The 144,179-nt window shown below is 39.9% G+C and overlaps 1 protein-coding gene across 2 annotated transcripts; it reads right to left on the bottom strand.

Moving 5' to 3' along the window:
- Positions 1 to 27,564: 27,564 nt before the first annotated feature.
- On the bottom strand, positions 27,565 to 88,498 carry LOC149234010 (protein ALTERED PHOSPHATE STARVATION RESPONSE 1-like). Of its 2 annotated transcripts, none has more exons than XM_089371712.1 (4): positions 87,520 to 88,498; positions 34,698 to 34,873; positions 32,055 to 32,278; positions 27,565 to 28,821 (listed from the first exon to the last, which is right to left on the bottom strand). In XM_089371712.1, the coding sequence occupies exons 1-4, from the start codon at positions 88,481 to 88,483 to the stop codon at positions 28,014 to 28,016; spliced, it is 2,172 nt and encodes a 723-aa protein (XP_089227838.1). In that variant the 5' UTR covers positions 88,484 to 88,498; the 3' UTR covers positions 27,565 to 28,013. The 2 variants fall into 2 exon arrangements, with proteins under 2 accessions (XP_089227838.1, XP_089227837.1); XM_089371711.1 differs by lacking the exon at positions 87,520 to 88,498 and adding an exon at positions 55,378 to 56,874 and having other exon boundaries at positions 27,692 to 28,821.
- Positions 88,499 to 144,179: the final 55,681 nt, after the last annotated feature.

Genomic DNA, 144,179 nt, shown 5'->3' with positions numbered 1-144,179 from the left:
TCCTTTGCAAGAGGCAATCCTAGATACATGAAGTGACTCTAGTTCATTTGGGCAGGGATGTCCAAGATTGAGGAGATTCTCTGGATTATCTGCCTGGGAACGTTCCAGGTGTAAATCTTGCATTTGTTGTTGTTTAGCTTTCCTCCAGACACTAGGAGAAAGAGATCTAACGTTTGCTTGAACCTTCTTGCCATGAGACTGGATGCTCCTCCAATTAGAAGGGTGTCATCGGCAAAGAGGGAATGGTTTATCTCTTTGATTCCACGCACTATGCTGATACCTGTGATTTCTTTTTGCCTGCGTAAATTTTCCAGGTGTATACTCAGCGTTTCGGCCATAATAATGTAGAGGAATGGAGATAGCGGGCATCCTTGTCTCAGGCCCCTTGAACTTCTGAAATGGTTACTTGGCCTACCATTGATCAGAGGGGTTGTCCAGGGGAGTGAAATACATTCCATAACCCTACTGATGAAGGTGCTGGAGATTCCAAATTTCTCTAGGGTTGCCTTAAGGAATTGATGACTTACTCTATCAAAAGCATTAGCCATGTCTAGTTTAATAATCATACCCTTTTCCTTTATGTTTATACTGCTGTGGATTGCCTCCTGGATAAGGATGACATTGTCTGAGATTTGTCTTCTGGGGACGAAGCCTCCTTGGTTCTCTGAGATGAGGGAGGGAAGGAGCTTTTTCAGCCTATTGGCTAGGATTTTAGTGATGATTTTATAGGAGACATTACACAGAGAGATTGGGCGGAATCTGTCGAAGGATTGAGGGTTGGGATCTTTGGGGATCAGGGCTAGATGTGAAGATTTGATGTTGTTCCCCATCTTGCATTTTGAGAAGAAGTTCTTAACCATTCTAATGAAGTCTTTCTTGATGATATCCCAATGGTTCCTGTAAAAAGCCACTGTGAAACCGTCCGGGCCCGGTGCCTTGTCCTGCGCCATGCTGAAAACAAACCCCTCAATTTCCTCTATCGTGACCTCTTGTTCTAGCTCTCTGTTTTGATTTGCTGAGATTTTGTTTTTGATTATGCTGAGGAATTCAACATTATCGATGGGCTGATTGTCTGCGGTTAGGAGAGCGCAGAAATGATTGGAGGCAGCTTCTTTTATTTCCTCTTGGTCCCTGAGCTCTCTTCCATCCATCAAGATTTTCTCGATGTGGTTTTCTGCCCTCCTGAGTTTTAAGCTGTTATGGAAGAAGGAAGTGTTCTTATCGCCTGCTTTGAGCCAGAGGCAGCGAGACTTTTGTCTCTGTTCTTCCTCTTCTTTCCTATTCTGTTTGTACAGCTCTTTATATAATTCATTCTCTTTGGTCTGTTCTTGTTCGGTGTATTGTATTTGCTCCTTTTCCTGGCTCCACTGTTCTAGCTGTGCTTGGAGGTCCGTTCTTTTTTTGTTTTCCTCTGTGGCATGGTTTTTTGCCCAGTATTTGATAATAGTCCTGAGTGATTTAATCTTAGTCTCCCATATATAATGGGGCGATCCTATTACTTCTTTTGCCCACTGCTCCTTAATCAGATTTCGAAACTCTTCATTGCTGTCCCATGCCTTGTTGTATTTAAAGGGAAGAGGTCCCAGGTTCTTCCCTTTATCTAAGATCAAGGCCACAGGCTTATGGTCTGAAATGTAACCATGGATGATTTTGCTTTGGATATTTGAGAATCTTGCCACTGTTCTGTCCTGGACGAGGATTCGGTCTAGTCTCTCCTTTATGTTGCTATTGCCAATCCTTTTGTTGCTCCAGGTGAATCTCCCATTGTGCGGAGGGATATCCACTAGATTATGGGTTTGGATTATTGCTTCCAGAGAGTCTCTTGAGGGGTCAGCATAGAAGTTTCCTCCCAATTTCTCATCTACATTCCTTATAAGGTTTAGATCACCTCCAAGGAGAATGTTCCTTCCTTGAACTGTCATGAGGTCTGAAGTTATTGAGTCCCAGCATGCAGCTTTGTCCCTATAATGGTTAGGGGCGTATATGTTATATATTGAGTATTCTTCTTTTGATGCTCTATTTTGTATGTCTGTTCTTGCCCACCAGTTATGAGACTTTTGCTCTTTGAGATCCCATTTGCATTTATCCCATAGTGTTCCTATGCCTCCTGAGGCTCCAAATGCACTTATTGTTGTACCTGCGTATCTTTTGCTTTTTTTTATATGACATTGAAATTCTTGTTCCGTGATTTTGGTCTCCTGAAGAAGGAGAAGGTCTAGAAGTTCAGATTTGAGTAGATCCCGGACTGCATTTGTTTTTAGGGAGGAGCCCATCCCCCTACAATTCCAGGAGACCAAGATCATCATTTACCATGTTTGGTGTTTGCCCCGCTTTTCTCTTTCATTTTTTCTCCACTTCCTTTTGTTTTATCTAGGAATGTGTCCATTGGTTGCTGCATTCTGGTGGCCATTTCTTTTGCAGCGTTTTCATCTCTGATCTCTTTGTTAGACTTCCTTCCAACTTTTCTGGGAGGATCTGTGGAAGGGTTATTTTCTTTAGATTTGTTTCTGGTTAGGATTCTTTCTACTGTTGGGGGAGGAGAGGTCGGGGGGAGGGTTTCAGGGGCAGAGATAACAATCCCTCGGGGGGGGGGGATGGGGGATCTTCCGAGGACAGGGTTTCAAAGGGATTGGAGGAGGAGGGGAAAGGAGGGCTGGAGCCGGAGGGATGGGAGGGGTGAGAGGAGTTTCTAGGGGGATTCTTTGAGCTTGGGCCTGAAGGAGGGTTTGGTTTCTTCTTTTTGACGTGCTCCCATACTTCCTCAGGGGTTTCTACATTATCTTCAGGAACATTTGATTTAGATTTGCTACATCTATTGGCGAAATGCCCATATTCATGACATACCTTGCACTTGAAGGGCAGTTGCTCGTAGTCCACTTTCTGAATGTGCGTCCATTGATCAACTTTAAGTTTGATCGCTTCCGGCAGGCCTTTCCCCAGATCTACTTCGACACATATCCTCGCGCATGCATGCATGTTTTCTTTCGGTTCTGATCTGTCAATATACTTGCCGACTGCGTTTCCTATGGCTTTGACGGACTCATCCCCCCAGCAATGGAGCGGTAAGTGGGGCAGTCTGACCCAAACGGGGACAGCATTGGGGACATCTATTTCTGGATCGAAGTCTGGCGTCCATCTGTTTAAATAGAGCCCCCGTGAATCCATGAAATAGGGGCCATTCCTGAAGATGAGGTTCCTGTCTTCCGTTGATTCGAAAAGAAAGGTGTAAAATCCTCTGCCACAAAACCTGATTGCTATTCTTCCTTGCACCATCGAGTTCTAGTTTCTCTCAACCCACCTTTGTATTGATTTTGGGGAGGGCCACAGTCCCGTGAACTGGCCGACCAGGCCTCTTTCTGCTAAGGAAATTGTTGCTCTCCTAGGAAGGGAGGGAGGCAGAGCTACTTCTGGTATTTCGTCAAGCTTCTTGATGAACTTGGAGGCTGTTGGGCGGATTCTCCCGGCTGCGTTCTCCGGAATAAGGGAGGCAAATATCTTCTCGAGTTCTTTTGGATCCTGAGTCGGGGGATCCATGTCGGCCATGAGATCGGGCAATGGGGAAGGCCAGAAGGCCCAAGATCGGAGGAGGGGAGGTCAGCAGGGGATGGAGGCGGCCTAGCAGCCGCGCTGCCAGGCGCAGGAGCACGGGAGGGGAGTCGGGGTCTAGGTTAGGCGCTGCAGATCGCCAGAGCTCGTTCCATCCGTTTGTATTCTTGAATAACAATAAATTATTATTACTAATTATTTATAATAATTAATCTATTATAAATATTAGTTATTTAGAATAATAATTAATATGTATAACAATAAAATACTATTATTAATTATTTATAATAATTAATTTATTATAAATATTAATTATTTATAATAATTAATATGAATAAATATAAATAAAATAAAATTATATATAATAAATTAAAAATTCTAGCCGACTCTGTTTTCTTCCTTAAACTTCTTCCTCATTAGTATTTATTCTGCCTTATTGCTCTTCTTTTATCATCATTCTTCAACCCTGATGATGGATCCCACTTGGGATTTGAAACGTTGGTATAAAGATGTTCAAACTGTGGATTCTTCGATCACTAATTCAAAAAAATACTATAATTGCGAGCGACCATCGCATTGGGATTGTGCATAGTCTTTTGAATGGAACCCTTAGGTGGGTGAGACATGATGTTTAGTTATGGATTATCGAAATGAAGTTGACCATTCGGTATAGGTTGGTTCACGATATCTGAGGTAGAAGTACCACTCTCATAATTCTCGTAATTATGAGCTATGGTTTGTAGATGTATGTCTGACTTTACCATAAATATCTATTGCATTGAAGATGAGGCACTAGAAGAGTTTCCCCCGCTACCCCCTTGCTAAGTGTTATGCTCTTAACCTGCAAAAAGATACCCAAATACAGAATATGCGAAGAAAGATACCCATAACATAGAATAGTGAGAGACAACAGCAAATATTTTATTATTCAGAAAGCAATGTTCATTGGCCTCTTCGAGGGGGCAACCTCCAATAGAGCAGAGCTCGATACAAAAATAAGACACAATGCTCCTCGCAGGGAGTCTCTATCCTTTATATATGACTCATACATGCAATACCAAGGATCGATACCATGGGTTTTATTAATACCATCTATCTAATACTACGGCCCATTTGCAACTAACTGTGGTCCCGTCATTAATTGCGGGTTAACCACTTACAATTACTAATATGGGCTTTATTGACTCTTGACTATGACTCGATCCCCTTACATACATAAGGGGGTTAGGGTGGGACCCTAAGATGCCCTCCCTCTTAAGACTAGCCTTGTCCTCAAGGCTGAAGCTACAGAAACTGCTGAAGAATAGTGGTTGGTTCCCAAGTTGCATCTTCCGGAGAGGTGTCTTTCCACTTGACGAGGACTTCCCTAATCATGCGGCCCCGCAGGTGCCTGTCTCATGTGTCTAGGACCTGTTCAGGTTGGAGCTAGATTGACCCTTATTCGTCCAATTCAGGTAGAGTGGTTTGAATTCTGCAATTGTTCCCAATCACTTTCTTGAGGCATGAGACATGGAAAACTGGATGGATTTTTGCAGTAGGTGGCAAAGCCAACTTGTAAGCCACTTCTCCAATGCGATGAAGTACTTGATATGGTCCATAGAATTTTGGAGATAGTTTCTGACAACCCTTGTCTTTGAGTGATGTTTGATTATATGGTTGCAGCCTCAAAAAGACCTGATCCCCTTCTTGAAATTGGCGCTCTGAGCGATGCTGGTCTGCCTGTTGCTTCATGCGGTTTTGAGCTTGATGAAGATTCTCTCTAAGATGGGCGAGCATGGTTGCGCGGTGTTGTAGGAGTTGATCCACTGCTTGTACCTTTGAGCATCCCTTGATATAAGAAGTAGGGGAAGGAGGGAGTTGACCATATACAGCTTCATAGGGAGTCATTTTGGTGGTGGCATGATAGTTGGTGTTATACCACCATTCAGCCAGAGGTAACCATTGTACCCAAAGATGTTGCTTTTTTGAAGTGAAACACCTAAGGTAGGTTTCCAGACATTTGTTGACGGCTTCAGTTTGACCATCCGTTTGCGGATGATAGGAAGTACTGAGTTTTAGTTGAGTGCCTTATAGCCTAAAGAGTTCCTGCCAAAAATTACTGGTGAAGATCGGGTCGCAATCGGACACAATAGAAGTGGGCATGCCATGCAATTTGAAGATCTGATCCATGAAAGATTGAGCGACCAAAGTCGGTGTAAACGGGTGGGGTAGGGCACAGAAATGAGCATACTTCGAAATTCTATCCACAACCACCATGATGATTGACTTGTTTCCTGACTTTGAAAGACCTGTAATGAAATCCATAGAAACCTCCGTCCAAATTGATGTCGGGATGGGCAACGATTGTAATGTGCCTGGTGTGTTGACGGTCTCCCCTTTGTGGCGTTGACAGACATCACATTCTGCTACAAAAGTAAGGATGTCCTTTTTCATGCCTGTCCAAAAAATGATCTTCTGGTGCGAGCATATGTCTTCTGAACGCCTGAATGTCCTGCAATGTGGGATGAGTGCAATTCTGCCAAAATGCAACTTTTGAGGATGGATGTTGGCGATATTACGACTATGTCCCTGTAGCAAAGAATCTCATCCTGCCACAAGTAGCCCTTGGTGGAATTTGGATCTACTTGCAATTGATAAATGAGTTGGGAGAGCCCGGGATGTGAAAACCATTCCCTACGAGCCTCTTCAATCCATTCTGGAATGGGGAGGGAAATTACTAGCAAAGTACTTTCCTCCTCAAATTGGCGAGATAATGCATCTGCTACACTATTTTCTTGCCCTTTCTTGTAAATGATCTCATAATCATATCCTAGCATTTTGGCGAGCCATTTATTTTGTTGTGGGGAGGATAGGCGTTGCTCCAAAAAATATTTTAGACTGTGATGGTCTGTGCGGATTTGGAAACGTCGCCCCAATAAGTAAGGTCGCCAGGTCTCTACTGCATGTAAGATGGCCATCATTTCCTTCTTGTAGGTAGATTGGCCGAGATTCTTCCCACTTAGTTGTTGGCTTGTGAAGGCCAAGGTCACCCTTCCCGCATTAAGACCGCCCCAATACCTGTACCCAAAGCATCACATTCAATGACAAAAGATTTGGTGAAGTCAGGTAGTGCTAAGACTGGAGTGGAACACATGGCATTTTTGAGAGCTGTAAATGCCTGTTGTGCGTCCTCATTCCAGAAGAATGAATTTTTCTTCAGGAGTTGAGTGAGGGGCTTCGCTATGCGACCATAGTTGCGGACAAATTTACGATAATAGCCTATGAGACCCAAAAATCCTCTCAATCTCTTCAAGGTCTTAGGTTGAGGCCAATCCTGCATTGCCTGGATCTTTTTGGGGTCCACCTTGACACCTTCACGCCCCACAATGTGGCCCAAATACTCAACTTCTTCCATGCCAAACGAACACTTGGACATCTTGACAAATAATTTATGCTTGCGGAGCAGTTGCAAGAGTAGATCTACATGCTGAAGATGTGCGGCCCAAGTGCAACTATAGATGAGGATGTCATCAAAGAAGACAAGGACAAATTTCCTGAGATATGGTTTGAGAATCTGGTTCATAAGGCTCTGAAAAGTAGAGGGGGCATTACAAAGACTGAATGGCATGACCAGGAACTCATAATGGCCTTCATGAGTTCTGAAAGCAGTCTTTGGAATGTCGACTTCCTTCATGCGAATTTGGTGGTAGCCCGAGCGAAGATCCAGCTTAATGAAGAATTGAGCCCCATTGAGTTCATCCAGTAAATCGTCAACCACCGGGATGGGAAATTTATCTTTGACTGTCAACTTATTGAGGGCCTTGAAGTCTGGACACATCCGCCACTCCCCATCTTTCTTGAGCACCATGACCACCGGTGATGAATAAGGACTAATGCTGGGATGAATGACACCTGCGTCCAAAAGTTCCTTGATTATTTTTTCTATTTCATTCTTTTGGGTGAACGGATATCTGTATGGGCGCACATTTGGGGGTTGGGCCCCTGGAACCAAGGTGATGCTATGATCATGTTCCCCTCTCGAGGGTGGAAGCTCATGAGGCTTGTCAAAGACCGACAGATGGTTATTTAAAATCTGTTGCATCTCAGGATGAATCGGCAGAGACTTGGTTTTGACTGCCTGGATGGCATTAAATTGAGCTATAACTCCATGATGGCCCTTTTTTAGCAATTTTTCCATCCTATGCGAGCTGATGATAGAGGGAGCTCCCGCCTGGAGTCCACGGAGGGTATGTGTGGAGTTGTTCTGCTTAAAACTCATATATAACTCTTGGAAATCCATTGTGATTGGCCCAAGAGTGCGAAGCCATTCAGCACCGAGGACAATGTCGCACCCTCCCATGTGTATGGCAAACATGTGGGTCTTCAACTGATAATCCCCCATTTGAAGTTTGACATTTTCACAGCGGCCTTCACATTTCATTGTGCCCCCATCCACAATTTGGACTTGGAAGTTAGAAACTTCTCATACAAAACAATGCACTGCTTCCGCGACTTTTTGATGGATAAAATTATGTGTACTTCCACTATCAATCAACACTACTACTGGGCGATGTTTAATAAAACCTCTAATTTTGAGAGTTTGAGGTGAAGAAATCCCTGCCAAAGCATGCCGCGAAATAACTGGTTCGTCAGGGACATTGTCCTTTTGGTTATCCTCTTCCACCGCCTCATGTTCCTCCAGTGGTGGATCTTCCTCCGATGAGCTATAATCAGTGGCATCAATTTGAAAAAATTTGGGCTCCTTGCATTTATGACCTGGGGAGTATTTTTCATCACAGTAGTAACATAATCCTTGCTTTCTTCTTTCGGCCATTTCTGCAGGTGACACCTTTTGAACCTTAAGTGTTTGAGTCGTGCTGTGAGCCTGTGGGGGGCGACCCTTAGCGGTGAAATTTGGGCGATTGTACTGGGCTGCTAACGCACGTTCCACGTTACGAGCTATCTTACAAGCCTCCATCCATGTGGGAGGGTGGTGCAGTAAGACGTGGGCTTTTATGGCTTCTTTAAGACCGTTGATAAAACATTCCATGTAGAACACATCTATGAGACCCCTAGTGCGGAAGGCTAAGGCTTCAAAGGCTGTAATATATTCATCCATTGTGCCAGTCTATCGGAGCTTAGTAAGACGACCCAAAAAAGAAGATTCCTAGTCAAAGCAGTCTGTAAGAGCTTTTTTGAAGGAGTTCCAAGTCCTAAAAGGTCCATTGCAACGTTGATGCCATTCCCACCATTGCCACCTTTCATTGTCCAAGTACATGCTCCCCACCATAAGCTCAGTCTCATTATCTAAGATGTTATTCAGATTGAAATATTGCTCCATTTTTGCTATCCATGCTGCCGGGTGAGAACCATCAAATTTATGCATATCCAACTTGGGAGGTCGCAGACAGGATTGTTGGTGGGGGCCCCCGAGGTGAAGAGAGTGGCTAGACTCACCCTCACTGTGTCCATTTCCAATATACGCCTCCTCATGGGCTTCCTCCTTGCCCGTCGGGATTATGCTCGGGATCAGGCTATTTAGTCGGTCAAGCTGAATGTGGAGGGATTGCAAGGATTCTTCAAGTTTGTCCATCCTTTCATTGGCCATAGCTTGAGCTCTAGTTTCTACCATGCACCGACCTGATGTTTTTGAAAATTGGGACCGCCTAAAAAAAAATTCACTAAGAATTGAATGGTACCACTGTGCTCAGCTCGTCATCCTGATTCTGATGGGCTAGATCACTAATAAGTGCCCCAGGAGATCTCAGACTAACTGCAGTTGCCAAATCCTCAAAATGTCAATGCGGCCAAAAGTCCTGCGAAAATTATACCCCGGTATAGGAACCCCACACAACTACTCAGATCTGGTGGATCTGAGAGATCTGAATGGCGGATCGGATAGCTCTGGGCGGCGGAACAGACTGCTGCTGCGGATCTGATGGATCTAATAGATCGGAATGGCTGGTCTGCTAACTCGGAACTGCGGGACTGATGTCTGCTGCTGCTGCACCTCTTTGCGCGTTGATCTGGTAGAGATGATGCGTGATCCCCAGATAGAAAAGGGAACTATGGTCTCGAGGAGTGTCAGGTGCTACAGATCACAATATACATAAGGGTCTGACAGTAGTACTTGGCCCAATGTTTCAGGGCTCTAACTAAGGAGGATCAACCGTACCCTTAGCCGTACAACCCGACTACCTTATTGTACGGGCGAGTAATCTCTCCGAGTGCTGTTCTCGGTGTACTGTAGCAGCAAGATGGCCGACAGTTTATCTATGGCGAGGTTGCAGAGGAGCTAAGGGGCTTCCGATATACCCAGAAGGTACTTGGAAGACAGTCTGTACGCGGTTCTGTCTAATGCGCTACTACTCGAAGGGGTACCCACAGGGGTTACAAGGGAGTCCAACAAGTGTGACCACCTCTTGTATTTCCTGCGTGCATGCCTCCCCAAATCCGCAGGTTTATGCGCTCAACGACAGATCCCGTGGTTTAAAGACGCCGGAACACGTCTCTAGCCAAAAAAAAAAAAAAAATTTGCTAAGAAATGGAGATCCCACTGGCCCTGGAAAGTGCTTTGATACCACTTGTTATGCTCTTAACCTGCAAAAAGATACCCAAATACAGAATATGCGAAGAAAGATACCCAGAACATAGAATAGTGAGAGACAACAGCAAATATTTTATTATTCAGAAAGCAATGTTCACTGGCCTCTTCGAGGGGGAAACCTCTAATAGAGCAGAGCTCGATACAAAAATAAGACACAATGCTCCTCGCAAGGAGTCTCTATCATTTATATATAACTCATACATGCAATACCAAGGATCAATACCATGGGTTTTATTAATACCATCTATCTAATACTACGACCCATTTGCAACTAACTGTGGTCCCGTCATTAATTGCGGGTTAACCACTTACAATTATTAATATGGGCTTTATTGACTCTTGACTATGACTCGATCCCATTACATAAATAAGGGGGTTAGGGTGGGACCCTAACACTAAGGTGGTGGAGTATTTGCAACCATATTTTTTTGTTACGCCAAAAATGGATTTGTCAAGACAACTAGGTAGAAGCGTTAAACCCTCAAAACACCTATTTTCTGATGTGACACTAATCATGAATTAATCCTCTGGCTTGGAAAAGGATGTGCTTGTATTCTTAAACCTAGAGGTTTATTTTTGAGCTATAACATTACTAAGATAGGAAAATATCAAGGGAATATTCACTTAATGAAGGGCTCCCTTTATGTCATGCAAGCCCAATGTGGCAACATTGTGCAAGACAACAGACCCTAGTTCAATGCCTAGAAGGAAACATAAAAAATTCCTATTTATAAAGGACAATAGCCTTCATGTTCTATAACTTGATGAATCCATAACATTACATGAGTGAGTCTTATTCTCAAGACATTGGATCTGGCCTAGAGGTGACCAACTGTAAGAAAAACGTGTAGTGTAGCAAAGCCTGTGGTTGGGTGGAGTGTGGCTCTCCCTTCTTTAGTTTCTAGCAAACTTAAGTGAACAAATAAGTGTATTTGTATTATTTATTAGTGAAATTAAATGAAATGATGGTCTAGTGTCTCATAAATATTGCTATGGTAGCTATTGGATATTTTGTAATGATAAGATGGATTAATTTGTGATCGTGCATGTTTATTAATTGTGATTTTATTTGTATGACCTATATATACAAAAGTATTTTCTTGAATTATTTTTCCTATGATAAATAAGAAATGTTGTGAAGTGGAATTTATATGTTGGCTTGAGTTGTAAGGCTCTTTAAGTGTTTTGTTAAGATATTTTCCCTTAATAGGACATTTGAGGAATGGAACAACTAATGTTGTACCCTTTTTGATGGCACAAGACTTGAAGGTTTTCAAAAAAAGGAGACTTGGTTTCCTTGGAGGTAAGTTAGCCCTTTTTGGTAAGATACTGAAGTCAATAGTGTTTTTTTATAGTCCTAAAGGGTAAGAAAATGTGACTTAGTTGGCCGATTGTTGATGGGAAAAATTCCCTAAGGAAAGGGTTGAAAACCTCAACAGAGCAGGATAAGATAATCAACAAAAATCACTAAGATGAGCATTCCAAACATATGAACTACCAAACATGGATTTGGAAACATACCTGGAGGTCCTACATTTGAAGATGTTCTCTTAGGGTCCAAACCCTCTACTTCCTCCAAGATGTGCAGTCTTGCAAATCAATACATAAATACATAATAATATGTAAAATCATCATATATAAACATATAAACCATCATTCATAAGATGACAACATGTATCAGGATCAAGAAATGACCTTCTTTATTGATTAAAAACAGTGAGTACAGGAAAGATACAACCTGATCCAAGCCAAAGGCACCGACGAAGCCTTCCTCTGGATCCGTTCAGCCCAAGCCACAAAGACAACCTCTCTAATAGGTGCAATTAGATGCTAGATAAGGATGTTGAGCATCTATGCAAATGAAATCAGGGTTTCCTAGAGATTGGGAGTGCAGGAGGCACGGGAAAAGCAAACCTGATCTGGGAGGAAATGAGTATAATGTCGATATCCTTCTTCTTGTATGAATTAGGCCTACCCAAGGGGTGTAAGTTGATTGAACAATTACTTCATCCAGGTTAGTAGGACTAAACATGAATATAGTATTACGAACATATTCAGATAATCCTCTTATATATTTCATTAGAGTTTCTTGTGTATGTAAGGGAATATCAAGCATTAATGCCTCCCTACAAAATTCATTTGTGTATTACTGCACCAATTGTCCTTTCTTAACTTTAAGAATTTGTCATTCTATTAAGGCTTTCTCCTTATATCCCTACGGGTAGAATTACTTTCTAAGTGCATAAACAAAATCACTCCATGATGGAAAAATCTTACCAATCTGTTGAGTCCCATGTTGTAACTTACTCTGCCACCAGATGAGTGCGATGCCTTCTAAATGAAGCGAATCCAATCGAATCTTGACCACATCGTCAGAAATATACTGCACACAACAATACACCTCCATCTGCTAGTCCAGTTATCAAGTTTCTCAGCATTGATTTCACCATTATACATGGGTAAGTCAAATTTCACATCCAATTTAAGCAAAGGTTTTGGAGAAGATGATTCAGGTTGACCACCAAAAAGAGAAGAAATAGGATCTTTCTTATCATCGTCAGTTTCTATATTTTTAACTGAATCAGATGGTCCTTCATCTTTAGGATTTTCAGAATGTAATGCCTCAGTGTCCTCGTCTTTGGGTTTATCTTCCTCTTTCACTTTTTTAAACTCATGGTACATATCCTCAACCATATCTCGCAAGGTCATGAAAGCATCCACAAAGCCTGCATCAAATCTGAAAGGATGATCACCTCTTCCTTCTTGACCGATCTCTTCTCCTCTAGTTGTCCTTCTTCTTGAGCCAACTTTTGGATCTCCTTCAACAAGTTCTCCTTCACCATGTCTCGACTTTCTCCTGGTGATCATGCACACTTAAACCAAATTATCAATAATTTCTCTGATACTAATTGATTTAAAATCACGATCGAAATTGATACTGGTTTATTAACTTTTTAAAAGTGTTTGCATGTAATTAAAGCCATCATTAAAAGAAAGCTCGATTTAAAATACATAGGCAACTCGAAAGGAAATTGTGGCAAATAAACATTCACAACAAACCACACAAGAGACACTGACACCAACATGTTGATAACGGAGTTCAGCCATCTTCAAGCTTACGTCTCCGGGCCCGATCTTTAGTGGTGAGGCCTCTTTATTAAAATGAACAAAAGGCTTGTATATCAAAATATAAGCTCTAACTCGTTAAAATAATGCCAACAGTGCATCAGAAGACCTGAAAACCCCTATTTTGACTCTTTCCATGCTAAAAATGGTCTCCAAATGGCTAAAATAAGCCAAAAACACTATCTGTTGCACTCAAAAGCAAATGGCATTGTTAATTTTCCAACAAAACCAACTTGGGGCTCAATGGTTGAGTGTGTTGGTTATATAACCCCAGGTTGGGGGTTCAATCCTCATTGAGCGTGATTTTGTTTTGATTCTCAGTGGTGGTTGTATGATATATATGGCATATATAAAAAAATTAACTAAGATATGGTGGTGGGGTCAACGAACCCGCCACCCCACACCGTAACCATAATACATACAATGTATATAATAAATTTATGGCTCATAGCCTTATCCATAGCACTGGTAGTATTTTGTTAAAGTTGGTGAAGATATGGCGGATACAACAGTTTGGTGAAGCGGATATGTTGACAAATATGGTGGAGATATGTATGTCGGGGGATATGGCGGGCTCCCATCATATCCCTTCCCCCATATGTGTCAGCAATACACCTTAAATATAAGTTGTGTCAGTTGTATAACAAGAAGCATCAATGGTCCTGTGGTAAGTTGCGCGAACTATGGTCGTCAGGTTCGTTGGTTGATCCATAACAAAATTTTACCAAATTTGAAAGGCCACGTGTCGCTTGTCGTTGATCCAAATTCAACCAACTAGAATACGCCATTTGTCTCCATCTGGTGATTCCACGTGGAAGCCCAGAACCCTAAGCAATGGAACCATGCGTTGACCCTTGATTTTGACCAGTTGACTTTGACTTTTTGCCCTGTTTGGACCTAAATTTTGACTCGTTGTAACTTCATCATGCGATATCATTTTTCGCCCATTCAAGTTGCGTTGGATTTAGAACGACAAAATATACACAATGGAGCTGGTTAGAAAATCATCTAACAACTTTGATTTTCGAGCATTTTACAAAACTTTGAGCATCTTTGGGATCCTCTGGATCACTCCTTGATTATTTCGGATCATTTAGATCATTCCTCCCCACTAAGACCTTTAGGACCTCCAAAAGGTTGTCTATACTATTTGAAGGTGAAAACAATGTCTCTCCACCTCTCTGGTATCTTTGGGCCAACCTGTTTTGAATCTGTACATGTTACTCATCCACATAATCATCAATACAACATAAAAATTGCAAAGCACATTGTTCCATTTTCCATCCATATCTACATCCATATTTGTTGTTATAACCCACATACCACTGAAAAGAAGCAAGTTGAATAACAACACTGAACATACTAACATAAATGAAATTGTACCCTGCTGACTCTTCATAACTGGAACACAACTCAACTTATCATGCAATGATACTTGTTGTACAATTTCAGATTCCTTAAGCACATTTTTATGATTTGTTTTAATCTTTTTATGCTTAAGTGTCATTGATGGTACAAACATAGTTTTACTTGCATAAGCTGCCCTCTTTAATTGTTCCACTGTTTGAAAAGATTTTGTTGCCTTTATAGGATGAGAATGCACAATATATTCAATTCCCCTTTTAAACAAATGATATTGATTCTATCCCCTGTAGAAAATTGTCTTTCGATCATATAAATAAGGGATACATAATACCATTCCACATGCATCTAGCGGCACTACCTCACATATAACCTTGTTCACAAATTGAGACGTTATTGCAAATTGTAAGATACATTGCTTAGTTACTAGAAATTTATGGTTTTTTCTCATCCCATTTAGTGTGTAAGGTCTACGATGATTTTTAGTTTTTAATCCCAATTGCTTAACCACTTTCTCATAAATTAGATTAGCTTGAGACCCGTTATCTAACAAAGTGTCGATCTTAGTATGCTTCATAATGACCCTTACATGAAATAATTTGCATTTTTCCATATCACATGAACTATCAGAATCATTACCATCATCATATTTACCTACCAAACCTACTGCAATTTGAGCCTCATCACCTGATTATGAACCCAAATCTGTTGGCGCTATTGTTGCTACAATTTTTTGCTTACTATTATTTCCTTTAAACCACTTTGGTCGTTTGTTAGGCCTAGGTGGGGATAGAGGGACTTGAACCCTCACAGTCTATAAAGCCAACATATTTTCCTCCTACTGCAATTTTCATTGCTGTTGACATTATTTCAAATAGATACTGGCATAGAGTCGTTTAACTAGTCATGTTCCAAAAAGAACACAATAAGAACAATTACATGAACCGTGTTATATATGAGCAGAGCATATAGTCGTTGAACTTGTCAGTCGAGTCAACTTCTTAGTTTGGAAAGAGGTTCACCTTAGCCAGTATATCATTCAAGGTTCCTGTAAGACTCTGGACAAATCGACAAAGCTTGTGTAGTTTCCAACAATGTTCTTCATCATGCCCTTCCTTCTTGCAATGCTTGCAAGAGAGCTTCTCCTCTTCCATCTTAATGGAATTTATCCTCTTGGATTTTCCCTTTCCTTTGCCCTCTTTTGTGGACATCGATTTCGATGATACACCAACTCAGACTTTTCCTGCTTCAATGTAAGTTACTTGAATAGCTACTCCATCCAGGTTAGTAGAACTAAACATGAATAAAGTATTATGAATATATTCAGGTAATCCTCCTATATATTTCATTAGAGTTTATTTTGTATGTAAGGGAATATCAAGCATTAATGCCTTCTTGTGAAATCATATGTGTATTCCTACACCGATTCCTTTCTTAAGTTTAAGACTTTGCCATTCGATGAAGGCTTTCTCCTTATATCCCAATGGGTAGAATTGATTTCTAAGTGTAGACAAAATCACTCCATGATGGAAAAATCTTACCAATCTGCTGAGTCCCGTGTTGTAACTTACTCTGCCACCAGATGAGTGCAGTGCCTTTTAGGTGAAGTGAAGCCAATCGAATCTTGACCACATCGTCAAAAATCTATTGCACACTACAATACACCTCCATCTGTCTAATCCAATTATCAAGTTTCTCAGCATTGATTTCACCATCATATATGGTAAGTCGAATTTCACATCCAAATTAATAAAAGTTTTTGGAGATGATTCAAGTTGACCACCAAAAAGAGAAGAAATAGGATTTTTCTTATATCATCAGTTTCTACCTTTTCACCTGAATCAGACGGTCCTTCATCTTTAGGATTTTCGGAATGTAATGCCTCAGCTTCCTCATCTTTGGGTTTGTCTCCCACTTTCGCCTTTTTGAACTCATGGTGTATCTCCTCAACCATGGCTCGCAAGGCCATGAAGACATCCACAAAGTCTGCATCAGATCCAAAAAGATGATCGCCTCTTCCTTCATCAACCATCTCTTCTCCTCGAGTTGTCCTTCTCGAGCCAACTTCTTGATCTCCTTCAGCAAGTTGTCCTTCACCACGTCTCAACTTTTTCCTGGTGATCATGCACACTTAAACCAAACTATCAATAACTGCTCTGATACCAATTGATATAAAATCTCGATCGAAATTCATACTAGTTTATTAACTTTTTAAAAGTGTTTGCATGTAATTAAAATCACCATTAAAAAAGAGCTCAATTTAAAAGACATAGGCAACTTGAAAGGAAATTGCAGCAAATAAACATTAACAACAAACCACACAAGAGACAATGACACCAGCACGTTGATAACGGAGTTCGGCTATCTTCAAGCTTATGTCTTCGGGCCCAATCTTTAGCAGGGAGGCCTCTTTATTAAAATGCTAAAATTGTTTGTATATCAAAATATAAGCTCCAAATTGTCAAAATAATGCCAGTAGTGCATTCAGAAGGCCTCAAAACCCCTATTTCAACTCTTTTTGTGCTCAAAACGGTCTCCAAATGGCTAAAATAAGCCAAAAACACTATCTGTTGCACTCAAAAGCAAATGGCGTTGTTAATTTTACAATAAAACCAACTTGTGACTCAATGGTTGAGTGCATCAATTATATAACTCCAGGTCAGGGGTTCAATTCTCATTGAGTGCGATTTTTTTTTATTCTCGGTGGAAATTGTATGATATATATGGCATATATATTAAAAATTAGCAAAGATATGGTGGCAAGGTCGGTGGACCTGCCACCCCACACATTTGATATCATCATCTCAGAGACTGTGTGGCAAGGACGATCATGTTGTTGCAGTATATTTTGACCGAGGAGCAAGATGCTGACATTTTGACTAAGGCATTGTCAAAGTGTAAATTCGAGTTCCATAGAGACAAGATCGAGGTGGCAGATAATCCCTTTCTTGTTGAGACAGAGTGTTGAAATGTGACAACAAGAATATTCCAATTTTAATTTGTCCTTGAATTAAAATTCGAATTTAGTTTCACCAGCTGCTTGGAAAATAATTAGAAGGTGTGTCCATTGTATAACAAGTAGCACTGATGGTCCAATGATAAGTCGCGCGAACTATGGCCAGTAGGTCCGGGCTTCGAATCCCATCGAGTTCACTGGTCGATCCATAATAAAATTTTACCAGTCTTGAAAGACCACATGTCACCTTCCAATTGGTCCAAATTCAACCAACTACAATACGCCACTTGTCTCCATCTAGTGATGTCACGTGGCAGCCTAGAACCCTAAGCTGTGGAACCATGATCTAGAACCATGCATTGACCCTTTGACTTTGACTTTTTGGCCTGTTTGGACATGAATTTTTACTAGTTGTAACTTCGTCATACGATATCCTTTTTCGCCCATTCAAGTTACATTGGATTCAAAATGAAAAAATCTACTTAATGGAGCTGGTTAGAAAAGCATCTAAAAACTTTGATTTTCGAACATTTTCTGAAACTTTGAGCATCTTTTGGATCCTCCTTATCACTCTTTGATCATTTCGGATCATTCAGATCAACTGCAATGGGGTTGTAAGTAGAGGAAGAATGATAGCCAATGAAGGTGAGCACTCTTAGCTCAAGATTCCCCTCTCTAAAGAGCTCCACATCACCAAACTCACTATAGGTCATAGTCACTCAAAATAGCATTATCTCATCCATCCAACCATAGGGAAAAATGGTCCCTTCACCCATAGCTTGTTCATCCTTTTATAGGAAACTTCATAGGTGACACTTGGCACTTTATGTAAAAACAACTATTTTTATTAATTTAAATGTTTGATTATTCACCCACCTATGTCTCACTCTCTCGCTAAGGCTCTCCTCAATTATTTACTTAAATTTTTAATCAAAAATAATATTTTTTCTCACCCCAACATGACTCCCTAATTCTTCTCTTATTTGTCTCTTGATTCCCCCTTTATGTTCCTTGATTTATGTTCATTGTTGAGGTCAACTGGTAGGTCTTAGATTTTGTCCCCCAACTACACCATAGGTTAACTCAAATTGACTTTTAGATGGAAATCCTTGTCTTGGATCTTGCCACATGGAGGTGCTCTCATGAAATTAAATTTCTTTAATTTGATTTATTATTCCTTATTTTCATTCACCACTTTCTTTTCTTAATGACGCTAAACTATTTTAGAATTAATCTTTCTAATTAACTTTGTCTCTTTCTAAACGTGGGAAGGGTAGAGTTCTCAAGTGGTCTCATCTTTTCATTTCTTCATTTTCTCCCTTTGCCCTTATTCTTGATTTAGATAACTTAGTTCTAAAACCTCATTTAACACATTATGTGAATTAGTATGATTGTCATGTCTTAATTATATTTCAGTAGTTTCTTCTTTATGCCCGACCTGTCAAGTTAGTCATGTCCTTCAAGAACTTCCCTTCGAAATTTCAAGGGTGTCATACCCATCAATTTCTTCTTGATGCCAAGGGTGCTAAAGTTGATTGTGCCCTTCAAGAACTTCCCTTGAAATCCCAAGGGTGCCACGTCATTTTTCAAGCATTTAGTGACTACAAGGGGAAAAACTAGATGCGACAATGGAAATAGTTATCCTCTCTTATTTCACCCGTTACAGTGAGACTATTGGTGTTGGGGATAAAGGAATCTTCCTTGATGCACACCTCCCAGTAAAACTCCCCTAAGCAGCACAATCTAGGGTCTGCCCCCATGGCAAAGAGATCTTCAAGGCAAAGGTATCCCAACACCTTTTAGCCCAAGTCACGGTGGGAGTGCTAGCAAGTGAAATCATGGACATTGTACCACCCCTCCCATGAAGTTTCATCAATCTATATAGCTCCATCAGCGATGTATGAATTGTTCAGCGAAACAACTAACCTATGTCTGCAACAACTATCATGTCATTAGAATTCATAGTAGAATTTTAATTTGAACTTTAAAAATTTATTGACACAATAGTATGTAATTCGAATCAAACCAGAGGTTGAATGATCACATGCAAGTGCATTTGGGTGGTATGTTGTCACACTCAATGATTATCAGTGATAATTATTCATAATGTTAGTCACTGAGATAATTATGAATGCTAAATTATCATCATGACATAGTCATCAACATAATTACTAATTGTAAGCAAGAAACTAATGTAAACAAGACAATGTAATGAATGCATTACATGATTAGACAGTCATCAAACAAGTCCATCCATCACAACCATTATCATCATATGATCAAACTGCGATATCACAATTATCATTACATCCATTAATAATAACAATAAGATAACCAAATATTTGACCTAATGTCATCAATGCATAATGTATTTTCCATAAGGCTATATCAAGGTTAAGATAATGTCAATTTTTGTCAACTAGAGTGAGGCACTACAGTATAAAATGTTAGGTCCCTATACTACTAGTGTAACCCCTTATTATTATTAGTACAACCCCTTATTATATTGTTATGCCCATGTAGTCCCCAAGTTGTTATTATTGTGCCCTATAGAAGCCTATTATTGTTATTGTTGTACCCTTACATTATTATTGTTATGTCGACTCTGATTATATTATGACCCCTTAGACTCATATATATAGAAATGAGGTCTTGTCATTTGGATCATGCAAGAATTGTTCATTTGTGTAATGTAAAGGAGGTTTCCCTCTCGAAAAGGCTTATTTTGAAGGCGTTTATCTATCTTTTCTATCTTTTTGTGCGTTGGTTTCATAACATTTGGTATCAGAGTTTTGGATTCTAGGGTTTCACTACTCCAAACGGGACATTGTGGCATTTTCGTTATAACGTTTTCACTATAAAGTTTCAGAAGCTAAAATAAAAACCCATTTGATAATAAATCGGTCTGAACCTTGGGTCTGAATTTCAGATCTTGTCTCGCTATATTTTCGGAGATATGATCTGAGGAAGTTAGGGTTTTTGCAAGCTCCAGAATTTCATCTCAAACAGGTCATCATGGAATTTTCGCTATAATTTGTTTTCTACGAAGGTTCAGACTCTGAAATTAAAACCCATTTGAGAAAAAATCGTGGGGAAGCTCAAGCCCGAATTTCAAATCTTGTTTCGCTATATTTTCGAAGATACAATCCAAGACATTTAGGGTTTCTGCAGGCTCCCAAATTACATCCTAAACAAGTGACCTGGGGAAACTTGTCATAATTTTCTCTCTGAGCATCAGATTGAAATTTCATACGAAGTTACAGAAAGAGGACAGATTATAGTTTTCTGTGTATATTTTTCAAATCCGAAGGTCGAAACAGTGACATGTGGCACTTCATACAAGTTTGTTTTTCTAAAAATATATATAATCAGGTCATCTTGAGAGATTGTGCATAACTCTTTCTTGGAGAATCCAATTTCAATCAGACTTGTGGCATTGAAAAGAGGACGCAGAGGGCTACTACAGGTCGTGATTTCAGAACAGGAAGATCTGAAATTACAAAGTTACAGTCGTTTCAAGATCAAGCTCTTAAAATCGAGAAAATGCGATATGAGGAAGTTTGATGGCAAAGATCCAGTAAATTGGATACTACAGATAGAGCAATATTTTGACCTACATGAGGTGCAACTATTACAAAAGGTATGTATTGCATCTTCATATTTAAAACCGGATCAATTTGTATGGTATAAAGGGCTTTGTTCTCGTAAACCACTTGTTACGTGGTCAATTTTCATGGAGGAAATGATAGCACATTATGAGGATACAAGAGAAACACTTTCTTTAACCAATTGATAAATCTCAAACAAAAAGGTTCAATGGTAGAGCGCATTGAGGACTTTCAAAAATTGAATATAAGTGTAAATGATATTCCAGAGACACAAAAGATTGATGTCTTCATAGAGACTTTAAAGGATAACATTCAACATGAAGTTTGCCTTTGTGAACCTGATTCATTGGAGAAGGCATTCAGGTTGGCAAAAAATATTGAAAGCGAAATTATGGAAACAAGGAATCCCACCACTCACGACTATAATCATGGAAGTGTTTTTTTTCCTACCCTTTCACAACCTACAAGGTTTACACCACGACAATTGGAAGAAAAAATAAAAAAGGGCTTTATTACAATTGTGATAGCAAATACACTAAAGGGCATAAGTGTGTTGAGAATATATTATTTTACATAAATTATAAAGAGGAGGAAGAAAAAGATCAAGAAATGTCAAAAGAAGAGGATATACACCAGGAACTAACCCCAGAGAAGGAAGAAATAAATCCAACCATATCTTGTAAAGTATTGGCAAGTATTACCACCCCTCAAATTCTCAAGATAGAAGGACATATCAAGAAGAAAAAGGTTTAAAAAGTGAAATATCACATCGAGAAAGAAGAAATGAATCCGACCATATCATGTAATGCATTGGTCGAAATTACCACTCCTCAAACTATCAAAATAGAAAGACATATCAAGAAGAAAAATGTTCAAGAAGTGAAAGATCACATCGAACATCAAGAAATGAATCTGACCATATCTTGTAATGCATTGGAAGAAATTACCACTACTCAAACTATCAAGATAGAAAAACATATCAAGAAGAAAAAGATTCAAGCAGTGAAAGATCACATCGAACATCAACAACAAGTTCTCCAACTTTTAAAGGAAAGGATAACGCCACTTTGGTGCAGAATCGAATGAAACAACAAGCATATCAACATGGCAGTGAAAGAAGTTTTTATGTAGGGGATTGGGTATTTTTCCGGCTACATCTCAAGCAATCTATTTATGAAAAGAAAATGTTGGCAATATTACATGCACTTAAGAAATGACGACCCTACCTAATGAGAAGACACTTCAAGGTAAAAATGGATCATGATAGTCTTAAATACTTTTTAGAACAAAGATTATCTTTAGAAGAACAAAAAATGGGTCACAAATATGTTGGGTTATGACTTTGAAATCCTCTACAAAAAATGGAAGCAAAATGTTATTGCAAATGCACTCTCAAGAAAGAATGAAAATATAGAAGCATTGTTTTGTGTTATTTCTATTATCCAAGCAAATTGGATAAACAAAGCAAGGGATGAATGGAAAAAGGACGAAGAAGTGTGGTCACTCATTCAAAAGTTGTAGAAAATATCAGTTCAAACAATATTGCCAGAACTTGACGAGGAAGGAAAAATCATATTGGAACCTGGAAAAGTCACAGAAACAAAAACCTGACAGCTGCGAAATCGATCAATTTCAAAGTATCTCATCAAGTGGAAGAACTTACCCGTTGAAAATTCCACATGGGAGGACAAGAATTTGATACAGAATCATCTAGAACTACTCAAGCGTTGAAGACAACACTTTTTGAAGGAGGGGCATGTTAAGTCCATATACTACTAGGGTAACCCCTTATTATTATTAGTACAACCCCCTTATATTGTTGTGCCCCATAGAAACCCACTATTGTTATTATTGTGCCCCATAGAAACCCACTATTGTTATTATTGTGCCCTTACATTATTATTGTTATGTCGGCTTTGATTATATTATGACCCCTTAACTCCTATATATAGAAAGGAAGTCTTGTCATTTGGATCATCCAAGAATTGTTCATATGTGTAATGTAAAGGAGGTTGCCCCCTCGAAGAGGCTTATTTTGAAGGCATTTATCTATCTTTTCTATCTTTTTGTGCGCTAATTTCATAACATAGAACACTTAGGACAGTGTTCATCTAAAGGGATGGGTTCTGTGACAACCATTTTTTATATCTCTTGTAAATATTGTTATGAATAGTAAAACATGTGAATAATGTGGAAATCTAAAACATTCACTAGCTAAGGGAAGTGTACACAAATCTAGGAGTATGAGGTGGAGTTGCTTGTGAACCCAAGCCACTGTATTTATTTCACTACCTATCTCCCTAATGAAAATATGGCATTGTTGGTGCAGGCATGAATTCAGGTATGGGTTCCATGAGAGAAGTACGAGCCCACGTAGTAATGGTTCTCGTGGAATGTGTGAACATGGTCAACAAGTAAATAAGGGACGTGAAACAAAGTCTCAACAAGAGACTGGAGAGACAATATGTAAGAGTATGTCGAAGAATGTGCAAGTGTGTCGGTATGCTCAATAGGACAACAAAAATGCGATGAAGCTCACAGAAGAAAAGAACAGTGAACATTGAAGAGCAAGAGACGCATAGCACAGAATTGGCAGTGAAAAGGAATTTGTTAGGGAAAAATAACCTTTTCTAGCCTGTGTTATGTTTTTGGGATAGTATTCCATGTGTTTTACTAAGGCCAGTGTGAGTTCCTGTGAATCAGTTGGCCAGTGAGAGTTCAATAGAGTTGAATCATTTAGTGCTAGCTTAAAGAAATCAATAAACCACTAAGTGCTCACCTTAGGGTCGGTAAACCACTTATGTGCTCATTTTGTTAGTCGATAAACCACTGAAGTGTTAGCTAAAAAGAACCAATAAACCATCAAGTGTTCACCTTAGCATCGATAAACCACATATGTGCTTGTTCCAAAAGCCGATAAACCACTTGACAAGATGAGACACTCGTGCTAGCTAAAAGGTACCGATAAACCACTAAGTGCTCACCTTAAGGCCAATAAATCACTTATGTGCTCATTTAGTAAGCCGATAAACCACCGAGATAGTGGGCTCCTTACTCCTGCAATGCTAGCTTAGAGAAGCAGCAGATAAACCACCTACATTATGTATTCATCCTCGTGGAACTAAACTACATCTCACTAAGCCTTGGGTGAGTCCCTGTAATTGATTTCTACTTGGATGAGATCATTACGATGCTTGCTACTAGAGATTGATAAACCACCTATACAGTGGACTCCTCTTCTTGATTATCTAGTTTACTAGTAATAGTGTGAACACCCTTGAGCACTGAACTCCTCAAAATCTAAATCCGACTAGGGGTGGTCAGTGGGAAGAAAGATTACAATGTAGTTGGCCTATGGTTGCATGGAGAGCTAAAGTCCCTCCCTTAATTGTCGGTCATTCAAAGCTATACAAATAAGTGTATTTATTTGTACTTAAGTTGCACTATGAATAACAGACAATGTTGTTATAGACCCAACATAAGCAGCGATAGAGCAAGCAAAGCCAATTGGAAGTCCAAATGTTTCATATCCAAATTAATAGCATTATGATTAGATTCATTCACATTAGTTGTAAAGGAATGTATTGTTCCTAGTTATCTGTAATGAGATGGTTATGTGAATGATTCTTATGTTTATCAAAAGTTGGAGGCCTCTATATGGATGTGTTGGTAGTATAAGTATGGAGTTATTTATATGATCATATCTGAATGTTTAACATGCTCAATTCAATTGCTATAGTGTATGAATTTATAGTTTAGAATGATATGCCTTACAATTTTTGTGGTTAAGACTTCGAAGTCGATGACTGATGTTGTGCATAGTATGTTATACGAGTAGACCTAATACAGTTTGATTGGGACCCATTATGGGTTATTATGGTGATGTTGTGTTGAATTCACAAAGCATTGCTAGCTATGGTCTAAGAGTGTTGATGCCTAATCGTAGGCATGATATTGAATTTATTTATTGTATCTATGCCTTGAGGCAATGCCTAAGATTCGTGAGTTGGAATGATGATTTCATTCCTGTAGAAATCAGTGTTTTGAGTAACATTGTGCATCAATGGAAACTTGGGATAAGTCCCTGAAACTCGTAAAAGTTCCAAGTCAAATGAATTGTAAGGAATCCAGTTGTATCCAGGCCCAGATATGTTATTGGTGTAGTTTTCTATCCAAACTAAATACAATGACGACTCAGCAGATCCAGACATCTGAGCACGATTACCCTTGTGCATACTCGCGTAGGTGTCATTAAAATAAACCCAGATAGTTTGTGGGAAAGGCAGTTAAAGCCAGTATATAATTTGGGCGCATTTTGGGAGTCCAAGGGCGTGAAGCCTGACTTCGAAGATAATGGTTGCATCCAAGACTCTAGGGGGCATATGATGGTGAGCGCGAGGACGCAAGTCCACGAGGTCTAAATGTGGGCCAGGCCCAGATGTGTTGTGGATTAACGATGATCTAAATGTATTCGGAGATCCAGGGGCCTGGGAGATTTGCCATGCGCACGCCTGCTTGTGCAATCGAATATCCCTTGTGGTTAAACACAAAGGAAATTCATGTTTTGAGTGAAGAGTCAGGCCAATTGGGACCTACGAGTAACGCTGACATGCCAAGCGCCACATATGCATCGTTGAGACCACATAGGCATCGTGAATGACGTGTCAGTGCCACTTGGGCTAGGCATCGTGAATGATGTGTCAGTGCCACTTGGGCGACATGTAGATGCCTCATGTCAACTTTTTGATGATGTGGCAAAAGATTAAATGGCAAAACTTTAAATTGGCATAACTTTCAATCCAAACATCAAATCAAGATAAAATTTATATCATCAAAAAAACTCTTGATGAGCTGAATACAAGAATTGTCCAAAGTTAATTTGGTTAATCTTTAAATTGTCATAACTTTCAATTCAAACATCAAATCAAGATAAAATTTATATCATCAAAAAACTCTCTTGATGAGCTGAATACCAGAGTTGTCCAAAGTTAATTTCGTTAATCGTTAAATTTAAGAAAGAGGAAAATGTGTACCACCGTGTCCAAAGTTAATTTCATTAAATTTGAGAAAGAGGAAAATTTGTAACCCCATGTCCATAATGAGACCTTAGAGGTTGTGTTAATTAGAAATAACACCTCCCATCAGCCTGGGAATTCCAAAAGGTTAGGAGGGTGAGTTATAGCCCTCGTGCAGCAATTCAATTCTTGTTTGCTGATGCACTTTTTATTTAACATAGCTAATGGAGTTGGCATTTCACTTCCATTGTCACTATAACCCCGTGTCCAAAGTTAATTTCGTTAAATTTAAGAAAGAGGAAAATTTGTAACCCCATTTCCATAATGAGATCTTGGAGGTTGTGTTAATTAGAAATAACACCGCCCATCAGCCTGGGAATTCCAACAGGCTAAGAGGGAGCATTATAACCCTCGTGCAGCAATTCAATTCTTGTTTGCTGATGCACTTTTTATTTAACATAGCTAATGGACTTGGCATTTCACTTCCATTGTCAATATTTCTCTAGTGCATCACTTGTTTCAACCAATAAATGTTATTCAATTACAAAGCAGCACTTCAAAGACGATACCTACACTAATGGTATCTTGCATTTGTTATTGTATTTCCTGCATGTGAATATTTGGTTGCATGTATTCACAGTTAACCATCTGCATAGGAATAACTAGAATATCGCAAGTAAAAGTTGAGATTTGATAATATCCAATGAGAAGTTGCATAACACATTTTTCAATTACATCCAAGATTTTTACCATAAAGCATTTCATGGCACAACCATGCAAGTTAAGATTTGAAAACATCCAATTAAAAGTTGCATAACACATCTTTCAATTACATCCGAGATTTTTAACATAAAGCGTTTTATGGCACAACCATAGCCCTTTCGAACATTATGGAATCCAAAATATTGCACAAGCAAAAAAATGTTAAAAGATGTTAAAAAATGTTCAAATCCAATTTGAGAATATTACCATTCCAAATTCCAAATCGAACCACCCAAAAGACAAAATTTGCCTCGTTACAATTTAAATTTGCAAACAGTAGACAAGTATTTATACGAGGGGTTATAAAAGGTACTATAAACCTCCTGGAACAAGATATTCATATAATTTAATTCGAAATAAACACCACCAACCTAATCTAGATGGTGAAAATGACTCTCTCTTCACGCCTATTTGGCCTTGATCCAATCACAAAATAATTAAAATTTTGACATGCCTTCATCCCAAATTGTGCTTCAGTTGCCCCCTACTCACTGCCAGTAGTTGATGCTCGTGTTCTATTTAGTTCTCTAAATATCCAAACCTCATAGTTTCCAGTACATGACCAAAACTAACAGATTTTTTCAGATTCGGACATGAAACTACTGTCCCCAAATGATATTTTCATTGCCATAACCGCATGTGACTACATAGTCACTCCATATCTGATAGCTGTCATAGCTTATCAGCAAGAGCACCAATTCCACCATTAGACAGTTTTATCAGCATGAACTTCAAATAAGAAATGATAATTATGGGGCGCTGACCTGATATGCATGAACAGGAGCCCATAAAACACAGTTGCAGTATTTATCCATAAACGGCTTGAAAGAGTTATGCTAGTTTACAACTGCCTAAATTAGCACAATTTCAATTGATCTAAATTTACACATTTTACATACTGGGATAATTAAGTCTTGCCCAGAGATCACCAATAACCTTAACAAATCCGTTCTACACCTCTAGATACTACACAAATTAATCACAATAAGTGGGGAATTCTGCACTAACCTACCCAAATTACACTGATACTGTATGAATTACAAGTTGTGCCTTTACTGCTCATTTTCCGAAGGCTTGTATTTTAATGTCACTACATGCAACTCTTTGTATATCTCAAAGCAATTGCGAGAAAGACCTACCAATGCATGAAAGAGAGCAGGTAAGCCAGTTTCAAGACTCCTACGAGATATGTCTCTAGTTGATTTATAAGCTCTTTTGTGCTTGGCATCTTCTTCGTCGACTTTCTTCTTCAAGGCCTCGATAGCAATTTTCCTTTCATGGAAAGGATCCTTGTTATGTGCTTCTGCTTGCACACCATCATTCTTTGCTTCTGTACCATCATGCTCTTCAGAACCCCTGTTCCTTTGCTCCCATTCTCTAAAGGCTCTCTGTTTTTTGTCAAATTCAACGCGAACCTCCTCGCAAATTTTCTTATGCTTTAATTCCTCTTGTTGCTGTGAAACAATCCTGGTAATAATAGCACCAAAGCTCTTTATTCCTTGTAGTGCTACGGAATATGCCAATTGATCCAGCAAGCCATGCCATGCTTGTAAAAGTTCATATATGGGAGGGACAACGGTTTTAGGAGGAGAGGATACTTTCTCCTTCAAATTGCTCTCTATAGGGATAAGGTTCAAGCGCAACCAATTATTCAATGCATCAATATACTGTTTTTGATGTACGAACAGCTTTTCAGACTGTGCATGCCATTCATTGGCAACACGTTGCAGCTGCAATGTCCTGTCATGGTGCTGCTTGGTGGTTTCTTCTGGAGCGTTTGAAGTATCAAATCTCAGATCAGCAACAATTTTCTCCTGGTGACAATGGCAATCGTACATGCTTTTCCACATTTTTTCCATCCTAAACAAGAAAAGAACGTCAGAAAAAGTGAAAGACATTTGATAGCAACCCAGAGCATTTGAAGTTCCTCCAGTAGACAATTAAAGTATAATTGATCAAAATATAATTAGAATATTAAAGATTCACAGCAATAGTTTTTGCTCCACATAAATCAATCATGTTTCTGTATGTAAAGAATACAGTTCACATTAGCACAATGAGATCTTTGCCATGACTTCATAAAGCTGAATAGAAGGAAGTTGCAGCATAGGAACAAGGCTTTCTAAAGATTGGATGCATCATATGAAACTTGTATAGAATGAAGTATCACCAGAACTCCATACCTCCATAGGATGTTAAACAGGCAATACACAATAGTTTGCACTGAAAATCAGATTGTGTCAACTACTTCGATAGGATTGCATAAAATTCCTATATTGTGCTTCTCACTAATTCATGTTAGGCATTTATTTGCAACAATGCTAAGACAAGAAGTACAAGATTTAATACCCTACAATGATTTAAAAACGCAGTTTATGCAGATAGCAGGAGCCAAGAGAACTTATTAAATTTACAAGTATGAAGTGTATTCTTGAAATATTGGAACATTTGATTCAGTTCAAGAAAATGAATATATATGCCACTTCTCACATGATTGAGAACTTCAAACAAGAAACTGTTTTCCAAATTCTAAATTTATCAAGCTTGCCACCTTTGTATTGAATTATGCACAGTAAAAAAGTTGCACAGAGAAAAATCATGCTCGAGTGATCACTCCCTGATAGGGTTTGGGATTTGCCTTCACCACCTCCCACAGTTTCTATTTCTCTCAAATGGAAAATCTACCCCATCGAGAACCCATGTGAGGAACACCCTTGTCAAAGACTGAGTGTCAGAGAGAATGCCCAGAAAACCTTTTGTTATAATAGTGTATACAACAACAGAGATTGGTCATTTGCAACACTGGTCCACAGAGATGTCACTTTCAAAGTCTATTGAAAATAATGTGAAAAGTTTTCAATAGATCTCTAAATCAATGCCTTCTAGTGGCCTTTGTGAGATACAGAAAGTGCTTTACTTAATGGCAACACCCCAAATATAAAGAACCCTGAAATTGTAAGGATGAGCTCACTAACAGAATAAATTTGTATAGTGATGCTTATCATATCTTGTACAGCCTGAAGTATCAGAAAGAATGCCCAAAAAAGCTTTTGTTGTAATAGTGTATACAACAACAGAGATTGGTAGTTTGCAACACTGGTCCACAGAGATGTCACTTTCAAATTCAATTGAAAATAACGTGAAAAGTTTTCAATATATCTCTAAATTAATGCCTTCTAGTGGACTTTGTGAGATACAGAAAGTGCATTACTTACTCAATGGCAACACCCCAAATATAAAGAACTCTGAAATTGTAAGGATGAGCTCACTAATAAAATAAATTTGTATAGTGGTGCTTATCATATCTTGTAAGTCAATGGGAATATTTGCAGAGAGAAACAACAAAGACGATGTCATCATACGAATTCCATAATGTATATCCCTACTCAATACACCCAACAACAAGAACCAATGCTGAATGAGATTACTTATGGTGCAATAGTGGAGCTTGCCGGAGCAAATGGTGACTACAACATGTTTTCAAGGGCCATTGATGAGGATGAATAAAAAGCTAGTAGGAAATGCTTATGAACCTAGAGGCATGTCAGTTGATCTTTCTAGGGGGCGTAGAATCACAAAGCCATGTGAGGAACACCCTTGCCGAAGACAAGTGTCAGAAAGAATGCCCAGAAAAGCTTTTGTTGTAATAGTGTATACAACAACAGAGATTGGTAGTTTACATTGTACAACACTGGTCCACAGAGATGTCACTTTCAAAGTCAATTGAAAATCAAGTGAAAAGTTTTCAATAGATCTTTAAATCAATGCCTTCTAGTGGCCTTCGTGAGATACAGAAAGTGCATTGCTTACTCAATGGCAACACCCCAAATATAAAGAACCCTGAAATTGTAGGGATGAGCTCAGTAATAAAATAAATTTGTATAGTGATGCTTATCATATCATGTACAGCCTGAAGTATGCCAATGAATCTACAATGCTGCTAAGTTGACCAAAGAGACAGCAATATTACTTGAAATAAAATGCAGGGAGTAATCCATTTTTCTTTTCTCTTGTATTTGCTTTTTTATGCTAAGGCAGAGACTCGCAATGTAAAGAGGAAATACAGATTTGGATAATTAATTATTAGAGTAAATAATATGTCAAAAATCTGACGGTAAAGAGTTTTGAAGGACAAGCACGGAACCACTGTTTAATAAAGATCAGAACAACTACAAGAATACTTAAATGAGAGAAGTGAAAGGTAAATCCCAAAGGAAGCGCAGCGAACCAGATGTTCTAATAGACTAATACCACATGTAAAATCCAGCATAATAGAAGCATTAAGGAAAAATATGCACATAAAAAGAACAAGGTACTTGGGTAGGCTCCCTCCTTCCATAGCAAGTGGGGCTTGTCACTAACTGTTGAAGTACAGAACCAAGACAACCTGGTCTCTGAGTGGTAGTTAATCTTTACCTAGCAAAAATTTATGCTTTAGGTCCTCCTCGTAAATGGCCTTTTACACATAATATCATCAGACCTGAAACTATAATTTTATTAAACAATATAAGTGAAGGATTATATAATAAATGACCCATTTACATACCAAAAAGGAAAGAGTTTTTTGTTAAGATTTTTATTTTCATCTGAAAATTTTCTGGATCTTCTACCAGTCCAATATGGACAGCCCTGTGTATTACTTTATTTCAAGGTTATAAAGATTTTTTCTTCAGGAAAAAGTAAAATAACCCATTTACATAATTTAGTGACAAAATGTTGTGTCACAGTAAATTTACATAGATTTATGATAAATGTTGTGTTCAGCGCCAAGCGTTAGCTCATGCAGTCATGAGCCAAACGTGAGACTCTCCTCCAAGTTGGGGAGGTCACAGGTTCAACTCTCGAGTTCCCCTCAAGGTTAAGTGCCTGGGCCCTTGAACTTAGGCACCAACAGTTTACCCTGTTTACTATCCATGGATCACAGGTAAGTACTACTGACAGTTTTCTGTGAGGTTCTCTTTGAAAAGAAAATACAAATTTCCATGCAGCCAACCATGTTTCTAGTGTTATATAGTGGTCAAATTAGGGAAAAATACACACACACACAAGGCTTAGACATATTTTCTTTCCTTTAGAAATCCACTTGAACTTACCCCTCAACAAGTTCCACAAGATTTGGGTATAATTGTTCATCACGAAGCCTCTGTATTTCTGAGGATGTTGAGTCCATAGCTTGAAAGTCAACCATGTATCTTGTGTGGAGATACTTTACAGCAGCTTTAGTTTTTTCTAGTGCTTCTGAATTCCTCCCTCTCTTCTTTTGTTTATTCAGCGATGCAATCTTTTTCTGATACTCAATTTTCATAAGTTCACCGGCCTGCAAGCACAAAAATATGAGAAAGCCCATCAAACATAATTTATTATAACATACAAAAAAATCAAACAAAGTCATTCATGTAGTTTGGCACCTGCCTGCAAGCATAAAAATATATGACAAAACCCAAGCACAAAAATATGAGAAAGCCCATCAAACATAATTTATTATAACATACATAAAAATCAAACGAAGTCATTCATGTAGTTTGGCACCTGCCTGCAAGCATAAAAATATATAAGGAAACCCATCAAGTATAATTTATTATAACATACAAAAAGTGACAAATGCCAATTATTGGACTAGATTCCTCTTTCCGACAGGACCAAAATTGACCTTTGAAGCACTGAATTTAGACAAGGAAAAATGTATTTAATATTTATCAAGTCAAGCCCACAGGTACACAAATTGTCAATGTTGGCCTAGGGACTAATTGCCCCTCCAACACATAAATACAAGTGACCTCAAACTCATTTGGATATCATCACAACACATCATTCTTCTCTAGCTTGCTTGGATTGGTTTGTACAGGTCTGAGACAACATTCTCTCTCTCACACGTGTGAGGTGTCTTGGCATCTTTGACTACAGCGTTGGATTTTCTGTTTGGATAATTTGACCAGAGTTGACTTGGGTGATTTTGGCAAGATTTGACTCCGATCTTGTGGGAAAATTTCTGTTTGGGCAGGCCACATTGTTTGGCACAGGAAACTTGGCAATCTGGGCAGTTTGGCCACTGTTGACCGCGGAGTTGACCACAGATTTCTGACCTGCATTGACTGCAGTCCTCCTCTCACCGTTGACCAAATTTAACTGTGGATTTCAAGACTTTTTTACTGATCTTTGACCTGCATTCAAGGCCAAGCTGTTGGAAGGCACTTTGACCATTGACTGGTGGTCTGTTTAGGGCAGATTTGACTGCTTTTGACTTTGACAGTATAGCACATATGACAGTTTGACTAAAGTTGAATTTTGAAGCTCATATTGATTGGATATTGGTTTGTCTATTTGGATAGTCGAAGTTTGACTTTGACTCTTATGGATTTGGGCTCGTACTTTCTGCTGAACAATTGAAGACAATCCAATAGAAGAAGAATTTCGGAGGGTTTTCCCTTTGTGGGGTTTTTCCCTGGTCTTTGACCAAATTGGTGTCTCTCGTTGATGCTCTTGATTGTCTCTTATCGTCATTGCATTTACTGTTCTATCTTTGGATAGTCAAAGTTTGACTTTGACTCTTATGGATTTGGGCTCGTACTTTCTGCTTTACATTTGAAGACAATGTAATAGAAGAAGAATTTCGAAGGGTTTCCCCCTTGTGGGGTTTTCCCCTGGTCTATGACCAAATTGGTGTCTCTCGTTGATGCTCTTGATTGTCTCTTATTGTCACTGCATTTACTGTTCTATCTTCAATTATTGTTGATTATTGGAAGACCTATTTGTTATTGAAAAGATTGCTTATTGAAGAATTGAATTGGGCAAAAGTAATTGAAATAGTATTGAGCAGTGGAAAATTAACATAAGTATCCCATAGTCTCCCCCATATTGATCACATACCTCTAAATGTCTTACAAGGCTATAAGATATCCACTCTCCTCTCAATTTCTTTTGAAACCATTGCATTACCTCTTTGAAAAGATATAGTTTTATGTAAAGGCAATCATTTACCTAGAAAATTCTGTCAAAAGAACAGAGATGAGAACTGATATGACCTTCAACACCTTAAAAGTGGATGGAGCTCCAGGATCCATGGATACTCAAGTGTGTAAGATTAGCATTACGAGAGGAAATTAATATATAAATGATTTGTATTGGGTGAATGAGAAATAAGAGCTAGATAAGTGTTACCAACAAGGTATCTGACTCCTTTAGAAGGCAGGTGTTATTTGGCAATAATAAGATACACTTAATAATTTACAGTGTATAAAATTTTGTTGTTACCTTTCTTTTCATGTGATTGATCATCCTTCTGAGTTTTCAATGGAGAGTTTTTGTTATAATTGCTGTTCCTTTTACATTATATCACTCATAATGGTTAATACAAATACCATACATTTGATCATAAATAAGTACATGGAAAAACCAGATATGGTAAGTGATGTTAGTAAAGCCAACCATTTGTGTTGGGTACAGTTTATAAGGATCACGTCCCAATAAGCTAACCTCAAAATTGAAGTGAACAAAAAAGGGAATTATTGTTTTCAAATACCATAAGATGAATCAACATAAACAAAAAAGGAACTAAAATTTTGAACAGCTATGTTTAAACTGTAAGATGCATAACATATTTAACATACTCAATTTGAAATCAGAAAGAATCCCAGGTTTCTAAGGACTCAATATAGGAAATACCAAACATTAAAATTATTTACTCTGGCTGTATAAGATGAAAGCATAAGTTCTCAATATGGCAAAAATTTACATACCTTCACTTCATCATAAAGTTTGTTTTCCCATGCTAATAGTTTGTCCAATACAGAGGCATGGGTCTCCTTCTCCTTGCCCTGCATATCATCATTCCCATCTTCTGAGCCATATGGGCCTTTAAATGACCTGTTCCATGTTATAACGCGCATTACCTGTTCTGAATGATTAATTGTACCTATACAGAATCTTACAGTGCGTGAGGCCATGTAGTTTGCTACGTGAATTGATAAATATAGCAAAAAATCAAAAGATTATTTGAAAAACAGTTAACCATGTCAGTCATGGAAACATAACTATAACATAATTAAAGTTCTACCTCTCAATAACATCTACCTTGCCCACATGTATACAAGGACGCCCTGCAAACATTTAACTACAAGAAATGTGAAATAAAGTCTATATTTTATATCTCTGAACCTAGCTCATGGTTTGGTTGATCTGCAGTATCCTTGTTTTACTCTCCAGGGCTGTACTCCACTGCATGTCACAGATTTACCTACTCTGGGTTTAACCCTAATTTCACGTCATTGGTTGCTATGTCATTTAATTTGATTCCTGAAAAGAGATGCCCTAGCCACTTTTTATCTTGTTATTTAATAACACTTGCAGTGATTCCAAATCCTGTTGATCTAATTTGGTCATTAGTGTACATTAAGATAATTTCATTTTCATTTCTAAGTTGACGCATACATCTATTTTTTGAAATTTTCCAAAACTGTGTAATTATTAGGTAAATTTTGAAGATGATTTTTGGAATTTCCACCTTATACAAGTGGTTTCTACTGATTTTGCAGCTTTATTCAGATGCCATTCCAGTTTATTATAAAGCTTCTTGAGAATATACTCAAGCCTGGTTTCCCTGACTGCCTAAACTGGCTTGTCTTTTCTAAACTTTAAAATTAATAACTAAAAATTAGAAACAGTATTAAACATAAGTTCTACAAGCCACGCACACTTGTTAGCATTAACCTAACAGGAATGTGACAACAGAGCTACACTTATCATTTCCGAGACTAGGAAAAGGTGAAAATATTCTTTATAGGTTGAGAATGCAATTTCGAATAAAGTTTTGGAAATGATCTTGAGCATTTCAGCCATATCAGTGGTTCCTGACAAATTTGAAGCCTTATTTTAAAGATATTGCAGGTTACTGTTGCTGCTGGAGAATAAGCTTTAAGGCTATTTTGCATGTATATAATTTAAGAGGCTTAAGTCAATTTTTAAACTTTTAATATTTAAACTGAAAATCCGAAATGCATTATTAAACACAAGTACGACAACCACTTTTGTTAGAATTTCCCAAACCCAACACACAGTATTCAGTTCACAGCAATTAATTACTGAACGAATACACGGCTAAGTTCCTAACACACAAAATATTTAGCAGAAGCAAAATTACTCGATCTGAATCACATACACATAAACAGATTTCTGCCCAATCAACAGTTTTTCATTAATAAATTAATCACGGAACTTACTTGGGCTCCAGCTTCCTGTACCAAGGAGAATGGTCCCATTGAGAAAATACAAAACTGATCAACAGTCTCTCTGCACTCCCTTGGACCCAACACATGCTCACTGAGAAGCTTCTGTTAATCTTGTTGTGTTGTTGTGTTGTTGTGTCTTCTCCTCACCTTAGCCTTACCTTTATAACTTTACATTGAGCCAAAACCCTAATCCTAACCCTAACCCTAATCTCAAAGTGATGGACAGCTGAGATTAGATCTCGCCTCATTTGAGATTGACATTTAAGACTAAAACTTAATCACTAAAATAAACAATTTACTTTATCTAAGTTTTAATTTAGCTCAATAAGAAAACAAATAATTATGTGCTTTTTCCTAAGTTTTACTTATTAGGCTAAGTTACATCAACAAATATTCTAAAAGGTGACATGTGGGCGACTTCCGCACACCTAGACACAAGATTTGTGCAGAAGTACTTGTCCAAGCTACAAACTTCAACACACCCTCCCTCTTAGCAAGGGAGGTACTTTTCGAAGAAGCTCCTCCATCTATATCCGTCTCCAAGCCCATCTCAATATCTGTAGTTGCTCTTGTTAACCACTCAAATTGCATTTGAAGACTTGTCAGAGGTTTCATGGGCAAAGCACATTCAGAAGCATTCCATCATCATCAAGTCATGCCAGAATGCCATAATTCCAGAATTCATCAGTTTTGTATTCCAAATTCTACAACCCTGTGGGGATTATGTAAAATAATTCTAGTATGATGAAAATAAGTCATGTAAAAGGCCTAGGTAGCTTAGGACTATACTAGCGAGTTCACTCTAGGGAGATTTTTTCCTCAGCACATTATTTGTGTTTTTCAACACTTATAATCAATTGAGTTTTTCTCCCAAATATATCCCAAAGCTAGAGTGCAGCTTGATGGTAGTGTCTTAGGTGAGTCCTAGCATCTAGGGTTGATGTATATTTCCATACTAGATCATCTCTAAAGTTTCACAGAATTTGGTTGAGTCTATATGTCAATTTTTAATTATTAAAATTTTCCCACTAATTGGGATTTTTAATAATTGTTTGATGTCAAATGTAATAAGTGTCGTCTATAGAAGTTGTAGGGGATATGAGTAATCAAAATTATACCTCTACACCTCAAATTTCTATCTAGACGCACTTTGAGGGTGGAAAAATATACATTTACTGCTCAAAAACCCATTTTTGTAATTTTTGGCAAAAAATAGCAAACAATTAGCCGGAAAATAAAAATGGAAAGAAAATAAAAATTTATCTCCAAGTGAAAATGATAAAAAATGAGATGGAAATTCCCAAATTTTAAAGTCAAGTCAAAAAATGATGGGGATTCCATTTACCAAGAAAAGATGGCCCAAGAAAAAATTCGATGGTCCAAAAAAGAAGCCCATGTCCCACCAAATCGAATTTTTAAAGAGAATGGTCCAAGTTGATTGAATTGAATGAGAAATTTCCGAGGAAAAGGATGGAGAATTTTTTTAATAGTACAAAACCACTCCAACAATCAATTTTTATTCCACCCACCTCCTCCTTCAAGGCAAACGTCTCTCTCTCGTAAAGATCTACGCAGGGGATCTAACCGTTTTGCTTAAAGGATCTAGGCATTTCCACTTGGAGAGGCTCCTCTCTCATATTTTTCAATAAAATTGAGCTCTAAGCTCCTCATTGTAACATCTTATCTCATAATCATGTCATATGGTATTGCGCTCTTAGCCAAGTGAAGCTCTGCAAAATTTGTATTGGAAATATTTTTCGAGCTAATAATAAAGAAAGACTTTGGGGGAAAAGCTTTGTGGTGTTATTCTTCTAAATCTATGGTAATATTTTTCTGATTTCTTGTTCTTAATGCTCTACTAGTGCTAATCATATTTTTGTTAGTTCACTAGCCAAGTTGTGGATTTATTATTTGTAAGGTATCTTGCATTGATATTTGAGTTTAGAGAAACACTCTAGAGCTAGAAGCACTAGTGGATTTTTGGTTGAACCCCTAGTCTTATTTTTCATTGTGCTATATATCTCCTTGTGGATCTAACAAATTTATTTAAAGTGTGTAGAGATCTATGCTTGTTGAATCAGATCTTGAGCGTTTGGGGAAGTTTTTGGTGAACCAACCAACACTCAAGGAATAGAAGCGGAAGAACCCACATAGATCTCTCTCAAAGGATTATCAAATGATCTATTTTAAAGGGAGTTTCCTTGCCATAGCTTGTGAATATTATCATTAAATCTTCAGATCCATTTATTTATGCGCTTTATTTGTCAAATCTAGCTATTTTAGAGTTTCTTTCTTGTTACCCAAGAGCAGAGGTGTCCTCACACTCTTTGTGTTAGCGAAATTTGTAAATTTTTTGTATATATTTCTAACCCCTTTATATATAAGTTATATTTCTCTTGTATATATTTCGCTCTTCTTGTCTATGCTTCCGCAGATCTGAAGTAAGGAAGATATTTTGGCTTAAATCTTTTATTTGCAAGTGGATGCCTGGAGATCAAAGGGATTTAAATTTTTTGAAAATAAATCCTACCATTGATCGCAGATAAAATCTCATCTCTTGCTAAACGGGTAGGGTTTGAAGGGATCAATTAGAGGCTTGTAAAATCAAGGTCTAAATCTTTTTAGGTGTTTCTTCCTTAGATGTAGGCAAAAGAGGTCTTCTCCCTCTTTCCTTACGCAAACTTCCTTTCTAAAATTTGGACGTCTAGCCTCTTGAGCGAGTTTCATTGGAAGAGATAGCAAGTTCCCTATTTTGAGAGTCCCTCTCTCTCTCTCTCTTGTGTGAAAATCCTTATCCTCTTGGACATCAAGGATTTGAGTGAAGATCTTTTGGAGAAATTGATTGTAAATTTTGCCATAATCATTATAAAAATCCTCATTTCCATATTGAATCCTGAGGAAGGGTATTAGCTTTCAAAGCTCTATATATCTTAAAAACCTCCTCTAGATCTAAACCCTCATTCTTCTCTAAGAGGGTTTCTCTTGTAATAATAATTTTAAAAAAAAAAGAACTTTTTCTTAGAGGGAGCTTAGAGTTTCTCCCCTTGGTATCCCTATCTCCTCATTTGGTAGGAGGATCTCTTGGATAGAGAGTCACTAACTTGTTTCATTTATTTTGCTACCTTAATCATTAGATCTAATCACTAACTTGTTGATTTTGCATTGTTCGCTTAGTTCATTGCATTACTTTATATCTAATTTCATTTTCCTTTTGTAAGTACTTTCAAATCACTTGTTATCTACTTGATCTAACTTGCTAGATTAGTTATCTTCTTGCATATCTTTAGATCTAGCTTCTCATCTTCATTGTAGCTCTAAATCACTCATCATTTAATTAGTTTGTCGAGTAATTTGGGTAGCTATTTATTTAGCATAGTCTTAAACTTCTTGATCTCATTTACTTATGCGTCATTAAGTAATTCGCACTTGCTTCTCTAGTCATTAGAACACTCTAAAAAGCACCTCATCAATTGTCTAATTTAATTATTTAAAGTGAAAATGCATTTCACATTGAAAGCATTTCATTTTAATTGTTAAATCTCACTTGGAGCGCTTGTGTTAACATTGCATCTAATCTGCATCTCTAAAATTTACCTCCAAGCATGAGCTTGTTTGATAAACATCTAGGATAACCTTCCCTAACTGTCATTCAATTCCCATAAATTTGATTTTGGAACAAAGGTTAAAATGTTTGACCTTGCAGTTCTCTTATGGCCAAGTCCCTTGTAGGAATGAAGGCATGCCAGTTGTATTGAAGTCCTAAGGGGGTACCACTAATGAGGCCTTAGCCTCCTCACTTAGCCTTCTTGCAACCACCTGACTCCTTACCAAGTTGAAGGAATTGAGGGGAAGTTAAACCTTACATTAGGCATTAATTAAAATGAACCAAGACCACTTTGCCTCACACACTTCACATACATTTTGTTTGCATCTTTCACACAATTGATTATTGTATAAGTTAGGTTGTCAACGTTTCATTTAATTACAAGCACTTTAATATTATTCTTGTACTAGTCTACCTCATTTTTATGCTTATATTAATTGTCCCTTTAAGTTATATCATATTTGAGCATCTCTCTTTAAGTACAAGTTCTCTATTTCCTTGCAAGTTCTAGATCCATTTATTGCTCATATCTCAAGCTTATATATAATCTCTTGTGGTTTTTGTGGTTCACTAACCTCTTGCCTTACAACTTCTCTAATTGTACAACTTGTTGATCTTCTTGATATGCCATATTTGCAAGTATTTAGGATTAATTTGTGAACATATATTTCTTACAAGTATATTTGGCATTGGTCTAATTATATTTGTCTTGCAGGGTATCCAATGAACATAATTGATTTATCTAAATTGCCTATTGTTACACGCTCTTAATTATTCATACTTGCTAATCAATCTCATTTCAAGATATAATTCAAGTTGTTAAATTGGTGAAGCCTTAACTAATTTAATTAACATCATAATCTCCTAGAGCTTGTTATCCTTAGAAGTTTCCCTTTTAGAATCATCTTTAGGGACCACCCCCCTTGGTTTAGCTAGGAGAGAACCTAAACATAGAGAGTTGGGAACAAGTGATAGCCCCTTCTCTGAGCATTTCTCCTTGAAGACCACACCTAGCGAGATTGGGGACTTTTCCCAGATTAATATAGGTGTGCATCTTAGGCGACAACAACTCCCAAAACCACTGAAGTCTGCCTCGCTACCTAATGTGAAACCTGAGCTGAGAACCTGTCACATCCAACCATGCTCTAAGGATCCTCATATTGAGCATCCATCAATGTCATATCATACCAACTGAGGCTCCTAGCAATACCTGAAGAATTACTCTTCCTCTCCACCTACTCCTCTCAACAACTGACACTCATCTTATATCCAAGATCCCCTTGGATATACCCATCAAACTGTATGATTGCCCTTGTCCGATAACAAGCACTACAGCTGCATCCAAGGTCACTCCCTCTAAATATAGAAGCACCTGTCCATCCCGAAACATAACTCTCTAGCATCCTCCGAGGTTGATACTAAGAGCATGTGTACCATCAACCCTGGAACAAATAACATCCCCGTCACCTCCAAAAATCCTCCAGACTCTAGCTAGAATCTGACACATCCAACCCCCTTCACTACATGCATGGTATTGGTCCCACTAGACACACTACAGCATGAGCTTGTCTCTAAAATACTGCAAAACACTGGGCTCATTCCCATCATGTTACTGGATGCTCTATTGTTCACTAGCCTTGATCTTGTGCGAAGTCCTTCTAACATAGTTGTGGGTCTATCTCGGTCCTTTGAGACACCCACAAATTTTGCTGCCAATCCCCTAACTAGTATGGTCTCCCTCTGAGAGATGACCTCTGCTAATCATGTTGGTTGTTGGTATTGTCCTTCATACCTTCTCTGTTGGTTGAACCTTGCCGACACTCGGCCTGTTGCAACAAATCCCCTAGCCAGCGACTCTTGTTGCCCACTACATCTCATAATTACTTAATCATGCCTAGCATTGCATTCTGCCTATGGCACAATCCTCTGCAAAATTAGTTATTGTACCAATGAACTTGGGCACCAAGTACTCTCTCACCACAGCTTGTGCCCATCTACTCGCTATGTTGTCGTACAACCTATATGACATTGCATTTGCTTTCACGTTGTCCTGTTGTCCTTGGCTACTCAAGCATATCCTTGGCTGCTACACATGGATCCTTAGCCTATCCAACCCTTGCAACCAATATGGCATCCCACATGACCTCTTTACATCTCTGTCATCACCTCATGCCACTTGACCCTTGCTTCGACCTCACCCAATTCTACCGCCTTTCTTTGTACCAAATCTCGACTATCTATCTCATTGCTCTCAGTTGTTGCATTGATCATGCCTATATCGAGCTCCTGTCTGTTGCTAGCCTAGTCTCCTTGTACTTCTTGTTGTTTCATCTTGTAGAACACTCTCGAAATAGTAATTTCCAGCTAATGTGGCCACTCAAGCAGCAATCCACTATTGTCGGTCACTAATCCGCTTTGTTGACCTCACACAATGCATCCCCTCTATGTCGAGTTGCCTCTACATCTATTGTTCAATGACTGTCAGCTTTATCCTTGCCGACGATTTTTTTCTATGGGTCTATTACTCGACGCCCTCGCGCCTATTTACACACAACTGTTGTGACCCCGTGCATGTTAACTCTTACCTCATCTCAATGACGACTATTAGCAATCCTTTGCATCCATACTAGTCGTGCATCTCTGTAGCTTGTCTCGACAACGATCTCGGCCCACAATTTCGATGGACATGTTGCAATCAACTCCCAGCCGCCTCTTCCTCGACCTATGGCCTCCACGGATTGCTCCACTCGCAGTCATGCGATCCTTGACCTTCACCTCTACCACATAATTTCCTATTGCCTTTCCCAATCCACCACTAAATCTTGCCATGGTGACTTGGCTCCCCCGCGCTGGTCTCCTGTGTCAACCAGTGGTTTGGGCCACGGCGGTTGGGCCAGGCATGCCGACCACCCAAGCCCTTTTTTATATTTACTACTTTTATTTGTAATTTTTTTAAATATGGACCCCCTTTTTTTCTTTGCCAATTTTTTTTGCATCGCATTTTTTTCTTTTAAAAAAATCATACAAAAAAAAAAGAAAAATCCTCTTAGCCCTAAAAAGAACACGAATTCATATGGTCCCAACTAACCTGGATTCGGCAACCCGACACGAACCCAGCCCCTATAATTCCCAAATCGATTCAGAGTCAAGGCTCTGATTGATCTGAAATTGATCTAAGACAATTAATAAGGTATTACAGACTCATGTGCATGGATGTGTCTATGTTATTTTATGCAACGGATCGATAAGATTGCAAAATACACAGACACTGAAGCAATTAAAGAAAACACAACAGGCAAACATATAAACACAAGTAGTTTAATAAGGAGTTCACCCAATACTCCTGGGCTATGTCTCCTGGTCCAGCCTTCAGTGGTGGCCTCTCTATTATGTTTTCGAACAGAGTTTTTACAACAGTGAGCTCAATTTGAGTCTCACTCAACAGATACAATTCAGCAAGACTATACTTGGATCCCCCAAGTCTCTGGAGTACACAGACTCTCCTTATTGACTCTTGACCTCTACTGGTCACAATAGTATGAGTCCAATCTAAGACTCAATACATGACAGGCATATATAGAGGAGTTCGCTTGAACCTCTCAAGCCTTCTCTGGAGTACACAGACTCTCTGACTCTCTTTGGCTCTGTCTTAACTCTGGCTCGATGCTGCCTTTGCTTCTACAGGTCAGCTCAGCTTCTTCTCTCTGCTCTTAGCTTTCTACTCTAACTTACTGCTTGCTTCTCTTTCTTTCAGTTTGTGGCTTTAAAACCAATCTTCTTCTTGACTGTTCGTTTCCGCTTCCCGACTTTCCGATTCCCCTACCTCTGTCCGTTTGAATCCCTTTGTCCTACATCATCGGTCACTGCATAACGCCTCAAGGGAGGTGGCCACCTATTTCGTAACATGTTGAAATTTGGTACCGGAGGACAGGTGGTTCCCTTAGGCTTTGATCTTTGGCCTAGGGAAAAGTGTCCAAAAGAATTTAATTTTTCTCCTAAAGTGACTTTATAATTTTATAAAGTTAAATCTAATTTAAAAGTAACTTTAAGTGATAAAGTTACTAAGTCTAATTTTAAAGTGACTTTTATAAAGTCAATGAAAAATTAGAAAGGAAAAGTGACTTTGGAAATAAATGACTAAATGGGTCTTTATTAAAGTGGGGTGAATTAAAAAATAAAAAGTGAGATTTAAATGAGCATTTAATCTCAGCCATTGATCTAAATCTATTTCAGCCATTGGATTTAGAGATCACCCAAAAGTCACTTGGGTCACCCAAAAGTCATTTAGAGTTATATTAAGGGAGGAAAATGAGGAAAAGATCACATTCGATTCAATTCTTTCATGAGCAGATTGGGAGAAGGAGAGCAAGAGAGCAAGAGAGATTTCGGAGCAGGGAGGAGAAGGAGACAGCAGTTTGGCACACATTCCAAGGCAGCAATTGAGCAGATTTGTACAGCTGATTCAGCACACAGTGAAAGGCAGATTTTGGCACAATTTTCGAAGAGAAGTTTGCACAAAAATCGAGGAGCAGTTTGCTGGTTTTTCTGCACGCAAAACGAGGGCCATACAACAGCATTTAATGCTGAAAGTGGGCACGAAAATCGAGGAGACCGTACAGCATTTATTGCTGTCCTGTTTGCTGTAATTTCCAGTTTGCTGTGAAGCATGGGAAAAGAGATAAGTTGTAAATTTGCTTGCTGATTTTTTGCTGAAAATTTCTCACTGTAAAAGGCAATTTTCAGAAATAAAGAAGAGCTGTCAAACTGGTTTTCCCCAAGAGTTGTAGGGGGTTTTTCCAGGGTCACATTGACCAAAAATCTCAGTGTTTAAATGTGTTTTAATGGCTGTTTATTACTGCTGATTTTTATTTCTGCAATTTCCAGCATTCATTAAAATTTGTGTTTTCAGCAAATTTATTTTTTTCAGCTTGTTAAATGTATGGTTATGGGAAAGGGCATTTAACTATATGGGAGAAATAAGGAGAAATTGAAAACCGGGGTGGGAAAACAGAAATTTCTACATGGTATCAGAGCTTGAGTGCTGAAGGGCAGTTTGGGACAGCAAAAGGAAAAATTACAGTTGCTGATTTTTCACTCAGAAAATTCCAGCAAGCTGATTTTTCCATAAACAGCAGTTTTATCTTTACTACAGCAGTGCTATTTTTCAGTTTTAGGACAGCAGGATGTCATTGGGATTGAGGGTGGAGGATAGGCTGGATGGGCATATAAATTACAACGTTTGGAAGGAGAGAATGCAGAGTATCTTTGAGGAGGCAAAAGTCTGGGATATCATGGTGCATACCACACAGAACCCTGTTGTTGTGCCTACTGATGCTACTCAGTTGACAGCTTATAATAAAAAGAACAACAAGGGTAAGAGGCTGATTCTAGACGGAATCAAAGACCATTGCATTCCTCATGTGAAAAGAAAGAGCAATGCCCATGAGATGTGGACAGCATTGTCCAATCTCTACCAGAGTACCAATGAGAACCGGAAGATGGTCCTGAAGGAGAAGCTGAAGAACATTAAGATGGGTAATGATAGTGCAGCTGGATATCTCACAAAGATTACTAATGTGAGAGATGAGTTGGCAGCGATTGGAGAGGCCATTCCACCCACTGAGTTGGTGCGGATTGCAGTGAATGGCCTCCCCCGTTCATGGTTGAACTTTGTTGATGGGGTTTGTGCACGTGAGACCCTTCCCACATGGGAGAGCTTTTGGGATGATTGCATTCAGACAAAGATCAGGAAAGGTCAGCTTGGGGCAGCCAAGCCAGTTGAGCAGGATGAGGATGTAGCACTGGTGGCAGGAGGCAAGAAAGGCAAAGGGAAGAAGCAGGCTTCCACAAGCAGTGGTGGGGGCAAAGGCAAAGGTAAAAGTAAACCGGGGAACACACAGAAGGACTATTCCAAGGTGAAGTGTTGGAATTGTCAAAAGATGGGACACTATGCAGTTGTGTGTCCGGAGAAGAAGAAGAAGAAGGGGAAGAACCAGGACGTGGCAGCTTCAGCAGAGATTGAGGACTTTGCTGGTCGTTTTGACCGAGAGTTTGCGTTCACTACGTGTGAGTCCTCTAGTGCAGGATCACCTGCCACATAGGTTCAGAGGGAGCATGTTTTTCCCTCGATTAGCGGAGCATCTTCAGGTATCTGGTATGTGGACAGTGGGGCTTCACGTCAAATGACAGGAGTCTGTGAGTACTTCTCAGAGCTTTCAGAGAGTGGCACTGATATTGAGGTAGTACTCGGTGATGACAGAGTTGTTAGAGCAGTCGGGGTGGGGACAGTGACATTTCAGAGGGAGTCCAAACCTCCCTTGAAGGTGTCAGAAGTTCTTTATGTGCCAAGGATGAGGAAGAACCTCATATCCGTCTCAGCTTTGGAGGACAGAGGATATGAGGTACTGTTCAGGGGAGGACAGGTGTTGATGTATCCCAGGGGCACTCCAGATGATTCAGCTAGAGTGATAGGTGTACGCCATGCAAAGGTGTACAAGTTTGCATTCCAGCCCCTTTTGGCATTGAGCAGTAGTACCGACAGCAGAGCTAGCAGTTCTGAGCTGTGTGAGATTTGGCACCGCAGGATGGGACATATGTATCATGGAGCCTTGAGGACATTGCGGGAGATCACTACAGGTGTGCCAGATTTCAGTACTGATCACTTTGATACTTGCAGAGGTTGTGCGATGGGCAAATTTGGCAAACCCCTTTTCCCAGCAGTGACAGCAGAGCGACGGGGATACTTGATTTGATTCATTCCGATGTGAGCGGTCGGATGTCTCATGTTTCCTTGAATGGATATGAGTACTATGTTTTATTCATTGATGATCACTCCAGGAGGACCTGGATTTATTTTTTGAAGACCAAGAGTGAGGTCTTCAAGCGGTTTCAGGAGTTCAGAGCTCTTGTGGAGACTCAGACAGGTCGAAAGATCAAGTCTTTGAGGTTGGACAATGGAGGAGAGTACACCCTTGGAGAGTTTGTTGACTATTGTGCGGAGGCAGGCATTAGGAGGGAGTTCATTGTTCCTTACAACCCCCAGCAGAACGGGGTTGCGGAGAGGAAGAACAGATCCATCATAGGGGCTGCCAAAGCCATGTTACATGATCAGGGGTTGCCATTGTTCTTGTGGGCAGAGGCCTGCAACACAGCTGTTTACTTGCAGAACAGGAGTCCGCATCGTGCCTTGGGGCACATGACTCCGGAGGAGGCTTTCTCTGGGAAGAAGCCTGATATTAGTCATCTTCATCTTTGGATGCATTACATACTCCTATATACCCAAGGAGAAGAGGACCAAACTAGAGCCCACCGCAGAGAAGGGTATCTTTGTGGGCTACAGTGAGACCTCAAAGGCCTTTCGAATTTACATTCCTGCACAGAAAGAGTTGTTGTCAGACGAGATGTGAAGTTCGAGGAGGACAGGGCCTTTAGGAGGTCACGGGAGTTAGAGTATCTGGATCAGCCAGACCCTCAGCAGCAGTTGAGTCAGTCGCAGGGATCAGGAGGATCCAGAGGTACATCTATGAGGATGTCAGGTCCGTCAATGAGCAGTGGCTCGCCGAGCCAGAGGGGTGGTGCTCCGGGCAGCATGCAGAGCAGTTCACAGAGCAGTTCACTAGGGAGTCCATTGATGGACAGTTCACACGGTACCTCAGCTTCTACAGGTTCAGGTGCAGGCAGGAGGACAGCAGACAGACAGTCAGGAGTTCAGGCTACTGATGGTGATGAGGAGGAGGAGTTTCATTCTCCTATGGGAGAAGCATACTCAGGGAAGAGAAAGCCCAAGTGGCTTCAGGACACCTTGAGAGATGCCACATCTGTTGCTGAGCCGAAGAGGCCGGTCAGAGAGAGTAGACCACCTGAGAGGTTTCGTAGCTATATGGCGATGGTTACCAGCATCCTTGACTCTGAGCCTTCTAGCTATGAGGAGGCAGCTAGCCAGCAGGTCTGGAGAGAGGCCATGCAGGAGGAGTATTCTTCTATCATGAAGAATGATGTTTGGGAGGTGGTGCCGAGGCCTGGGGGCAAATCCGTGGTTACTTCCAGATGGCTTTACAAGGTAAAGCATGCTGTAGATGGCAGCATTGAGAAATTCAAAGCGAGGTTTGTGGCTAGAGGGTTCTCCCAGGTAGAGGGAGTTGATTATGAGGAGACCTTCGCTCCCGTGGCTTGATATACTTCGATCCGCTCCATTATATCGATAGCAGCAGAGATGGGTTGGAAGATCCACCAGATGGATGTGAAGACCGCATTTCTCAATGGCTTCATACAGGAGGAGGTGTACATTGAGCAGCCACAGGGCTTTGAGGTGCATGGGAAGGAGTCCCATGTGTGCAGACTGAAGAAGGCCCTTTATGGCCTGAAGCAAGCTCCCAGAGCTTGGTACTCCAGGATAGATACATATTTGCAGGGGATGGGTTTCACAAAGAGTGAGGCAGATCCGAACCTTTACTTTATTGCGATTGGTGAGGAGCCTCTCATTCTGGTGCTGTATGTGGATGACTTGATCATTACAGGTGCAGAGAGACTCATAGAGCACTGCAAGAGAGATGCGACGGAGTTCGAGATGAAGGACATCGGCTTGATGCATTACTTTTTGGGTTTGGAGGTGTGGCAGGAGGAGGGGCATTTCTTCCTAGGGCAGGGGAAGTATATTGTGGACATCCTTAGCAGATTCCACATGGAGGATTGTAGACCCATGTCGACACCGATGATCACCAACTGGAAAAAGCTTCATGCTTCGGATTCCGAGTTGGTGGATCCCACATTGTACAGGCAGCTGATTGGTTCCTTGATGTATTTAGTCAACACTAGACCAGATATCTGTTTTGCAGTCAACACGATGAGTCAGTTTATGTGTGAGCCTAGGAAGGTTCACTGGGTGGCTGCAAAACACATTTTGCGGTACTTGCAGGGAACAGTGGATTATGGTCTGGACTACAGGCAGGGAGATGGAGTGAGATTGGCAGGATACACTGATTCTGATTGGGCAAGTTGTGCTTCTGATAGGAAGAGCACTTCAGGGTGTTGTTTTGGGTTGGGTTCAGCAGTAGTGTCATGGTTCAGCCGGAAGCAGCAGTCAGTAGCACTGAGTTCAGCGGAAGCAGAGTATATGGCAGCCAGTCTAGCTAGTTGTGAGGCTATCTGGCTTCGCAAGATGTTGTTTGGCTTATTTGGTCAGCCGTTGAGACCTTTAGTGATTTACTGTGATAATCAGAGTTGCATTAAACTCACGGAGAATCCAGTATTTCATGACAGGTCAAAGCATATCGGGATCAGATATCATTTCATCAGAGACTATGTTCAGAAGGGAGTTGTGAAGCTTGAGTATATTTCCACTGATGAGCAGGTTGCAGATATCCTTACCAAAGCCTTACCACGGGGCAAGCATGTCTACTTCAGAGACAAGATGGGTGTGGTGAGGAACACCTTCCTCGATAAGAGGGAGTGTTGAAATTTGGTACCGGAGGACAGGTGGTTCCCTTAGGCTTTGATCTTTGGCCTAGGGAAAAGTGTCCAAAAGAATTTAATTTTTCTCCTAAAGTGACTTTATAATTTTATAAAGTTAAATCTAATTTAAAAGTGACTTTAAGTGATAAAGTTACTAAGTCTAATTTTAAAGTGACTTTTATAAAGTCAATGAAAAATTAGAAAGGAAAAGTGACTTTGGAAATAAATGACTAAGTGGGTCTTTATTAAAGTGGGGTGAATTAAAAAATAAAAAGTGAGATTTAAATGAGCATTTAATCTCAGCCATTGATCTAAATCTATTTCAGCCATTGGATTTAGAGATCACCCAAAAGTCACTTGGGTCACCCAAAAGTCACTTGGAGTTATATTAAGTGAGGAAAAAGAAGAAAAGATCACATTCGATTCAATTCTTTCATGAGCAGATTGGGAGAAGGAGAGCAAGAGAGATTTCTGAGCAGGGAGGAGAAGGAGACAGCAGCGTGGCACACATTCCAAGGCAGCAGTTGAGCAGATTTGTACAGCTGATTCAGCACACAGTGAAAGGTAGATTTTGGCACGATTTTCGAGGAGAGGTTTGCACAAAAATCGAGGAGCAGTTTGCTGGTTTTTCTGCACACAAAACGAGGGCTATACAGCAGCATTTAATGCTGAAAGTGGGCACGAAAATCGAGGAGACCGTACAGCATTTATTGCTGTCCTGTTTGCTGTAATTTCAAGTTTGCTGTGAAGCATGGGAAAAGAGATAAGTTGTAAATTTGCTTGCTGATTTTTTGCTGAAAATTTCTCACTGTAAAAGGCAATTTTCAGAAATAAAGAAGAGCTGTCAAACTGGTTTTCCCCAAGAGTTGTAGGGGGTTTTTCCAGGGTCACATTGACCAAAAATCTCAGTGTTTAAATGTGTTTTAATGGCTGTTTATTACTGCTGATTTTTATTTCTGCAATTTCCAGCATTCTGTAAAATTTCCAGAATTTGTGTTTTCAGCAAATTTATTTTTTTCAGCTTGTTAAATGTATGGTTATGGGAAAGGGCATTTAACTATATGGGAGAAATAAGGAGAAACTGAAAACCGGGGTGGGAAAACAGAAATTTCTACAAAACAGATGAATGTCAATTCTCTTGGACATACTCGAAACGATCGTTTTTACCGTTAACTCCAAGAATGCCTGCGAACACGATCTTCTACCAACGCATCGTCCATATCGGACTTCAAATCCTATACAACTCTACCTGTTAACCTCGTCAAATCCGGTCATCCATCGGAACGTGTCTCTGCCGTTGATCTGGAGCCTCCAAATCCTACGGTCATCGTCCATATTGAGCGGATAAGTAACATGATGTTTATCCGTCCGATGTGAGTGGTTTTCTCTCTCTTCCACCGGATGCATGGCAACCATTGTATGGCATCGGGCGGGACTCGGTTGAAACCGCTTACCGCTCGAAGTCCTTCCGATATCCTGCCGGTTTTTGTGGAACCATGCTTCTGACGGAATCAGAACAATATCTGTTGCATTTTATGATTTTTCGAGTCCAGGTGCTTTCGGCCTCTAGATTTGCTAATTTGCGATAGCACGCATTACCATGGGTCGACGGTCTGCGCGCTGACCGACGGTCCTCGTTGCTCCGCGTTGATCACCAATTGTTACGAGGATACCTTCGATAAGCTTGATCATTATAAGACTTTGAAACTTTGGCATGAATTTTAAAGAGTTCATGAAAACTTAGAGAGTGTTCTAAGATCCAATTTGGATCACTGATACAATGTTAGAATTTCCCAAACCCAACACCCAGTATTTGGTTCACTTCAATTAATTACTAAACGAATACACGGCTAAGTTCCTAACACATAAAATATTTAATAGAAGCAAAATTACTCGATCTGAATCACATACACATAAACAAATTTATACCCAATCAACAGTTCTTCATTAATAAATTAATCACAGAACTTATGTGTATCCCTATCTATGTTTGTGTACACATAAAAGTTGTCGATGCAAACTACGCATTCTTTTATCCTTGCAAAAGCATATAATAGATCCAAGGTTACGATGGATCTATGCTAATATGTAGTTGTTGTTTAAAAATATATATCTATCATTAACTCTTTCTTCTTCTTTTTTCTTGTAACTAAAAGAAAGAAAACATTTCAATCTTTAGCTTTACACACGTGCATGTATGAAGTATTGAAGATCTCCCCCACTCGAGCTATAGAGTAACTTCTCTCAATGCAACATGTTTACTCTTCACATACTCCATTGCAATCACCTAGAATACCTTTTGCTAGATTCGTTAAGGTTTCATTAAGGTTTGTGAGATCGTATTGGATGCCAAATACAAACAATACACATCTTAGACACATTCCAATGACATTGTGAGCATGGATGCATGCACAAATTCAATTCATGGCTGGCTTTAAACATAAAAACAAGACCAAATTCATGCACATGTATGAAGATGAATACTATGTGGATTAAATTAGAATTGTGGATTTTGAGCGATCATAAATTTTGGCATTTGATTAAATTAAAATTATGGGTTTTGAGCTATTGTAAATTTTGACACGCATATTGATTAGATGTGAAGCAACAAACTAGAACCAATAAAAAGGTTTGTGTTGTGAACTACTTATTCAACTTATGTCATTTTGCTAAATTTTCGTATGTTCAATGCTTAAGAGCAATTTACTTCAATTTTCTTATAAGCCCAATATCAATATCCAAACTAGCAATCACATCAACATGATAGTAAAACACAGACAGAACATAAACATAAACAATAGAAAACAAGCCATGACAAGAGGACACAAGATGTGGCACCAGCCAAGGACAAACCCCAATGTGGGGAAACCCTTGATCAATTCTTCTTATATCCTTCAATAGTTCAGCAGAGAGAGAGAGAGAGAGAGATAGTACAAATATACAAATCTAATATTTTATGACAGCAGTAGAAAAAAGCCTAGATCAGAAATACCAATGCTAATCAAACTGGATGGAAAACTTCCTCTAGGTGACTTAATCAAGCCCAATCAACTTCGGCCTCCAACAGTTAGCTTAATCAGTCCAAACAATGCTCATAGTTTTGATTTGATTCACTCCTTCCTTTGCTCTGATGTTGTGTCACATCCTAGACTGCCTTACGCAACCTTTGCTATAGTGTTATGGCTTGTGGCCTAGCACATAGCAACCCCTGTAGCAAACATCCTCAAAACAGTGTCCAAACATCATCAACGCAACATCATTTTATCCTACAAGAACTCCAACACTGTTGTTTTGAACTTGCTGCAATTCTGGCACTGGTTAGGGCACTAACCATAGTCCCTAACAGCCCATCAAACTGGCCCAGAATTGCTCCTATAGGTTGCGGCTGTCCTCCAATGGGATGCTACCCTCCACGCTGCTCCTTTAGAGCAGTTTCAAGCCCAACGCATAGACTTGTCTCCCTAAAACAGCTGCGCACCCTACAGGACCTTAACTAGGCCTGCGGCAGCCTCTTAGGAGGACTGTCCACCCTCCAGCAAGCCCTCAAACATACCTCCTTGCCTCGGCCTCCAAGAACAGGGCCTCGGCCCTCCAACCAACAGCTTTGTCCTCTAAACGGACCCCTGAAACAACCCTTAAATGCCCTCGCTGTCCAGTCCTCTCCTTGCTGCGGCTAGGGCTTCCTTTGGCTGCGGATTAGAGCTTCCTTCGGTTACGGATTAGGGTCCCTCCTTTAACTGCGGCTAAGGCTCCTTTTCTGCAGCTAGGGCTCCTCTAGATTACGGCTAGATCTCCTTTCTTGACTGCAGCTAGATCTCCACTTGATAGCGGCTAGGGCTCCTTAGATCTCTCTTTCCACCACGTCCTCCTTGTGAGAAGACATACCCAAACAAATGGAGGGAGAGATCATGAGATGATGTGCTCCTCAAATGACTTGAGGTCTCCTCTAATTAAATGCAACATTGAGGTCTTGCTGGGGTAAAAGTGCTTGATTAGCTTGCTGGTCGACCTTGACAAATTGTCAATAATATGAATAAATTCATATCTCCATAAATACGTGTCGGAATCGGATGATTTTTAGATCAATCCTACACTTCTCGGAGAGAGGAATCCAAGAAAAATATCAACTGCCATAAATAAGGTGACCCATATGGAGTTTGGCCCTTGTTGCCAATTTTAACACATTTACATAAACCAAAATCATTTAAGTACAATTATGCTTAATGTGGATTCTACTTGGAGAGCAAATCTCAATGATTAGGTCATGTTATGGAGTGGTAAGGGCATAGTGCTTACCATAATGAATCCTAGATTCAAAACCCAATACGAAATGCTCACAAATAAGCAAGGTGAGACATGCAAGATCCGAGTGATTTTAATATAATACCTACACCTCAAACGAGGCTTTTAATTACAAATAAGTAAATGTGGCCAAGTACAAATCATGAGTGATTTCCATGGGATCGATATGCCTCAAATGAGGCTTTCAAGTGAGAAAATCATTCACTTCATGTTAGAAATTTCCTCACATTGAAGTGGGCCCAGAGGAGTAAATGAGGCCAAGTACAAGTCCCGAGTGATTTTCACATGACAGATATTCCTCAAACGAGGCTTTTAAGCAAAAGAAAATCCTTCACCTCATGTTAGAAGTTTCCTTGTCTTGAAAGCTACTAGGAGTGGTGGTGCTTCCCCACAAAAGCTTTCCCAAGTACGTGTAAAAAAAAAAAGAAGAAATAAATTGATTTGAATAATAAGTGAGTGACTGTATGTTTACAATGCATGATTGTGATTAGCATCATCATGAAAGACATTCCAAGAATATACATTAGGTGTCATTGATCTAAGTCTAAGACTAGCTATATTATAATAGACTATAGCTAAAATGAAATATATTGCAAACACCAGCATCAATGTTACCAAAAACATGTCAAAAGTGATGGGTTTGAGCCTTGAGGCATAGAAAGTCAAAGAAAATTGGGGCAAAAATAATAAATACAAAATATATTAATTTTTTAAATTGCCAAAAGTTTGATACAAAAGCACCACAAGTTTTTAGGGGCAACTTCACATCTTGAGTAAAGATAGTGAAAAAATCAAGATATCACCAGCAAATCAGCAACTTTTGTGGCAGATATTAGTAAATTGGATGTAACTCTGCAATGGTTGGTTGAGCCACTTAATAATATACTCCTGAACTGGTATTTTTGGGAGAAATAAATGATGGAAGGTGTCCAGCTAACTTGGCCTAATATAATACTAGGTTCATTTAATCATCAATCACAGAAAAGACGATAATGGTTGGTTGTATTGCTCAATATGTATCTAGAGACAGAGCATCGCTAGTATGAGATATCTCTATCTAGCCACCGTGCAACCAGGTTCCTTCAGTTATCAATCACAAGAGAATTTGCTATTGTGGAATGAGTTGTTCAGTGTATAAAATATACTCACGGCCAGTAATTTTTTAGAAGAAAGAAGCCACAATAGCTGGACTCAGGGAAAAAAAAAAAAGGTTTAATATCCATACCTCTAAAATTTGGGTTTCTATTTTGAAAACAATTAACGCGGTATCCAAACTTGATAATGACCCATTATTTTGAACGCTATGTTTTATGCTTTAGCTAACCTTATGACCCTGGCAATCTGAAGATAAACCGTTCATCCTCATTTCCGATGTTTTCATGTCGATAACTGTAACTTATTGTACTCGTAAAACAAAATGTCAGTAAGGGCATATAGCTAGACATAGCTCAAGGATCTTTTCTTTCAGGAAAATACGAGCAAAGAATCCGATGACGTTGATTTTGAGATCGCAAAACTCAGGGATCAAACTCAAAATTTGGCAGACTCGGGTTACTCAATGTGCATTCCTCTCGGAGGTATTTTCCCAGTTATTGATCGTGGTATATTTCTGTTGCAAGTATTTCACGGAAGATCTAACCGATTTCAATTTCTTCCACTTATGGCCCTAATCTAAAGCTCTGAATTATCAAAACAAAAGATACAGAACGAAGACTTGCGAATTATCAACATAGAAAATACTGAACTAATTTTCACTTTAATGGGCTCAAAACAGATGCTTGAAACAGAAACCCCTGAATAAAGAGGTAAAAAAAGAGCGGAGCGGAATTAAAGAACCTTTATTATCTGCGAAATTTGAGTGATAATGCAAGCGATTGGCTTCCAGCATCTTTGAGACCTCATAACCGCTCTCGGAAGCCGAAAGGAAGTGATCATCAAGTTCAGCTAAGACCTTCAAGAGTTCCTTTCCACCGCCTTTAGCTCCCCCTCTGTCGGGAGGGACTGACAGCTGCATGTGGTTGGCCTTTCTGTCAGAAATTTTGTTTTCCATGGCCGCGACAGACTTTTCCGGCATCCTGACGGGAGAATCTTCAACGATCCCGGTTTGAGCGGTGTCGGTGTCGGTATCGGTGGCGGTCTCATCGTCTCTGTGGTGGTTTTGCTGGTTTTTCTTGATGTCGGCGTAAACGTGAGCGTGGTCGCGGTCGCGGTCGCCGCCGTGATCGTGGTTGTGATCGTGGTCGTGGTGCTCCGGTTCTTCAACGGAGGGTTGGGGTTCGGGGTTGGTGTACGAGAGCATGTTGTCGAAGAAATCCCAGGAACTATTCTGCGGCGCAGGCGGAGGCGGCGGGGGGTTGTTGCTAAGCGGAGGTGGTGGCGGCGGACGAACCGCCTCCGACACCTCGACCACATGCTCCTCTTCCTCCTCCTCCTCTTCGTCTTCGTCTTCTTCTTCTTCTACAATGGAGGAGGCGGGGGCTTCGGGGGGTTTTTTGGCCTCCGGCTGCTGCTGGATGGGCGGCGCACTGTGGGTGCGCTTCAGCGGGGCAGTCAGCGGGGGGCGCTGGAAATCGGTGAGCGGAGGCAGCGGAGGCGGCGGAGGGGCTGGGGGCAGTGGATCGCTGAATATCTGGGGGACCACGTCAACACCCGGGCGCGGGGTTTCAATCGCCTCGCCCTGGCCGTAGTCGTTGAGTGCGGCACCCGTGTTCTTCAGCGAAACTATGTACCCCGAATGAGCGGCGGCGAAGGCATTACGCGTTGCCACCGCCTCTTTCATTAACACTTTCCGCTCCTTGCACCTGGCCACCGACTCCTCGTTGTCGATTTTCGACTGGCTGCACCCCATTGATTCAGCTTGCCTACATTAAACGACGATCTTCTTTGCGTCTGGACCCTGTGATAATCGAACTCTAAAACTCCTTCGCCTCTGTGCCCTGTGGGAATCGAACTCCAGACCTTCTTCGCCTGTGTGCCCGGAGGAATCAAACTGATCTCTAAACCTTCGTTACCTCCGTGCCCTGTGGGAATCGATCTCTAAACCCTCTTCGCCTCTGTGCCCTGAGGATCGAACTTACACCGTCTCTAAACCCTCTTCGCCTCTGTGCCCTGAGGATCGAACTTACACCGTCTCTAAACCCTCTTCGCCTCTGTGTCCTGAGGATCGAACTTACACCTTCTCCTCCGGATCCTGGGGAATCGAACAGTAAACCTTGTGCCTGTAAATATCCAAAGATTTGAGCAGGGCAACATGTAAAAATTGCATCGAACATCCGGCAAGAATGGCCTTCTCAACGGCCGCCCAAAATAAAAATAAAAAGAAAAAGGACGATGTGAACAGCAGGAATACATTTTCTTATTCTTATGTCATCATATGCCATGAATTTTTCTCCCCGTGTCACATGCGGCAGGATTCGAACGTTGGACAGTGTTTTAAACACTGTCCAATCAAATAATTTATTTATTTATAAATAATAAACAAAAATTATATTTAAATCTATATTCCGTCGTTCCTCATGTATCGGGTGAATAAAATTATTTCGTAATAATTAAATGAAGTGTATGTTGCCTTTCTTCAAATTATGTGGTTCCTTGTACTTTTACCAACCATTCGTTTTGAGAAGTTTTGAATTGTTAACCTCAAAGGTTTTCTTTTATCTTACAAATGTTATGTTAAGCGCGCTTGAGCCAGAGGAGTTCTGGGATGGGTGACCTCCTGGGAAGTCCTGGTTACCGGGTGCAAGCCCCGGAAGTGATGATTGATGCTATGTGATTCGTTCTCCACATTTCACTAGTTTCAATCCCACTTCTTCACCCCTGTGAGCATCACCCGATGCAATGAGTGCTAAGTGAACTATTCAAAAAATCATGAGAAATTAGTCACTTTACGACTACCTCTCATGGAAATGGTCATACTTTGAATGACTTACTTAACGCAGTTGAATCCCAAATATGATATCTAATATAATGCACTGCGAAAATCCCCCATACTTAAATGTTATGTTTGTAAGGCTTTTACATGGAATATTTGGTGTGGTATGTGGTGTGATTTTAAAATTAACTTTTTTATTGTAAAATAATATTTATTAGTCAAATGGCAATAGTTTAAATGGATAATCTACCATATATGAAAGCCATTATTAAATTGTAAGTGTGGAAATATTATACTATGGTGGTATACAATATTTTTTTTGTTTATCTCAATTTGACCTATAGTTACAAAGATGGTATGATTTGATGTTATTATTAAGTTTTTGTTTAACTTGAGTACCATGTTTATTAACAATTTGCACTGAACTTGCAATTCATCCACTTTTTCTTTCTGCTAAAAAAGAGGAATTCATTATTGTTGCAATCTATGATGTACATGTGTTCATTCTCATGCACCTTGGAGGTCACTATGAATATCAATGTTTGGTTAAATCGTATTCATTCCTCAAGATTTGTCAATATCCTTCTAAATTCCTACACCTCTCTTATAGCCCATGTTGGCAACATATCTAAGAAAGACCCAAAACCTATGGGAAATTAACCAAGGGTAAACCTTGTATGTAGGGGAGAGAAGCTCAGGAAATTCAAATAAAGGGAGTCTTATTTTCCATTGAAGCCAATGCAAGGGTCCAAAACAAGGTTTGAAAATACCAAAAGGTAGGAGTCCAAGGTGTATAATAGACCATGAAGGACCAAAACACAAAACAAACCACAAAGGTATTATCCCAAAAAGGAAATCCACGGCATGCTAGAAAACCAAGAAAAATAACATGCCTATGTTAACCAAATATTGTAATAGACAAGAAGCCTAAGGCTTTTATCAAATAAATTAGAGCCAAATACCTAAAGGGAAACCCAACCTTGGCCGCGTTTTAAAACTAGAAGCCAAAATCTCCAAAATAAATCATTGTTCTCACTATCAACAAAACTTTCAAACAAAGGTAGGGCAAGATACCAAACATATAACAAATAGCTTCAATAGAACCTTACTAGGTTTAGCGAAGCTAGCTTCTAATCTTCATCCTCATAAGCATGTTCCCACACTAATTCATAATCCTACAACAACCAGGCATTTCTTCCACGGAGGGTTCAAAAGACTACATACTCATAACTTCCAACATGCAAGAGGAGGAAATGCCCATCCCTTTGAATTCAAGTTCCATGCATAAATTCCATCATCAATTGTTGATTGAGAAGTGGCTAATAATGAATTAATGGTTGTCCACCCCATGGATACTTAGGATTATCAAGGAATCGGATGCATGTTCTATCCATCTTTTGGCCAAATGACTCTCATCTTGTATATTATTACTTTGTTAGGCAACATATTAGCCTAATCGTTGAATTCTCAAAAAAGCTTGATGAAGTGAGATTTAATGAAAGCTTGTAATCTCCTTTTGGACTTGAATGATAGTCAATGCTAATATTCTATCGTAAGGGATTGTCTTTCAAAGCATTAGGGCAATGATTATACTTATTGTTGACACCTAATCATAGGGATTGGGTGAACAATTGTAAATAGTGTAAATAAATAATAGAGAAAATGGAGTCATCGGGAGATGAAACGCAACAGTCACTCCCTCATGTATATAATAATGAACATCCTAAATGAATAATAATAATCTCATTTGAGGAGTTACCTCTTGGCATGAAATGGTATCGGAGCCATGGCCATTCTTTGGCTTCCCTCTCTGCCTTGTAACTCCCAGTCTGTCATATCTGCCATTATTCTATCTAACCTCTGGCCAGATTACTTCTCTGCGTTGAATTAATTGGATGTTGTATTATTATGGTCAGTGCACTCTGGCATTCTTGCTTTATTAGATATCATTTTTGGGATTCAACTGCGTTAAGTAAGTCATTCAAACGTATGACCATTTCCATGAGAGGTAGTCGTAACTGACTAATTTCTCATGATTTTTTGAATAGTTCACTTAGCACTCATTGCATCGGGTGATGCTCACAGGGGTGAAGAAGTGGGATTGAAACTAGTGAAATGTGGAGAACGAATCACATAGCATCAATCATCACTTCCGGGGCTTGCACCCGATAACCAGGACTTCCCAAGAGGTCACCCATCCCAGAACTCCTCTGGCTCAAGCGCGCTTAACTGTGGAGTTTTTCCCCACAATCAAGCCCACTTAGCTTGCTACCCCATTTGCAAAACCTTAGCAAGTATTGTGCCTCATGAACCATTCAAGTAGAGATCCCTTGACTCTTTTTGAATTTAAGTATGGAGGATTTACGCAGTGCATTATATTAGATATCATTTTTGGGATTCAACTGCGTTAAGTAAGTCATTCAAACGTATGACCATTTCCATGAGAGGTAGTCGTAACTGACTAATTTCTCATGATTTTTTGAATAGTTCACTTAGCACTCATTGCATCGGGTGATGCTCACAAGGGTGAAGAAGTGGGATTGAAACTAGTGAAATGTGGAGAACGAATCACATAGCATCAATCATCACTTCCGGGGCTTGCACCCGGTAACCAGGACTTCCCAGGAGGTCACCCATCCCAGAACTCCTCTGGCTCAAGCGCGCTTAACTGTGGAGTTTTTCCCCACAATCAAGCCCACTTAGCTTGCTACCCCATTTGCAAAACCTTAGCAAGTATTCTTGCTTTGTCACTGCAACCCGCCTCCTCCCACTGTGCCAACTCCCAAATTTAGATTTATGCTTTTTGTAACTCCTAAAATCCCTACCATATTCTTTGTCTATTGAATGCTCTTTCAACTTAATATTGAACGCGCTGCTTGTCAGTTTATTGTGTACACTAGATGCTTGATTGTGCATTGAATGTCACGCATTAAAGTGCGGTGAACTCCATGGTCATGCTGCTATATTGTTCATGGCGTCATTCCCTTTTAATTCTGAGAGAGCAACAATGGGGAGACTGTGCGTTGAATGATCGTTGCCTCCTTCAAAGACGGGAACACGGTGTTCAGATTTCCTAAACACGTTGTTTGGCATTTGATATTTGTGCAATCACGTTGTTTGGCATTTGGTAAGAGGTGCAGTCATATAATTCAACGCATACACAAATGCTGAGTCTTTTTTTTTCTGCTCTCTCTCCACCAGTTGCCATACCCCGTAACTCTGCCTTCACTTGAATTCGCTCCCCCATATACATTGTCCAGGTTTCATATTCATATATATATATATATATATATATATATATATATACAACGCTCATTTCATTGTTTTTACTATCTTGGAATCATGGTATAACGTTGTTCGGTATACCACCTTCCCCTACTGCATTTCTTATAATCACCATAACTGCATTTTTTTTACCAACAGAAGTGCATTTTTTATATATTGACAGCATAATACATTTTTTAAAATGCACTCATTAATATCTATTGTGGGAGTGGTCCTCAATGGGAAGGAAAATTATCCTGAGTGGTCTCGGAAAATCAAACACACTCTCATTTTTAATGAGCTGTGGAAAGGAGTGTGTGTTGGAGAAGGAGACAAAGAACCAGAATAGCCTACCTCAAACAAGGAATTCGCCATTTGGGAATATAAGGACAACAAGGCTTATGCATTGATTGCAGCATCAGTAAATGAAGAGGTGAGTCGCCATATTTCGCCATTTTCAAATGCTTTCGAAGCCTTACAAAAATGAAGGAACTCTATGACTCACACTCTGCACTTGAAGTTGTTCAACTCATGATTAAATTGTTTAGCCTTGAATTACGAAATGATGATCCTCTTGCTTTTGCATCAGAAGTAAAGTCTATTATGCATGATATCAAAGTCACTAATGTTGAACTAAACATTCCTCTAATAGCTTTTCTCAAGGCATGTTATCCCACTTACTCAAATTATCTTGAGGCATTGCAAGCAAATGGAAACCTCAAAGATATTACCTTTGACTCCCTTGTGAAAATATTTGCTGAAAGAGAGAAAGCTTTTGAGAAGAAGACAGCTCCTCAGTCTTCTGAAGGGGTTGTGTGTCTTGCACATAGAGAGAAGAATCTTGCTCAAGATTCTTCCAGAGGAGGAGGTGGTCGAAGAGGAAGAGGAAGAAGGAATTTCAGAGGCAGAGGGGGCAGACACTCTCAAGGAGAAAAGTCAAATTTACATTGCATATGTTGCAAAAGAGATGGATGACATGATGCATCCACATGCAAGTTGCCTTGGGACAGAATTGAGCAGGGAAGAAACCAACCCAAAGGTAAAACTAATGACAAAGGGAAAGGTAAATCACCTGAATCCGCTCACTATGTTGTGGCACACTATAATATTGGAGTAAATGAAGACTTATTTAATGCTTCACTTGCTTCTTGGAAAAATGATTGGTTGCTTGATTCAGAAGCAACTTGCCACATGACTTTTAGAAGAGATTTTTTTGAAGAATTTACTGACAATGTTGATGGAGCGGTATACCTTGTAGACAAATCAAAACTCAAGCCATCAGAACTTGGCACAATCAGGCTTAAATTGCCTGGTCTTCCAGACTTTCTTCTGCATCGTGTTTTATATCTCCCACAGTTGAGGAGAAACTTGTTGTCCTTGGTCCACATCTGCCAACAAGGACACTCCATTCACATGTTTGATGGTAAGGTTGAGGTGAGAAAAGCATCAGACCACTCACTTGTCATGACGAGGATAGAAAAAGAAAGGCTTCTCAAGCTACAAGGTACCTCTGCTCGTGCACAAAATTTCTCATAAAATTCTCATTATGATGAAGGTACATTTCCATCAAGTTTATTATGGCATGCTAGATTTGGACACTTGAACTATGACAGCCTCCGCTTGTTGAAGAAAAATGGTGTTACTGATTTGCCTACAATTCCTAGGAAAATTAAGCAATGTGATGCTCGCATTCTAGGAAAGCATAACAAACAGTATTTTCATGATTCACATTCCAGAGCACATAGAAAACTTGAACTCATTCATTCAGATTTATGTGGCCCAGTGCTTGTTCCTTCTGCAAATGGAAATAAATATATGATGACATTTATTGATGACTACACCAGAATGTGTTGGGTTTATTTATTGAAGAACAAATGTGATGCTTTTCAAACATTCAAGAACTTTCATACATGGATTGAAAATGATGCACAATCTCATATTGGCTCTATTCGCACTGATAATGGAAAAGAATACACTTCAAATGAATTTGAAAACTATCTTCGCCAACATGGGATCAAACATCAAACAATTGTGCCTAATAATCCCCAACTGAACGGAGTAGCTGAAAGAATGAATAGGACAATCTTAAATATGGTGCGCTCCATGATGTTTTTCAAAAATGTAAAATTGATGTTTTGGGCTGATGCAGTTCTATGTGTTGTATATGTAAAGAATAGATGTCCATCTAATGCTATTAGAAACAAGACTCCTTATGAAATGTGTTATGGACACATTCCTTCAGTAAAGCATCTCAGGGTGTTTGGTTCCACATGCTATGCCTTGATACCAAAAGTACATAGAAACAAACTTGGTGCAAGAAGTCGTAAGTGTATCTTCCTGGGGTATTCAAACACCTCTAAAGCATACTGTCTCTATGATGAAGTCAATAAAAAGTTTGTTGTATCTAGAGATGTAATCTTTCTTGAATCATCCAAAGCTCACAATGTTGTTGAGCGGCAACTTGATCGCTTGGATAGATTCACAAATGCAAAATCATTTCAAAATTTTGATAATCAGATTCCACATCTTGAAAGGGGGATTCCTACACTAGATCAACCTATGGAATCTTCTTCTGAAGCACTCTCTCCCCCGCATGAAACTTCAACAATGGATGATACTTTGAATGATGTGATTGACAAAATTGGGAGACTCACTCTTGATTCAGTCCCAACTCAATCAACTGAGCAGTCTGGACCATCTCAAAAGGTCCCCAAATTGGCTGACAAAGACACTTGAAAGTGTTCATCCTAATGAGGTTGGAAAGACAGGAACTAGAAATTCAACCCGGCAAAATGGAGGTGATGTAGATGACTCTGATTCACATGTTAATATGGATGTTTCTTATGATTGTGAATTGAATTTGTCTACAGATTTTGAACCAACTTCCTTCAAAGAAGTGGCTTCTAATGATAAATGGAAAGAAGCGATGCAAAAGGAGTATGATTCCTTGATAAAGAATGGCACTTGGAAGCTGGTTGATCCTCCATTGGGAACCAAACCAATTGGCTGCAAGTGGGTCTACAAGAACAAGTATAAAGTTGATGGCTCACTTGACAAGCACAAAGTCGGGCTTGTGGCAAAAGGTTTTGCACAGAAGGAAGGGGTCGATTATGATGAGACTTTTGCCCCCACAACAAAATGGGCTACCATCTGGACACTCTTTGCCCTAGCAGCTCAGAACGGTTGGAAAGTCCATCAAATGGATGTAAAAACTGCTTTCTTGAATGGAGATCTAAAAGAGAATGTTTTTATGTCCCAACTTAAAGGATTTGCTATGAAAGGACATGAACATAAATATGCAAACTTGTGAAATCCTTGTATGGCCTTAAACAAGCACCGCGAGCCTGGTACGAGAAACTAACTGAGCATCTTTTGAAACTCAATTTCAAACATTATGACCTTGATGATGCAACTTTTTTTGTCAAGAAAGTTGGCAAAACAGTTGTATATCTTGTGGTATATGTAGATGAGCTTTTGCTGATAGGGAACAATGAGAGCTACATTGCATCCATAAAGAAGGAATTGAGGAAAGGTTTTGAAATGACTGGTTTGGGCTATGTTCATTATTGTCTTGGTATTGAAGTAACTAAAGATCCGAAGTCCATATTCCTTTCTCAAAAGAAGTACATTGGAGATCTGTTGAACGGGTTTGGCATGGATGAATGCAATCCTCTGACTACTCCAATGGAACAAAACTTAAAGCTCACATCCATTGAAGGAAAAGAAATTGAGGATGCAACAAAGTATAGACAACTTGTAGGAAGTCTCAACTACCTGACTACTACCAGACCAGACATTTCGTTTATTGTCGGAATCCTCTCCAGGTTTATGCAAAAGCCTTGTGAGGGACATTGGTCTGCTACAAAAAGAGTTCTAAAGTACTTGAAGGAAATCAAGACTTTGGACTCAAGTATACACAGGTGGGCGACTTCAGCTTGATTGGATACTATGATTCAAACTTCAACGGAGACAAAGAAACTAGGGTATTTACTTCGAGTTATGCTATGCGTCTTAGATCAGGAGTTGTCTCCTAGAGATCACGCAAACAATCAGTTCCAGCAGATTCCACAACAAAGGCAGAATATGTGGCAGCAGCTAAGGCAACAAAAGGAATTGTGTGGCTCAGAAAAATTCTGAAAGATTTGCACGTAAAACAAGTACATTCGACTCCACTCATGATTGACAATACATTGGCAATAAAGTTGGCCAAGAACCCAAAGTTCCATGATCGAACAAAGCACATCAATACAAACTATCATCTGATTCGACATCATGTTGAGGCCAAAACAATCCATCTTCGCCATTGTTCCACTAATGAGCAGATTGCAAACATCTTCACCAAAGCGCTTGGAAGAAAAAAGCTCGAAAGATTCAGAACGATGTTTAGACTCACCAACATCCCTTCATATTAGGGGGGGGGAATGTTGACTCCTAATCATAGGGATTGAGTGATGGTAGCTTATCTTTGAGAAGAGATGTGGTGGCTACATGCCTCTGAACTGTGTTACAATGAGGCTCAAGGGCCTATTTATTATTGAACAACAAGGGAAAACTCTAAACAACCAAAACCCTAAGCCCAAGAGATGGAACGCTAAGAGTTTGTGGGCCTTGTTGGGGTTAGTTGGCAGGCAACTTTCCGGGGTCATAACTTGGTCATATTATCTTCATTTGGTGCGTACGATACCTTGTTGGAAAGGTCTCATCGAGTATTGTAGGATTTGTGGCATGGCCATTCCCATGACTATGGGAAAGGCCATGCCTATGACTGTGGCTTAATGCAAACCTCAAAAAAACGTCCTTTAGGGGGTCAAAATTGCTCCAAAAGATCAGGACCCGAAAAAACTGCTAAAAATAGAAAATGCTGCAATAAACAAGGAAAATGATGAAACCCACTGGAGGTCTAGGTGGAATAGGAGGGTGGCCACCAATATCCCCCTGGACAGTCTTCCCTCCTTAGGAAGCAATGGTCCCCATTGCATACAGATCCTCCATGAGGTGAGGAAATTTTTGTTGAACCTGGTCCCTCGTGAACCACTTTCCTTGGTGAAGGAGTTGGCCTACTTTGACACCTCGATATAGTTGGATCCTCTGTTGGCAAGTATTTTTTATCTGTGTGTCCATGATTTCATCAATTGTGGCATGTTCCATGCATTCTGGGTTTATCTCTATTGGTGTGAGTTGTTCTGCAATGTCAGATGTGTCCAGCAATGGTGGAAAATATAGCCGAAGGCAATCTACATTGAATATTAGGTGCAAAACAAGGAACGGTGAAATGTTGAGCTCGAAGGCATTGTCCCCTGTAGCCTTGGTGATGGTGTATGGCCCATATCAGACGGGCGAAGCTTGCAGTGGGGTCCAGTGAGGCACTCCTTCTGCAAATGTAGAACATTGGGTGAAAACCAAGGAACGATGAAATGTTGAGCTCGAAGGCATTGTCCCATGTAGCCTTGGTGATGGTGTATGGCCCATATCGGAGCGAGCAAAGGTTGCAATGGGGTCTAGTGAGGCGCTCCTTCTACAAATGTAGCCAAACTTTGTTGCCGACCTGGAACTTGTGTGACACTCGATGTTGATCATGGCCTTGCTTATACTTAACATTAGCTCTGTCAAATATATTGTGGACTTGCTGACAGATGTGTTGAAAGTGCTCAATGAAGTTGTTAGCCTTGTCGGCTTCGGACTGGACATGAGCCGAATCTGCTTGAGTAACTGCAAATGGTATGACCACATCAATGAGACATAATGGTTGAAATCCCAACCCTACCTGAAAGGGGCTGTGGCTTGTTGAGCTATGGAGAGCTTTGTTGTAGTTGTACTGGATGTAGGGGAGGATTTCATCCCATGTGTGTGGATGCTTCCAGTTGTACATGTGCATAATGTGTACAATCACCTTGTTGACGACCTCTGTTTGGTCATCAATTTGGGGGTGGAAAGTCGTGGACTTAGTAAGTTTAGTATCCAGAATCGACCAGAGACTTGACCAAAATGCTTAGGAATTTGTTGCCCTGATCTGAGATAATGGACTGTGGGATCCCAAAGTGTACCCACACTTGCTCAAAGAAGAGCTTAGCAGTGGCCTCTGTTTTGATACTCTTTTTGCAGGCCCCCATGATGACCATCTTAGAGAATCTGTTGACGACCACGAAAATGCAATCATTTTTGTTCTTATTAGAAGGAAGGCCTGACATGTAATCATGGAGATGGATTCCCAAGGTCGACTAGGAGTAGGCAGCGAAGTATATAGGCCTTGCTTCTTGATGGTTGGTTTGGCAATGGCGCAGGCAATGCAAGATCTAATGTACTTCCCAACATCCTGACAAAGGTTCGACCAATAAAAATACTTCTGCAGTATTGCCATGGTTTTCTCTACTCCGAAATGTCCAACGCCCGACTGTAGTGCACCTCCCAAATCATCTTGGCATGCTCGCTTAAAGGAACACAGATGTGTCCCAGGTGACATAACAGGGCATCCTGGAGGTGAAAATGTGGAACTTACTTACCTTCCAGGAGTGTTTAGTATGTTTTGTTGAATTCTAGATCACTCTTGTAAAGATGTGGCCACCCCAAAGTCTCGTGCCCACAGGAGTCAACCACAGTGATCAGCATCATGACTGGTGGTTGACTGAGGCAATATGTAACATTATTGGTGTTGCCCTTCTTGTACTTAATGTTCAGATGGAATTGTTGCAGGTATGTGGACCATTTCTGATGGTGATCGTTCTGCAACTTCCCTTGTGTCTGTATGAACTACAGGGGTTGGTGATCTGTGTGGATAATTGTTTCCTTCCCCAGAATGTAATGCTTCCATTGACGGCAGGCCTGCACAATGGAATACATTTCTTTGTCACAAGCGGGATACTTTTGGACTGTGTCTGAAAATGTCTCATTGTGGTAAGCCACTTGATGCCTCTGCTGAGTAAGAATTGCACCAATAGCATAATCGGGGGCGTATGTCTCAATCTCAAATGGTTGTTGTAGGTCTGGTAATGTGAGCATTGGTGCAAAATAGAGGTGATGCTTCAACTTGGCAAACAACTTATGTTGGGTTTCAGACCAAAAAACCTTTGCTTTCGCTCCGCCCTTAGTGACTTGACTTAAAGGCCAAGTGATATGAGAAAACCCCAACACGAACTTGTGATAAAAATTGGAAAGACCCAAAAAGATGCAGAGCTCTGTTAGAGTGGTTGAGGCTGGCTAATCTCGAATGACTTGTATCTTGGCTAGGTCCACATGCACACCCTACTCATCAATGATGTACCCAAGACATTGAACCTAAGTCATGTCGAAAGTGCATTTCTCCAAATTGGCACACAACTTGTATTGTCACAAGGTTTGAAGGACCTATAGAATATGGTGGAGGTGCTCTTCCCAACTCTAGCTGAAGATCAAGATGTCTAAATACACCACTATGAATGGATTAGTGAAGGGTCACAAGATGCCGTCCATCAATCTCATGAAGGTTGCAGAAGCATTCGTCAACCTGAAAGGCATGACCAACCATTCAAAAAGGCCCTCCTTGGATTTGAAGGCAGTCTTCCACATATCGAAGGGTTCGATAGGCACCTAGTGATAACCGAACTTCAAGTCAATCTTGCTGAAATATTTGGCCCCCTTGAGCTGGTCCATAAGGTCATCAATCTGTGGGATTGGGTACCTATTCTGGACAATGATCTTGTTCAACGCTCGATAGTCAATACAGAGTCTCCAGGTCCCGTCATTCTTCTATACCAATACAATCGAGCTCCCACAGGGTGATGAGCTTGGCCTGTTGTGCCCTTTCTACAACAACTCCTCAATCTGCCTATTGATCTCATCATGCTCTAGAACAAAGTGTCGATAGATCAGGCCATTGGGTAGCGACACGCTCGAGGTCAGATTGATGGAGTGCTTGACATAATAATGCAGAGGTACCCCTGTAGGTGAGGCAAAAATGTCCATGTACTCCTCCACGACCTTGTCCATATGCTGCTACTGTGCGGAGGGGCCCTGTCTGGAAGCCGTGGACACAACCTTCTTCTTTCCCTGAAGATGAATCATAAGGAAAACAAATTTCCTGTTTGGGAAATGATCTTACTGCACTGCTTTGCAGTGATCAAAGAGATGGCGGTAAGCGGGGATACCTCTGGTATCATGTACAACTTATTTCCCAAAGTAATAATCACAGAGCGAGGTCTAGACTCATATACAGCATGTCGCTTCCACAAGTATGGTTGTCCTAATAATACATTACAAACTTCAAGAGGAGCAACATCACACAGTACCTCATCTGAAATGGGGAGAAACATCACACAACCTCTACTGACATGAGGTTCTTTTGGCTCCCGTTGTTGACAATGAACTGCAATGGAGAACCCTTCACCCACATTTGTGAGTGGAAGAGGTGTTCCCCCTCCTATGGATCATTAGGCTCATTCTTTTGGATCTTGATGATGGCCATGGTGGCACTAGGCTCCGCGCCAATGATTTTCTTCCCTTTTTCATTCCCCTTGTCGGGTTCTGACTCAGAGTGAGAACATGCATCTGATTCGAAAGCCTTCAGCTCGGCCACTAGTGACTGCTTGGCCTGGCACTCACTTGTGTTGTGAGTGGAGCTCTTATGGAACTCACACCATTTTCCTGTGTCCTTTGTCTTCTTGGTGTTGTTCTTTGCTTGCGTTTTCGACGGGTTGTCCTGGGTCGCCCCGCCTTAGCTTTGTTCTTTGCCCTATGGTTTGGGGGCATATTTTCCTTGCTTCGAATTCGCAGATCCGAAGTCTTGCTTCTTCTGTTTAGTGTTCTACTCAATCTTGATAGTGTATCAATACGTCGTGCTGAGCGAAGATATGTCCAGGAACTCCATCTCATCCTGGATGTACTTGTGAAGACAGTCGCGGTACTTGAGCACCAAATACCACTCAGAATTATTGATACCCAACTTCGTGCGAAGGGTATGGAAACATTTGTGAACTCGACACATCTTGGTCCCTTCCTTGCCATAGCGTGGTCCACTTTATGCATTTATCTTCATAGCTCCTGACAGGGTAATATTATTCCTTAATGGTGTCTCAGAAAGAATTTCAAGTGGGTGCGAATGAAAAAAGTGAGGATTCCCTCTCGTACTTTTGTTCACAGTAGGTTTCCCACTAGTCCTTGATGTGTGGGGCGGCTTTGAGAAGTGCAAAGGTAATCTTTTCCCAATTGGAAAGGTCATGGATTCAAAAATATCCTTCCAATAGATTTAACCATTTATCTACGGTGGTTGCATCTATCTGGCCCTAACATATGGGAATATCAAAGTTAACTTTCACCTTAAAAGGAGTGGCACCTCTAGAATGGTTGTTGGATGAAGATGCATCACATGTGGGTAGTCGTCGAAGGATCTGGGAAAAGTTAGCCATCATTGCGTTCCTTTGTCGCTCGAGGGCTTCCTCGAGCAATATTTTGAAAGGATATCTTGCCCCCTCGTCTTTCTTTTCTTCCGCCATGGAAGGCCATTGGGGTTTGCGAGGCTGGTCTTGCAAAGGTTCAACTAGTTCGAGCCCTAACTCCTTATACCCTGACCTCGTTGGGGACATGCAAAGAAAAATAGAGAAAGAGCATACCACTCTGATACCACTGATCTGAACTTAAACAGGAACACAACAAATTACAAATATAACCATAAATACAGAGATGCAACAAAAATAACACTTCATTTCATTAATATCAAAATATTGAAATATGCTTACAAATAGAATGGAAATAAACTAGCTCGAGCGATGGTAACTTATCTCTGAGAAGAGATGTGGCGGCTACATGTTTCTGAACTGTGTTACAATGAGGGTCAAGGGCCTATTTATTATTGAACAACAAGGGAAAACCATAAACAACCAAAACCCTAACCCAGTAGATGGAATGCCAAGAGTTTGTGGGCCCCGTTGGGGTTAGTTGGGCAACCAACTTCCAGGGGTCGTAACTTGGTCATATTATCTTTGTTTGGCGTGTACAATACTTTGTTGGAAAGGTCTCTCTGAGTACTACAGGATTTACTGCAAGCCCATGCCTATGGCTATGGGCTTGCTGCGAACCTCAAAAAAACGTCGTTTAGGGGGTCAAAACTTCTCCGGAAGTTCAAGACCCGAAAAACTGCTAAAAATAGTAAATGTTGCAATAAACAAGGAAACTGATGAAACTGACTGGAGGTCTAGGTGGAATAAGCGGGTGGCCACCAATATCCACCTAGATCACCCAGGACAACCTGTCAAAGTTGTAAGCAAAGAAAAACACCACGAAGACAAAGAAGGACATAAGAAAGTGGTGTGAGTTCCATAAGAGCCCCACTCACAACACAAGTGAGTGTTGAGCCAAGCAGCCACTGGTGGCCCAGTTGAAGGCTTCAAAGTCATATGCATGTTCTGACTTTGAGTTTGAATCCGAAAAGGGGAATGATAAAGGGAATCAGATTATCAATGTGGAGCCCATTGCCATAGTTGCTACCACCAAGATCCAGAAGATCGAGCCCGAAGATCCAGAGGAGGGGGAGCGTCTCTTCCACTCACAGATGTGGGTGAAGGGTTCTTCGTTGTAGTTCATTGTTGACAGTGGGAGCCAAAATAACCTCATTTCAGCAAAGGTCTTGAAGCAGTTAGGCCTATCGATCACACCACACCCGTAGTCGTACACCATCAGGTGGCTTCACCAAGGACGAGATCTTCGCGTCAGCCAGCAATGCCACCTTCCCTATAGCATCAAGCCCTTCACAGATGAGGTATTGTGTGATGTTGCTCCTCTTGAATTTTGTGATGTATTATTAGGCCAACGATACTTGTGGAAGCATCATGTTGTGTATGAGTCTAGGCCTCATACTATTATTATTATTGTGGGCAATAAGTTATACAGGATACTGGAGCTAGCCCCACCTACCACCATCTCTTTGATCTCTGCTAAACAATGTAGTAAGATCATATCCCAGACTGGGAGATTTGTTTTCTTTCTAATTTGCTCTCAAAAAAAGGGGAAGATCATGACCACATCCATGGCCCCCTAGAAAGGTTCATCCACGCAACAGAAGTAGGTGGATAAGGTCATGGAATAATACATGGACATATTCTCCTCACTCACAGGCATACCCTTGCACTATCAGGTCAAGCATTTGATCGATCTAACTCCTGGAGCATTGCTACCCAATGGGTCGATTCGCTCCATTCTGGAAAATGAAGAGCTCAAGCGGCAGATCCAGAAGTTGCTGCAAATAGGGCACAGCTGACCAAGTTCCTCACCCCGTGGGAGCCCAATTGTACTTGTACAAAAGAAGGATGGGACCTGGAGACTCTGCATTGATTATTGGGCACCAAACAAAATCACTATAAGGAACATGTATTTAATCCCACAGATTGATGACCTTCTAGACCAGCTCACAGGGGCCAAGTATTTCAACAAGATTGATCTGACGTCTGGCTATAACCAAGTTCCAGTAGAGCCCACATATGTATGGAAGATCGCCTCCAAATCCAAGGAAGGCCTTTTTGAATGGTTGGTCATGCCCTTCGGGTTGACAAACGCCCCTGCTACTTTTATGAGGTTGATAGATGACATCTTGCGGCCCTTCACGAACTCGTTCATGGTTTTATCTGGACGACATCCTCATCTTAAACAAGAGTGGAGGAGCACTTGCAACACATTTGGCATGTCCTTCAAATGTTGCAACAGCACAAACTATGTGCCAAATTGTGGAAATGCACCTTTGGCATGAACCAAGTCCAGTGTTTGGGCTACATCATAAATGAGCAAGGCATGCATGTGGACCCAGCTAAGATCCAAGTCATTTGGGATTGGCCAGACCCAACCACTCTGTTAGGTCCCTATAATAATAGTGATGCCCCCATTAATATTGTAGTTGTATCCCTTATTAATATTGTTGTGTCCCTATTGTCCCCATATTGTTATTACTGTGCCCCATATAATCTCTCTATTGTTATTTTTGTGCCTTTATATTATTATTGTTAGGTTGGCTTGGTTATATTGTGACCCCTTAGACTCCTATATATAGAAAGGAGGTTTTGTCATTTGAATCATCGAAGAATTATTCATTTGTGTAATGTAAAGGAGGTTTCCCCCTCGAAGAGGCTGAATTTTAAGGCATTCAACTATCTTTTCTATCTTTTTGTGAGCTGATTTCATAACATTTGGTATCAGAGGTTTGGATTCTAGGGTTTCGCTGCTCCAAATAGGTCATCGTGGCATTTTCGCTATAACTTTTTTTCTGCGACGTTTCAGAAGCGAAAGAAAAACCCATTTGAGACGAAATTGTTCTGAACCTTGGGTCCGAATTTCAGAGCTTTTCGCACTATATTTGCGGAGATATGTTATGAGGAAGTTGGTCTTTTTGCAGACTTCTGAATTACATTCCAAACAGGTGACCTAGGGAAAATCGTCATAACTTTCTCTCTGAGCATCGGATTGAAATTTTGTAAGAAGGTACAGAAAGAGGACGGACTATAGTTTCTTGTATATATTTTTCAGAGCCAAAGGTCGAAACAGTGACACGTGGCACTTCATACAAGTTCGCTCTTCTGGAAAGGTCTATAATCAAGTCATCTTGGGAGATTGTGCATAACTCTTCCTTGGAGAATCCAATTTGGATCAGACTGGTGGCATTGGAAAGAGGACGTAGAGGGCTACTACAGGTCGCAATTTCAGAACTGGATGATCCGAAATTATAGAGATACATCAGATTCAATATCAAGCTCCTACAAAGTGAAAAAAGGTGTGTAGTTTTTTTTAATTTTTGCATAAGTTTGGTTTGAAAATTTTGTTTGAAGGAATTCAAAGGGCATAGTAAAGCATTATTATTGGTAACTGATGCCCCGAGGAAAGAAAATGCAAACACCTAGTAAGCAACCTGAAAGCTCTAGCATGACTCATGAAGAAGAGGAAGAAATGCAACATGATATATCAAAATTACGAGACCAAGTGTCACTTGCACAAAAAGGTGTAGAAGCTAAGATGGATGGTTTAAAGAAAGGCATGGAAGCTAAGTTGAATGGCATAGACGCTAAAATGGATGGCATGGATGATAAGATGGAAGAATTGAAGATAAAATTGAATAATTTGCTACAAGAAATGGTCACTAATGGTGAAAGGGTAGTAAAGGAAACTCATGATGAGAACAAAAGAAATGTTAATCATGATCCCATAGACTCTAATGTTGGATCGAAGGCCCACCATATTCCAAAAATCGATATGAGAAATTTTGATGGCAAGGATCCCGCAACATGGATATTACAGATGGAGCAATTTTTCGATCTCAAAAATGTGCAAAACACACAAAAGGTTCGTATTGTAACTTTATATTTGGAATCAAATCAGTTTGTATGGTATCAATGCCTTTGCTCTCATAAACAAATTATCACTTGGGAAATTTTTACAGAAGAATTGACAGCACATTATGAGGATACAAAAAGCAAAACTTTTTTTAGCCAATTGATAAGTCTCAAACAAAAGGGTTCAATAATGGAGCACATTGAGGAGTTCCAAAAATTGAACATAAGAGTAAAAAAATATTCGAGAGGAGCATAGGATTGATGTGTTCATAGGGACTTTAAAGGATAATATCCAACATGATGTTCGCCTTTGGGAACCTAATTCATTAGAGAAGACATTTAGGTTAGCAAGAAAAAAGGGAAGCAAAATGTTGTGGCAGATGAACTCTCAAGAAAGGATGAGGATGTGGAAGCATTGTTGTGCGCCATTTCTATTATCCAACCAGATTGGATAAACAAAGAAAGGGAAGAATGGAAGAATGACGAAGAAGTGTGGGAACTTATTCAAAAGTTACAACAAGATTCCAGTACATCTGATACATTTAGCTGGAAAAATGATTCGTTATGGTACAAAGATCGCTTATACCTCTGTAAGAATTCCCAACTCAAACAAAAGATTCTTCTGGAATTGCACACTGCTCCCTTAGGAGGGCACTCAAGATTTTTAAAAACTTACCACAGGGTTAAGAAGGAATTCTTTTGGGATGGCCTTAAATCGGATATTCAAAAGTTTGTGGCGGAATGTTTGGTATGCCAACAAAATAAAGCTGAAACAATTAAGACACTAGGTCTATTACAACCTTTATCCATTCCAAGCCAACATTGGGAGGAGGTTTCAATGGATTTTATCACAGGTTTACCCAAGTCTGAGGGAAAGCGTGTCATCATGGTGGTAGTTGACAAACTTACCAAGTATGCACACTTTTGTGCATTATCACATCCATTTAAAGCCAGTACAGTTTCTACGACATTTATGGAAACAATTCAAAAGCTACATGGAAACCCAAAGATTATTGTAAGTGATAGAGATCCCATTTTTACAGGAAATTTTTGGACAGAATTATTTTCACTCAGTTAGCTCATAGCTCATCTTATCATCCGCAATCTGATGGGCAAACGAAGATAGTAAACAAATGTTTGGAAGGATATCTTTGTTGCTTTGTATCTGATAAACAGACACAATGGGTCAAATGGTTGCCTCTGGCTGAATGGTGGTATAACACTTCCTTCCATATTGCAAAAAAAATGACCCCATTTATGGCACTTTATGGATATCAGCCACCATCCATCACATCATATCTAAGAGAAAATTCTAAGGTTCAAGCAGTGGAACATCACATCGAGCATCAACAACAAGTTCTGCAACTCTTAAAGGATAACCTCGTGTTGGCGCAGAATAGAATGAAACAACAGGCATATCAACATCGCAGTGAAAGATGTTTTGATGTAGGTGATTGGGTATTCCTACGGCTACAACCATATAAACAAATGTCCCTCAAGAAAGCTAAGAAGGATAACAAGTTGTCACCAAAGTATTATGGTCCGTACAAGGTGTTGCAAAAGATTGGTACTATGGCATACAAATTGGAGCTTCCTCCAGCTTCTCGACTGCACCCAGTTTTCCATGTTTCATGTTTAAAGAAGGTTATAGGCGACAAGCTCCCAATTCAAACAATATTTCCAGAACTTGATGAGGAAGGAAAAATTATATTGGAACCGGAAGCAGTCATAGAAACAAGAACTCGATAGCTACGAAATCGATCCATTTCAAAGTATCTCATCAAGTGGAAGAACTTATCCGTTGAAGATTCCACATGGGAGGATGAGAATTTTATACAGAAGCATCCAGAACTACTCAAGCGTTGAGGACAACACTTTTTTGAAGGAGAGGGGCATGTTAGGTCCCTATAATACTAGTGATGCCCCCATTAATATTGTAGTTGTATCCCTTATTAATATTGTTGTGCCCCTATTGTCCCCATATTGTTACTACTATGCCCCATAGAATCTCTCTATTGTTATATGTGTGCCTTTATATTATTATTGTTAGGTCGGCTTAGTTATATTGTGACCCCTTCGACTCCTATATATAGAAAGGAGGTTTTGTCATTTGAATCATCGAAGAATTATTCATTTGTGTAATGTAAAGGAGGTTTCCCCCTCGAAGAGGCTGAATTCTAAGGCGTTCAACTATCTTTTCTATCTTTTTGTGTGCTGGTTTCATAACACACTCTAATGGAGCTTCACAAATTTTTGGGCCTTGCAAATTTTTATTGGAGGTTTGTGTTGAGATTCTCCCAATATCACTTGGCCTTTGAGTCAACTTACCAAGGGTATAGCGAAAGAAAAGTTTTCCTGGTCTGAGTCCCAATAAAAGACATTCTTTGAACTAAAGCACTACCTCTACTCTGCACCTGCACTCACATTCCCATACCTGCAACAACCATTTGAAATTGAGACAAACGCCTATGACTATGTTATTGGTGCAATCCTCACCCAACATGAGCATCCAGTGGCCTATCATAGTGAGACACTTTCTGAAGCAATTTGGAAGTTCCCCACATACCATAAAGAGATGTATTTTATCGTGCATGCATGCTAGCAATGGAAACATTACATTATGTGGAAGGAGACAGTAATCCACACCGCTCACTGGCCTCTTCAATTTATACAAACACAAGGGAAGTTACAAAATGATTGACATCAGAAGTGGCCTACACATCTGCAACAATTCCACTCGAACATTAAATACAAAAAAGGAAGCACCAATCATGTTGCAGATTACCTCAGTCGGCCCCCAGTTGCAGCATTGACTATTATTCTCAGCTCTTGTGGCCACGAGACCTCTAGATGGCCACAAATGTACAAAAATGATCCAGAGTTCACACAACATACCAGATGCTAGTGGATGGCAAGAAAGTTCCTAATTTCCACCTCTAGGATGCATTATTATTCTAACTAAGCCACCTTTGTGTTCCTTCAAGCAAGTGTGCCAAGCTAATTTGGGAGGTGCACTAGAGTCGAGTTGCATGACACTTTGGTGTGGAGAAAATTGTGGCCATACTCCAAAAGTACTTTTATTGGCCAAAACTTCGACAAGATGTTGGTAAATATATCAAATCCTGCACTGCCTGTGCCATTGCCAAGCCAACAATCAAGAAGTAAGACCTGTAAACTCCTCTACCTAGTCCCATCCAGCCCTGTGAATCCATCTCCATGGACTATATGTTTGGCCTCCCTTCTACCAAGCATGGTAATGACTATGTATTTGTGGTCATGGACAAATTTTCTAAGATGACTATATTAGCAGCCTACAAGAAGAGTATCACAGCAGAGGACACTGCCAAACTCTTCTTTGAACGAGTGTGGGTATATTTTGGGATCGCAGACCATTATATCAAATCAGGATACTAGGTTCCTGAGCACATTTTGGTCAAGCCTCTAGACACTATTGGACACCAAGCTCACCAAGTCGACTACATTCCATCCCCAGACTGATGGCTAGATATAAGTCGTCAACAAGATGATAGTGCACATACTACGTATGTACAACTCCAAGCATCCATGAACCTAGGATGAGAGCCTTCCCTATGTGCAACACAACTATAATAAAGCTCTCCATAGCTCGACTGGTCGCAGTCCCTTTCAAGTGGGTTTGGGATTTCAACCATTGTGTCTGATTGATGTTGTCATGCCTCATGTGACTACACAGACAAAATCCACACATGTATAATTTGAGGTTGATAAGACAACCATATTTATTAAACACATCTAGCACATTTGCTAGTAGGTTCATGACATCTTGGAGAAGTCTAATGCCAAGAACAAGCAGTGACATGATCAACATCACCAAGGTTGTGGGAGATAATGTTTTTGAGCTCAACATTCCTCCATTCCTTGGTCTGCACCCAATGTTCAATGTGGACCACCTTCGACTATACTTTCCACCATTACTAGACACATCAGACATTGTAAAACAACTCACACCAACAGATCTAGACACATACTACATGGAACATGCCACAATTAATCGAATCATGGACACACAAAACAAGAACACTCACCAGCAAAAGATCCAACTATATCGGGTTATCAAAACTGGCCAACACGTGCACCAAGGCAAGTGGCTCACCAAGGACCAACTTCAGCAAAAGTTTCCCCATCTCATGGAGGCACTCAACGCAATGGGGACCATTACTTCCTAAGGAGGCAGGATTGATCCAGGTGGATATTGGTGGCCACCCACCTATTCCACTTGGACCCCCACCGTTGTTTCTTTCATTTTCCTTCATTGTAGCACAATTTACTATTTTTGGCAGCTTTTTGGGTCTTGGACTTCCAGAGTACTTTCGACTACAAACATGAGTTTTCCCATTTAAAAAAAAAAAAAAAAAAACGTTTAGGCCCTCAAAATGACTCTAGTCCTTGGATAGATCTTTCTAACAAGATATCTTTCGCATCAAACATAGATCGTATGCCAAAATTACGACCCTGGGAAGTTTATGTACCAATTTAGCCCAACGGGACCCACAAAGTTTTGGCACTTCATCTCCTAGGGTTAGGTTTTTGGATGTTTAGGGTTTCCATTATTTCTCAATAATAAATAGGCCTTCGAGCCTCATTGTAACATAGTTTAGAAGGCATGTAGCTGCCACATCTCTTCTCAAAGATAAGCTAATATTGTTTGAGCTAGTTTATTTCCATTTTGCACGTAAACAATTTTCAATACTTTGTTTTTAATGAGTTGAATTTATGTTTTCGCTATATCTTTGTGTTTTTGTTCATATATGTATTTCATTTAGTTCTTGCACAAATCCAGATCAATTGGTCAAGACAGAAAGATAATTCTATTTAGCAAGATTGGGGTTGATCACCTCCTTATAATACCTTAACTTATTTTTTTCCCTCTAACTGCTTATCATCCCACAACTTATCCTTAAATTTGGAAGTAACAATATTTTTAATGTTATCCTTATTCTCCAAGATGATCTCCTCCTTTATCCCCAAATGGTCGAGCCAAGACTGGGCATCCTTATGCCAACCTCACTTGAGCCGAAGGTGGGGGTTTTGGCTATTGGCTAGAGTTAGAAGCAATTTTAGGGAACATCTTGGCTTCCACGTTGTAAAGCTTCTTCTTATACATCAAATACCTAAATATAATCATGTTTTCAATGGGGGAAAGGTTGACTTCAATCAAGAAGATAGGGTGGGAGTATTTCCTTTAATCTTGAGGTTGTAGGTTATAAATTGTTTTTGGGTCAATTTGATCTTCCTCCAAGATTCTCTAGATATACTGCAACCCCAAACCTCACATCCATACAAAATAACAAGGGTGACAAGAGTCTCAAAGAGGAAGTTTTTACTGCATACCCAAACATTTGTCGACTTACAATTGTTTTCAAGTTCACAATAAGCTTTCCAATCTCCTGTTATCCTTTTCTCAATGTTATAATTCCAATTGAGCTAATGATGAATGTCAATACCTCAAGTAATTGTTATCATAACTGAAATTATCATAGTTAATCTTTTTGGATTTAAATTATCATGACTTTAGTCTTGTTAGTTTCAACAGTCACACCCATCTTGGAGCAGTAGCCATGGAGGATTCTAAGTTGTTTGTCAAGATCATCATGGATTTTGGTTAGAAGAACAATATCATCAGTATAAAGGAGAAGATTAATGACCATACCAACAAGCTTGGGGCCATCACATCCTGTAGCTTCCAAACACTCTTCTAACTTATCAATGTAAATGCTAAAATAGGTAGGGGATAGGGGACACCCTTGATTAACTTTGATATTGCATTTAATTTCTCCAGGCCAACCCTCGGTGGTCTTAAGCTTGGAAATAAGATTATCGTAAAGCCTAGTGAGAGCAACCCTCAACTCAAGAGGAACCATTATTTGTTTAAGTCTCTGCCATAACTTATGGCGAGGAACTGTGTCGAAAGCTTTTCTAAAGTCAACAAAACAACAAAAGGGATCAATTTTATTACTGCGACATTCCTCATAAATTATCCTAATAGTAACAAGATGGTTTGTAGTTGAGTGATGTCTCCTAGAACTAGCTTTCCCTTTAGCTCTTTTACCATAGCTTTCAAGCCACAGGTTAATCTTCCTTTCCAAAATTAGCCCATACAGTTTGGTTAAAATGCGGCTAAACATAATGGTCATGTAGTTAGAGGGAACATTTTTATCCCCACTTCTAAAGACACACACAATAGGGCTTTGCATCCAAGGCTTAGGGAAGTCATGTTTCACTACCAAATTAAGGAGTTTGTGTATAGGGGGGATGAGGATAAACCTCCCCATTTTGAGAATTTCAGCTTGGTAGCTTTCAATATCCTTAGCTTTCCCATAGCGAGTTTCTTAATCCCGAACTTCGCATCTTCCAAAGAAAAAATATCCTCCTCTATAAGAGTGTTTAATATGTTGTCCATGGTGTCTGGGGAATCATAAAGATTCTCAAGATAGATATCCCAATTCTTTAAGGGTATCAAATTATTTTCTTTCGTTTTATGAACATGTATATTCCTCCAAAACTTTTTAGGCTCAATTTTAGAAAGGTGAAGAAGATGTTCTTGCCTCTTATTTATATAAGACATTTTCTCCCTTTTGATGAGAGCTATGTACGTACTTATTTTTTCAATGTTTCACAGTTTCATTAAGAGCGTCTCTAATCACTTTCCTAACAATTTTACAATCGTTATCATACCAGGGGTTGGAATTTCTGTTATTCTTTTAATACGACACCTCGATAGAGAACTTGTTAGCGATATTGGAAAGGGTTGTAGTAAAATTATGATAGATATGATGAACATTATCATTATACGTTGAGAAACCTTAATCCGTTTTTAAATCCTTTAAGGAGAGATCCATTTTATTTGTGTCAAAACACATGTGCCTTTGACTTTCACAATTCTTTTACATGTGGTTGGTGTGCATATCAAGGTTTAGAGTTAAGGATAGAGGTTGTGGTCAGAATCAAGCTCGTGGGCATTTAGGAGGTCAAAAATTACAATACAGTTGAGAACATGTGTATCAGATATCACATACTCCACAACATTAGTGCCAAGCCCATGAATACAAGTCATCTTGCCAAAGATCTTTTTTCATGAATTTGTTTTTGGTTATTTGAAACCAAAATCCGTCAAATATTTTTAAAAACTCAAGTTTAAGTTGTTTAATCTATATATTTCGAGTGTGTAGGGAGTTTTTCATGGTGTTGAATCCATTTATGCATTCAAAAATGCATTCTAAACAATAAAAATCACATTCTTTCTTGAAATTGTTTTACCAAATTCTAGTGAAAAAAGTCTATTTCGTCTATAAGTTAGACTACGCCCATTAATAATGGTGGGTAGTAACAACTCATGGCAAGTATATTTATTTACATGTTGTTCTTATTCAATTTTTTTATGCAAATACTTGGTTAAATTGTGGTGGGTAGTAAGTGATGGTAAATATGTCATTTTCAAGGATTTTAATTTTGGGTGGTTTTACTATGAAGCTTAACAATGAAAAATCTATAAATATATGAAAATCATGGCATAAATATTGCAATTGCTCCATAAATTATGGCAAAAAAATAAAAGGCAATTTGGCATTGTGGCAAAGGCTTCAATAAGACCTCCAAGTCATGGTCCAATCAAATATTTGAAAACTAATTTTTTCAATAATATTGAAAAATAAATATTTAGTTTTCAAAGTTAAAAATTATAACTTGCATTGGTCGATGCTAAACTAATAGTGGTCAAAAAACAAATCTACTTTTAGAGTTGCCTTACACTAATAACATATTTCTTTACTACAATTTAAGCAAACCTTGTCTTGAGGATGAACCAAATTAGTTGGTTCGAAACGTCGACCCAATCCTAACGATGTGATTAATCCGAAAGTCGACCCAATCCTAACGATGTGATTAATCCAAAAGACTGATTTCTAAATAAATATACTTACTAGGAATTATTGTCCATCATTATTTATGTGTTCACACTTTTAAGAATAAAAATGTAAATCTACAAACTTATTAGTCATTATGAAATAAATATACTTATCACTAGCTATTATCACAATTATTTATGTGTTCTTCAACACTTTGATAAGTAGGAGTAAAAATGTAAATGTGCAGACTTACTAATGGTTACTACCCATCAAAATTTATGCAAGTCCTTGCTCTTTGTAGGCAATTAATTTTTCGACGTAGTCTAACTTATAGAAGAAAAGGCCCTTTCATCGGAATTGGGCAATACTATTTCAAGCGATATTATGACTTTTTTGTTATTTAAAATACATTTTTGAATGCATAAATAGATTCAACACACGAAAAACCAACAATAACAAAAATACCCCCAAAAAATCATTTTGTCTATTAACTACTTTATATATCAATTCACAATTTTTCTAAAACCAAAATTTGTAAGTTGAGTGGACTCTTAAATTACATGTTCTTAGATCTTAAATTATTTTCTAATCATCAATATTATTCTTAGGATCATTTCATTTAGTAACATATGTTAAATAGAATATCAAAACATAAAAAATAATAATTTACTTGAAAATTAGTATTTAAGTTATCAAAAATATCTCATTTCTATATTTAATTGGGTTATTTTTTATGTTGAATAATATTTCAAAACTATCCATTTAACATTAGCAACTTTAGTTTACAAAATTTAATGTTAGATTCAAGATTTTATACATGAAAAATAAATAAATTAACATGATTTTGTTTTAGTAATTATCTTTTTAACCTAAGAAAATTTATAATAATTATTTTTATTTTTATTTTTATTTAGTCAAATGGGTTTGTTTGGGTGGTTGGGAGGTATACTTAGGATCAATTCCCACAATCAAGTCCATTAATTTTTAATTACCTTAATTTTTTTGTATATGTGCCCAGATTGGCTTGAGTGTTTATCTATTCATTGTTATCATGTACATTGATTCAAACCTATTTGTTCATTGTTGGTATGTACATCGATTCAAACCTTCCTTTGAGGGTTCTAATTCGAAAGAGAGCCTAACCCAACCTATTGTTCTTTAGAGTTGTAACCGAAATCACATGTTCGATGATAATTGTGGAATCCGTAAATTCCAATACCTTTTGTATAACCCATTGATTTGCCAATGACAAACCTCATTGATGTGCCAATGACAAAATTTTGAGCTATGCATATGCTTCTACTTGGTTGTTTGTCATATGACTGAGGCTCCATGCAAAACTATGCTATAGGATTCCTCTCGACAAGAAATAAGCCCCCAACCCTGGCACCAGCCACCAATAATGTCTTAGTACACATCTCCCATTTATTGATTTTCAAACGCTTATTAACCACTTATATTTTTTGAGGGGTGGTAAGTGAGGGGGATCTTTATTGATCAAGGAGAAAAAATTGAATTGTCTTATGCATGGGATTTGGAATCTCTTATAATAATCAAGCTAAAGCATGTGTATTGTTTTAAGGACTAAAAACAACATTGGATTGTCATATTTTGAGATTCAAATGTCATCATCCAATTCATGAACAAAAAATACCTTCCAACTTTCAAACTTGTATCAATCTTGGCTCGATTTTCCCAAGCAACCATTAGGTTCCAAAAAAAAATTGATTTTTTCAAGTCTTAAGGGAGAATAACAGTGTTACAAACTCTCTTGCTAATGAAATAAATAGATTGAAAATGGGCATTTTAAGGGCTAATGGTTCATTGGTCTATCAAAATATGCCCTGAGGATGCCCATGCACTCAATGACAAATACCTCTAATTTAATAAGCCACATGTCAATCATGTGCTAGCCCCACTACCAAAGCTTCACAATAAGCGTGATGAGACTCGGAGCTCCACTCGCACATGCTTAATGTGGTAGAGAACTAGAATTTTGAATGTAATGATATTATATCCCAATCAAGGTGGGATTATGGTGATTCATTGTGTGGGGATTAGGAAGGCTTGTAGGACACCTCCACATTATAGTAGTCATCACCAAGATTATGTAGCAATGCTCTCTAGGTTGGTGAATTTGAAGTCTATTCACCTTTTACCTTGTAACCTTTGGTTTCAAGACTCTACATGTTCAATGTCTTGATTTCCATGGTTAGGTCATTATAAGGAAAGGTTTTCTAGTTTAGAGTGGATTGTCTCTTTTATAATGTTGTTATTTTATATGGAAATTTCGTGATAATTTCTTAGAACTTACAAAACTAAGCTAGGTATAACAACCTTTAGATTCATATCCCTAAGGTCTATTTTAGTTTGGTTGAGAATAGATCGGGTTAGATCTTGCGCCCTTGTTGGTTTAAAGAAGCTCCCTATGTTTGTAGTTGTATATACAGAACTGCAAGAAACAAGCAGAGTTTTAAGATCACATGAGGAAATGATTCAAGGTGACAAGACTTCCATATATTTGGCCACAACTAAGGTGCGTGACAATAAATAGCATATTGCGTCTATCACGGGTTCAATTGTTATTAAAACAACAAATTGTTATCATTGAGATTGAATATGGCATGATAAAAAGTGAACTAATTGTAAATTTGCACAAAGATGTCTCTTTCAAGGCATCAAGTCAGAGGACATTTGTCAATTATAGTCACAAAGAACCAAAATAGAAGGATATGGTCTACAAACACTTCAAGGACACAACGAGAGGGGAACATGAGTTAGTGTCAGTTAATCTAAACTAGAAGAGGCCATAAGTTACCATATTTTTATATTAGATCATGCTTTTCAAAATTATTAATATATTAAGCACCTCTTATAGACATTACAATAACAAAAACTACTAAGGAATTTTGCCACTAAACATTTGTAGATTTTTTATTTTGATTTGAAACTATTTACCTTATTTGAAACTTGACAACATACAATATAATCTACCAATGTCATTTAACTATACTACCACCTCTTTATTAATATAGTTTTCTAAAAAAATAATATATAAAAAAAAAATCTTTATTTTCAAATCACTTAAAAAACAAATAAATAAAGGAAAATAAACTAATTAAAAGATAAAAATGCTCTCTTTTCCGTATATTAATTTATAACCATAAACTAAACTTTTATAAACCTACCTTAAGAGGCCTATTTTTCAACCTTTTTTTTTTAATTTCTCAACAACCTTTTATTGCAATAACATTGCAATCTTTTTATCTTAAAAAGACAATTTCATCTCAACAATTTCCGTATATATGGAATTAGAATGTTGCAATCTCATTATTTCAAAAATGCAATTTCATCACTGAAAATGAAATTGTAAGGGTTTTCATCCTCTTTTTATTAAGAACTTTGGAGTTTTACCCCTCGCTCTCAAAAGTTTATCCATTACTTTTGTTTGAATTATTTAACTTGACCTCAGCTTAGAGCCTCAATGTTTTTGCTCGTTCCTTTTCAATCTCCTTTCACGAATTCAACTTCCCCGCTTGTTCGATACTTTGGGCCTCTGGTGATGCTCAATGCACAAAGCTCCTCCCTAGTCTCTTTGGCTTAATTTCTTATGTGATCCCTCTCCTCTTATACATTGCTTCAACATCACTTGTCTTTCTTCTTGGTTAACAAACTTGGTTAATTACCCAACACTTCTCACTTCAGTTAGGGCTCAGACGATTCACTCCTCTCTTAGTTCAATGTCCCTTATGGTCACTTTGTTGGTGATTTATGGGGTATCCTCTCTACTACACTCTCCATTGGTTCTTTAGCCTCATTTCCCTTCTCTCTCTAGTACAAGGAACCTCGAGCCCTCTCGTTCTTTTTTTGTTGCAACTCCATCTAACGAGACTCATGCCCAGAGGGAAAGGATCTTGGCAAAAGAGAGGTCGTTGTGATGGCATAAGGCACTCCACCTTTGGAGCACAAACCACCGTAAAAAGCTTTGCTAGGACATATCACAACATTACTCCTTGGGTCATCCAATAGGAAATTGAGAACACTGAGGAAGAACCTCAAATAGAGTGTAGTTCATGTCGAATGATGGAGTGATGGCACAAGTGGCCAATTAGATACTAGACAAAACAACAAAGACTACAAACACAAAATAGAAGCATACAATGGATACTTATTGGCAAGTCAAAACCATTATGGGAAGGTTTTAGTTGAGCGCTCAAAGGAACAACAAAAAATTATACTTTGCTTATATGAGAACTACAAATAGATGAGGAAACGTAATAGTGAGGTAACAAAGATGACTTAAGCTTTGGTGATTTGGAATTTATTGATTCAGAAGGAAATATTAGTCCACCCATAACCATTTAAGTGAATAACTATTTTGAATGCTTAGTCAAATGGTCAAACTCTCTCATGGTTTTGCTTATTTTTGAGATCATAAATTGGAGATAAATTATAATAAACAAAACTAGTTACAATACATTAAATACTGAATATTTCTAGTCCTTTTATTTTAATTTTATATTGTTTCAATGGAAAAAAGTCAATTCTACTAACAAATCAATATACATGAACACATCATACATTTAATATCTTTTTCAAATAATCTAACACAATACCTACGTGGCCTATGAAAAAGAGTAAAAAGAAAAGGAGTAAAGAGCGGGTAAATAACGCTCCCCGTTAGAATAATTTATTTGGTGCAGTGTAATCGGAGAAATTACTTTTATCCATGGCCCTAATTTAATGCTCGGGCAGATAGAAAACAGAAAATGCGAAAACTGAAATTTGACTTCGTATGGAGTAGGTGTGTATTATGATCGAAAGAGAAAATGTAAAAACTGAATTTTGATTTATTTTTAAACTGTGGTTCATATTACTGAGTGGTTGTTACATCCAAGGGAAATATAAGGACAGTTTCATCGAAAGGGATCCTAATCCCTAGGGCGTCAAAGAGATTTAACCCCGTGACCTTCCAACTCGGAAAACACTTAGCAACTAAAACTCGACCAATTGAGCTATCCCTTGGGACTAAACTGAATTTGGACTTGTCATAGAGTAGGTGTGTATTATGATTAAAAAATCTTTTATGATAGATAGATTCATTATCAAAATTTTGGATAGAATTATTATCCCAAATAACGTTGGTCAAATCAAATATATTAAATCAACTATATTACACAATATTATTTTACACATCTTTACAAAATTGCCTATCTAGTAATAATTTCCCATAATTAATGATTAAGACACTTACCTATCTAGTAATAATTTCCCATAATTAATGATAAGACACTTCACTTGTGATGATAAGGCAACTCCTATTTCTTACCTCATAGAAAAGTTAATGCAGTGTGACATGCAAGGGGAATAGCAGTTTCCTTGCTACTAAAGTGCCAAAGTCAACTTTGAAGGAAATATAAATGCAAGGAAACTGCTATTCCTCTAACATGTCAGACTGCATTAACTTTTCTATGAGGTAAGAAATAAAAATTACCGTGATGATAATAAATAAAGCGTTCACCCAACGTCAATCATTTCAATCAGAATACACAATTTCTAATAAAAGAAAACAGATTTACAACATGAACTCTAACTCCTGAAAATTTGCACACTCAGATTGAATTTTGGTTTTTTTTTGTTGTTGTTTAATTTGCCGAAAATGCAAAGGAAATGAAAGCACCTTTATTATCGGCGAAATTGGAATAATAGTGCATGCGGTTGGCCTCGAGCATCTTGGAAACCACTTGGCCGCTCTGGGAAGCGTTGAGAAATTCATCATCGATTTGCTGTAATACCTGCAACAGTGGCTTCCCATTGCCTCTACCTCTGCTCGGGGCCACCAACAGCTGCATGTCGTTGTCCGCCTTCTGGCTGTCCACAATGGGGGTAGACTTTTGCAGTGCCTTGACCGCAGGTTTGTTGTTTACATCAGTGTCAGTGTCGGTGGCGGCATCGTCGTGGCTCTGGCCGTTGTCTTGGTCCTGATCTTGATCTTGATCGTCGTCGTGGTCCTGGTCGTGATCTTGATCTTGATCGTGGTCCTGGTCGTGGGGCTCCAGTTCATCGATGGAGGGTCGGTGCTCGTAGTAGCTGTTCTCGTCAAAGAAGTCCCACTGATTCGTCAGCGTAGGCAGCGGAGGCGGCGGGGGTTCGCTGGATAAAGGAGGCGGACGCGGAGGTGGATTAAAAGAAGTAACCGAGTGAGACACCTCCACCAGATGCTCCTCCTCCTCCTCCTCTACTTCGTCTTCTTCTCCTTCTGGAATGGAAGCACCAGCGTTTGCTTCAGGGTTTCTGTCTTCCTCCGCCTGTTGCTGTAAGGCGATGGCCGGTGCACTGGCAGAGCGCTCCAGGGGGCGAGCGGAGGGCTCATCTGGGCGCGGAGGAAGGAGTAGCGGAGGCAGGGGAGGCGCGGGAGGCAGCGGATCGCCATATATGGGGGGGACGGGGCTCAAGGATTCCTTTGACTCGCCTTGCCCGTAGTCGTTCAGCGCGGCCCCAATGTTCTTGAGCAACGTTATGGACGCCGAATGAGCGGCGGCGAAAGCATTCCGGGCCGCCACTGACTCCTTCATAAATTGTTTCCTCTCCTTTGCCTTCACCACCTCTTCCTCGCTCTCGACTTTCGACTGGTTGCTCCCCATTGAGCCCAACGATCTTCTTGCTCCTCCTGGACCTAGTGGAATCGAACTTGAAACCTTCGGGGCTCTGTGAACTGTGGGAATCGAACTTGAAACCTTCGTGGCCTCTGTGACCTGTGGGAATCGAACTTGAAACCTTCGCGGCCTCTGTGACCTGTGGGAATCGAACTTGAAACCTTCGTGGCCTCTGTTACCTGTGGGAATCGAACTCTAAACCTTCAGTCAAACACTAAACATTGTATAGGTAAAGATTGATCAGAAGTTGAATTGGGAAAAAATTATGCAGAAATTTATGTCATCGTCCGCACAGTTGGCAGAAAGGTGCCTCTTAGCGTAGGCCAGAGATAAAAGCATCGGCCATACCAGTGCTGGCAACGTCATTTCTCTTTCCTATCTCCCACGTTACAAGATTCGAACAAAAGTCGACCCAGAAAATTAATAACTTATTACAGACAAACCAGAGTTATTGTGGAGGAGGTTTATGATGACGCTGGAACTTTGGTAAATGATGTAAAATTTTGAAATATTCTAAAGTTTGCCGCGTACATTTCACTCATTATCATAATTTTTATAATAAATAAAATAATTAAAATAATATATATTTTTGGAGTAAGTTTTAAATTGTTTTTGTTTACCTATGGGTTAGTTTTTTTTTAATGTAATTGTCTACTATATATGCATTTATTTATTATAAACGATTAGTAAAGTAATACAATTTGAGTGGGCCTAATGGTTAAGAGCATGTGTTTCCTTCTAAGAGGTCACACGTTCAAAACCAGAGGGGGTAGAGTATGTATGCCTTCGTAGACTTAGCAGTGGGGTCTCACAAACCAATTTGGTGTCTGGGTGGGTCCCTTGTCCCACAAACAAGGGGGTCTCATAAACCAATTTGGTGTCTGGCTTGGCTGTGACCTAAAAATAACAATTAATAAAATAAATTATTATTATTTTAATAATTAAATTAACATAAATTATTTTATTATATTTATAGATCGATAGATCATTGTTTGGTTTCAATGGACGTTAACCATCATCATTATTATCATCAACTAAAAATAATATTATATTAATTTAAAATTTATAAAATATTTGAAATTAAATTTAAAGCTAAGTTAAATAAATAATATTATATTAATTTAAAATTTATAAAATATTTGAAATTAAATTTAAAGCTAAGTTAAATATAAGATCACTTGAATTTCTTCTTAATAAGTATTTTTTTTTAAGTTAAATTATTTTTATTTATAATTTTTGCTTTTTCTTTTTTTTAAAAATTATTCAAAAAAACTCATTAATTTAAAATTTATAAAATATTTGAAATTAAATTTAAAGTTAATTTACAAAGGTTTGGTCTTGTGGTGAGTGGACAATCCACTAAGTCCGTGCTGCTGGACAAGTCACGAGTTCCTCCGTGTGCAGGTCACGAGTTCGAGTCTTAAGGACCATTTGTGAAAAAAAATATATATAAATATAAGATACCTAAATTTCTTCCTAATAAGTATTTACTTTTGAAGTTAAATTACTTTTATTTATAACTTTTCCTTTTTCGCTTTTTAAAAAACTATTCAAAGAAACTCATGGCCGCCCCTCTCCTAAAGCAAGATGCTCCTTTGCTTTCTTTTTGCTGTCCGCCTCGTCTGGGCTGGGGTCACTAGTCACTTTATGTCATAAAAGAAATGAATATTTAAAAGCGGGAACTTTAAAGAATATTTGTTAAATTCATACTTACTTTTTGGAGAGTGATAAGGCTTTTGGGAGAATGTGGTTGGTTGAAGTTCAAACCAATTTTTTTTTTTATTACCGATGATGCTGCTTTTGAGCTTTAATGATTTTTTCTGGGAGATCAAATTTATTTAATTTACTTTTTGTTTGGTAGTGAAAAATAATCATTATTGGTTATTATTTATAAAAGGTAAAATTTAAATTTATATAGTAGTAAATTTTCAATATTATAAAAAAATTAATAATTGTTTATTTTATAGGTTGTAAGAATCTAAGGAGTGATATATTTAAGAATATGAAGAAATTAGATATGTATGGGGTTTAGGTACATAATAAGGCTCAATTTTTAGCATTGTGGAAAGGTTTAGATATGGTCAAGAATAAAGACATAAGAAAGCTCATAAGGATGACGATTGTCTGAAGTTTTGGTCTTAGACAACTAACATTCACATGCATCATTGATTAGTTATGATGTCCTCCGAGAGACCACTTGGAGGTTTCAATGAATTAAACTTGTTACGTGGTATCCCTAACGCTCTCTCCTAAGCTTGTTAAGGTCAGGGTGGTGGACAGTTGGATGACACACATTGTGGGCACCATGGGATCCCAACTGGGTGTATTAATGGAGTAGGGACGTTGGCATTTCCTCTCACAGGCTTTCATAAATTCTCTGATAGGAATGTTGGTTTCGCTCCTCGAGAAGGATAATTCTATAAGAGATTTTGATATAAGAGGTGATTTGGTTTTATTGGTAACTAATGAGCACAATTATGGGAGAATAGGTGGAGAGGGTCTATTTATGTTGGCTTCATCGGATCTTTTGTCACCTCTTTTCCATTTCTCCTGGTGTTCTTCTCGCATCTGTGTGATTTTGGAGCATTTGACAATGGCATTGAAAGGGGACCAACCCTTGGAACCCAATTTGGAGCGATTGAAGAAATCACAACGTTCTTATTCAAATTGTTGATGGGTAGAATTGACATTCTATCTCGCAGGATAGACTTGTTGGAGAGCGAAAGAGAAGCAAAGGCTGCTAAGACAGAGGAAAAATTCAAAAGTCTTGAGGCAGAGGTGGATTGGATACTCATAAAGTTGGAGTTAGAATTATTGTCCAACAATGCATAACTCTCTAGTCATGGCATTCTCACGGAGGGCCAAGAACTTCTATTTGGCAAGACAAAATTTGACAACAAGGAACAACTCAAGCACTTTAGTGATGGTGCAGTGGATGCAGGAGCGTGCAAAGGAAAAACTATCTTCTAGACTGAATTTGATGAAGTGAGACCCTCAAAGCCTGATTGAATTTCCTCTAATATATGTATTGCAAGTATATATTGTTTTTGGGTTAGTTTTTTAGGATATATGGAAGGTTTCAATGTAGAATTCTAGTGCAAAGGGCCCATAGAGGAAAAAGGGCACTGCTCTAGATCTATTGGAATATGGATGCAACAAAGTTCAGAGAAGCAATTTTTATAAAATCAGATGTAAATCGCTCTAGCCAAACAATTCAATCTTTATAATAGAAAAGTAATTGTTTCGTTAAAAATAAATAAATTGCAAAGTCTGGAGGGTTAGCTCAATTCATTGAGTCCTCGTAGTTTAACGAACCTTTGCTATTGAGAGGTCACGGGTTCAATTATCTCGACACCCTCAGGTTCAAGTTCCGTGGTTGAGCTGACAGGAAGTGATCCCTTTGGGTGGATATGCCTAGTATAAATATTCCACTGAGTCGTGAACCACATTAAAAATAAAAATATAAAATAAAGAAGAAGAAGAAGAAATAAATTTATTATAATTGTTGTCGGAGATACTCTATGTTGTATTGTCCTGTTATGTTATGTTATCTAAACAAAAAAATTAAAAATAATCACATGTTAATATAAAACTAAAATAATAAAAATAAAAATTCTACATTATTATTATTATTATTTGTTGGTTAGTTAAGGTAAACTTACTCTATCAAGTTATCTGCACTTTTTGAACTCAAAGTTTATGAGAACCCATGGTATCCATATAGAATATAGCCTATTTAAAGGGAGAAATTAAACCAACTATCAAGTGTTAAGAAGGATTAAATCTCTTAAAGTGTAAATCCATGTTATTGAATGTCCTTAATTTTTTATTTTTATCTTCTATTTTTTATTTTTAACTAAAACGGTTAATATATTGATAGATCAACGGTTGGGCCGCAGCCTAATCAACCAACATTACATGGAGGCATGAATACACAAATCCATAATACGCCAAGCAGCCTTCCCTTCTTTGTTTTGAACCAAAATGACCCAGAGTGTGAAGTCGAAGTATTCGATATCTACGAAGTTTGGTCTACGCAACGCTAATTGAGCTATGGTATGGCTGTCCACACTGGTTCTTCTAAGTTTTTTATTTTTTAAACCTTGAGCCAGCATGCATCCCTCATTGGCTTTGATGTCTGCTTCCTTGTTTGAGCTGCGAAGGATGTGAAAAAAGGAGGAGGAGGTAAAATGAACCAGCAGGCCCCGCAGCCTCTGGAGAGTATTGTTGAGAGCCGGATTGCTAAAATGCTCCTCTGAGTTTAATGTTTTTATCAAGAGTTCTGAGTCCCCGAAGACCTGAAGAGCTTTGTGTCCCTGTTCCTGTGTGATCTGGCAGCCTTTAAGAAGCCCGAGAATTTCTGCCTGGTTGTTTGTGTTCTGCCCTAGTCCCCAACTGTAGCTGTCTATTCGGGAGCCGTCCTGAGAGTAGACCACACCTCCTGCACCAGAGATCCCTAGATTGCCTTTAGAGGCGCCATTGAAGAAAAATGTTACCTTTCCCTGCTTCCTCCACCAGGTTTGGAACTTTGCATCTATTGTTCTAATGCGCCAGTCAGGGTTGAATGTGGGGTGGGTAGGTGCTTTTTTACTATCCCGAATGAGAAGGGTTCCCAGCCAGTTTCGTTCCTCAGTTATGAGATTGTCATCTAAATTGTTGGGGTAGTTTCTGAGAGCTTCCATCAAGGATGCCTTAGCTCTGGCCACCACTGTCAAGGGTGAGGACTTTACATTATTGAATATGCAGTTATTTCAAGCGAGCCAGAGTTTCCAGCAAATGAACTTGGGAATGGAATGCCAGATCTGGTTCCATAGTGATTGTGCGCTAAGAGTCATAGGATACCTTGTGGTCCAGGTGGAGAAGAGGTCCACGACTATATCTTGGAGAGGGGCAGGTGCGTTGAGGCCGTGAAGGACAAGGGCCCATATCGTTTTGGCAAAGTCACAGCTTACAAAGAGGTGGTCCACGTTTTTAGGTGCGGATCTACACATGGTGCACCAATGCGGCCCTATTATGCCTCTATGGGCAAGATTCTCACCTGTCAACACTTTCCTGTGAATGAGAAGCCAAGTGAAAAAATTCACCTTGGGGATTCCATATGTGTCCCATGTACGCTACCAGATGGAAGGGTTGTGAACTTGATTTTGTGTGGGAAGCAAGGCTACAAAACCAAGCGCAGGGATGTAGACTCCAGTCTTCCCCATCTCCAAAGATCCGAGGCATGTATGTTAACAGGTGTCGAGCCCTTCAACTTGTCCAAGAGAAGGTGCTTTTGGTGAAGTAAATGTGCTGGCAGATTGGGGAGGACCCAGTCCTCCCATTTTCCTTGTCTGTCCCAGGCAGAAATGTCGGCAAGACTGAGCAGGCCGTTCTGGGAGAGCTAGTCACGAAGGTCGGCTAATTCCATTGAATGTTTTAGAGGGGGATTGCCCATGATTTTGTCTTGCCATATCAAGGTATTTGCTCCTTTTCCAGGCACTCTGTAAAGCTGGTTTTGGAAGGTGGCAAGCCCTTTTCTACATAGGTTCCACAGCGGCATGCCTTTGGGAATACTATCCACTTGGAGGTTTCTCAATGAGACTCCTTTGAAGTATTTATTCCAAAGTAATTGGCTGACTGGATGGTTTTTGTTGGAGTAGATCTGCCAAAGGATTTTGCCACCTAAGGCAATATTGGCCAGGCTAGGGTCTCTAATCTGGAGACCTCCTTCCAACTTTGGCCTTTTCACTGTGTCCCAACTGACTAAGTGGAATTTCCTCTCGTTTCCTTTGCCTCCTTGCCATAGGAAGTTTCTAAGTAGCTGTGAAATCTGATCCGTGATTGTCTTTGGAGCCAAGAGGAAAGAGGCCTGATAGGTAGGGAGGGAGGAAAGGACAGACATTATGAGGATTAGCTTGCCAGCGTAGTTGAGCCACTTCCCACCCCAAGCAATTATCTTGGTTTTGATCTTGCTGATGACTTCAGTCCAGAGTGAGGCTCGGGTAGTCCCTAGGGTTAAAGGTAGTCCCAGGTATTATATTTTGTCCCAAGAGGCATAGCTCGAAAAGTCCTGGATTCTAGCAATTCGAAGGATGGTTTGTTCCTCTGTATTCCAACTATACGCTACACTTTTTCTTTATTGATAAGTGCTCCTGAAATGATACAGAATCTTTGCAGGGTCTCATTAAATTCTTTTGCTATTTGTGTGAAAGCTCCTCCAAACAAAAGAGAATCATCTGCGAACAAGGCATGGTTGATTGATTCTATTCTGGTCGTCGGTCGTATGCCTGGGAGAGAACCTTTGTCTCTTTCCACTATTAGTTTCCTACTCAAGGTGTCTGCCATTATAATGTACAGAAAGGGTGACAGTGGGCATCCTTGCCTTATCCCCCTTGAAGCTTGGAAATAAGAGGCAGGTCGACCATTCACCAGCAGGGCTATCCAAGGTTTGTCAGTGCAGGCGTTGATCAGGTTCATAAAGGCTGGGCTTAATCCAAAGGAGATGAGGGCTTTGTAGAGAAATGATTTTTTTACTCGATCAAAAGCATTGGTCATGTCCAACTTGATCAACATCCCTTGCTCCTTCGTCCGATGGTTGGAATGCATGGTTTCCTGTACAAGTATCACATTGTCCAAAATATGCCTTCCTGCTACGATCCCTCCTTGAGAAATAAGCTTATTTAGCAGGGGCTTCATTATGTTTGCGAGCAATTTAGCAAGTATTTTGTAAGAGACGATACATAACGAAATGGGTCTAAATCTATCAAAGGTAGCCGGATTCACTTCTTTGGGTATTAAGGCAAGAAAGGTGGATTTGGTGCTGCCTCCCACTTTTGCCTTTTTCTGGAAAGCCTTTGCCATTCATAGAATTTGATGATTATCCAACAGGCTCTGTAGAAATGTGTTGAGAAACCATCTGGGTCTGGGGCTTTGTAAGGCTCCATGTCCCATATTACATTATTGATTTCTTGCTCCGTGAAGGGCTTCATAAGAATTGAGTTATTTTCCTCATTAACCAAGGAAGGGATCTCGGAGAGGAAGTCATTGGAGATCGCCTCATCTTCTATTCCATCCTATGTATATAACCGCTGGAAGTGACTTTCAACAGCTTCTTTAACTTGGGCAAAATGTTTGACGATTGTCCCTTCTGCTGAGGTTATTTCTGAAATGTGATTCCGGGAGAGGCAGGCTTTGAACTACCTGTGGAAGAAGGTTGTGTTACGGTCACTTGCTTTCAACCATAGGCTTCGGGACTTAAGCCGCCAAAATTCTTCTTCTTTTCTGAAGGAGCTGAAAGAAGCAAGTTGGGCAGCTTGTTCCTTCTCCAATTCTTGCATGGTTATATATTTGCCCTCCATCTCCAATTGTAATTCTGCTAACTATTGGACAGTTTCTTTTCTATGTGTGGTGAAAGTGTTGGGAGGCGTTTTGACCCATTCTTTCAGAGCTATTTTGGTTGATTTCAATTTTTTCTCCCATACATAACTAGGTGACCCGGTGACCACGATAGACCAGGTTTTGGTAACAACTTCCATAAACCCTTCCGACTTTATCCACAAAGGGCTGAAGCGGAACAATATAGGCCCCTGATTTTCTTCCTCATCCAATTGTAAGAGGATGGGTTTATGGTTCGAGGTGAGCTTTGGTAGGATTCTTGATGACACTATTCTCTTTTCCATCAGAAGAGTGCTCTGCACTAGGAATCTGTCTAGCCGGGCTGAGATGTGTGTTGTCCCTGTTTTGTTGTTGGTCCAAGTGTATCTCCCCTTCTTGGGTTTAAGATCAAGAAGATCCCACTGCTGAATTATGTCCTCCACAAAGGGTAACAAAGGATCTCTGCTATTATTACCCCCTCTTTTTTCTTTTGGATCTAGGATGATGTTTAGATCTCCTGCTATTACGATGTTCATAGGAGAATAGCTATCTACAAAGTCGAAGAGTGTTTGCCAACACTCTTTTTTCTCAAGGTAAAGAGTGGGAACATAAAGATTAAATAGGGCGAAAGTGAGCTTACTTGCTTTATGTCAAAGCTCGGTGTAAATCCAATGTTGAGTTTCGAAAGAAATTTCCAACTAGAACAGTTCCTCCATCCAGACTGTGGCAATTCCTCCTGAGGCTCCCCTTGCGCTTACGACCATCCCAGCTTTGGTTTTCCAGTTTGTTCTGCTTAAATCTAGAAGGGCGTCCCCTTCAATTTTTGTCTCTTGGAGCATGAGGATCTATGGGGTTTCTATTTTCATAAGATCTTTAACAGCTACTGTCTTCATGGGGTTCTCCAAGCCTCTACAATTCCAAGAGACTATACACATATTGGGGTAGTGGAGGAGAGGCCTCCCTTTGGTGGCCATGTTCTGGTATTTCAACTTATAGACATTTCTAGAGTGGATTGACTTCATTGCATTTTTTGCCTCTCTGTTTCTTCCTCTCTTGCTTCCTTGTGGGATTTCCTCCCTGTTCGCTTCGGTGGTCTTTCAAATGTCTCCTCTTCCGATGAGCCTGTCGTTTCCAAGGGATTCTTTCTTATCATGTCTGCGTAAGAGGTTGACGAAGAGCTTCTTTCTAAGGAATCAGTTTGGGCAAGGGAAGCTTTTGCGTTTCCTTCCTCGTTTAATGGAGGATCAACCTGTTGTTCTGCGTTGCTTGCTGTAACAAGGGTTTCTTCCTATGTGCTGAGGGTTGCGAAGGAGTTTGAGGGGAAGTCTGTTCTAGGGGTTGCTACCCCTTCCGGTTGTGGCTCTGTGGATGGTGCTATGGGTCCGCTTGAGCCCCTTTCCCTCTCGGTTTGCTGGGCTGCTTTGATGAGGTCGTCTTCTGCACTGTTGTCCATTGGTCTCCTTTCCTTTTCTCTACTTCTTCCTTAGTTTTCTTTTTACAGTTTCTTGCAAAGTGTCCATATCCATGGCAGTGCCTGCACTTGAAAGGAAATTGCTCATAATCGAATTCTTGCACGTGAGACCATTCTGCCACTGTTAGTTTTATGGCTTCTGGAAGCCGCCCTTCTAGGTCAACCTCGACACATATTCTGGCACAGGAGTATTGTCCCTTCCTTTCTGCTCTGTCAATGTATTTTCCAAGGATGTTTCTGATGGATTATGAGGTCTTCGGACTCCAGCAGTGCAATGGTAAATGAGGAAGGCGCACCCAGACTAGGACTACCGAGGGCACATCTTGGCCTGGCTCAAAGTCTGGTGTCCATTAATTCAGATACAGACCTTGGGGCCCATGAAGTATGGCATGTTTCTAAATATGAGGTTCCTATCTTCAATGCAGTCGAATATGAAAACAAAATAACCCTTACCAACAAAATGGCATTTTATTCCTTCTGAAACCAGCGGTCACCAGTTGCATTGCACCCACAATTTGATGGCTCTTGGTGATGGCCATAGCCCAGTGAATTGGATGATCAGTCCTCTCTCTACGATGTTCGCAACCCAACAGGTTTCTTCAGCTGGAAGAGCAACGGTCGGGATCACTTCCATCTTCTTGATGAACTTCTGCTGGGTGGTTAAGATTGGACGCTTGTTGCAGTTGCCCACCAGCTTCTTGAAGGCAAGAAGCTCAGAAGGGAGGGAGATAGGAGGCTCAGAGCCTCTCTGAAGCCATGGATGTGAGGGGGGGTTCTCAGAGGGGCGCACGGAAAGGACCACGCGCAAAAAATTAAGTTTAGTGTCAAAAAGAAAAATCTTGGCTGTTGGGTCTACACCACAATGTCCTTAAATTTTTTAATAGTTGTTGAATTGAGGCTTTTGTGATCCATATCAAGTTTATGAGAAATTTTTCAGCGTAAATCACATGATATTTCATTTGTCGACGCATTTCGAACCAACTAGTGTGGTTCATCGTCAGGACAAGTTGAAGAAACAGATCTAGATTAACATATTAAATATTTAGAGCAGAGCATCCAACAACTATATTTGCTGACCAGGTAATGGCTATATTGTCTAACGGCTAAAGTTAGACAATATAGCCGTTACCTGGTCAGGAAATATAGATGGTGGATGCTCTACTCTAACTATTTAATATCCTAATCTAGATTCAACTGCTAACGCACCCTAAAGGGACAGAGTCACTCACTATTCATATGGTGAGGGTCCTTATCAGTCGAGCCCCCTCTCCTTATTAGTCGAGTGTGCTAACGCACCCTAAAGGGTCCTTAACAGTCGAGCCCCTCCGGTCCTTATGGTCGAGTACCTAGCCGAGGAACCCCTTTCACCTACCTCAAATACTCTACCATCCTACAACTCTAGGGGCCAAGTCCCTTATTCACTCTTGACTTTCGAATTGATATCGGAAATTCTCAAATTATTCCATGCCCCCGGAGGGACAAGCGGCTTCGCACCATCGTTTTCTCATCTCAATGAATCATATAATAAGAAATTAGAAATTAGCCAATAATTCCATAGCCAATTAGTCCGGCATTTCACGGCTGGTCAGCCACCTTTCAGCAATCGCCAAGTCAACCTTCAGAAATTTCTAAGTATACCTACTAGGGGTCTAGCCCCAATGATTATTGGCCTTTCACTTTCAGTTGACCATAAACTATTAGCTTGTCAAACTAGTAGCTTACTACCTTGACTCGGTTCCCCCACCGGGCGCGGAAAGCACAGAAAATATACCAGATCCAGCTAACAACTACTTCCATACCAAAGGAACTAATGGAACTGCGCTGTGGGCATGTATCTACCATCAAGGGCCCGCCATCAGATATGACAAGGCAGCATTTCACCTCCCTCGAACACCCACACTGGTGAGCCAATCCTAGGTGATCGATTCTCCTCGGCTTCCCCGGTTGACGACGAGACTGTTTACGAGAATCATTGGTTAACAATATGATCTATTGGTAGCTGGGATCCTTGATTGGCTGACCTTCTCCCGCCATCATCCATTGGGAGACGATACCGGGTAGTGATAACAAGATTGTTGTGATGCCACCCAAAGCTTGTTACCTTTGTTTACTGCCTGAGCTTTGGATACATTAGAAGGAGGTTTTTGTTGTATAGTGTTCACATTATCCTGTGCGTATCACGTTTGTGAGTGAATTCTTGTGGTTTCCCTCTGACGGGCACACCTCCTGAATTAGCTTGCTAGTCGATGTAGTGGTCTAGGTTCAGCTCTTATTTCAGTAGGGGGGTCATTTCAATTAGAAAACCGGTTCGCAAGAGAGAAGGGAACCTAGATTGCTCCTCGTCTCTTGGGTTCTAAGAGGACCAGTAGAAGGTGAGTTGTGTTTTTTGGGGAATCAAAGTCTCTCGGTGCTACTGTCACTTCACTCCTTAGGAATCTTAGTATCAGGAAATAGAGAGTCATATAAGTCTTTAAGAGGAAAGATAAGTTAGAGTAGTTTGTAGGAAGTCAAAGAAAGAGGAGGACCGGTAGGGTGCGTAGCACGCTCGACTAATAAGGAGAGGGGCTCACCATTCCGATGGTGAGGATCTGTTCATTTCATTCATTATATATGTAATTATGCATTCATTCGTTGCTCAATATTCCAAATTTGAAAGCTAGGCTACACATAGGTATATTGAAAGCCCCCTTACAACTAATAGTAAAACCAAACCAACATCTGATTTCAAGGCTAAAGTTTATATACGTTTCAGTACTTGACCTAATAAGTGACCAGTCTGTCTCCCTGTCTCCCTATAAGTACTTGATGAACCTAGTTCAGTAGGCAAGCACTCAACCCTTGACTTGAAGGGAGTTGGTTAAGGCTCTCGTAACTGGCTCTGCCCTTTCGGTGAGGCGGGTAAAGCCGCCAAAAGCCATGCATCTAGAGATAAGGACAGGGCAAGTGATAAGGAAAGGATACAGAATATATATCCCTGACAACGACTTATTTATACTACGACTTATACGGGCTCATGATTAATACAACTGACCTTACCATAAGACAGGCTTGATTTAGTGTGAGTGTGAGTGTCTGGTAATATAAGATATAATGGGGAAAAGATCGATACTCTTATGTTCTTCTAGTCATAAGGAAGGATGGCTCACCTGACTTAGGAAGGTGAGGAAAGCTATCCACAATTTGAGATCTCTTCTTCCCTGGGGGTGAAGGATAGGCACCCACCCTACTCCTTTATCTCTGCTAGCTCAGAAGCATTAGAATTGTAGGCCCATTAGGTCCATCCAGAACAACTGCTAAACATCACCAGGAATTGGATTCTTTCCCTGGGATACTTTCTTATGGAAGGCAAGCAGCTCGAGGGAGGACTATTATAGCCTTTGTTTATATCCGGAAGTCAGCTTATGGACAGTCCCTTGACAGAGCATCCATCTACTTGAGCCCGGTTAAGTTCCAAGAGACCGCTTAAGTTTAGGCCCTTCGATTCGACTTTAGGACAGCCCACAGAATGAACGAGGAGCTACCCAGGCAGCCGACAGCACCTATACTTGGAGCTACCCGGTTTTACACTCATTTTACTTCAGGTACCCAACTAGATTAGTTTAGGTTGGGGACATATACTACTAATCTAGCTACTGTGCTTGTTGCTTCCTCTGCTTCTGGATCTATTATATAAGATGCTGCCTATGATGCTACTGGTGCTGGATATGCTGCTAGCTGTGCTTATGGGTATCGATCTTGATCTGCTGCTAGATATGCTGCTTATGCTGGTGCTTAAACTACTGATGCTGCTGCTGTTGCCCGTTGTAACAGAAACATACTGGTCATTCTTTCATATGTAATTATGCATCATTCATCAAGTGACTCGTTCTATAGGTTGCCTTCACCAGAGCAGGTAAACCTATGATACAACGACCTATAGGTAAGCCTATAGGCAAGCTTTTTCGTGTTCGTGTAGGCAAGCCCCTACAGAAAGTAAAAGGAAATCTATCCGGACACACCCCCATACGAACCTATATGATAGTATTGACCTATATTACTGATGGTGAGTAAGCCTTTAGATCTCCCTACCAGAGATGAAGAGTGACTGGAAGGAAGGTGGATATTCACTCCTAACCTAATCGATCTATTCATCTCATCTGAGCGTACGTAAGCGAAGCTATGCATTGAACATTGTACGAAGGCAGATCTAATTTCTATTTCATTCCTTTCATTTGATATTATGGGAAAATCATTTCTATTCCTTGCCCCTCCTATTTCTTCTCTGGCGGCTTCGCACCTTCTTTTATTTATCTATGAAATTATGGTAATTTATATAATTCCTTGCCCCCGGAGGGACAAGCGGCTTCGCACCTTCATTTTACTTATTGGGTGGGGGGGCAAGCCGTGACCGATCAGTGATTCTTGCCGTTACCGATCAAGAGATCTATGGTTGGTTGTCGTGACTGAAGAAAGGATGTATCTATCCAACATTGGTCGATCGAATACAAGGACGAAACTCCACTCCCACCAACTCCATAACCATCTATTAGATACGTGATACGAGGGTCATTATCCTTGATGAGTGCTTGTCACGGCAAGAAGGCGCATACCTCGGGAGGGGCATACTGAATGGCTGCCATAGTAACAAAGAAGGCTGAACGGCATACAGGCTTGTACTGATCTCGAGTGCCATACAGATGGAAGGCTCGCTCGTGACCAGATGGCAAGAACAACCGAGACAGAGAAGGCTGAACGGCATAATGGCTCGAGTGCTTGATCGAGTGCTTGAAAGCTGAACGGCATACAGACTTTAGGGGTTGGTTATGGTTCCCGTCCCACCTACCTTGCTTGATATGGTTATATGAAACTCAAGCTGGGGTAGGTGAGTTAAGGTAATAAAATAATGAAACACCCCCAAATGCCCCGTGAAGCACTTCGTGTCAAGCTTGTATCGGCATGCTCTGTTTACTATATTATGGATCGATAGAATCTCTCTTTTTCACCCCACCCATCCAGCCTTATGAATAGCATAACCTATACCATATAAGTGCAACCATCCTATAGACCATAAGACAATCTGGATGCGGTTATAGTTAGCCGAGGTCTTATCCATCAAAGGACCTTACAGACCTAGGCTGAGGAATAATACTGTGCGAACCAAACTTTAGGACTGGATAAGCTGCTGCTGTTGGATTGACTGCTGGATCAACAGAATCTGGATATGGATCATCAATAGAAACTGGGTCTTGATCTCGACAAACAACAGGTGCACAATATGGCAAACCTACAGGCTAAGCTAGAACAGTTACAGGAGCGTTTAGCCCTTGATAGCATCGGGGAAGGAGCGAAAACTGTACCTACAGGAGTAAGAACTGGAGCAGCACCGCATTGCTTGTTTCCCATGACGTGTCTGGGCACGCTCGTGGAACCGGCCACCGACCGCCTCCGACCGTGTTAAGTGGTAAGTCACACCACCACACCACCTTAACTTCACACAGGGCGTTTTTACCTGCCCCAATAGAATTCCCCTTTCGAGGGCTCATTCCACCCTTCCATTTGATGATCCCAGCCCTATAAACCTCCATCCCTGTGCCTGGGAGATGAGCTCCTACCGACAGCCAGCGTGTCGTCGTAGAATCCTGCCTTTCAAAGCATCCAAATCCTTTCGGAAAGTCAATTAGGCAAGAGATGCATGACAAGCAAGAATGTCGAGATAGGGAAACAAGCAAACTGAACTACTATTTAAGAAAGATATCAATTCCACTATGAAATACAAGCATTGAGCAGTCAATTTCACTATCATGTAAGTTATATGATAGCTAAATTATGAGGTTCTAAATAAGCAAGTGATAATTATCATGTTAGTGAAACAATAGCCAGAACATGTAATAAAGCACGAGTGAGTCTAACGAGAATAATAGCAACTAGACTAGTGAAATCACTAGTGAGTAGTGAGGGTAAGAGAGCGATACCTGCACCTACCTATAGGCCAAATTTGACAATGTAGGCACATGCTGGAATGAACTGAGTACCTACATCATAGAGGTTATCATCTTTCCTCGATCGGGGTGGAGATAGCGACACCAACTCTAACGGAAAGGGCAAAGGACAGGCCGGAAGGAAAAAGGGAGGTGGCGACGACGGTCCTAGCGAAGGAAAGATAAGGGAGGAAGTGATGCTAAGATGAATGTAGTGAAGGCAAGAGAAGAGAGGTGGTGATGCTAGGATAGACCTAGAGAAGGCAAGAGGAGAGAGGCAGAAGACATGAGAGGTGTGATGGGAGGGCGATCCCATAGCTACAGTCTATGGGATGCGACAACTGCACCTAATGCCTCATAGGAATAAGATGATGGTTGATCGCACTGGGATGTCTTCGTCTCGAGTCGAGCCCTACTTGAAACGATGACCAAGGGAAGAACTTACCATTTGGAAGGTGACCAAGGAAGGAAAGCGACCAAGAGGTGAGATGAAGGAGACAGGGGCTTCCTGAAGCAAGTATAAATAGCCGAGTCAAAGAAGGTCCGGAGGTCTTGCGCTTCTGAGGGCAAGGTGGTTGCACAAGATTGGATCCTCTGCAGAAGGGATATGCTTCTACTAATTATATACGAGCATCCACTTCGTTGAAATGAGTGAGTTTCCTCTCCCTCGTAACCTCGGTCGAGTCCCTACCGGGCCTCACCATATGATAGGAAGTCAAGGTTGAAGAACCTCCGCCACGGTCAAATGGCTAATCTCGTTTGATGCTAATGTCAAAAAGCTCCGCGTTATTGGGTGGGGGTGAGCCTGTCGAACTCTCGACTAAAGGAGAGGCCCGGTAGGACCCGTTAGGGGGCTCACTATTCATATGGTGAGGGTGAGCCTGCCGAACTCTCGACTAAAGGCCGCCATCGACTCACTATTCCGAGCACTTTGGTTTACCTATGACTGGATGGATTGACCCGATTCAAGGCCTGCATCCCGCCATCAACAGCACCTACCGCACCCAAGAAGCCTTACCACACGCCCTACCTTCAAAGCCCTTACCCTTATAGGAGTCCTACCAGGCCCAAGGAGCAAGGGTTATCGACTTCTGTGTCCTGCCCTCCTATCTTTCTTTCCCTAGGAGGGATGGTATGCGTGGATGGAAGGGTCCGTGTAGCCTCCCCGGAAATAGGTTCCCTAGTACGGAAATTACATATATAAAGAATGTCCTTATCGCTATGAACCCTCACCATATGAATAGTGAGTGACCCCTCTCCTCTCCTTATCAGTTGAGCCCCCTCTCCTTATTAGTCGAGTGTGCTAACGCACCCTAAAGGGTCCTTAACAGTCGAGCCCCTCCGGGCCTCACCATCGGAATAGTGAGTGGCTCCGCCCCTAAGAAGTAAGGGCCCTTTACCCTGCATTGCCTTTCTTTAAGTTGACCTAGTTAACCAACCCACCTATAGAAGACCTTACCCAAGTGGCAAGACCAAGGGAAATAAGGGCAATGATGCAAAGCAGATGCATCAAGTGATGGAGGTAAAGGTGTCAGAACTGCCGTGATTTCGAAGATGTGGTGCTACAATAGGCAATAGGTGACAGCAGAAGAGGAAAGGAGGAGGTTTCATTCACCTACTTAAGAAGCTAAGAAGGTTGGGAAAAGAAGGTAGTAGTTGGAAGAAGACTCACCTACTTATTCAGCCTCACATAGAAGGTTTCACTCACCTACCTACTTAGAAGGCTTATAGGGAAGGTATAGTATAAGCCTATCCTTACCCACTATCTAAGAAGGTTGAACTCATCTACCCACTCATCTAATTAAGAAGCTTAGAAGGAGAGGTAGTAGTTGGAAGGAATAAGACTGAAGAGAAAAGAGAGAAAGACAAGCTCCGACTTAAGCTAAGGAGGGAAGGCAGGACCACAGCTAAGGTCTGGCTTAAGCTTTAAACAACTATCTGTCTGTAGCTCCGTAGCTTTATAGCTCTGAGCTATGTCCGGGCCCACTCCAAATTATGGTCCCTAAACGTAGCTTTATAGCAGGCGGCTAGGCTTTAGCTTTCAAAAACCTATGCTACGGCGTCTTAGGATTGGACGTTCATGTGTCCGGGCTTTTTTATGAAACAACTTAGCGTATTCTTTTCTGTTTACCTTTCACCAGCCCTAGTTTTCAGTCTTCTCCCTTACCATACTCCCTTCCTTTTCCTTTTGACGACATCGATCGAATTCAAGTGCCCACAAGGTTTATGGATTACGGTCTCAGACCCGTAGACTTATTATTGGATTTGACTTATCACGAAGCCGAGCCGCTTTCGCGCATTGCCTTTATATACGCTATTTATTCTTGCTCTTAGAACCAGAACTGTTTGCCGAACGTGGTCGATAAAGGAAGGAGTGCTAGACATACTTAGAATTAGAACCTCTATAAACAGCCCTTTCTTTTTACCCAGAGAGAACTTCGAGCAAATCTGTTCCGGAAAATATGGGACGAGGCACGCAGTCGCTTACCTTTTTATGGTTCAGGCCTAGACACTTGCTTAATTAATCGCTTAGTAGGGACTGCTATAGACACTTCTCTTATCAAGACGGGATGAAACAATCTTACCCCTTACCCTTCTTACTGCCCACCGCACACAACATCACATAACACCATAACTTCATATCCCCTTCTTATACCCCTTAGTCTTTTTATTTGCTTTTATATTCGATTTCACCCTGCCTTATTAGATAAGATCTTATGCGCTTGGGTGGGGTACTAGTGTCTTTTTAAGGCTTGATTAAGGCGGCACACTATCTAGTTAGGAGGGCAAGTGACTAAGACTGAAGCTAAGGCAAGACCTTAGGGTAAGACTGAAGCTAGTCCAGTCTAGAGGCCATGGGACTATAGCGCTAAGACTAGAGCTAGTCTATTTAGGCTAATTTCCATGGAGCTTCAGACACGGAACTAAGGCTTTCACTCTATGGCTTAAGGCAATAGTGCTTTCACTCTATGGAGCTTACTGCTATGGAAAGGCTATACCTTATTCTTCGCTGTAGCTCAGGGGGCACAAGTGGAAATAAATGCTCTCTCTGACTAACTGATAATATTGGTTCTACTATGTGGGCTAAAGATAGACCAGGGAAGTTTCGTAATATAAACGAATTCTGGCAGTCTATCTAATACCTTATTAGGACAAGTACTACTGGAGCCATCCATATATTTGATCTATTGGAATTGAACCAATTGAGCTCTTAGTCATTAGTCATATGAATAATGACTGGAAGAAATGGAAGAAGTTCACAATTCGATCTCTCAAAATAGCATAATGACATATATAATATATGCTTTGGCGGAGGTTTTCACATCACAGATTTCCCTCCTCTCCCTCTTGGGTTTACTTATTGGGTGGGGGGCTTATGGTCGAGCACCTAAAGGTCCTTAACAGTCGAGCACCTAAAGGTCCTTATGGTCGAGTACCTAAAGGTCCTATTATAACATTTTCAGGAGGCGGAGGTGGAAACAGGAGGGTGCCTCTAATATAATGGTCACATACATATGAATATTTTGTATTCTCATTTTCCTACCGAGTGATGGTAGTTTCCCTACCGAGTGATGGTAGTTTCCCCGTCGCCAAGGTGATACCGAAAAAGGGATAGACAAAAGGGACAAGTCGTTCGTTCCCTTCTCATTCAAATGAAATCAGAACCGTTCCTCTCCCTCTCCTTAACAGTCGAGTACCTAAAGGTCCTATGGTCGAGCACCTAAAGGTCCTCTCCTTATCAGTCGAGCCTGCTTACGCATCCTTATGCATGAATGAATTATATATGTCATTACAAAACCTCCGCCTCCTAAAATGGCAAGAATAGTAGATAAAGATGTGAAAACCTCCGCCCCAACTAAAATAGGGGAAGTGCCGCCCATATTCACATGGGCAGATCTGAAAACCTCCGCCTCCTCTCCTCTCCTCTCCCTTATGGTCGAGCACCCTAAAGGGTCCTTAACAGTCGAGCCCCCTAAAGGGTCCTTATCAGTCGAGCCCCCTCTCCTTATTAGTCGAGTGTGCTAACGCACCCTAAAGGGTCCTGAAAATGCTATAATAGGACCTTTAGGTGCTCGACCATAAGGGAGAGGGAGAGGGAGAGGAGGGGAATCTTGAAAAACCTCCGCCAAGCTAAAATGGCCAAATTAGTAGGATGCGTAAGCATGCTCGACTGTTAAGGAGAGGTCCGGCAGGGTGAGGTAACGAACGCTCGACTAAAAGGACCTTTAGGTACTCGACTGTTAAGGACCCTTTAGGGTGCTCGACCATAAGGGAGAGGAGAGGAGAGGGCTCGACCTTTTTTTACTTATTTGGGAGGCCAATAAGTAAATTGAAGAGGGTGAGCCTGCCGAACTCTCGACCCCCGGGAGAGGGATTCGATCCAGCCGCAGGTTCCCCTACGGCTACCTTGTTACGACTTCACCCCAGTCGAAGACCCCACCGTGGTATGCGCCAATAAGACCACCCCAACCATAGTGGGCCACACTAGTGGAACTGGGACTCATTGTCAACCTCGAATCCACTTCCTCAATGTGGTGTTCACTCGAGTGATTGGTTGCCTGGGCGAGATGAGGCCTCTCCATCGCTATAGGTTGGTAGACTGGTCAAGAGAGAAGGCGGGCGTGTCAGAAAAAAAGGCTTCTCTGAATAATAGAACGCGTAGGATAGAGGTGTAACTGAAGAGGATGCGGCTCAAAAAAGTGGAAAGAAAGGAGCCGTAAGGCCGCTCGACCATTCGCCCCCCCACCCAATAAGTAAAATGAAGGTTGACCCGCTTGTCCGCATCGGGCAAGGAGTCAGAGAGCAAATGAAACTACTTGGTCCTGCACATGAATTCTACCCAGTGCGGCTTCGTTCAATCCATCCCTACGTTTCAACGAATGTCCAAAACCTCCGCCAAGGTGATAAGAACCTACAGAAGCAATCGATCAGTACTAATAGTAGTAGAGGTATTCCCCAAAGTCAAGTGGTTAGGGGTATGAATTCTCACTTTGAGAGCTTCATAGCTAAGTCCTTTCAATTTCTTGATTGGGAAAGCCAGGAGCGATAGCGAATGGATTGATTGATTGGACTTGTTTAGAATAATAGATTGACCAGATCTTTGACCACCACAATAGGAACGAACATAAGCTACTGGCGAAATCATAACTATCATCGCTATAACCTCGGGCATCACTATACACTGGGGCACATGGGCATACCATAACCTACATCTGAACGTAGCATACCAGAAGAGACATGGCATTTCCTATTTCAATATATAAACACATATTCTCAGTAAGGGTATCTATGGGGTTTCCACGCGTTAACACCCCACCCACCCGCGGAGGATCATGGAACAGAAGAGCACGGGGAAAGGACAGAAAGGGGATGAGGTGCATTTGTATCCATTAGCGCATAAGATCATGTACTCCCCATACCCCCAAAAGTATTTACACCTGGAACCAAATCTCGTTGAAGAAAAGAAGTCAATCTTGTTCAAAGAGCTCGAAGTGCTTTGGAAGGGAAAGAGCTTGGGACCTAAAACCCGACTTTACGGAGGAACAGCGAAATATATATTGCTTTAGCAAACTTGTCTAATTCAGAGGCTCGCCATCGACGGATCATACTTCGTAGAGCAGCATCTCTAAAGAAAAAAAAAAGCACACTGTAGCAACATATGTAATATTTAGAGAAAAAGACTTGAACCGATCGCGTGGTCAATCCACCCCGTATGGGTTCATTCCGTGCATGGCGCCCCGTGGTTTGTTTCCTTGTTTTCATCATTCCCCCACCCCGTCCCGGACACATAGTCGAACACTGAAATAGACGTCGTAGCACCTCTTTGTTGCACATATTCATTCACTGCATATAGCCCCTCTCCTTTAGGTTGAGTTCAAGGATTTTGGTGAACGGTTCATATAGCAGCCACTCACTTTCTGTTGCATATGATCTTCAGATTGTGAATCAACGTATGTAACGCATAATCATTGCATGCACTCCAGGAACCATTGTTCCGTAGAGGTAAGTGAGGTAGAAGCAATTGTTCCATAGCGGTCAGTTTTGTGGAAGGGTATGTGTAGTCCGTCCGTGGTACAACCCCGCTCTGTAGATGTGTTCCACCACGCATTCCGTTAGATGTGTTCTTCAATTGAATCAACCGAATCAATCACTCCTCATCGCATGGGTGACCACCTTACACAAATGATTGGTTCCGTATCGATGCGTCCGTTGGCCCTTGAGCTACTCATCACCTCCAGCTACGTGATCTATGAGTATTGGTTCGAGAAGGCAAGGACTCTGGAGGGCCTAAATGGTTGGCGAAATCTAAGTTCTCATAGAGAGAACCGCTCTGAAAGTCTATAGTTTATAGATAATAGAATCCAGTTTGATGTTCCGATGATATTGAATGGGGGGGTTTAACAGACAGAAAAGAAGAAATCGGTTAACAGAAGGAAAGCATAACAGGAAACATGGAGGAAATGACAAGCACCCACATCGGTTCGCAAACTGATCAGATAAGCCCTCGCTCGAATGCATCAACTCTAGGATCGACTGGAGTACCGGCATTGAAACTTGGCATGGCCTACCAGCAAGTACCGGAAATGAATGCATCACCGGCGAGTACCGAGAATGCATGGACACCTGATCGAATACCGGCATCGCCACCTGAATCGAGTGCATCGACAAGCGACATTGACAAGCGGCATAGACTACTTCTGGGAGAAACTTTTTTGATTCCTGGCATCGACTCCTGAATAACTAATGGGACGGACCCATTATGAATTATTAAGGGGGCACGGTCTAGAGCATAATTCATGCACTGCATAGAGACATCCTGCCTCTTTTCTTGTCCCAGCCCGGGGTGATTCTTCCAGCCCTCGGGTTCTAGATCACGGGTTTTCTTGTCTCGCCTAAAAGCAAGCCATCCATTTACTTTCCTCACGTGCTATTCAACACTAGTAGGGCCTTTCAGGACGTTTCCCTATGATGGCGGGATGGAGATTGGAGTTTAAGCCCCTTTGTTCTTGCTGGCTTTTCGGGATTGACGAATGAACCCGCCCGACGAAGAGAGAAGGACCCCCAAGTTACCACCGGACAATAGAAAGGTTCTAAGTCTTTATTGGGTGGGGGGGCCACCATAAAAGATTGAGTTCATCATCACAGGATAACCAAAGAAGGAGTTCCATATTCCCCCGTACGGGGCGGCTTACCTATTATATATGGAACAGTAGTGCCTACCTCTACTTGATGGACCATGCGTTACATATGATGCACCTGTTTATAAGGTGCATACCCACATTCATAGCCAATAATCACCAGTTATAGCTGATTTACCATAGCCCTAAGGGCAGTGCCGAGATAAGAAGCGCCCCAAATCACATACCTTAAATAGTCCACATCCTTCCACTTCGAAACTGGTGTTGATGCTGACTATATGCCGGTACTAAATCCCAAGAGGAGATCCAATGATAGGAGTATCCAAGGAGGTGTGGTGTTATCTGGAAGCAGGATAGATAGAAGGGCTTGCTTGTCTAAAATGACAGATAAAGTATAAGAGGATAGTGGAGGGATACCTGAGTGAATGGAGGGCATAGCGGTGTGTGGGGAATCGTTTCTTCTGTGATGCTAGAGATTGGACATAATTTGGCAATGGGTATCTGAGTTGCTGTTTCCATCCGGAACACTTCGATATCTGTCACCTCGTAGAGAGAGAGAGTGATAAATTAGGCCTTTCTTGGGGTTCTTTGTGGTATAGCACTCTAGTGGCATAGATGAGACGATGTAGGGGTATGTGATAATTCAACTAGAAAGAGGAGGTGTTTCGTGATTGATGCTTCCATGAATTCTAGGGAGGAGGGCATAGATGATTCGGTGATAGCCAATCGTAAGGATGGATAAGGGAATTAATACCTTATGAGTGAGATGGATTGGTCACTTACTTTTAGGGCATCTATCCCTTTATCTAAAGTACACGCGCTTGGAGGAAGGAGGTTACCCGCATCGATCTTACCCGTGTTCACTGTTGGATGTTACCCGATGCAGGCAAGTTGTTACCCGACCGAACCCAATTGATATTCCCATTAAGCCCTCCCACTTACCCTACGATGCTCACTACCAATTTCCCTACGATGCTCACTACCACTTGGCCGGGATCACCCACTTGGCTGGGCTCGCGAATCTGGGAAGAAATACTCTGCTTACTTGGCTTGGTTACTCAGACTCGGCTACTCGACTTGGATACTCAGATTGGCTAGGCTCATGGGTGGGGCTACTCGGATTGGATACTCGGCTTGCCTACCGGGTTCGGTTGGGCTGCTCAGTTGGGCTACTCGGCTGAGCTAATCGACTGCTCGGCTTGGATACTTGACTGGGCTGGAAGCAGTCATTGTCTAGAAGCTCTACTCGCTACTCATCAGTGATAGAACTCTTTTCACTGCATGAATGATCTCTACTCATCGAAGCTCTAGTCGGTGCATGAAGCTAGGGTCCGTCGGTGCATGAATGATGCTCCTGTCAGTGCAGATAGAAACTCTGGTCGGTGCAGCAGTGCCAGTTGTCAGTGCAGCTTGCTCCAGTCTCATTGCCTGAAGGTCATTGCTTATAGAAACGACTGTCTATGATCCTATGGCTATGATTTATGACCTTATGACTATGATCAACTGGCTATGACTGGCACTTACTAGCTGCACTTACTGAGAGGATAATAGAAAAGAGTCTTCTTTGAGGGGAAAGATCTAGTCTTCTGGGAATAAAGATAGGGGCTTAATTTCGTTTTCCGGGAAGGGGCTAGAGGCATACATGTAGTGAAACCACTTCTATGCGCAGCGGGTTAACAGCTTCAGTGAATGGTTTACAGACACAGTGTTATATTATGAAAGTTTGTTTTTTAAGTAGGGGGTGTGTGTCTGAAGGTCCTTCTCACTGGAAGGCAAACAAGAGGGCTCACTGAGCCTTGTAAGGGAGGGATGAAAATCCTTCCCTGATTACAGGAAAGCGCCCTCACCATATGAATAGTGAGCCCCCTAACGGGTCCTCCGGGTCCTTGTTCATGTTGAAAACTTCCAACTTCGATGCTTTCTTAGAAGATAAATTCTTGTTTCTAAGAAGCGAACTGCGATGGTTCCATCTATGAAAATGTTGTCGGAGCTTCACACCAAGAAGTTGTTGGACTTCAATAGTAAAAGTAATCATCTTATGGTTATAAGAAAGGTACAACGGGTCCTTCCTTCTCTTACGCTTATGAAGGAAGCAGGGTAAACGCAATGGGTCCTTACCTTAGCTTACGAAAAAGGGTAGGTGCTACGGTGAAGGGTAGGTGCTATTAGTCCCTTTGCTTACGAAGCAGGGTAAGCGAAATGGATCCTTATGACCTCATGTCAATACAATGATAACGATGAATTAGGGTGACCTAAAAGCTATTCATAGGAAGGTGCAGTTGGTCCTTCTTACCTTAGCTTACGAAGGAGGGTAGGTTTTACCAAGGAAGGTAGGTGCAATTGGTCCTTACCTTCTTACGCTTATGAATGCACTAACGTGGTTAGGTCAGCTGTTCTCCACTTGTGATTGATAGTTTGATGCACTCTCTAAGTCAAGCCTGTTTTAGGTGGTAGAATTGGGCGGAGTGCAAGTTCTTATTAATACTGGGTCGATACACTTTGGACGGGCAGGCTCTTAAGGGCTCACCTTTGGTGGTATCTCTACTTCTGGTACCTGTGTCTCTCCCGCTGCTCCTGCTATAGTGTCGAAATTGAAAGGTCCCGGAGGGGCTTGCGCTTCCTAGTGCAAGGAATGCTATCGGCTCTCGATATGCAACTGCTGGCATTGGATCTGATGGATATGAAACAACCCGGTCAACTCCTGCAATCTTGATCAACCGGCATAACTATATGAAATACGGATATACTCTATAGGTCCTACCATTTGGACCGCTTGGCTAAGGTTCTAACCCCAATACTCCTAATGTTTTACCTTAGGCGACGGAAAGCTATGACAGGTTTCTAACGAAGCTCAGACTTACGAAGAAACAGAGGTGCACACCCTACCACTACTCAATCGAAACAAAGTTATAGTCCATATACCATATATTTTGTATGTAGTCGTATAGGCCTAAAAGAATCCAGTTTAAGTCCCCGCTTCTCCTACTGTTCTAGGGCTACTACCTCGTCCATTTTAAGACCAAAATGAAAAGCCCGACGTTCCCTATCCATATCCATTCATTATAGATCTAGGTCCAGATTTAGTTTTATGAGCCTAAGAAGCATCATCCACGGTTTCATTCCCAATTGAAGATCCAATTCCAGAGGCACAAACAGTCAAGCCAGCAGTACCAAAGCAAGCACCCCGCTCAGGATCCCATTTTGATATCCAGAAGCAATTGACTCCGATTCTTGCTTGAATAAACTGGTACTGTCTTGGTTTCATCCACTAGTACTGCTCCTACCTTTCACTCTTACTAGACTGCTAGATATGCTCCTATTACGGTCATAGTTAAACCACTACTTCTCCTCTTGCTTACCTTGTTTATGCTAGTACTGCTAGTAGATAAGCTACTCGCACTCCTACTACCCTTTTATGCTACTGGCTCTATAAGCTAACTAAGCTATTCCCACTAAGCTCCTCACTAACTCAGCTATCGAACTAATAGAACTCAACAAACACCTAGAAGCTATATAGAACCTCTTCTTTGCTTGCCACTATACTGGTAGGGCTAAAGGAGAAACTCCCTCATCCAAAACCGGTTATAATGCTCTTGATTCCCTCTCCTTAAGTCGAGAGTTCGGTACCTCTCCCGGTGGTCGAGAGTTCGGCAAGCTCACCCTCACCCTAGAGAAAGCTTCAGCAAATCCTCTCCTTATCAGTCGAGCCCCCTAAAGGGTCCTCAGAGTAAAGAGTCTTTATCTGACTTTCCATCCAGTAGAAGAGCCAAGGAGAGCTTGTCTAATGACTTGCCTTCTTAACCATTGACTTGCTTAACCACCATAGTAGATCCGTTACTTGCCTAACCCCTCTTAACCATTGACTTGACCATCTTAACCACCATCCCCTCATAACCACTAACCATGTTTCTAATATGGAAGTCAGCCGAGCAGTCATGAGGAAGAAACCTTGAGGTCCCCAGTCCCCTTCATGAGCATGAATGAGCATGAGGAAGGACCCTAGTAGATCCGTAGGAGTGGTATTGGTTTCATATTGGTAGAAATCACCTCCAGAGCCTATATCTATCTCTCTTACTATACGTATACCAGACAGCCTAGATTGGGTCATACCATACAAACTGTGGGGACTGGATTGGATCCTAGATCTCTTGATGATGAACCACACTGATTGGTTCGAAAGGCGTCGACAAATGAAATATCATGTGATTTACACCGAAAAATTTCTCATAAATTTTTTAATAGTTATTTGTTTTCTAATTTTTATGAAAAACAAATTTTAATTAAAAAAATCTTAAATACAAGAAAGTCATAAAAATCTCACACCAATAAATTTTTATTATTTATTTTTAATCAAAATAAATGTGGACACATTACCATCTATCCACTTTCCTTTTTTTAAGAGAAAATTAAATTGTAAAATAAATATAATATAACTTTCAGAAATGACTTTTTCTGATAATCACACAACAATCTTTTTGATAGCCATTTCAAACTCCATTGTGATTCAACCACAAGACAAACATGGAGACTTGATCTAACCCAAAAAAAATATAGAGATGCTCCATAACATCATAGAATTCCCCCTCTATCAACCTTATCTTTACCATAAATACTATACTATGTTTACGGTCTACTACATTATCCATATTGTTTATATATATTATATAATTACTTATTTAATACACATTATTAATTTTTGTTTTTTAAATAATATCTAATTCTTTTATTTATATTTAATAAATACAACAATATTTATATTTAGGAATTTAGATTTTTGTGATCCATAACATTGTTTAGATAATCTTCGGCAAAATCACATAACCAATCTTTTGTCGACGCGTTTCGAACCAACCAGTGTGGTTCATCGTCAGGACAAGTTGAAGAACCAATCCGGCTTAGCTGATTAAATAGAGTGTGCAGAGACTCCAACGGCTATAATGCCAACGGCTAATTTTGACCTAATGATCCTAGTCAAACCACTAATTTAATTATTAACATTCCTATAAATAGCTAAAACAGGTAAATAAAGGAATTCATTTGTTAATTTAAATAAATGTATATGTATATCTAAAATTAAATATAATTCATTATTATTAGCTCATATATTAAGAGAATTCATTTGATAATTTGAGTATATCCAAAATTGAATAATATAATATCCCTATTTGTTATTTAAATATAATGGTCATTAATAAATTATATCTCGTATAATAGTTCATATTTATTAAATAATCTATAATTATTATTATTCTAATATTATTTAAATACAAATAAATGGTATTAAATTACTATTACTCTTAGAATTTAGTTACATTAGGTAATTGTGTGTTTATTTAATAATAATTATTTAATGGTCCAATGGTAAGTTAGATCTTCTCTGTTTGTTCTTTAAAATATATCATTTTTATTTATTATTTAAATATAATGGTCCATTCGAAATTAAAATAATAAGTTATATACAATAATATATGTTTATTAAATAATCTATATTTACTTAATAATTTATAATTCCAATATTATTAAAAAACAAACAAATAGAATTCTTGTTAAATCACTATTATTCTTAGAATTTAGTTACATTAAGTAAATACCATAATTGAGGGTTGTTAAAGTCCATGTTTATTAATAATAGTATAACTGATATTATTGTTATATCATATATTTATTTATAATACTTTCTTATTTATCCTTTAAATCTAATGGTCATTTGGTAAACTAGATCTCCTCTTATAATTAAATTAATAATTTATATTCATTAAATAATCAATATTTATTCAATAAACTGTTATTCCAATAAAATTATTAAAGTTAATTATGTCATTAGGTAAATATATTATTACTTATAAGGTTTAAAAAGGGTTTTTTAGACATTAGGTATAGTAGAATTAAATATAAGCATAACTAATTGAAATTATGGAAACAAAAAATCTAATCTAATTATAATATACCCAATAGTATCATAAACGGGATAAGGTTAATACAATAATTAGCCCGAAATTAATTAATAACTTATTAATAAATCAAACACTCCATAATAATAGGACTAATCCGCCAAAAACGAAACTTAAGGAGGGGGAAGACAGAAACCCTAAGACCTAACAAAAGGGGAATGAGGAGGCTAGGAAGACAAGGCTGGGACCCAGCAACTGCTAATCTTCCAGCCATAATCCCTATTAAGATTGTTCGACCTTTTCTCAATCTCCAGGGCCTCTCTAAATTTGCGATGGTGAAACTGCGCAACTTTGGCAATGACTTGAGCCTCCTCTATACATACATGATGCATAGTCTTCCCCGCATGCTCAGCCAGGGCTGAGGACTTGGTCCTACCATGTCTTAAGTCAGCCGAATGCTCGCTAATCCGTTGATTGATAGAGCGACCAGTCTCACCAATATAAGGGGTCCCACAGGAACAGGGAATGACATAGACGCCCTTCATGTCCTTAGGGTCAATCGGGTCTTTCACAGACCTGAGGGAGCCACGGATAGTGTTGAGAGGTCTAAAAGTTGCGGGCACATCGTACTTCCTCAGAATCCTCGCAATCCTGTCCGTGGTCCCCTGGATGTAAGGAAGGTTCACACCCATGATATGATCTTTAGGAACCCTTCGGATTGAAGGCTCCTTCTTGGCCCTGAGGAAGGCTTTTTGACCGAGGTGCCTATTGTAACCATTCTTCTCAAAGACATCTAGGAGATGAGCCTTCTCCGTTTCCAGGCTCTCCTCATCCGAAATTCTTACAGCACGGGTGGGAAGCGTGCTAAGAACCCCTAACTTCTGAGCGGGGAAATGATGCGAAGAAGCATGCAAGAATTGCTCAGTATGCGTCTTCTTTCTAAACACGTGATGAGAAAAGGAACCATCCACCTTCTTAGAGATGAGAACATCCAAGAACGAAAGACAACCATTATCTTCTTTTTCCATCGTGAATTTAATGGCGGCGGATTGGTTATTGAGGTGACTGAAGAAACGATCCAGCTCGTCAGGACCATGAGACCAGACAATTAATAAAAAAAATTATCTAACAAAACACCCCATTTTAATTCAAATATGAAGAACATAGCCTTATTTATTTATTATTATACAAATCAAGAAATTATTTTGTATTATAATAGTTTTTAATAATACATTTTTATTCATATTCATGTAATTTTTCTTATATATTTCTGTATTTTATATAATTTTTAATATTCTTTTTATTTTTATTTTGGTTAATGTTTTTATATATTTAAATAAATTATTATTTAATTAAGTAATTAGTTTTTTTTTACTATTTCTATTTAATTAAAATTGATTTTCTAATGTATTACTTTGATTTTTTAGTTGGAATTTTTTTGAGCATCTATAATTTAATATAATTTTATGTGTAGATTTATATAGATTTATATTAATGTAGAGTAAGGGCATTTATATATATAATAATAATAATTCAATTTTTAGGGTCAGAGCTAAGCTAGACACCAAATTGGTGTATGAGAGGGCTCCTTTTTTTATGGGGCAAGGGTACTTGACACCAAATTGGTGTATGAGAGGGCCCCTTTTTTATGGGGCAAGGGTACCTTTGCAGTGTGATTTCTGCTAAAGTCTACAAATGCATACATACACTGCCGCATTTGGCTTTGAACCTGTGACCTCTTAATAGGAAACATATGCTCTTAACCATTAGGCCCACTAAATGTGTGGAATTAAAACAAAAATATTATATGTTTTTTAATATTAATAATTTTTATAATGTTGGTTTCAATTTTATTTTATTGTTAGGTTCAAAAGAGTTTTTTTTTTTAATGATTGTATACATATATTATGATTAAAAAATTATAAATATGAAATAAATAATAATAAGACAACATTTTATAAAGAGTTTAGTTCGAATTGTGTTAAGTCCGACTCAAAAATGGCATCTTATTAAAGCCTATGCAATTAAATGAAATGTTGGTGTCTAAGTGAACACTTTATTCATTTTAAGGAATATAATTATTTGATAGAAGAGTAAACATTTTTTATTAGATAGTATGTTATGCGTGAATAAATATATTGGACTAGATAATTAGCGATGTTTCTTCTTCTGTCAAGGGCTTAGGGTTGGAGCTTAGGAGATCTATGGGCGAGCTGAGAGTGGGTAGGATGTCACATATTTTTCATGCACAAAATAAGACCATTGCATAAGTATTATAGGGTAACTAAAAAAAACTTGAAATGGGATCTTGGAGAAGGATAACCCTCGATCAGTGTTACAAATTGAAGTTTCCCTCTTTGAACGCTATGGAGCTGAGCAACCCTGTCAAAATACTTGCCCTCCATAGACTAGTTGAGAAAGAGAAACCTTGTTCCTTTTTATACAAGGAACTATGTATAAGTGGGATCTAATTATTGGTAGTTTAAAGAAGTTGTTTAACAATAGGATTTTCGGTGGGTTGATACTAGTGGAATAATGGGACCAGTACTAACAAGATGAAGATTGGACTTAAAATTGTTAATGTCTTCTCTGTGTAGTCATTATTGTGCATGGAGCTCAAATGTAAAGCCTTGGATATTCATATTGTTGATTTTTATAACTTGGGAGGTACTCAAACCCTGGAGGATCGAGGGTTTAGAGGAAGGAGCTCCACAAGTGGCCTTGTGGGCTTGAAACCGAAGCTTGGGGTTTTTCATCCATCGGTGTTTGGGCCAAAACCATGGAGCCTTTTGCAACATGTGATGGATGAGGATGATAGTAGATGACACGACGAATCCAATGCATTGAGAATTGTCCAATTCCAAGTTGTCGTTGAAGAGAAATGAACTTTTGAAGTTTACATGTGGGTTTGTGCACTATAATACAAGTCCATCTTATTGTTGGAGAGACCACTAGTGGATATTTTACCCTAATTGGGAGGATTGAAATGCTACCTACTGCACTAATGAAAGACTGAAATAGATGCCTAAAACACACAACTCACCTAGCTATTTGTTAATATACCTTGCTTCAAAAGAATTCTAATTTAACACATGTGAAATCCTAACTAACCTAACCATGAAATCTGATCTAATTAAACACTTAACTGTTGTGCACATGAATAAGCATAACAACCTTTTTCTTTTTGTCTTTTTTTTTTTTTTTGAAAACATGAATGCTAATCCTTCTTGATTGCATGGCAGGTGGGATAGGTCTGGAGAGAGATGGTTTTGATGGGTCAAATGGCTTAGGGGGCAAGCAGGGGTCTTCTCCTAGCTTTCGTGATGCATTTCTCACAAATTGGGCTCAAAACAAGCCACTACAGGTCGTCCTACAGGATGTCCTAATTCACCTACAGGAGCCCCTATTTTCCTACAGGAGCAGGCCGAAAGAATAAGGAGTGATTGGGATGGTGGTATGGAGCTTATGGAAGGTGGGTGATGGAAGGAATAAGGTAGGGGAGTGGTTGGAACTCACTCAGAACTCAAACTAAAGCTTTATGATGGTTGGATTTTCTCAACAAGCATGGAAAATTGTCCTTGTGAAATGATAACTCGGATTGTGAACTTAGTGACCTTTGGCGATCATGGGTGGGTATGGTTTGGTCGAGGCTGATAATATGAGGTCTTCTTGAAATATTGAAACTCCTGCAATATACACATCCTTGTTGGCATTTATCCATAAATCATTTCAAAAGAAGAGAGGTTTACAACAACATAGGAGAACATAATTTCATCATTTATTTGCCTAGTTCATGCATGGAAATGCTTGAAGCCTGTTATGAAAGCACTATGAAATCTAATACAAAGCTTAAGATATTAGAAATGACCATTGCAACCTATCTTATAAAACTGGAAGATGTTAACCTAATTAGTAGAAAAACCCTAAATTTCATAAGAAACCATAATTATGTCTTTTTGGGCTGAATGGGAGTTTTCCCTCAAACCATGGTCCTTGAAGGGAGGAATGAGGCAAGATCCACCTGTTATCAACCTTATTTTGATATTTCCTTATCTCTCTAATGCTACTATTAACGCTATTAAAAAATGGAAGCAAACTAATGAAATTCACCAATACTTGCAATGTAACAATGCCAAAAGCAATTCAACAAGTAATCTATTAAATAACCTAAGAATACAAGTACATTAAGAGGAACCTCTACTGCTAGGGTTGGGCTCTAACCCAATAGCTTCAGCCCTCTGAGTCAACTCAGTGCTGGATCAAGGGAATGCTCATTTCCATTAACATATCAAAATATTACATGACAGTGTTTTGTCACAATCCTTCAACTTGAAAGTGCTTAGCTATATTACATAAAAAAATATGAATCATAATGAGGCTCTAGGCCTCCTTATTTATACAATTGAAGTTTCCAACAACTTCCTTAAATATAGGGAGGCTTGGCTCCCAATCTTAAGATTAACTGGTTCTTAACTATCACTAGCTCGACTGCTAATGATCCGCATGACTCGACTACTTGCAACTCCAAGCTGGTGTGATTTGATTGAGGGATCTTCAAATGAGTGAGGATTTAATGAGGGGGATCCATCTCCTGTAATCTCTCCTTCTTGTCTCATTCGAGTTCCTGCACCTTAGTTAGCCATAATTTGCTCCCAAAAACCTACAATCAATGCACATTAGACCACCAGACATAGCATCTTACTTTTACTCATCTCATTAAGAAAAATATAATTAAAACATGTAAAGAATTATGAGAAGAGTTGATTTTAGTAAGCTTGGAAGTGTATTAGGGTCCATATCTTTTAAAGAATGATGAGCCTCAACATCACCCCCTACTGAAAGTGTTTCTCATCCTCTAAGCAACTCAATCTATGTCCATGTCCTTCATTGCTTTGGTGGCTTCCCTGACATCCCATGCTTTTGTTGTAGTCTCTTCTTCTTGTGAATAAAACCCTTCTTTCTTCTCTAGCTCTACCCACCACTTTCTTTCTTCTTCTTCTTTTCTTCGTTCCAACATTCCCAAAAGCAATGGTGGACTGAGTCTCAAGCCAATCCAATTGACTTCTTTGTAGTGCCTACTTATACATTGGGGTTCTATTTAATGTCTCTCTCATTCTGTCAGGAGAATGATATTCTCTGATTTTTAGGCTGTAAGGCAAGGTGTTCCATCTCCTTTGGTAGGCTTGCTGGCTGTCATCTCCTAGAAATCTTAGCATGTCTTCAAAGTGTGTGACTGCCTGTTCTTGTACAACAAGGTACCTTGGTGCAAGCTTGGGATCATTTGCAATGAGGTTGTGGGTGCTGATGATAGCCATTGGGTTAGATTGTTCTGCTCTAATCATAAGGGGTTCTGCCTCTTCTTTTGCCATTACCTTTTTCATCTTTGTAGCTCTTTCCTCCTCATGATTCATCCAAGATGCTAAGGCCATCAATTGTAAGTCCCCTAGCTTTGGATTTGGGTCCCACACATTTAAATCTGTCAAGGCCAAATTGTGTAGGTAAAACTCATATATCTTTTCTCTATCTTCTAAGGTGCTTTAATCACAAAGATCAATGAATTGTCTATAGTCTTGGAAGGGCATAGTTCCTCTTTGTGCTAGGGTCTTTATCTGGAATTGTAGCCATTGTTCCTTGAGGTACAAGGCATATGACTTTGCTGGCATCCTGCATTAGATTGCCTCCATGGACAAACTGGCCATAGTTTCCAATTGGATTTCCCTTTCTTGTAGTTGCTTCCTTAGCCATGTGTTCTCAGCCTCTAACTGAGATTTCATCATTGCTTCTTTGTCTCTTATGTTGCTCAATTCTCTGCCCATCTTCTGCAATTTCTCCTCCATGTGGCCTACATCCTCTACCCCTTTTGCTTTAGCAATTTGCATCCACCTGTGTGTCCTTGCCCTCTCTTTTTCAAGTTCAAAGAATAGGGGAATGGCCAACTTTTGTGATATCGCCCTACCTCCTTCAATGAACCTGTAGTAGGAGCCGAGGTTTGGTTGTGGGCTAGGTTCCTTTAGTTCTTTGCCTTCTTCCTTTGTTTCTTGTTCAATATTTCCTTCCTGGTCTCTTTTCTGTGTCTCCTGTAGGATGGGCTCTGCTTCCTGTAGGTCTGAATCTGTATCCTGTAGGAGACCCTTTCCCTTTGATGAGGTTGAACTTGTGACACGCCTCCTAACATAGGTGATTGGATACTTGGGAGAAGCTTGTTTTAATGTTCCTTCTCCTTCATTTTCCTTTATAGGGGCTACCTTCTCTTGTTGTTTTGGTGAATCCTCAATGAAAATTATAGTTTTGGTGGGGGTTTAAGGTCTCCCTTGTCCAATCCTAGTGCTCTTTCTTGTCCTGAAGTACAGTGGGGTTTGTATTTGCCTCTTTCCCTTTAATTTGACAGGTGTACTTAAGGCAGTAAGAGTAGATGTTGCCTCTTTCTCTGTAGGCTTTGGAGATATCCTTGGTGATTCTTCTCCTTCTCTGCCTTGAGCTACATACTTATGTTCATCCTTTTGTCCTTTTTCCTCTTTTCCATTTTATTTCTCATCCTCTTCTTTGTCTCCTATTTCCTCTTCTTCTTCTTCCTCTATTTCTTCACTCTGCTCATCTGTTTCTTCTTTTGTTTCCTCCTTTGTTTCTTCTTCACTCTCCTCCTCTATCTCTTCTTCATTTTCCGCTTCTGCTTCTTCTTCTTTTCCCTCCTCTATTACTTCTTCCCCCTCACTAGCAGTAGGGATTTTGTCATATTCAATAGCTTGATTTGCTCCTTCTGCTTGCATATATGTAAATGTTGTCCATGTAATAGGGAATCATAAGTTTTGTAGAGCATCTTCAAGGATGAGTTTGATCAACCCATGATGGGATAGTTGCTGATGTTTTCCCTCTTGCACTTTGATGCTCATGTCTATCATGGATTGTAGAAGAAAATAGGGTATACTCAATATGTTATGAGGAGGTGTGTTCTCTCCAAATCTCAGTTCTTGGAGGAGTCTGAAGTGGTATCCATACACTACATTGTATCTACCTTCACATGAAATGTATTTAATGAGGTTGTAACTATCTTCATTCCAAGGGTATGGAATTCTCTCCCTTCGAACCCAATTTTTTTCCTCTATTGATTCTTCTCCTTCCAAAAAGAAGCTTTTATTTGCAAGGGTGTTGTTACTCTTGTCTTGTTTTTTCCATGGTAACCCTAACTGGATTGTAGTGATTCTGCTTATAACCTCAGGGGTAATTGCTATTGATAGACCTTTCACCACAGTAGTGGCACTGGTCCTAGTGAGGGGTATGAGTGAGAGGGAAAATTCTCTAGCCACATCATCATCGTATCCTCTCATCCTCCCAAACAACCCCATCCATTGATGACTTGTGAAATTTTCCACCACATGAGGATGCTGGTGGATCCTTGTTGTGTTTGTGGGCTCTCTCTTGTTGAAACCTCCTATCATATTTCCCTGGTAATTGTAGGGGATTGTGTGGATACAATTCAATAATTATGGTAGGTGAGGGAGTTTTGAATTTTAACTTTTAGTGACATGCAATACAATTCTTCTATCCTGAGATGCACTGCAAATTCCTAACCAAATTGAGGATTTCCTTTTTTGTTTCAAATGGAAAATATGGAAGGTATGGCTCCTACCTCACTTTGCTACGTTCTGGTGAGGATAACCCTTGATTTCACCTCCCTTAGTGCCCATTGATAGCTCTATAGGCTGATTCCTCTGTATCTTGTAGGTTTCCTGTAGGTTTCATGCGTTGTAGATGTTGATTGTTTCCTGTAGGTGCTATTTCAGGAAGGCCGAGAGCGACCTCTTCATTTGATGGATCCTCAAAGTTGTTTTTGCTTTCTTTGTATGGGAATCAGTGTTTTATTTCCATTTATGGATGATCGTGTGAGGTGGTATGCTGGCTGGCCAAGTACGAGCACCTCCTTTTGGACCATTGGTCCCACTATTAGTCTACATTCCACCTTGCCTCGTAATCATCTCCCACTCCTATCCTCCATAACTTAACCATTTTTGGGTTTATTCTCTTTTTAGTTTGATTTGAATTCTGCCATGTGTGGAGTGGTCTAACTCTTTTCTTCTCTTTGACTGGCCGAAGGTCGCCAAGTTAACTAGCCACTTTTACTTATAAAATCAACTCTCACATTATTCCTACAGTTCTAATCATATTGTACTAATGAGAGAGCATGAGTAAGATGACATACATGTGGGTAAAGTTATTCATTAATGGATGTTGGAGAGTGGTGCCTCTTTATTGTGCTCTTCAATCTGCATATTTTCACTGTGTATTGCCTCTTTTGATGCTTTTTTTCTTTTGATGTGTAGGTGTTGGACCTTGTTGCTGGTGGTTTCCTTACTGCAAGGGAGCTCTGGAGGAGCTTCTTCATCCCTGTAGTCCCTGTGCTGAAGATGGATGCAATCTATGTGATTTCCTTTGTGGGATAGGTTGCTACAGGATGTCCTGTAGCTGCCTCTCCCTTAGATTTTCATATGTTTTTTTTAGCTCTAAGGTATAAGGGGTGTTGAGATGAGTGGAGAAGGGTGGTATGGAATGGTAGGTGAGGGCTGTTTCCTTTGGGTATGGTTCCTCTTTCCTTCTTTTCTTACTCTTCTATTTTTTTCTTCTCTTCTTTTTTCTTTTTTGTAATCTATATTTTTTTGAACCAATTTCTTTGATGGATGCAAGGGCGACACGGTGATGGAAGGAATGGTTGTGGTGTGGTAAGGTCAATGGTTCTTCATCCAAACATAGGATTGTGTCATCATTTTTCTCTCAGACTTCTCTTCTTGTGGTTTTCAAGGTCCATTGTCATTTCTAAAGGAAACTCCTGTGGGATTACAGGGAATCCTGTAGAAAACAGAGAGTTTATGTGAAATGAGCTAGAGGGGTTTGTAGATGGAAGACCATGTGAGTAATGGAGGATATGATATGGGTGAATTAACAAAATGGTTCTTGTAGGTCTTGCTGTCCTCCTCATGCTATGCTCATCCTTCTCTTGCAGACCTACAAGACAACATTGTCATCTTTTGTATCTTTTCTCTTTTTTCTCTTTTTTTTTTTTGAAAAACAACTAGGCTGCCCCCAAGGAGGTTTTCATCCTAGTTGTCTGCCCTAGGTGCCTCAAAAGAGGTTTTTACAAAGATATCTTTTTATTTTTCTCTCCTTTTCTTTTAACACCCTTGGGCCTCCTCAAGAAGTTTTCAACCCAAAAGTAGGACTCAGGTGCCTCATGGAGGTTTTCACCTGAGTATTTTTTTTTTTTAGGGACTTGGCGGGGGGGAAGCTGAGACTTTCTCTACCACAATCATTGTCTTGCTAATGTTATTAATGAATTATTGCCTTGATAAGGGCTTCTTGTAGATCTTCAATCTATACCCATTGACAAGCAAAGGGATAACCTCTGCATCAATGGTTCTAATCTGCACAACACCGTTATCATGACACTTTTTCTATTACATAAGGCCCTAACCATCTTGTCCTTAACTTGCCCATTAGCAAGTAGTTTGCTATGTCAGCAAACCATTGTAAGAATTTACAGGGTAAGTTCCTCAGACAGAACACCAAAGGACACCACTCACAAACAGATCACAGATCAATACACCAGTATTATTAACGTGGTTAAAACCCTCAAAGAGGGAAATAGTCCACGGCCTAAGCCAACGCAACCACTTCAGGCAATTTATTAATAAAACAATGAAAATCTACATAAGCTTCTCTAATGAACAGTTACCCTACAAATGACCCTCCATGCTCTTTAAATAGAGATCATGGACCAATCAGGTGTTAAGCCACGGATCAAGTGTCGGTAATACCGAGGAGAGAATGAACCATTGGATCACTACATATCATGACCGTCAGATTGTAAGTTACAAAAGTACATAATAAAGAAACACACTTTACCTAACTCTACACTAGACCAAGTTATACTTAACTATTTCCTATGTGTCGGAATATCCTAACATCCCCCCTTAAGAACAACTTGGGATAAGATTGAAGGATGTACAAATATGACACAATAGGAGAAGGAAGGAGGCATTAGAGCCTATCCCCCTTAGTGACAACTTCTTGAAATCCAACCATAAATCGAAGTTTAGTAAACTTAGCCTCTATGAGAGCCTTTGTAAAGATGTCTGCAACTTGATCATCTATTGAAAACTATTGCACTTCAAGAACATGGTCATGAATGAGCTTTCTGATGAAGTGCATGTGCAATTCAATGTGTTTGTTGTGCTGATGTTGGACTAAATCTTTACATAATTGAATGGAACTTTGATTATCACACCAAAGTGTAGTCGGATGTTGTTGTTGAAAGCCAAACTTTGACAAGATCTGACGAAGCTATAGGGCTTCCTTACTAGCTTCTACGACACCACGATACTCTGCTTCTGTTGAAGAAAGAGAAATGGCACTTTGTTTCTTGCAAGCCCATGTAATAGGTCCTGAACCAAGAGTGAACACATAACCTGTAGTAGACTTCCGATCATCAGGGTCACCAGCCCAATCGGAATCAGTGAAACCAACCGATAGAGGAGATGCTTCCACACTGTAATGAATCCCAAACTGAACTGTACCTCGAACATAATGAAGTATTCTTTTAGTTGCTTTCCAATGACTTTCATGTGGGTTTTTGCATAAACTGAGCAATAAGGCCAGCAGCAAAGGAAAGGTCAGGATGAGTATGGGTCAGATACAAAAGTTTTCCTACAAGTTGACGATATAAGGTAGCATCAAATTTACGGGAAGTACAAGTGACTAAAAGTTTGGCTTCAGAATGAAAGGGAGAAGGGGCTGGCTTACAGTCTTCCATGTGAAAATGGTGTAGAAGATCACATGCATACTTGGACTGGGAAAGGGAAATACCTTCCTTGGATTGCAAGACTTGAAGACCAAGTAAATAATGCAAGTGCCCTAAGTCTATCATTTCAAACTTCTTTTTAAGGTTGGACTTCACATGGTTTATAAGGTTGGGATCACTACCAGTAAGGATAAGATCATCAACATAAATAATAAGAATGGTAAGGGACTTGCCCACTTTCTTGGTGTAGACAACATTGTCAGAATGACACCTAGAAAAGCCAGTTTCTAAAAGAAATCTATCCATTTTGGCATACCAAGCCCAAGGGGCTTGCTTGAGACCATAAAGAGATTTCTTAAGCCGACATACAAGGCTGGAGTCTGTTTGGATAAAGCTAATAGGTTGTTCCATATAGATTTCTTCATGCAACTCACCATGCAAGAAGGCAGATTTAACATCCATCTGATGGACTTCCCATTTGAAAGAGGCAGCAAGGGAAAGAACAAGGCATATAGAGTTCATTTTGGCAACAGGGGAGAAGGTTTCAGTATAGTCAATGCCTTCAACTTGTAAAAAACCCTTAGCAACAAGACGAGCTTTATGTTTATCAACTTTTCCATTTGGTCCATTGGTTCTGTAAACCCATTTGCATCTAACAAGTTTTCGTCCCTTTGGAAGAGGAACAAGATCCAATGTATCATTTGCCAATAATGAACGATATTCTTCATTCATAGCTGCATCCCAATCTAGATGGCCTAAAGCTTCTGCAAAGGTGTCAGGATCATAATTCGCTGAATCTTGATCCAGTTAAGAAGAGGCTCTATCGAATTGAGAACGTGTACATCACTTATCTGTAGGAACATTGACAAGAGCACCTGCTGCATCCTGAGTAGCACGAACCCATTTTGGAAGCTGAGGAGCTGAAGGAGGATCCTGAGAAGGTGGGGGAGGATTGTCATCCTCGCTGTCATAATCTGAAGAAGAAATATTTTCAGAAGTAGAAGGGATAGAGAGAGGTGGCACATCCGCCGAACTAGGCTCGTAGGCCGATATATTTTCAGCAAACTTTACATCTCTTCTTATGATAACATTTTTAGACTTAAGTGGAATAAGTCTATATCCTTTAACATCTTCAGAATATCCAACAAAATTACATTTTTCACTCTTAGGTTCTAAAGCTTTATTTTTCTCATCTGGAATATGGGCCCATGCTTCACTTCCAAAAACACGAAAGTGACTTACATCTGGTTTAATTGAGCTCCATGCTTCTTCTGGAGTGATATTCTTTAAAACCTTAGCAGGAGTGCGGTTTACTATGTAATTTGCACAGTTAATTACTTCTGCCCAAAAAATTAAGACTGAGTCCTTTAGATTGAAGCATACAATTAGCCATTTCTTTTAAGGTGTGATTCTTTGTTAATTTTAGGTATGTTCTATGCTAGAGCACTTTATTTCAATTTTCCAATATCTTTTCCAGATTAGCGATCACATCAACATTAAAGTAAACTGTAGATAGAACATAAATATAAATCGCAGAAGATAAGCCAAGACAAGAGGAAACAAGATGTGGCGCTAGCCAAGGACAAACCCCAATGTTGGGAAACCCTTGATCAATTCTTCTTTTATGTTCTTCAAAGTTCAGTAGAGAAAGAGAGGGAGATAGTACATTTACAATATAAGTCAACATTTTGACTTTTGATATCTGCATGAGATCAGTTGAAGACATATTGCTTCAACTGATTCTCCAAGGTTTTATGCTTCACCTATCGTAGTGATGCATTTCATCCATTTGCTGCACCTTGCAATGTAGCACCAAGTTGTACCATCACAGTGCTAGACCTTGATGACTGAGCTGCTCTCATCTGCTCTCATCATCATGCTACCCATTATGCTGCATCTTCCTTCATCATGCAACCCTATTCATCATCATGCTGCTCCTTACTTAACATGCCCATTATGCTGCATCTTCCTTCATCATTCCTTCCACTGATATCATCATGATGCACATTCACATTAGTGCCATCGAGATCAAGTTTGTGAGATCATCTTTTATACCACCATTCACTGAGATATGAGAGTTATATCGAGATCAAGAGATGATCCTATAATTGTCATAAGACTGTAATTAAGAACATATCACGAAGATCATTCCTTGTCATTAATATATACTCATTGATCACCAAGTATAAGTCATATCCTTACAGATCTGACTGTATCACTGTAAACCTTCTCCTCACTATGATTGTGTATGGAATAAGTGCCTAGATAATGCACTATTGTGAGAGCACCTGAGATACATGTATATCTACTTATATGCTGAGGTTGTTGTTCCTCAAGCACTCGAGTTGATGATTGTTCCTATAGTGAGGTGCAGTCAAACCGTTGGCTGCGGCTTAGCTTCATGCGAAGATGACTGCGACTCCTCTTCATGACTATGGCTAACTGTGGCTATGTATAGAGTCTCTGCGTAGAAAAAGTCTTCATGACTGTGTATGTGTATAGAGTCTTCATTTACTGTGTATGTGTTTACTGCATTTTGACTGTGTATGCATATAGAGTCTTCATCTCCATTGGCTGCGTATGCATATAGAGTCTCCATTGACTGCGTAGGATCAACATATTGTGGCTAGATGTCTTAACGATGGTTTTTCTTCATAACTACGCCAACTGTATGCCTGCGGCTCTTGACTATGTTATCACTGTGGCTACCATGCTTCTATGTTTGTGGCTCTATCTCACTACGACCACTTCTTACTGCATCTCTTCCGTGCTTGACTACGTTATTACTGAGACTACATACCTTGGCTCAATTCATAGATGACCGCAACTGATACGTCTCCATTGCCTGCGTATAAAGTGTCTTCGTTACCTGCGGATAGATGTCTTCATTTACAGCAGATAAGGTGTCTCCATTTGCCTATGGATAGATGTCTTCATGACCTCCGTTGGATTAGGGTATCATCTGTAGCTAGGGCATCATACTAGGCCAACGTATTCTTTAGTGTCTCTCCTTCTCCAAAAACCCAAGACGTGGAGAGGAGATCACATGAAGAGTGTGTCTCTAATGACTTCAAATTATCTCCTATTTATACTAAAATGTAGATGATGAATAGACATGACTATTGGGCTTCTGAGCCTACACAAGTTGCTGGCCGACTTGACAATTTGTTTTATAACATAAATAAATTCATAACTTCATAAATACTTATCGGAATCGGATGATCTTTAGATCAATCCTACACCTCTCGATGAGAGGGATCCAATAAAAATATAATCTACCATAAATAAGATGACCCACATGGAGTTTGGCTCTAGTTGCCAATTTTAACACTCCCTCTCAACTAGGGAGAACACCATCCATTGATCCATATGTCCGACTGTACTATCTTTGCCATCAGTGCCCTGCACTGCTCTGCTCTACCTTGGCTAGCTCTGCTAGCCCTGCTTAGCTCTGCTTAGTTTTGCTCAGCTCAGCTAGCTCTGCTCAGCTCTACTCAACCATGAAGAAGAAGAATTGATCGAGAATGTCTCATACCATTCTCCACTAAGCTGAAGTGAGTCTCAGAGTGTGTGCCACTAGTCCCAGACCAGTCCTCTACTGACCCGAAGTCAGTGTCATAGTGGGTACCACTCTCACTGGTCCCATACCATTATCGTTGATCCTAGATCAATGAAGGTCATCCTAGCATAGGGAGTACAATAGATACAACAATGCGTCCATCGATACTACTATGGTCCCTATCCTCATTTCCCTGCTCATTGATCAGATGAGAGGTACTTCCCATGAGTCCCATACTACATGGGTAGGATTCCTCGACAGGAGAACTAATCATCCTATCCACAGGAGAGCGAATCATCTCGTCCCACAAGAGAGCGAATCATCTTGTCCACAGGAGAGCGAATCATCCTATCCACAGGAGAGTGAATCATCCTGTACCACAAGAGAGCGAATCATCTTGTCCATAGGAGAGTGAATCATCCTATCCATGGGAGAGTGAATCATCATGTCCAAAGGAGAGTGAATCATCCTGTCCACAGGAGAGCGAATCATCCTGTCCACAATCGCCATGGAGAACAAATCATCTAGACCCACAGAAGAACTAATCATCTTGTTCATAACACACCACCAGGGGAGGGTGATTCACCCTGTTGTCATATATTGCTCCAGTAAGTACCCCAAGCCCCCCAGAGCTCCCAGAACTCAATGCATGCAACATTTAGGACCCTTATAAGAAGGTCTCTCAACAACTCAAAGTTGTTCGGGAAAGTCACAGATTTGACCTTTCCCTGGGGCTTTGACAAAATGTCTGCGACCTGTACATCATCTCAGTGTGATGGAGCCTCCTTGCTCATTGACTTACTATAGCCCAGATAAGGCAATATCTGATGTGTGTCTGCTGGAGCAACTATCAAATACGAGATTCCTCAATAATTGAATCCCACCTCTGGTTATCATAGAGAATCACAGTGGTATTCATCATGTGTACAAATAGCTCACTTAAGAGCTTCTGCAATCATGCAGCTGTGTATTCAGTCTCAACGGTGCTTATAGCAACCGACTTCTGCTTCCTGCTCATCCATGATATCAACGCAGAATCCAAAGAGAACCAGCACTGAGAAGTGCTCTAGTGTTCCTCCATACTTCCTGCCCAATCAACATTCGAATAATCATGAAGTTTCACATTTCCGGTAGTGTATCTCAATCCATGAGAGATTGTGCCCTGAAGATATCTCAAAAGATTCTTGGCACCAATCCAGTGAGGCTCAACCAAATATGAGCTCACCAAGCTAACTGCAAAACATATGTCTGGACAAAAGTTCACCAAGAACATCAACACGAATGAGTTTATGAAACTCAGAGGCATTTCCCAAATCTGGTCCAACATCACTACTATATAACTTCTGAAAGTTAAGATCCTTGAGGTAGTCACAAGCTTGCAATTTATAATTCGACATCCGGAATCCAACTCCCTCTTACTTCTTCAAATAAGAGGGTCAGCACCTGTTAGAAATAGATCATCCTCATAAGGTGCCGGTATGAGAGGTCTATCATCCACAACCTTTGAGTAATGGTTTGTATCGGTTTCACTCATAGTGAATCTCAGCTTCATCAGACAACTATCAATCCTATCATACTATGCCCAGGGTGTTTTGCTTCAAGCCATAGAGAGTTGTCTTCCACCTGTATACATGAGATTCTTGATCATGAATCTCAAACCCCTCGGGTTGTTCCAAACCTGTGGACCTTTCCATCAATGAGTGCCACCCTGAAACCTTTGACTTCCATTGCTGAAATGGACACCAGGTTCTTCTTGCAATCAGGTATATAAAAGAGATTCTATAAATGAATCGAGTTACCCTTATTCAATTGAGGGATAACATTCCCTACACCCTTTCCGGGATAGGTGGCATCGGCTCCATGTATAATCCCACAATTGTTTACATCTCTACCAAATTAGAGAGTGCACCCATCTATCCGATGAAGTGCCTTGAAGCACTACAATCAATAAGCTAGATTCCCAAAGAATCTGAAGGAGAGGGCCAATGCAAGATAATGCTTCTTTATCTTATCAGAAACAACATTTGATTCTTCATACTTGGGGTTCCTTGCTTCCTCTAAAGAGTCGGTTGTTTCCCTGATGGCCTGCATTACTTGTCATTCCTTTAATCATTGAATATGTCCCTTCATTACTTGTCATTCCTTTAATCATTGAAGATGTCCTTGGAATGATTGTTATCATCATCAAGTGATGTGTCCCTACCTCAGACACTCCTTCGCATAATGGTCGAACTTACTACAACCAAGGCATATGCCTTTCCTTCCACCTTTAGATCTGGACTTCCCAATGAAGTGATCTTAAGGTAGGTCATCAAAAACTTCGCTACGCCATTCTGATAATATTCTCTGCTTCGGCTTCACCCTTGGTGAATTTGAAGAGGGATGAGGAGTCAACTAATCCTTTTGTCCTTTCCCAACTATCTTCGGTGATTTCTCTTTCGCTCTTGCTTGGGCATTGTCTTCACCTCAGCTCTGATACCATGTTAATCTTAGGTATGTTCTATGCTAGAGCACTTTATTTCAATTTTCCAATATCTTTTCCAGATTAGCAATCACATCATCATTAAAGTAAACTGCAAATAGAACATAAATATAAATCGCAGAAGACAAGCCAAGACAAGAGGACACAAGATTTGGCGCTAGCCTAGGAAAAACCCCAATGTGGGGAAACCCTTGATCAATTCTTCTTTTATGTTCTTCAAAGTTCAGCAGAGAAAGAGAGAGAGATGGTAGATTTACAATAGAAGTCAACATTTTGACTTTTGATATCTACATGAGATTAGTTGAAGACATATTGCTTCAACTGATTCTCCAAGGTGACTGCTTCACCTATCGTAGTGATGCATTTCATCCATTTGCTGCACCTTTCCATGTAGCACCACACTGTACCATCATAGTGCTAGACCTTGATGACTGAGCTGCTCTCACCTACTCTCATCATCATGCTGCCCATTATGATGCATCTTCCTTCATCATGTAGCCCTTTTCATCATCATGTCGTTTCTTACTTAACATGGCCATTATGCTGCATCTTCCTTCATCATTCCTTCCACTGAGATCATCATGATGCACATTCACATTAGTGCCATCGAGATCAAGTTTGTGAGATCATCTTTTATACCATCATTCACTGAGATATGGGAGTTAATCGAGATCAAGAGATGATCCTATAACTGTCATGTGACTGTAATTAAGAACATATCACAGAGATCATTCCTTGTCATTAATATATACTCATTGATCACCAACTATAAGTCATATCCTTATGGATCTGACTGTATCACTGTAAACCTTCTCCTCACTGTGATTACGTATGGAATAAGTGCCTAGATAATGCACTATTGTGAGAGCACCTGAGATACATGTATATCTACTTATATGCTGAGGCTGTTGTTCCTCAAGCACCCGAGTTGATGACTGTTCCTATAGCGAGGTGTAGTCAAACCCTTGGCTGCGGCTCAGCTTCATGTGAAGATGACTGCAGCTCCTCTTCATGACTGCGGCTAACTGTGGCTGCGTATAGAGTCTCTGCGTATAAAAAGTCTTCATGACTGTGTATGAGCGTAGAGTCTTCATTTACTGTGTATAGAGTCTCCATTGACTGCGTAGGATCAACATAATGTGGTTAGATGTCTTGACGATGGTTTTTCTTCATAACTGTGGCTAACTGTATGCCTGCGGCTCTTGACTATGTTATCACTGCTGCTACCATGCTTCTATGTCTGCGACTCTATCTCACTACGACTACTTCTTACTACGGCTCTTCCGTGCTTGACTACGTTATCACTACGGCTACTTCTTACTGTGGCTCTTCCGTGCTTGACTACATTATCACTACGGCTACATACCTTGGCTGAGTTCGTAGATGACTACACCTGATACGTCTCCATTTCCTGTGTATAAAGTGTCTCCATTGCCTGCAGATAGATGTCTTCATTTACAGCGGATAAGGTGTCTCCATTTTCCTGCGGATAGATGTCTTCATGACCTGCGTTGGATTAGGGCATCATCTGCAGCTAGGGCATCATACTAGGCCAACGTATTCTTTAGTGTCTCTCCTTCTCCAAAAACCCAAGACGTGGAGAGGAGATCACATAAAGAGTGTGTTTCTAATGACTTCAAATTATCTCCTATTTATACTAAAACGTAGATGATGAATAGACTTGACTATTTGGCTTCTGAGCCTACACAAGTTGCTGGCCGACTTGACAATTTGTTTTATAACATATATAAATTCATAACTTCATAAATACTTATCGGAATTGGATGATATTTAGATCAATCCTACACCTCTCGATGAGAGGGATCCAATAAAAATATCAGCTGCCATAAATAATATGACCCACATGGAGTTTGGCCCTAGTTGCCAATTTTAACATTCTTCCTTTCAACTACACCATTATGTTGTGGATTATATGAAACAATATGTTGCATTTGAATTCCATTCTCAGTGCAAAAGTTGATGAATTTGTTGTTAACATATTCTCTGCCATTATCAGATCTTAGCTTAAGAATTTGATGTCCAAATTGTTTTTCAACAAAGGCCTTAACGACTAAGAACATGTTAAATACTTCACTCTTGAGTTTTAAGAAGTATACCAAGTGCGTTTGAGAAATCATCAATGAAAGTTAAGAAATACTTGTAGCTAAATATTGAAACAACTGGAAGTGGACCACATAATGAATATGCACAAGCTGTAAAGGGGCTGAGGTGTGTCAAGAGGCACGTTTTTCAAAACTATCCCGATGATTTTTTCCGAGTACACATCCGGAATAAACACCATCTCTACAAGATACCATTGGAAGACCTGTCACCATATTTTATTTACATAGAAGGGAGCGATAACTTAAGTGACCAAATCGCTCATGCTAAAGTTTGCTCACATCATCATTATGAGCAACAAATACTAAGGGAAGATTTGATGATCCAAAGTTGTTAAACTTATACAACCTTGTAGAATCATCAACAATGCCAGTAGCTAAAATCTATATAGGATCTCTTAGGTCCTTAATTACAACATCGTGAGGTGAAAATTCAACAATTTTACCTTCGCCTGAATGAGTTATTTGGTATACAGATAGAAGGTTGCAGGATAAGGTTGGAACACATAATACATCATTAAATTGACCATTGTTTAGATGAACAGTTCCAGTCCCCACAACACTAAGAGATCTATCATCACCAACATATATTTTTGGTGTTACAACCATTTAAAGAAGAAAACATGGCTTTGTTTTTGGCCATGTGATAAGAAGCTCCAAAATCAATGAGCCACTCACGAGGATGAGAATAAGAAGATACATTTAGTGCATAACCAGACCGAGATGCTTGACAACCACATGTAGAAAGTTCTATTCCTGAAGATGAAGTTGAAGTTGAAGAGTACTCCAAATGGATGTTATGCTTCTTCATTGCTGCTTTTAAGTCTTCCATCTTCTTAAAGAATTTGGATTCTAAGTGGCCATCTCGATTACAAAAGTGGCAATGTCTATTAGCCTTCTTCCCAGATCAATACACCAGTATTCTTGACGTGGTTGAAATGATCAAAGAGGGAAATAGTCCACGGCCTGAGCCAACGTGGCCACTTCAGGAAATTTATTAATAAAAGAATGGAAATTTACATAAGATTCTCTCATGAATAGTTACCCTACAAATGACCCTCCACGCTATTTAAATAGAGATCATAGACCAATTTGGTGTTAAGCCACGGATCAAGTGTCGGTAATACCAAGGAGAGAATGAACTGTCGGATCACTACATATCGTGACCATCGGATTGTAAGTTACAAAAGTACATAGTAAAGAAACACACTTTACCTAACTCTACACTATACCAAGTTATACTTAACTATTTCCTATGTGTTGGAATATCCTAACAACCATGGAGAGAGCACTGAAATGGTGAATAAATTCTCATTTGGTAACTGATCATCAACCATTCCTTCCTCCCCTGTAGGCACAGTCAATCTAGATTAAAAAATATGCAACAACATTCTCCTTACGAGGCTTATCAATAATAGTTAAATCAATTTGTTGCAATAAAATTAACCATATAAAGAACATCACAAGACCAAAGGATTGCAGGCAGCAACAACAAAGCAAGAGGAAGAAACAATAAAATGGAGTCCAACCCCATCGAGAAGGCAACTAGGAACGACTTATGCCCAACATGCAAAGGGAACAAGGTCATGATACATTGGCTGCAACAGTCACTCAAAGATATAAGTAGCGAAATGAGAATGGAATATAGCTTTCAAAAGAAAAATATGGTAGTGCAAAAAGAGGAGATAATGGCACTGAAAACTAAGTGCAAGCATCTGGAAGAATCAGTGGAATACTACAAAGACAAAACTATAAGCAATGAAGGAGAGAATTCAGTGAACAATAACAACATGACTCAAGCAGCCCAGGAATACTCAGTCTATAAGCCATAAACTTAAAGAGAATATATGCTATGTAAATTTACTTTCTTAGTAGGTCAATTTGTCAGGCAGTGCAGTAGAATAGTTAAAAGAATCTATGAAGTTTGGAAATTAAGCTTAGGAGATGGGACTGCACTCTCATCTCACTGCTTAGTCTATTATCTCAATATAGTTAAATGTAATAAGAGCTTGCTCCACGTCCTTTTTCGGTAATATATCAACTAACCGATCTTGTTAAAAAAATAAAAATTAAAAAAATTAACCATATAATACTCCGGGCATTTACATCAGGTTTATTCATCAAATATTTAATTGCAGCATGGTCGGTCTATACAAATGTCTGGTAAGCAATAGCGTAATGGCTAAATTTATTTAATGAATGCACAACAACTAGGAGCTCTTTTTCAGTCACTGTGTAGTTCATCTCGACTTTCGACATATTCTTACTGATGAAGTAAATGACATAAGGTAGCTTGTCATCTATTTGGCCTAGAGCTGCTCCTATGGCTTTGTGAGAGGCATCAACATGTATATGAAAAGGAAGAGCCCAATTTGGGCCTCGAAGAATAGGTGCAGTAGTCAACTTGTCCTTTATGGTGTCCAAGGCTTCTTGACAACTTTCTAACCATAAAAATTCAGAGTCTTTGGCCAATAACCCAAATAAAGGAGAAGCTAACTTGCTGAAATCTTTTATAAATCTCCTATAGTATCCGGCTAAACCTAAAAAACTTCTGACATCCCTCTGTTTTTGTGGAGTCGAGACCCTTTTGATGATGTCAATCTTATTTGGGTCTACCTGCAGTCCTTCTTGGGATATTGAGTGACCTAGAATAGTCCTTGCAGTCATCAAGAAATCACATTTTTCAGGACTAAGGGATAAGTTCATTTCAATGCATTTATTCAGCACCTTACCCAGGTTAGAGAGAGCCTCCTAGAAATCACACCCATAGGGTGTAAAGTCATCCATATAAATTTCTACTGCATCATGGACTAGCTCTGCAAAGATACTCAGGACTGCCCTCTGGAAAGTGGTAGGGGCATTGCATAGACCAAAAGGAAGGACCCTATAAGTGAAAGTACCCCAAGGACAGGTGTTACACAACATTTTGTCACTATCCCTGTACTCCCTGTTCCTTGATCCTGGAGGACCTCTACAGTGCACCTCATGTGTTTTCATACCATGAAGACCATGTCCTTACATCACTCCTCATCCGCAGAGCATTTTCCCTTTACATCATTTCCAAAGATACTTCCTTTAAACCCAGTTTTAAAGGCCGACGCTATCCCTCAGTTTCTTCCCCACGCCGATTTGCAGAGTTCAACACTGAGCCTAGCGCCGATCAACACTAATATCCATCCATTACTCATGTCGACCTTCTTTTGGAATTTTTTTATAAATGGAAACGAAGCTTCCAGGTCTAGAAGCTTTGTGAACGAAAGTCTAGTAAATGGTTAGTCAAGATAGAGTTGAGAGAGATTGTTTGGGATTTTTTCCCCTATTAAAATGGAAAAAAAGAGATAAGACCTCTCCCACCACAAGAGGATCCATATCCCCTCCCTCAAGCTATATAAAATTCTATTATTCCAACTTCAGCTAGCAAATGAAAGGGCTGGAATAATCTACAAAAATCTTGAGAGCTTTAGCCTTCTAGTTTATGCTTGTAAAGGGAGAATAAGTGTGTAGTTTGTTTGGTTTGGAGCAAAGAGGAAGAAGCCTTGAACTTCCATTGTTTGAGGTGAACCATGAGATGCTAACAGTGGTGCTGGAACCCGGACATGTTGAAGGAAACTTGCAACGCTAAGGCGAAGGTTGTACTTTCCTTTTTGTCATAATAATACAACTGATACTTTGTTTCCTATATCAACTGCATATGGCATTTTGTAGCTTAAGACTCCTTAGCCTCTTAAGTAGGTTGAATCTATTGTATGCTATCATGTGTGCTTTGGTTTCTTTTCTATTTGTTTCAGGTGCTTGATTAACATTAAGGAGCTAATCATTGGAGCAGAGACACAAGGACTTCATGAAACAAGGGAAGTGATACAAGAGGTAGGATCTTATCCATTCTCAATCTAAAGGAACTTATGTCAAATTGTCTTGTTTGTGGCCATACCCTCTCCCTTGGGCTAGAGAGATTGTCTCTGTCCATAGAGAGAATCTTCCTACTCCACAAATTGGCGACTCCACTCGGGAGCCATCCCTCTCTTTGGATTGTTTTGCATTTTATGATTTGTAACGACTTTTCTAGTATCACTCTTTCTCTTTTTTAATCTGTACTTTACGTTATCTACTACTTTGAATCTTGAATTTAAAGTGACATGTCTGGTTTTGGTTTGTATAAATTTTTTTTTGATTCCCTCGTTCAGCACTGTTATTTTGCTAACAATAACGTTGACCAGTGCGAGTTCATCTTGAATAGTTGCGCCACAGCCCCTTATGGCACTGGTTGCTAGTTAGACAGTCGTGCCGATTCTTGTAGGTGAAAATCAAGGTTTCTCCCAAATCATTACGAGCGTGTCTTGTCCTCATAGATTATGTTTCTTGGCTTGTTTGCCTTTATTATCCCTGGCTATAATGCTTTGTTAGCTTGATTTGTTTGTTTGATTGGTTTGAGATTGTATTACTTGATTTTTTGGGTTTTTGGATGGTTTGTGTTCCTAGGCCATCTAGGTCATTGTCCATTCATCTGCTTATATGCTCATCAAGTCGAGTTGGTGATTTTCTGCTTCATACTTTTCATGTTTGAGTCCTTGCATCCATATTGCTTTGATTTAAATTGAATGGGTGAAAGATTTTCATTTTCTCTCCTCTTGTTGAACGTTTCTTTTCTGAGCATAGATTACATTGCTCGGTTTGTTTCGATTGAATCTTTGCATATTTGGTTTGAAAGGAGTTCTTTTATCGTGCTTTGCATATGATTGATGTTTGGTTGTTTGAAAATTGACATTGAAATGTTTATGTGGAAGATTCATTCAAGCATTCCATTGAAGAAAATACATCATTCTAGTTTGTTTAATTGATGTGTTGCATTAAGTAGCATCATTAAAAGCTAGAATTACATCATCATGAGCATTTGAAATGAAATGAACTTCTTTTACTGCTAAAAGGACTAGTTGGAGTGCATCTGATAGGAAGAGTAGTGTAGGAATTTACAGGGTAAGTTCCACAGAAAGAATACCAAAAGGACACCGCTCACAACCAGATCTCAAATCAATACACCAGTATTTTTGACGTGGTTAAAACCCTCAGAGTGCAAGGAGGGAAACAGTCCACGGCCTGTCCCAACGTGGGTACTACAGGCAATTTATTGATCAAAGAATGAAAATTTACATAAGCTTCTCTCATGCACGGATTTACCCGAACAATGACCCTCCATGCGCTTTAAATAGAACTCATGGACCAATCGGGTGTCAAGCCACGGATCAAGTGTCAGTAATACCGAGGTGAGAGTGAACCGTCAGATCACTACATATCGTGACCGTCGGATTGTAAGTTACAAAATGTACAACGGTAAAGAAACACACTTTACCTAACTCTAACCTAACTCTATACTAGACCAAGTTGAACTTAACTATATCCTATGTGTCGGAATATCCTAACAAGTAGGAAGGAAAGACATTTCATTGTTTTGTTTTGAAAAGCGAAATAGTGAAGAGTCATCTTACTTTCAGTTGCTTGTTTGTTGCATTGGTTGTTTTCTCTTCACTCAATTAGTGTAAGCATTCATCGAATTGAAAGGGTTTAGTCTCACATAGCTGCACATAAGAGTTTTTCAGGTGACATTGATAAGACCTAAAAACTGAGACTTAATTTCAAGATAAACCTTTAAAATATATTTAATTAACCTAAGGTGCATTTGAAACTAAACACTCACATTTAGAGGTCTAGGCTAGAGACGTGTTCTAGCGTCTTTAAACCTAGAAGCTATCGTTCGCTTCGACATTAGACAACGCTAGTACAGACTTGTGCTCCCCATACCGTCGCGTATATATAGGGAGACCCCACTAGGTTTTCAATCCTTTATCCACAGGAAGCTGAGTCTGCCACCTTGTAAACGTGATACACCGAACACAACATTCGGGGAGATTGCCTGCTTGTACTTTTCGGTTCGCTGGGAGGTATTCTATAGTTCATGGTTACCTGGTAATCCCTTTTCCTTAGATTATTCTGAGCAGTCTTTTTGGTCTTTTGACTCTTTAAATTTAAAATATCATCGAGCACTTGTCCTTTCGAGCTCGTTCAAACTGAATGTGACTAGAGTCATCTTTGCCTTGTTCTTGACTTTTAAAATATGAAAAGGCATCAGTCTGTTTCAATGTCTTAATTTTTTTTTCGCACGATCACATCACATTCTTGATAGTTTTATTATAGACCACATCATGAGTATCTCCTTAATATATTTTAAAGAAGCCTTGAAATTGACATCTCTTCTCTTTTTGATTGAGACAAATTCATCATGGCTAAACCTTCAGGTTTTCTTCGTTCCCCTTCCTCTCCTTCATTTGGAAGGTCATTCAGAGAATCTTTCCCTAAACTTTCGCAGTCGCTTCAGGATCAAGGTGTTTAACTTAGGATTGTTCCGAGTATTCAATCTTTTTCATCTTGTCCACCTCCATCAAATACTGAGTCACCTTTCCAATCTGGCACGGAATCCCCTAATAATCCAATACAAACTCTTGAGAGTCTGCTCTCCTGAAAGTCTACAAAGACTGGTGGCTAATCCACTGACCCTTTTGTGATATCTCCTCAGCATCCTTATAGTCCGTACGTTCGGTATGGTTTTCCTTTGGAGTTGTCTCCTCGTACATCTTCAGCCCCTCATGCCATTTGTTTGCTATGGAGTCAGAAGGTGAAATCCTAGTCTCCTCTCCGAGTCTATCGAAAGTTTCTACGACTCATACTCCTCACATAGATGATGATCAGGGATATGATTTCCCTCGAGAAGGATTTGATTATACATGAAACATCCTGTCTAGCGCCTATTCTCAGATGAGTGGACCCATGTTTCCGCGTGGCTACACCACTCTAGCTTAGTTGGTTTCAGGCACTCCTAGTGCCTTGTCATTGTATCAGAATCCCATCTTGTCTTTTAATGCTATGCCAACGTCAGGTTTGTTCATCTTGAACATGACCTCTTGACTAGTTGTGCAAACTGCAGTCACTTATGAAAGCACCATGAAATCTAATGCAAAGCTTAAGATATTAGAAATGACCACTGCAACCTATCTTATAAAACTAAAAGATGTTGACCTAATTAGTAGAAAAACCCTAAATTTCATAAGAAACCAAAATTCTGTCTTTTTGGGCTGAATGGGAGTTTTCCCTCAAATGATGGTCCGTGAAGGGAGTGTTGAAAAGTGGGCAATAAGAAAAGCTAAATTTAGAATGTGCTAAAATAAAATGTCTAAAAATAGTAGTTTGGCCAGTGAGGTCATTGGCCACCTTGGGTGAGAGGTGAAACTGCTAAAAATAGAAAGTTCTAAAAATAGCATTTCTGGATCGCTTCTTATTTATAGTAGTCCCTAGTCTATCTATAAGAAGTAAAACTAATCTTGGTCTTAACAATAGTTGGAGATATTAATTAATTAATTCAGTTGAGTTAATTAGTTAAGGAAATTCGAATTTGAAGTCTTTGTGAGCATGCACATGAGTTGTCCCACTGATTGAGGAATCGATCCTTAATTTCCTCCACTAATTGAGCGAATAAGTATGAGTTCTATAGTGAGAGAATCAGTTGAATTAGTTCTAACTAGTCAAGTCCAGTTAGATTATTTTAACAAGTTATTAAAATAATAAAATACAGTTTGTTAATGCTTGCATGCAAGTGACAACTATTATTTTAGATCACTGAGGATTCACTCATGTATAACTGTTGCATGTAAATTCTGTCAGAGACCTAGTTGAGATCAGATGAGGGACAATGTACTAGTAGATGCTTGGATCTTCCCATGGAATATTCCTTGCATTCATGAGGAACTAGTGTCCTTAAGGATTGCGTAGTTGGCCCTATGGTTAACAGTGTATGATTCGGGGCCAATTCACATATGTTTTGTAATTGGACCTCAATCAAAATTGTGCAAGGAAATGGGGGATTGATGGATGGTTTCCTACATATTGAGGCATAGTGTGTCTATCATCTTCATATTTTGATTGCAGGAAGTACATGATAGCTCTTGAGCTGATATTTTTTGTAAACAGAAGAGGATTTCCACTTGATTGATAATACAGTGTTGGGGGTTTTATGCTGGTGCTTTCCCTAGTGATATATCTGTGGTATGTGTGATTATTTCTCTTGATCAGTTATATGTGTTTATGGTTGATGTTGCTCATGAAATCGATTTTGCTTCTGCTTAATGTTTTGTAGAAGTAGATCATGTGTTTTGGTTTAGTACATTGCATTACCAGTTTGATCTACGGGTGAAATTTCTACATGGTATTAGAGCACAGTTAATCAAGCAAGAATAGTATACTAGCAGGAGAAATTGGAAGTTTATTATTCGGGATATAGATATCTAGTTCTCATCACAGTTCAGATTTCATCCAGATAGCCTTCACTGGGTTGAGGCTTGAGTATGCCCTTGATGGCAGCTCAAACTACATAGCTTGGAAGGATCGCATGGAGGCAATATTAGAAGATAATGGCATTAAGGACTTCATTGATCAAGATGTACCCAAGCCTACTGATGCTACTCAGGCTGCAGACTAGAAGAAGAACGTGGCTAGAGCTAGGAGAATCATTCTAGAGGGAGTTCGAGATCACATAGTCTCGAGCCTCCATGGGAAAGAGACTCCATTTGCAATGTGGAAAACATTGAAAGATTTATATCAGAATTGCAGTGATCAGAGGAAGCTGGCACTGAAGGACAAGCTTCGAAAGATCAAGTGTGAGAAGGGCGATACGATCACTACAATCATGAACAAGCTCACCAACTGCAGAGATGAGCTTGCAAGCGTAGGGATCACTACCGTTGATGATGATTTGGTGAGTCTAGCACTCCTTGGCCTTCCTAAGAGTTGGCATAGCTACCAAGACTCAGTGAATGGAAGGGACAAACTGCCAGATTGGGAACGAATGTGGTCAGATTTGATGCAGAAGGAGATTAAA

This window comes from Pinus tabuliformis, chromosome 8, assembly GCF_031772625.1.
Source record: "Pinus tabuliformis cultivar Carrire ecotype Pingquan chromosome 8, CPIR1, whole genome shotgun sequence".
In the NCBI taxonomy this organism is placed as follows: Eukaryota; Viridiplantae; Streptophyta; class Pinopsida; order Pinales; family Pinaceae; genus Pinus; species Pinus tabuliformis.
Note: the sequence above shows the minus strand (reverse complement) of the source record. Positions and strands in the feature narration are given on the sequence as shown.

What these genes read in the sequence shown, in the direction of transcription:
- LOC149234010 (XM_089371711.1), bottom strand. Translation starts at nt 56,389, where the DNA reads ATGGGGTGCAGCCAGTCGAAAATCGACAACGAGGAGTCGGTGGCCAGG. An exon ending in AAATTTCGCAGATAATAAAG is followed by an intron (nt 34,874 to 55,377) that starts GTTCTTTAATTC and finishes GATTCTGTATAG; the next exon opens with GTACAATTAATCATTCAGAA. An exon ending in CTTGTGGAACTTGTTGAGGG is followed by an intron (nt 28,822 to 32,054) that starts GTAAGTTCAAGT and finishes TTTCTTGTTTAG; the next exon opens with GATGGAAAAAATGTGGAAAA.